This window comes from Megascapheus bottae, chromosome 6 (assembly GCF_031878675.1).
Source record: "Megascapheus bottae isolate mThoBot1 chromosome 6, mThoBot2.hap1, whole genome shotgun sequence".
NCBI lineage: Eukaryota > Metazoa > Chordata > Mammalia > Rodentia > Geomyidae > Megascapheus > Megascapheus bottae.
The window spans coordinates 47,554,542-47,698,720 of record NC_143514.1 but is presented as its reverse complement, the minus strand read 5'-3'; the positions used below and the strand labels follow the sequence as shown (position 1 = coordinate 47,698,720).

At 42.3% G+C, this 144,179-nt stretch overlaps 1 protein-coding gene and 1 long non-coding RNA gene across 2 annotated transcripts; one reads left to right on the top strand and one right to left on the bottom strand.

Annotated features, from left to right (window-relative positions):
- Positions 1-74,087: 74,087 nt before the first annotated feature.
- On the bottom strand, positions 74,088-143,664 carry Plpp3 (phospholipid phosphatase 3). Its single transcript, XM_090334751.1, has 6 exons — positions 142,910-143,664; positions 107,566-107,723; positions 93,517-93,797; positions 93,069-93,126; positions 84,950-85,126; positions 74,088-74,343 (listed from the first exon to the last, which is right to left on the bottom strand). Exons 1-6 carry the CDS (start codon positions 143,046-143,048, stop codon positions 74,218-74,220), a joined length of 939 nt encoding a protein of 312 aa, XP_090190877.1. The 5' UTR covers positions 143,049-143,664; the 3' UTR covers positions 74,088-74,217.
- Positions 111,415-128,863, top strand: LOC150061757 (uncharacterized). The gene is made up of 5 exons (XR_016535853.1): positions 111,415-111,493; positions 112,283-112,396; positions 125,623-125,735; positions 126,485-126,565; positions 128,666-128,863. It is a non-coding gene; the product is annotated as an uncharacterized LOC150061757 (long non-coding RNA).
- Positions 143,665-144,179: the final 515 nt, after the last annotated feature.

Sequence of the window (144,179 nt, the reverse complement as noted above, 5' to 3'; positions counted from 1 at the left end):
CCATGAAGCCAACCACGAACAAAAAGAGACTGAGACGAAGTGGAGGAAAACCTGGAAGCAGCCAGAAGGGGTTCCTCCGTGATGAATGGAGAAGCCATATCCATCCTACTTGCTGAAAAAAAAAAACACCACAAGTGTCCTTAATTAGACCCTGCACTCTGTTGTAGGAGCATATGAGACAGGAGACCTAAGTGAATACCAAGAAAGGCTCTTAGGAGCCCCAAGAGAGAAATAAATGCACATCAATCACAAGTTCAAGAACAACTCAAATTGAACACTCATTAAAGTTGCTTACCAGTTGTGTTCCTTGAGTTATGTGGCCTTTATCAGTTTCTCTCTTGCATTATTTCTTAAATTCCTGAATGTTTCTGGGATTTTACCTGTTCTACCAAAATTGTCAAAGAGCTCCTGGATCAGTTTCCTGTGGAAACCCACTACTTCAGTCCATCCCCACCAACTTTGTGGCCCATAGTACACAGACTGGCTGTTTATGTTTCTAGAGATCTATCTACTGAAGACAGGATAAAATCTTCATTTCTGCACCCCTACTACTGAACACTGTGTTCTGTACATAGTAGACATTCCAAATGGTGTAATCGCCATTACCCATTGACAAATTGATATCTTGGATAAAGTGCTCGAAACTGGGATCTGTTTGTGCTTATTTAACTTGTCAACTTTCAGTGAGAAAAACATTGAAGATACACCACTGTCTCTTAGACCCCAGGGGAACCTGGAACTTTCTGAAGTATCATGCAAGGCCTAAGAGAGCTTGCCAGGGGTATTTTTTCCCAGTCTACAGGGAAGAAGCCCCTCCTAAGCTGGCCTGCAACCTGCAGGGGAAGTCCTTGCAAACTTGTTTCCAAGTCTTCCTTTAATTTCAGAGGTCATAGTCTGGACTAAGTGTCTACCTCTGTCGTATAAGTACCTCGCTAGGGGCATATACTCATAAAATAAATGACTACATTGAAAATCAGCTTGGTTATGGAGAAGCACTAGGGATTAAATACCAAGAATGGAACTCTGTGATAGTAAGCTACTTCAGGTCTTTGACTGGGACGTACAGATGGGATTCTTCTTGCTGATGGAAGCATAGAATTCTCCCCTTATGACTGTCCCATACCAGAGACCTTCTCACCTTCCCCACCCCCTCAATGCAGACATCACTAGCTTGGGTGGACTTGCTGGCACCAGCTCTCCACATAGAGTGCTCACCACAACCTCCCAGGAAGTAAGTACACCTCAGCAGGTATGTCCTATGAAGTAAGGCCACTGTAACCAGAAATAGTGGGGGAGGAAAATTACCAGCACCCAAAGTCTTCTCCACCCCTTTGTTCCACTTCTTAGTTATACTCTGAGATCTACCTCTTCCCTTCTATCTGCTCCCTGGCCACCCTGATCTATCTAACAGAGAGAAGAAATGGAGCCTCTCACTTTGTTAACTAGCAGCAAATGTTTCGTATCTCAGTACAGAGAATTACTCCAACTGGATCAATAAAGAAGATGGATTTGCTGAGTGCATAGTTTATGTTTGACTATCCAATAGGTAAAAATCTTTTAAAATTCATTTCTCATTGAGGGCACAGGGAGTCAGGAATATTCAAATGCTACTGGAAACAATTAAAAATATTTCACGTTTCCTGAAGGAGGCAGTTTTTCAATCTACTCTATTGAAATGTTTTTAAAACCACTTCAATCATCAATCCCAAATTCTAGGAATTTACCCTAAGGAAGTAAGATATACACAAAGATTAAGAGATACGGAAGTTTACTGTAACATTGTATATGCGTGGAAAGCTACATATAAGCTAGATATGTAACAGAAAGGGATTGGTTAAATAGTAAATTCGTGTAATGAAATGTTAATGCAGGGTTATTTTTAGTGGTTTAGATATATTGCTAGACTCAAAAAGATGTTTGTGACATATGTTTAAAGCAGAAAAACTAGTTGAAATATTCATATAGAAAAAGTCCAGCCAGGCACCAGTGGCTCATGCCTGTAATCCTAGCTACTCAGGAGGTTGAGATCTGAGGATTGTAGTTGAAAGCCAGCCTGAGCACAAAAGTCTGTGAGATGCTTATTTTCAATTAACCACCAGATAAATGGGAAGTGGCACTGTGGCTTCAGGAGTAGGGTGATAGCCTTGAGCTAAAGAGCTCAGGGACAGCACCTGGGCCCAGAATTCAAGTCCCATGATTGACAAAAAAAAACTCTGAGAAGATATAAAGATGACCATAGTTGTTATATTGACTGATAGAACTTATGAGTAAATTATATATTTTATTATCAATATTTTATCATTTGGGAGAGTAAGTATGTATTACTTGTATAATACAAAAAGGTATTTTGCTTTTTCAATTAATGGAGATTTGTCATTTACACAGACGAGTTCAAATCCCAATTCCCTTTGACTAACAAAGGGAGGCCATTACTTACACACCCCAGCCTCAGTTTCCTCATATGCAGAGTGGAAAATACAGCTCTTTTCCATGAGGAGTAAATAAAATAAAGTGCCTGGTGCAGAACACATATCGAATAACATTTAAAAATTTTTTTCCCTGTATGTCACAATATCTCAAGATTAGCAATTTACAACAGTGACAAGATGGTCAAAATACATACCTATTCACAGAAAATGCAGATATAGAAAATTAGTAGAGACTCAGTCTAGCACTCTAGCCTTAATTTCTGTCTTAATCTCAAATAGCAGCTATGGACAGTGATGTCCATTATTGAACAATGTAGAATCAGGCATGGTGTGTTACTCAGCCCCAACAGCAGGTGGGGTTGATCTCCACCCTGAGTTCATACTTCCTGGCTTACCTGCTCACCAGGTACCAGGCGTCTCATGGAAGCCTTCAGTAAACTCAACACTTCCTTTCTCGTCCCTTCCTACGCCTATCTTAATCCAGTTCCTGTTTGCAGCACTCTGCTTCTGCTGGTCTTATTCTTGGCTATATGAAAATTGAACCTCCTTGTTCATAACTAGTAGGAATGCAACTGGCTCTCCCCTTGCCTTCTCCCAGTTTCTTGCTCATTCATCCACAGGACATTATGGCTGCCTAAGCTGACACTAAGCATTATGCTAAGATCAAAGATGAATCGTAAACCCTACTCTGAGAAGCCTCATAGAATGATGGGGAAACAAGGACAGTATCACATTTTGCTGTTACATTACAATAACTACAATCGCTGGAATACTGACATAGCACTTGTTAGTTGCCAAAAAAATGTTTTCTTTATGTTAATCCACAGTCAGTCCTCATAATTTACCTTTACAAAATAGATTTAAAATGACTTCTGTCTTATAAGAAAAGGTAGAAAAGCACAACTTGTCAGAGATCCCACATTTGGTTAACATTAGAACCAAAACTTGAAATGCTTGGTCTTTCACAATCTTAAAAACAACTACAGACTCTAGAGAGCTTTTGTTTATATGGATCACTTCTAGTGATATTAACCATATTAGAGATTAGTATTTAGAAATCTTATACACATTTATTAATTCATTTACATGTTCTTCAAAAATAACATTTTCAATGAAAATGCTATTTCTTCAATGCCTGACTAATTAGCAAGGAAAGTAAGTTCTCCTAGTGTTCAATCCACTGTAATACATTATTTAACTGAAGTATATGAAAAATTTTAGGGGGTTGAGGATTTAGTTTGGTGGAAGAGCACCTGCCTGGCAAGTGCAAGGCCCTGAATTTGGTCCTCAGAAAAAAAGAAATTGACCTCATACAGGAATGGAGGTGAAAAAAGAAAGAGTATTTGAATAGCCTATTCAGATCATTGGGATAGTTTTTGCTAATGCACCAAAACCTGACAAGTGATCATTCCTTAAAGGCTCACTATGAAATGGAATCAGAAAGCAGCTACCACACTTTGAAAGTGTGACTCCTCCCAAAACTGGAATTGAAACATAATGCACAGGGCAAGAGTATTAACAGGGGAAGCTTTTAGGGAGCAGATTAGTCATTTATGAAAGGGATTTAAAACAAAAGCCAGGCCCTTTTTTATCCTTTATGTGAGTCAGTTTCCCATCACCTATCTATTGTGAATACTTAAGACAAACAATGAATTGCAATAAAATTTATTTGGCTGAGAGATTTAGAGGTTTTAATCAATGCTCAGGGGGCATCTAACAAAGCAAGGGCATCTAACAAAGCAAGAACATCTCCCATATGGCCAGGAAGTGAGAGAAAGGAAAGAAGGAGTCAGAATCCCTAAATCACTTTCAAGGGAACATCTCCAATGACCTAGGTCCTACCTCTCTTTAAGGTTTCACCTCCACCTAACAGTGTCCAGGCTGAGGACCACATGTTTAGATGTTACATGGACCATTGTGGAATATTTGCGGTCATCCATAGCAGCGTCTTTTTGCCTTTCCCTGCAGGAGGACACAGCATTCCAGGTGAGGAAAGTGTCCTTTCTAACAAAGTTGTTTGCTTCTTTTCTATTACTCTGGAGGGAATTAGTTTTCTGAAGGGTCCTGTTTTGGCTAAATAGCTTGGCCCTTGTTAATTACATTCCAGTTACATACATCCTTTTCCCAAGCATAGTGTTAGAAGCTCCATGTGTTTTAGTTACATACTATTAATTAAGCTGCATCCTTTTGCAGATTGTGAACCTGAGCTCAGCCAATGTGAGCAGAGGGGCAGGGCCTGCTGGATTAGGGATTAAAAAATGGGGGCAGCTTGCCTGCTCTGTGAGCCAGATATTTTGACTGATGGCCTACCCTTCTACAGAAGTTAACTTTGCCCTGCCGAGTTCCTTTCTAATTAGTAACGTTTTTCCTACATGATGCTCCAACATCCTGGGCTGTTTCAAACACATCTTGAAATGCAGAGACCACCTCTCACCACCATGGAATTTGCTGATGATGTATTTTTGACTTCTTGACCTCTAAAACTGTGACAAATAAATTTCTATTATTTAAAATATTCCCAGTCTCTATAGTTTTATTATAGTAGCAATGATATACTGAAATATCAGCTTGTAATAAAGATAGATTTTTCAAAATTCTAAGTTTCTATTTGAATACTTATATTTTATCATTGGCAGGAAATACTGTCACTTATCCTTTACATGGCAGCTCCAATTGCATCTCTCTCTCCCCCCTCTCTCTTTGCTTACTACCAGAGCTAAGTTATCACAATGTATCTAAATAACTCTTTGCATTTTTTTTGTAAATTCAACTCCAAACTTGAACAATTGCCCTAACACTCGTCCTTAAGATTGTTGTGGTACTTGATAAGACACGAGAAATGGTTTAAACATACTTCCCATTTCTCACACAAACCACTGGAAAGATGTAATCCATTTTGATTATCTTTACTGCTTCATTAAAGGCCTTCTTAAGTAAGTTTGCCTTTGTGTTTATTGTGTACCTGTGGTGGTAAATGAGACAATGACCACCACAGTTTTGTACTGTTGATGCAAACTAAGGCACCAACAGCTTTAACCAGTGTTGCCTTGGCACACTCAATTCAGAAGTCAACCCCGAGAATTGGGAAAATAACGTTAGTACTATTACAAAAAATAAATCTGATCATATGGACCCTTGGAAGTCATTCACATTCCTCCAATATCCTCAGAACAGGTTCAGAAGCAATATTATCGAGGCTAAGTCCCCAACGATAAAAGTATCCTTACTGACCAAAGTTAAGATTAAAGTCCAGCTCTACATGAGATCATAGGGCAGCCTGTAAGAGTCCCTTGAGTAACTGGTTCTGGTTTAGATGGAAAATGACAACTCCATCCAACAAACCAGACTTAGTAAAGGATGGACCCAGACCTCACATCAACTCATCCCCTTAGGCACTGACTGGGGAAAGAAAAAAGGGAGTAGACTTTGCATCTAGAGTCCTACTACGTGCCAAGCACTTTCCAGTTCAGTTCTCTTGTTTTGCCAAAGGTGACAGAGAGGCAGGACATGAAATCTGATTGCTTGCACTGCCTCTAGTCTACTCCCACAGTCCTTTCCTGTCCTCAATCTGAATTTCCTCCCCTCTGTGTCCACTGGCTGGTAAAGTTCCAGCATACATCACAACCAAAATTTCCTGAAGTGAGAAAATTCCCAGCACTGGCAGTTTTAATCATCCCATGTCTGGATTGCTAATAGTCACAAATCACTCAGATGCTGGGAACTATGAGACACATCAGTCCCCAGAATAGATCATTGATAAAGTCTGAACGGGGTTTGCTTGCTTCTGCCATTGTCTGTAGTGCTGAAGAATAGGACCTACAGGCTATCCTGGGGGGGCGGGCTGGGGACTATTACCAGACACACCACATGTCCCTCGTCTTTTGCTATTCTACATGAAAGTTAATATCTTCCAGTCCCTGTGTCTTCCCTGGAAGAGTCAGAGCCATTCAGGCAAGTCACAAAATAACTACCCAGGATATGACCCCGATGAGAATCACATCCAAACTAAAATTAACCCAATGCTGAAGTAAATAAAACATTGGGAATATTTTGGGAGAACAACTTCTCAGGAAAAGAAAAAAAAAACACAAACAATAAAAAGGATACTCTATTGGTCACAGTCACTCTGTATTTCTGGCCCGTCTTGTTAAGTAGTAGCTTAGTATCTGACATATATGCAAGAGAAAATGACTCATGTTTATGAAAATTACTCTATTTCTTGTGAGGAAAGAGTGTCCTGTAAACATTGGTTTGAGATAGGGCAATGGGCTTGATGAAGACTCAAGATATTGTTGATTAAAGCCAGGCTAGAAAAAAAAAAAACAACGTGTGATTTCTACTTAGAATCTGGAACAGAGTTAAGGGAGAAAATTATTAAATGCATGAATAGGCCATGCTGGCTTGGCTTCATGGGGAAAGAGGTACCCGCACCTAGTCTTTATGATCTCATAGAACAAGAGAAGGAAGGAGACTTAACATAAAGAAGCTGGATATGTGGCACAATGGTAGATTGTATGTGGGTATTTCGCATGTGTAGAGCCCATGTATGTTTGCCCCAAAGTAAGCAGTTACAACAACAGCCAAAGTACAATGGCAGCATCAGCTAAGCTTTTCCCTGTCTTATGCAGCCTAGAAAATAAAACAGGTTCTATTATTTGGCCCAAAGTGATTTTGCTTCTGTCATTCATCTGCCCAATATTTAATAGCATAATATCCTCAGCTAAAAATTAGGAATTCCACAATGAAATAGAACTCAGACTGTACCCTTAGCAGTTCCCAGACCAATGCGGCAAGTGCATGTGCAAGAGAAGGTAATGAGTAGGAAGTGGAGGTTTCGATCAAATACTAGAGCACCATCCTTGAACAAAAGTGCTAAGTGAACTTGAAAGTTCTTGAATTCAAGCTCTACTGCTGGAACAAAACTAGAAAGAAGAAAGGAAGGAAGGAAGGAAGGAAGGAAGGGAGGGAGGGAGGGAGGGAGGGAGGGAGGGAGGGAGGGAGGGAGGGAGGGAGGGAGGGAAAGGGAGGGGAAGGAAGAGATTCAGGAGTACTAGGCATTCTGATGAGGAAGGAGATGCCTAAAGAGATTTCCTCATAACTGTGCTAAGTGACTTTATTAGAATCCCTTAGAGGGCAGTGGCTGAGGATTTTTTTGCTCATCTTTGGGACTTGAACTCAGGGACTGGGCACTGTCCCTGAGCTCTTCATCTCAAGGCTAGTGCTGTACCACTTTGAGTCACGGCTGTACTTCCAGTTTTCTGTTGGTTAATTGGAGATAAAAGTCTCCTGGGCTTTGGTGCCTGGGCTAGCTTTGAATCTTGATCCTAAGATCTCAGCCTCTTGAGTAGCTAGGATTACAGGTGTGAGCCACTGACACCAGCTGAGGATTTTTTTAAGGTTAACATTTTGTTTATTTCTTAAATAAGTTTATTGTTGCTATTAATGTGTTGTACAAAGGGGTTATCATTTCATAAGTCAGATAATGAGGGTGTTTCTTTTCTTGGACATATTCACCCCTTCTTTTACCTTCCTTCCCCGAATTTCTTCCTTCCCTCACTTTGCATCCCCCATTATCACCCCAAAAGAATAAAAATCCAAAGCAAACACAAATACCACCATCACCAATGACAACCATAACAACAACAGCAGAAAAAAATGTTTCCATTACTTGGAGTTTGTTCCAGTAAATAGTACTTTAAATAATCCAAAAAGTTACACCTTTATATTCCTTACCTAGGGAGTATCCACTTTTAATCTGTGTGTGAATGCCTAGAGTCCTGTATAGGTTATTATGTCCAGTTATATTTTAGATCTAGCTTCCAAAATGAGAGAAAAAAATGTGCCATTTGTCTCTCTGAGCTTGGCTTACCTCATTTATCATGATTTGTTCTATGTTCTTCTATTTCTCTGTAAATGACATAACCTTATTCTTCCTAACAAATAAGTCCAAGTCTGTTGTGTATATACACCACATTTGATTAATTTGCTCATCTGTGGTGGGCCATTTGGGCCTACAGCTTTGACTAATCACATCTCATACCTTTAATACTTTTATCAATACATATTAGTTGTCCACAGGGGTGACAATCATTGTGATTTGTTCATCTATATGTACAAAGTGCCATAATCAGAGTTTCCATTTTTATCTCAGTGAATTTTGATAGATGAAGTTGGATGTAATTAAAATCCAAAAGATGCCAACCCACAACTTCCTTTTCATTATTTCTGATTGTCAACCTCTTAAATTCTTCGGTACTCATAACATGAGTCAAATATCATTCTCAATGACTTGTTACATTTACTTCAGAAAGTACAAGATTCCATGGTGAAAAACTAGACATTACTGTTTTAGATTTGAAACTAGACAAAACCGACTTTTAATTCTGTTACTGACACTACGGGCTGTGGACAAGATGGGGTTGGTTTTGGTTTTGTTTTGTTTTGTTTTGTGGGTCATGGGGCTTGAACTCAGCCTGGGTGCTGTCCTTGAGTTCTTCACCTCAAGGCTACTACCTTACCCCTGGCCCTTGAGCTCATCAGCTCAAGGCTACAGTTCTACCCTAGAGTGAGCCAAGCCCCACCATTTTAACCATTTTCTAGAGGTTAACTGGAGATAAAAGTCTCAGGTCCATTTGTGCCCAGGCTGGCTTTGAATGGTGATCCTCAGATCTCAGCCTCCTGAGTAGCTAAGATTACAGGTGTGAGCCACCACGCCCAGCATGGACAAGATATTAAACCCCTGAAATCAATCCCAGCACTGGATTCAGCATATCCTCTTCTTCTCTGCACTCAAGTAGCACACCTCAAAATGCAATCTGTAATGCCTTTCCCCCGCATAGCTTCCCTTATCCTCAGAGAAATGTAAAACTTCGAAATGATTTATAGGGTCTTCACTCATCTCTAAGCTTGTTCTGCCCTCCTCTGCCCTATCACTCTGCTCCAAGTTTGTCTTTAGGAATGTCTAGGCACTTTCTTCTACCTGCAACACTACACCATGCAAGCTAGTATCTCTTCCTACTAATGCTTCCTGGTAGAAGCTCCAAGTTTCCAACCTTCTTCCAGGAAGCCTGTGATGTCCTCCCTTTCTCTCTAAGCAAGACTGGATTCAATAACTTCACATTTTCCCCCATCTAGCACACTGTACTATCATTTACTTCTCTGTATCCATTACTGGAGAGTCACTTCTTTCTTTTTCTTTTTTTTTTTGGTAGAAATTGTTCTTTTAATTTTTATTTCATGTCTGGACTGTTTTGAATGAATGAACCATCTATCAGCTCATGAGTGACAGAGGTTGAAACCCAAGTTTTAATCACCGATTAAATTCATGGATTCCTATCACTCCAGTAGAAACCTAACTGAAAAGTGAGTAAATACAAGCCCCACCCCACCCCCAGAGCAATCCCTTCCCCAGCCCACCAATGCTCTGGAATATTCCTCTGATACAGACTTGCTTTGAGCCAGAAAAAAATCCTATGTCCCTTGCATACTGAGTGCTATGTATATTCTACACAATCACAGCTCTCAGAGAAAACACTCAAGCCACTAATTTTGGTGAAATCATTTTGCAATGGCAATGATAAGCATGGGGTTCTCCTGGGCTCTGGACTTGGGGAAGGAGGGGAGAAAAAAAAAAAGCCCCACACTGCACTCAGTTCAGGAGAGCCTTCCTGGGAATTTGAACAAGTGAGTTTTTGTTTTTCTTCCTTCATCTCAGTGTATTAAGCTAACCTTTGTTCTTTTGTCAATATTTGTGGACTAGCAAGCATGATAAACTGTGCCCAAAGTAGAAACATTGACTGATGGGACCAAGGACAAAAATCCCTGGGGACAATAAAAAGAGAGAGAGAGAGAGAGACAGAGACAGAGACAGAGAGACAGAAAGGGGAATTTCATAACTGGCTGATAGGAATTTGGTCTTCATAGTTTCGTATGCTTCTCCCTGAAGAGGCTGAGTAGGTGTGAGGCGAGATGGGTGGCTGGGTGCTTGAATACTTGAGGTTGTAGGGGTGCTGTTCTGGCTCTCTGATACCCTAGAATATGAGTGGAAAAGTTCAGCTCATATATCTCTAGCAATCATCTTGTGACCTTCAGAGAAGCCAGAGGAAGGGAGGTGTCCAGCTCCCTCCATCCCAGGTGGAAGAAGGCACCAGCAGCATCATAGACACTCATGTCTAGCTACACCACATCTGAAGACTCTCTACCTTTCAACCTCATGATCACAGGGAGCCAATAAAGCCTCTTTACTGCACAAGCCAGCATGAGTTACTTTTGCTGTAACTTCCCACAGAAGATCCCCTGTCAGCACACTTGGACCTGCATCCAGACATCCTACCTTTGTATTGAAGACCACTAACCTCTCATATCAATACCGTGGCAGAGTCAGGGCTACGTTTTCACTGGCTAGGATACAGCCCGCCCCTGCTAGACATCAGTCTAGCATATTGCAAGCACTCTCATTTTTTTTTTTTTTGGTAACGAGTGAACCAGTCCCTCTCTTCCTCATGTTGTCTGCCTTCAAAAGTGAGGAGGAGGAGACCTGATGGATCCATTGCCTGTCCTACCAAGCCTCCTCTGTACCAGGCTGCACTTTGCTGAGCATCGATTTTGTGTGGCCTCTCGTCGTGAAGATCATTGTGGGGTTGGGGGTCTGCAAGTGTGAACATGAGGCTGTCTGCAGTCGACTATGTATCTGACCCGTAGGCTCTCATTATGGCAGAAACTACTGAGGACCAAAGGGAGTAGAGCTGGGCAAGCAAACCCAGGAAGGAAACCTTTGGAAGGAGCTGGAACTCTAACAAGTGGGTTGGACCTTAGAGTCATTGTGTTTTAGGCCACCATGAATGTGGCTCCAGTGGAGTGAACAGTAGGAAGGACAAAAGATCTAGGTGTGGGTCAAAAGTACTTTATTTTCTCTGGGCATTAGAGACTATTTAAATGAGACCTATGCACAGGCCTCCAGCCCTGTCATCTAAACCGGTCCTTCTTCCCATGATCACTTTTGGTCACAGCACTGTCCTCATCCTAATGCTGCATCCCCAAGCAAACTCTTCCAGACATCACCTAAGTAATTAATAAACTTTTGTGGATAGGGATGGACAGGAGCAAGAAGAAATGAATCTCTCAGGCTCTGAACCAGAGAACTAGAGAAGAAGGAATTGAACTTGACTTAGAGTAACCATGAGGTGAATAGGTCCACTGAAAACCAGAAAATTAAAGTTTCTGATGTAGCCTTCTCAATAGAGCAGTCATATGGAGTCTACCTTCTCATTCCTTCTCTAGTTCCTTTCCCTTTGAAAACTTACCTACATATATATATATATATATATGTATATATATATATATATATATATGTATTTTTTTTAAGGATCAACTCTCTTCCCCTACCCAACTCTATTCAAATTTTAACACAGTATGATGAGCAATTGGAGGCACTGGTTTATCTTCATAATGTTTCAATTATGTCACTTAACGAGAAGTTAGCAGCCAATACTAGCAGTACATTTTAAAGGATTCTTCGTGCCTTTGGGCTACATAGAGGTCATTGGTCTCTCTGTCTCTCTCCTTTCTCTCTCCTCTCTCTCACTCTTTCTTTCTCTCTCTCTCTCTCTCTTCCATATTAACCATGTTCCAGAAATGTAAGGATCTAGTTTATTTTGACTAGGAGATTGTTAAACTGCAGGGGGCAAGCCAGAGAAACTGCCAGGCTGTGATTTCCATTGCTCCACAGTCCAAGCCCAAACCGGCAAAGCTGAGAATAAATAGCCAAGGCCACTTCCTGCTGGGGAGGAAATGGCAGTTTCCTCAACTCCCGGAAACATGTCTTCCTCTCTGGTGCGGAGCTCTGTGTTCATCCATGAGGCAGCCTCTTCCCACCCAAATCCCCCAGAGAATGGGCTGGAGTGTGTGTGTAGAAGACATCCGTTTCCCCTGAGGAAGTGGCCCAGATTGAAGGAGTCACCAGGGTATTTGAGTGGGGAGTGAGCTGGTAGGGGGCAGGAAGGGACTGACGAGGAGTAATAATAATAATAATAATGTTATCCAGTAAGAGCGGAACCCCACCCACTCCCTTTGTCCTGGCCTTCAGGGGTCTAAGCAAATGACAAATTCTCACCAGTGCTTTTCCTCCAAAGTCAGCCTATGATCTCTCTTTTTTTTCTCTTTATTAGCACAAACTAACTATACATATTTATAGTGTACAGTCTGGTAATGTGATGCTTGTAGGCAATGTGGAATGTTGAAGTCAGCATCATTTATTCATTTATTGAACTCAGAGCCTGTGTACTGCCCTTGAACTTTTTTTTGCTCAACTCTAATGCTTAAGCCACAGCTTCACTTTTAGCTCTTTTTTTGTTTGTTTTGGGCAGTTAACTGGATATCAGAGTCTTACACGTTTTCTCTCCAGGATGGCTTCAAATTGTGATCCACAGATTTTTGACCTCCTATGTAGCTAGGATTACAGGTGTGAGTCATCAATACCTAGCTCAAGTCAGGGTTATTAGCCTTTCCTTCTTTGTATTTGGAACCTATAAATCCCTCTTTTAGTTCTTTATAAAATATATAAGCTGATGCAAATGATAATTAATCAAGCCTACTGTGCTATAGAACTTATTCCTCCCATTTAACTAGACTTTTCAATTTCTAAAAAAAAATTCTCTGTCTCAGCCTCCTCCATCTACCATCTACTCTTTTGCACTACATCGATCTAAACCAAGTATTCATTCCCTTGCTTGCTTCCTAGCCAAACAAAAATATAATGTCAGGCCGCCCATCTGAGGGACTTAAAAATGTTAATAGGCACTAAGGGGTCATAGGTGCAGTGTCATATTGTCTGGTAATGCCTCAAGGAGACCATTATTGCTGAACCCAGCTTCTTCATACCTCTCTCTACCCTATCAGCTGTATATTTTGTTGGGTGCATGGTTTAACTTCCTTTTACTCATGAAAAGAATAGAATCCACATGTTGGGGTTGTTGGGAGAGTCAAGGATGTTAAGCATTTAGGACAGAAGAAGAAAGCAAATTTTATTGAGTTTGGAGCTTAGTAACTGTTCGTTATTGTTTGACTCTGTTCCCTCCACCCTTTCAAAAGCAGAGATCTTTCCCTGTCTTGTGAAGAATAATGGTCCCCTTCTCAGAAACCTAGGCAACAACCAGCACCTTGGAATTCCAAGGACAGCCTTGGAGGAACCGCCTTCTGAGGATGTTTCTTGGAAAACTGTTCTAGTATAGGACTTACTTGAATCAGAAATATCTAATTATCATTATTATTTATTACCATTTCATACCAACTACACTCCAAGTGAGCTTTAGAGTATTATCTTACTTAAGAAATAAACTTTGTAGCTGGGTGCTCATAGCTTAGGCTTCTAAGCCTAACTACTCAGGATTCAAAACCAGCCTCAGCAACAAAGTCCATAGACTCTGATCTTCAATTAGCCAGCAAAAAGCCAAAAGTGGAGATATGGCTTAAATGATAGGATGCTAGCCTTGAGTGATAAAGGAGAATTCCTTGGTCCTAAATTCAAGTGACAGTACCAGAACAAAAAATAAAAATAGTCATAAACTTTGTACTTTAAAATACTTTTAGACTTACAGAAAAAAAAGCCCAAACCCTGCAAGGATAGTGAAGAGTTCTCAGATATTTCCTACCCCATTTTACCAAGTTTTAACAGTACATAGGAATATGGTAAATGTGTTACAGTTAATGAAGTTAATAACTAAAGTCAAAGCTTGCTTCAGATAGTCTTCACTTTACTAATGTCCTTGTTCTGTACCAAGATTACACTGGAATACCATACTCTACATTCAGTTGTCATGTCTCTCCAAATTCCTCCAGCCTGGGACAGTTTCTCAAAATGTGCTTGTTTTCAATACCCTTGACAGCTTTTCCAAACAGAGTCAGGTACTCTGGAGCACATCTCTACCCTAATTAGGCTTGATCTGAGGTACTCATAGATAGCTCAAAGTTTGGGTTTGAGAGGAGCCTACTGCCCAGATTATGTCATATCAGGTACATATCACATCGAGTTTCTAGGTATATCGACACACGGGAGCCCTGAAGGAGGTGGAGGTGACATACATACTACAAATATTAACATGATATGGCTCATGAACCAAGTGGTTCATGTTGACCTCAAGGCCTTAGCTGAGGAAGTGTTTCCTGGAGTAAACTGAGGTCATGTTTGCTAACTTTTCCCACTGTGGAGTTCCTCTTTTCTTCCTTTCTTTCCATGCTATATCCTCAGAAAGAAGGTCAGTGCACGGTCCACACTTGAGGAGTAGAAACCATGTTCCATCTTCCAGAGATCAGAAGAGCTACAGAAATTATTTAGAATTATTTAGAATTTAGTTACATGGAAATTTGGTATCTCCCATTATTTATTTATATCAGCATAAACTCACAGATTTTTTTTTTACATTTTGTACTATAATCCAATACTATTGCCAGACACTGAAGCTCACACCTATAATCCTAGCTACTCAAGAGACAGAGTTAGGGGAGGATCAGGGTTGAAGGCCAATCTGGGCAAAATGTTCATGAGACATCATCTCAGTTAATGAAACAGTTGGGCATAATGTCTTATAACACACTAGTATTTTACATTCCCACAAGAGAAAAAATGAAAGTTTCTATTGCTTGTCAGCATTTGATGTTATCTGTGGTTTGCATTTTGGCTGTTCTAAATGTTGTATGGGGATACCTTGTTGGTTTAGCTTGCAAATCCGTAAGGACAAATCTTCCCATGTGATTATTTGACTTTTGTCTATCTCATTTGTTGAGGCATCTGTCTAAATACCTTGCTTATTTTTAATTACAATTTTTTTCTTATTGTTAATGTTACATGCCCTCTTGGTATACTTTGGCTATAAGTTCTTTTTGCGATGTTTGTCTTGCCAGTATTTTCTCCCCATCTGTGACAGCTATTTCACTGAGCAGAGGGTTTGAATCTCACAAAGTCCAAATCACCAGTTGTTTTGTTTTCATCACAGTTGTTGCATCTTAATAACTCACTACCAAACCTAGATCCTCCAGCGTAATCACTGCACCACCAGGCTCAGCCGGTCAACTCTTTCTGCATTTTACAGGAGAAACAGTTAGCTGGCCATTTGCTCTGCAACACTTTTAAACAGGCAAAAGGCAAGGAAAGAAAGTGAATAGATTATCAGTAGGCTAGGACAAACCTTACGAGTTTTTGAAGTTCTCTGTTCAGCCTAAACATGGATGAGCATTTGGCAGCCCCTTTTACTAGTAAGCTATAGTTGCTCTATACAAGCATTGTGTTATTCTTGGCTTGATTGCACATAACACCACTACCACCACCACTGTTTTGATAGAACTGGCATTAGAAAATGCCATGTTTATTGGTGGGGTGAGTTTATAGCCCCTGACACAGTGAGGGACTTCTCCCAGGAAACTTTGTGGAAGATAAGCCCAGTTGACCACAGGGAAGGGAAAGGTTAAATACCTGGAGCAATGTCATACAAGTATCAAGTGGCAGACACATGATTTGACATCCAAATTGGAAAGTCCATGCATGCAGTGTGTGTGTGTGTGTGTGTGTGTGTGTGCACACGCGCGCGCGCATGCGCGCATGCTTGCACACGTGTGCACATGCGCCAAAGCCCTGGACAAACACAACCCTGCTGGAGGCTGATGTCACATCGTTGGCCTCCTTCACCAGCTTTCCTCTGACTTCTCTTCCTTCAGAACCCTACCATATAATTTGGGCTTCCTTCTCCCTCTGCAGCATAAGCTAGAAGAGGGGGAAAAGTAGCCTCAGGATGTGTCTGTCACTGAAGTGTGTGAATGTGGAAGGGAACTAGCCCCAGAGGGGGGAAAAAGAATCTGGAAAAAAGACAAAAAAAATCACCACTAAAAAAAAAATAAGATTTAGGGGCCAAGTGTTTGGCCTAGTGGTGGAGTGCTTGCCCAGCATACACAAAAACCCAGGTTCAATTCCTCAGTACCACATACATAGAAAAACACTGGAAGTGGTGCTATGGCTCAAGTGGTAGAGCTCTGGCCTTGAGAAAGTCCAAGGACAGTGTTCATGCCCTGAGCTCAAGCTCACGACTGGCAAAAACACAAAACAAAACAAAACACCAGAACAGAAACATGGTTTTAAAAAAAACTGTCAGCAAAAAAAAAAAATTGCTGAAACAATAATGTACTCAATTTTAAAAAAATGTACTGAGTTGAGGGAACTTACAATTTTGCTCATTTAAACTGTGTCAACATGTCTCCCTGGCTGTGAGAACTATTTATTGCTGGGTGCAGTCCAGTTCTATGGCTGGGGCCTGGATGGTCACAGCTTTGAAAGATGCAGCTTCCTGAGAGAAAGAGGCCTTTCTCTCCAAGCAGTGGTGTCTGCCCTCCAGAGCCAGGAGCTGACTGGCTCCTCTGGAGAGAGCAGGAGCTCTAAGCAGCTCTGTGAGAGTGGCTTTCTGAGCCCTGCCCAGCCCATCTGCACTTGACTCAGTGTTTGGCTTGGGTCTCCCCAACCAGCCTCCTGCTAAGGGTTAGTAGCCTTGGACATCTCTCTTCTCTGCCTCTCTGTCTCTGTCTCCCTATCTCTGTCTCTCTCTCTGTGTCTCTGTCTCTGTCTCTGTCTCTGTCTCTCTCTCAATTTCGCTCTCTCCACATGTTGTCCTAGAGTCAAGGACCTAAATGTATGTCTTTGCTGAACCAATGACTGATTGGGATCATGTTCCACTTCTCTGAATCACTTCCTATCCCAGAATAAAAGAGAAGTAAATCCAGATTCCAGTGGCACATGCCTGGATACTCAGGATGCCGAGAACTGAGGATTAAGGGTTGAAGCTAGCTTGGACAGGAAAGCATATGAAACTTCTATCTCCAATTAACTAGCAAAACACTGGAAGTGAAGGAGTTTCTCAAGTGGTAGAATGCCAATCTTGAGGGAAAAACCTCAGGGACAGCTACCAGGTGAATGTAAATGTACACACACACACACACACACACACACACACACACACACACACCCCCTAGATGGCAGAATGCTCTCTCCTGTGTCATTGCTATTCTAGCAAGGAAAATGACAAGGAGGTGACTGTCTCATTGGAGACTGGTCTTCATGGAGTTCTTCAAAGACTTTTAATCTGTGGGTAAAAGTTGCCTCTTAGATGTATGTAAAACCTTTGCACAGTGTGTTCACTCGATATCTGTGTCCTTTCCTTCCCCTTTTGTTCAAAGGCTTCAGAGTCCCACCTGCTTTTGCACGCTTCACTGCCTGGGACAGGCATCATTGCCCCATACCCCACCTAAACCCCAGTGAAGCTCAGTGCATCTGCAGCAAAACCTCCGTGACTGCTGCCATTCGCCATTCAAAAGCCCCCAAGTGGGGCACTGAGCTCCACTCACTCAGCTCAGTGTGGCTCAGCGATGGAGCCGGAACAACAGGCTGTTTGGAGGATTACCCAGATCTCCCACCAAGAGGCCAGGAAGTCCCTGTTACTAAATCCTCCTACTGGATTAAGCCTAAGCACCACAGATCACCCACACGCTTGAGCAGATGTGACATGATGGGGCAGCTTCTGGGCTTTTATCCAATGTAGGAACCAAAAGTAGATGATGTACCCTCACATGGCACCACTCGCCTCTCGTGTTATTTGTGGAAGCACTGGGCTCTCTTGAAAGAAACATGGGCTTGAATAGCTGAGTTTTCCCTAAGCTCTGCCAGCTATGTGACCTCGAGTAGGTCACTTCACTTCAGACAAATGGAGTCTGTTGCATGTGTTACAAAAGTTAGTCATAAAGATCCTGAGATAATACATTAAAATAAGTATTTCCTCAAAGCAACAGTGCATGACACATGAAGATAACGATCCCTGACTGGGTTAAAGATTGAGCTCACACGTCAAAGCAAATCCATGGCTCCTGCCTCTCCTGCACGCTCTGAGCTCCACGACGACTTGCACATGGTCCCCGGAACCTGGTGGTCACAGGGCTCCTCAGCTGTGGTTGATCAAAAATAGGGATGCTAGAATGTTCGTCTTTGCTCTTCAATACCTGGCCACACAAGGGTCTCTGAGAAATGTACATGAAACCAGGAGCACATTGTAACGAATGCCCCTTCGCTAGAGTATCCATCAATGTGTTCCCTCTTCCTTTCTCCACCTAGAGGGTAAGGACCAGGTCTGCTTCGTCCATGCATCTGCCATGGGACCAAGCTAGGTGTATGGTTGGGGAGTCTCTAGTGGGTGAATGTGGGAAGCAAGAAGAAAGATGAGAAGGGGAAGAGAATGAAGTAGATCACCCACCCCCACATTTATCCAGTCAGTGTTCATTATCAGACACTGTTCCAGGCAATAAGGCACTGCAGCAGATAACACCGACTCACTTCCAGTTGCCTTGTCATTCTTCTGGAACTTATATGGCTAGAAATGAGGTAATCTGGGATTGCCTGTGGCTGTGGGATGTGGGAGAAAACCGGGAGGATCAATGTACAGGAAGTTGAGAAGCCCAGATTCTTGCTTTTCCTGTCAGGACAATTCTTTCCATCAAGGCATGTAACTTCCCTCTGTCCCTGTCACACATGGCTTATGCCAGGATGGCCATATCTTCCCTGTCCTCTCCAAGATCAGTTTCTCACATGGGAAATAATTAGAGATCATGCAACCAAGGCGTGGGAAGTTGAAATGGATTGTCTCTGTGACCATAAGACATCCACCAGCTCTCCAAACCTCCATTCTTTCATCTATAAAATGGGAATAAAAGTACTTCCTTAGTCTCCCTTTCAGAATTGTGGAAGGTCTTGATTCAGAGCATGATAAGAGAAAAAGTGAAAGAACACTGACATTATAATTCTGCTGTAGGCCTCTGTTTAACCTCAGCTCATACCTCAGTTTCACCCCAACAATTCTAAGGAAGGCCTGGCTCCTTCTCAGACGATTCTTCTGACCCCACTGATCTTCAGTGCCCTCATCTGAGAAATGTGGATAGTCATTCTGTAAAGTGCACTGGAAATTTGAGGGATAACTCTTTTTATAGTCAAAGGAATTATGTTTTCTATGTTTTGCTGATTAACTAAAGAGGAGAACGTCATGAATTTGTCTTCCCAGGCTGGCTTTGAACTATGATCCTTACATCTCAGTCTCCTGAGTGGCTAATATTACAGGCACAAGGCACCTGTGCCCAGCATGTTGTACATTTTAAAGAGAAGAGAAAAAAGTAAGAAAGGAGGGAAGAAAAAGGAAGAACTTGAACTTGTATGAGTTTTCCTATTTCTTCCCCCTCCCCTCTGTCACACTGAACAAAACTAAGTTAATTGCCAAACCTTGTTGCTGAAAAGTCTCAGAAATATATTTTAAGGGGCATATTGGCTGCTCCCACTATTTATTTAAATTAGAAAATAGTAACAGAATAGATTTTGGCAGATAGCTAATCATCTGCTCCAATTCCAAGGCTAATCTTTAGAGAGCAGAGTCCTGACAGAGCTGGGCAACTGATAACTGTAAATTATTGTAGGATAGGGGAGAGCAGTTTGCTGTTGCTTATTTTGGTGTTGTTTGGCTGGCTCTCATGTGGCTAGTGTTAGGAGCTTGGCTCTGTCTCTTCACCTCTCAATATTCTCAAGACTAAGGTAGAGGATGATAGTCACACACCAACTATGGAGAAATGAATCCGAGGATAAGTTAAGTTTTTCATTGACTTAGAAATTTACTTAGGCTACAAGAATCTACCAATCTGTACTAGGCATCAAGGAGTCTGAATTACAAAACAAACAACAATAATGGAACACAGATACACTACACACACACACACAGTTGTTGGGTGAAATTTGGAGTCATTTCTAAAACACCTTGAAAAACATCCATTCAGAAAGATAGTGTAAAGTTCCCTACTTCTCAACAGAAGTAAAATGGCAGGTTGGAGGGCCTGACCCTCACAGGGATCCTTCACAGCATGGCCAGCATTCATGAGAAATCAACAGGAGTTGTGAGAATAGGAGACAGGCAAATACAGGAAGGAGATCTGCATAGGTAAAGGTAGGAGAGCATGAAAAGAAAATATCATGTTCCAGAAATCATGTTTTCCCACACCGTATTGACCCTCACATAGAGGCTCTGGTTTCTAAGCTTCATCCTGCTGACTAGTATTGTTCATTCTGTTCATTTGAGATCAAACAGAGCTGGAATTGGATTCTAGCTCTACCAGCTTCGTAATGTGAACTCAGGTAAGGGGCTTTATGTTGTTGAGCGTCAACATCCCTACCTATTAATGCATTTGTGCCCAGGGCTAAATGAGATTTCCTGGCATATATACCCATCATGGTCTTTAACAAGGTGTCAGAAGAAGAAATGGCCACTCAGAGCCACTCAGTAAGGACAGCATCAGAGGTTTCTATGTTGATGATGTTTTCAAATGCTAATTGGGAGGGTGCTAAAAATAAAAAGAGAAGTAATTCCTTCCAAGAAGTAAACTGCATTGTTCGTCTCTAGAAAAGTAGCTGGCAGATAACTTTGAAAGCTGGAGAAAGATCACCTCTCACAGAACAAATTACCATGTCACGGGTCTTTGTGACCAACATTTATAGTTCCCCTGTCTGCCCGTGCTGGCCTTCCCTTGTAGAAAATGGGAAGATTGTCTCGATGGAGGGTAGAACACAAGCTACCTGGGCAGGTCAGATGTGGGGATTATTATTATTATTATTATTATTATTATTATTATTATTATTGCCAGTCCTGGGCTTGAGCTCAGGGCCTGAGCGCTGTCCTTGGGTTTTCCCAAGGCTAGAGCTCTACCACTTGAGCCACAGCACCACTTCCAGCTTTTTCCTATGTATGTGGTACTGAGGAATTGAACCTGGGTTTTCGTGCATGCTAGGCAACACTCTACCACTAGGCCAAACTCCCAGCCCTTAAATGTGGTGATTTTCAAAGATCTGCTAGACTGGGCCACTGGCCCCTTGTGGCCAGTTCAGTACTGCTTTGGAGCTTTCCTTCTGGTTGCCCTTCTCCCTCAGGTCTCCTCTTTCCTTTCCATTCCCACATCTTCTGATCCTTGACTACTGTGTTTCTAAGAAGTCCCCTCCTGAGGATACCCCTAAGTCTCACTGTGAGATCATATCTGAGATCTTACCATGTGCTTGTCACCTTCCTCTTCTACTCCCCTTCCTGCTCTGTTGCTTTCTCACCTGCCTCAGAAAGAACCATCTGGCTTCCTACTTCCCCTGTGTCATCAGAGGACCTTCCCTAGGCCCCAACCCCACCTGTTCCAAATTTGGCCCCACTTCAAAGCTCCAGTCAAGGCCACCTGGACTGTGGACTCTGCCCTGGTTATTTCAGTTCCTCAAATAGGCCAAGTTCTTCCCCTCACCCATCTGCGTCCTTCACAACTCAGTTTAGAAATCAGCACCTTGACCCTCACCTCACTCAAGATAGGTTTCATGACCTCAAGTCCCTTTTGCACCCAGTGCTTCCCTCGCTTAGCTTTATCACAGCTAACGTCAACCAGTGCATACCTGCTATTCTCTCTGACAATAAATTCCATGACAGCCAAGACTTGTTTCCTCCACTCTTCAGAATTGCATCCTTACCCACGCAGCACAGTGTCTCCTCAGGGCTGGTGCATGAATCACCCATGGTGGATTGTCCTACTCTTCTTTGTTTCACCTGTCATCTCCTAACAGACAATAAATGTCATCATCAAGCCACTCTGTGCTCAGTACATGTCCAGTACCACTACAGTCAGAGACTAAGTTCTGTCCTCTCATGGAATGATACATAAGACTAAAATTCCCATTCTCAAAAAGATCCCAGGCTTAAGAGAATGTCAGTGTGGTGAGATGAAGTCATGAGGAGAGATGTAGCTCTATGGCTGTATCAGTTCACGGAAGGGAGTAAGAACTTTATCTGAGATTGTCAAGGAAGTTGATGGATGGGTCTTTTCAGAAGAGAACGGAAATTTCTAGGTTAAAGAGAGCAATGACAAAAACAGGCAAGTAGGATTGCACAAAAATAGGGAAGCAGGGGGGGAGGGGGGAGGGGGAGGGCCCCAAACCAGGAAAGAGAATGAGAAATTTGTTTGTCCTGAGGATAAAGAATCTAGGCGAGAAGTAGAGGCCTTGGGCTTGAAATGAAGAGATAAAGGGTTAGTCTGACAGGGCAGGAGTGGAGGTCATGGGCTTGAGATGAAGAGATAAAGGTAGAGCCTGACTAGAAAGACACTTGCATGTCAGAAGAGGCTTTTGAGCCTGAGTGAACAGACACTGGACAGACTTGGACACTTGGACAGACACTGGAAGATCTTGATCCTGTCTCCAAGTATGAGTTTATCAAAACAGCTTGGTACTGGCACAAGAACAGGCCTGAAGACCAATGGAATAGAACTGAAGACCCAGATATTAAACCACAGACCTATGGCCACCTAATCTTCAAGGGAGCCAAAAAAAATAGAATGGAAGAAAGATAGCCTCTTCAACAAGTGGTGCTGGCAGAACTGGTTAAGCACATGCAGAAAACTAACTTGGATCCTTCTTTGTCACCCTGTATTAGAAGTAACTCCAAATGGATCAAAGACCTGGAGATAAAAGCCGACACTCTGAAAACTTTACAAGAAGGAATAGGAGATACATTAGACCTCCTAGGCACAGGTCAAAACTTTCTTAATAAGGACCAAGAATCACAACAAATCAGAGAAAGGCTGGATAAGTGGGACTGCATTAAACTGCAGAGCTTTTGTATGGCAAAGGACATAGCTAGTAAACTAATTAGGAAGCCTACAGAATGGGAGAAGATCTTCACCAACCACACAACAGACAAAGGCCTCATATCTAAAATATATCAACAGCTCAAAATATTGAATTAATCCAAAACTAATCTCCAAAGAAACAACCATCCCATTAAAAGATGGGCCAAAGACTTTAAGAGAGTCTTCTCTGAAGAAGAAACAAAAATGGCCTATAGACACATGAAGAAATGCTCCACATCTCAGGTCATAGAAGAAATGCAAATCAAAACAACTCTAAGATTCCACCTCACTCCAGTTAGAATGGCCAGGATCAAGAAAACTAATAACAACAGATGCTAGAGGGGATGTGGCCAGGAGGGATCACTACTACACTGTTGGTGGGAGTGCAAACTCATTCATCCACTATGGAAAGCAGTATGGAAGTTCCTCAAAAGACTAAACATAGAGCTCCCCTATGAGCTAGCAATTCCACTACTTGGCATTTACCCAATCATCCAGAAACAAAGACATACTAAAGCCACCAGCACAACAATGTTCATTGCAGCACTATTCACCATAGCAAAGATATGGAACCAACCTAGATGTCCCTCAGTTGATGAGTGGATCAACAAGATGTGGTACTTGTACACAATGGAATTCTATGCTGCTGTCAGAAAGAATGACAACCCCATTTGTTAGGAAATGGAAAGACTTAGAAAAGATCATATTAAGTGAAGTAAGCCAGACTCAAAGGCACTTAAGCTCAATGGTTTCCTTCATTTGTCACAATCAGTAGAAACCTTGGGCTCTCCTAGCAGAGATTTGCAATAGAGCAAAACCTTGATACAAAAGGCCATATAGTAGGATGCTAAATGAAAGGATCTCTAGGATATAGAAACATAAGCCATGTAATGAGTGATTGTTGTTCTTAAGGTACTATGTTATCTCTCATCTCTTTTGCTGTCCCTTGGTTATCCCATATTATTACAGTATCTCACTTTGTTACCTGATATATTGGATATATTTGTATTTGGTTATTTGAAATTGGATAGGGAACGGGGGAAAACAAGATGAGGGGTGGGGGTGGGGGGGAGGGAAATGGGGACCAAGACATGTGAAAGGGTATCAATGTATGGGAATTAATGCACCATCTATCTGGCAAATATAATGTAACCCTTCTATTAATTACAATAAAAAATATAAAACATAGGGAAGGGGGGAAGGGGGGAAGGGGGAGGGGGGAGGGCCCCAAACCAGGAACAGAATGAGAAATTTGTTGTCCTGAAGATAAAGAATCTAGGAAAGAAGTGGAGGCCTTGGGCTTGAAATGAAGAGATAAAGGGTTAGTCTGACAGGGCAGGAGTGGAGGTCATGCGCTTGAGATGAAGAGATAAAGGTAGAGCCTGACTAGAAAGACACTTGCATGTCAGAAGAGGCTTTTGAGCCTGAGTGAAGGCCTTGGACAGACACTGGAAGATCTTGGTCCTGTCTTCAATATGAGCTTTAGAAAGAACCTTGAGCTTAGTCCAAACTCATTTCCTATCCTACCTTCTCACAAACTCCACGTACCCTTCCGTCCTTCCTCCTACACCAGAGGTTCCCAAAGTGTGGCTCTAATCCAGAAACATTATGTCAGCCGAAAATGTGTAAAGATGCTAATTCTCCAGCCACTCTCTTAACTCACCAGAATCAGAAACCTGGGAATTCAACCAACCCTTCCAGGTGATGCTAGCACAGGCTCAAGTTCATGAATCACTGGAGCAAACAATTCAGCCTCCCAAGAACAGAAAGAATGACTAGCAATTCTTCAACTCCAGAATTCTCCAGAGAAAGACACAGGCAGGATGGTGCTTCTCCGTCTGTGTGTGCGTGTGTGTGTGTGTGTGTGTGTGTGTGTGTGTATTTTTTACACTATTGGCACTACTGGGTTTTGAACTCAGAGCATTGTGTTTGCTAGGCAGATGTTCTACCACTTGAGCCACACTCCCATGCTTCGCTCTTAAACTTAACTGCATGATACATATGACACATGTCCTGTATATATTGCAAGCTTTCTTGCCAACATTTCTTAGTGTAAGAAAGGGAGTCTTAGGAAAGAGGATTTGGGTTGCTGCTTTATGAAGTCAGAAACAAAGGGAAGACTGCACTTGTTAGAAAAACAAAGTGTGTTAGAGATGTTTAACTTTCAGGCTCTGAAGATCCATGGATACCTGGGGAGTTTACACAGGCCCCAAGACAAGGATGGAGAATGCAGCCTGCCCCTTACTCCCTGACTTCCTTGCTCTGTGGCAGTGAAGGATTTACTGTTCCTCTGAGGTTCCCTATAAATGCTAACTCTGCCACACAGGGAATCCCCAGTGAAGATTCTATGAAATGGCATGTTTAACTGTGCTTTGTAAAACACACTACACCAAGGAGTACTTATCAATACATGTAGAAAACTCAGAGGGAGATAGTGTCCCAACAATACCTGCCAGCCTGATAGAAAGGGAAGAATGTGGCTTGAAATCCATGCAGGATTGAACAGTGATCCTCCCTTTCACCCTAACTGGCTAAACAGTCTCAGGCAAGTTACTCTGCTTTGCTAAGCATTTGCTTCCTCATCTATAAAGTAAAAGAACCCCTACCATAGAGGGCTGCCATAAGGATTAGCCTTGACACTTTCTGTAAATGTCCCTGGTTCCTAGATGGTACCCAATTCGAACAAGCAAAACAGACCTCAGTACCCTGAGTCGCCTATCTGCCTGAGTCTGGGGAACACCAATCGGCAATGTCTGTTTATCTCCTCACTTGAAGTGTAGAGGCTACCTCTTCCCCCGACACTGGAAAATCTGAAAAGCTATCCAGCTATTCTTCATGCTTACAATTCTGGCAGCCCCCTTGCTGCTTCGATTAAATTACAGAGTCATTTTTTTTTTTCCTCTGAAGTCTAGGAGATGACTCCCTCTTCTCAGGCCTTGTCAACTGAATCCCAAAGTTCAGCACTGGAGGTAATAAAGTCTCATCCCAGCCCTGGTGCTTTTCATGAAGGTATACAGAAAATGTCACAGATGGCCCCATTTCCATTCCCTTGTAGGTGTCTTCATCTATTCCCAGGCTACTGGAAACCAGTTCTCAGAATCCATTTCCTTTCAGCATTTTTTAATCCTCCTCATGCCCAGCAGGTATTGGTGAGAGAACTGTCCCCCTGTACAAGGGGTGTGAATTAATATTTGCAGACCCTCCCTCCGCTCCTGGCTCCTTGGGGCACGTCTTTCAGATCTCAACAAGAGCCCTGGTTTTCGTCCCATGATCTTTCCCCCAGCCCCCCTACAAGATTGAGCAAAGCCCTGTTACATGCAGTCTAAATTTCTTTCCTGTACATGTTTACATATTTATGTGTGTATATAAACATACATATACATAACACATACATATGTGTTACATAATTTTTTTTTCTTGCAGTTCTGAGGACCAAACCAAGAGCCAACTGCCTGTTAGACATGCACACTTCCACTGAGCTACAACCCAGCTTCTTCGTTCCTGGTAAGTTTCACATAAGGAGAGCAGGGGGAGAGTGGGCAATTAGACTTCATTAAGTCTCTGGTTTTGCAGTTCTTTTAGCACTTCAATCCAGTGCCTGACAGGGTAGATGCTTAATTGGTGATTATGGATTGAGAGAATCAGTCTTCCAATCAACCCATCTCATGGAAATGCTGTGGAGTAATTTTTTTTTCTTTCCAGATTTTTCCTGAGGAGACAATTCTTATGGGCTTGTCTTATGGGGGGAGATGGGGAGAGTGGTCTGAGGTAGCGCAGACAGCTAGTGCTTGTGCAAAGATTCAGACTAGGTTTCACTGGGCTTCTCTATAGCTGATTTATGTTCCAATCGGGCTGGAAATGCTAACAAAAGCATTTTTCCCCCAAAATAAAGCAAGTGTGTCTTTTGCCCATAATTCCCCAACACAGCCTAGCTTGTACTGAGCCAGAGGATTGTGAGAGCTCCAAGCATCCCACGCAAGGCGGAGGGAAGGAGACAGGGGCTGCCCTTGTCCCTCAGCTGCCGAAGACTGCATCCTCCACGAAGCCCCTCCCAGCCTGTCCCCACCAGGGAAAGACTTGGATAAAAAGGTCTCAGAACAAAGGCCACATTTTCCCCTGTGAAGCAGAGAAGCCATCGCTGGGGAACAATGGCCTTGCTAGGAATCAAAGAATCTGGGCCCAGACTAGAGACAAAAGCTGAGTCCTTGGGTGGATAGGAGTGACAACCAGCTTTCCCTCTCCTTTCACAAAGGTTCCCCAAGAGCCTGCAGGCCTTTTGAGGCCCATCCCACCTTCCCAGGCTCACCTCCCCACTGCTTCCCCTCCTCCACAAAGCAGAACTGGAAGCAGCCTAATTGCACTTCCCCAAATGAGCCCTAGCCCTTTCACCTTCTAGACTATGACTCCAGGCCTTTCCTTCCTTTCCCCTCACTGCACCTTCTCAGCCTCCAGCATTTCTACCACAGCAAGTTACTTCCCTTCAACCTTCTGGCACCAAAGCCTGGATCCATGGCCTCCTATTTGTGCAGAGAATTGAGCTCCGGCTCCAGACATGCAGAATTACCACTACCACTTCCAGGACTTGCCATCTTCACCAGGGGGAGGCCAAGACAATTTTGAACACTTGTTTGTTTATTTATTCATTTTTGTGCTGGTCTTGAGTTTTTAAATTCAAAGCTAGCTAGCATTCTACCACCTCTTCATTTTCAGCTGTTTGGTGATTAGTTGGAGATAAAGTCTGAAGAACTTTCCTGCCCTGTCGGGCTTTGCTCTGAGATCCTCTGACCTCACTGCTAAGTAGCTAGGATCAATGATGGGAGGCACCTGCTTGGAACAATTTCTTAACTATTTTGTCAATGCACTGCCTAGCACAAGAGAGAACTACTTGGTAAATGTTTGAGGAATGAATAAAACAATGAGAGCTAGCCTTCCTAGGGCCTGGAAATGTATGTGAACACTATATGTTTGGGGTAATTCAGAACTTCTTGGGCCTCCTCATTTCCTTCACTGATCAAGTGGCATTTTGAAAGTAATTACTATCTTCAAGGCACTGGTTGTTGCTGAGAATGGAATGAAGAGCACAACAAAATTCCTGTTTTCATGGAGTCACAGACTTGTGATCAGAGACAGGGGACTAAATGCTAGCCAACTAAACAATTTGTAAGTATGGTATAGGAACAATGTTCTACGAGAAATGTATTCACTACCTTATGTATGTAAGTGTAACCTTTCTGTACACCACCCTGACAATAAAATTTAATTTTAAAAAATTATGCCAGATGTGGAGGCTCTCACCTGTAATCCTCCAGCCCAGACTCTTATCTCCACTTAACTACTAGTAAACGGGAAATGGGACTGTGACTTAAGGGGTAAGATGGTGGCTTTCAGCTGATGCTCAGGGACAATGCCCAGGCCCAGGGGTAGGACAGTAGCTTCGAGCTGAAATACTCTGGGACAGTGCCCAGGCCCAGAATTTAAGCCCCACAACCTCTCCCCCCCACACAAAAATATATATACGGTATAATGTCATAAAAAAAACATAGGGAAGTGCAATAAGAAGTACATTAATTTACTCACCCATATTTGCAGAGAGTCCACATACCAGGCCATTTTTGAAGCTCTAGAGCATGCCTGGTCTGTAATAAGAGACACTGGTCTAAGCTAAGATGGCCTCTCAAAAGAAAGGATAACTAAAGCAAGATCTAAGAAAGAGTCATTATTGATGAAGCAACAGATAGAGAATAAAAAGAGCAAGAATTATATAGGAATTAGTGGGATGATTACATTTAATGGGTTGTAATTATCTGTAGGAAAACAGTAAGGCTGTCTTAAAATGCCCATAAAAATCTTGGTAGCAGAAATTAACAGAGTAAGCCTGTACCAGAGGCTCACCCCTATAATTCTAGCTAACCAGGAAGCTGAGATCCTAGGACCCAGTTTGAAGGCGGCACGTGCAACAAATCTGAGAGACTCTTATCTCCAATGAGCCTGCAAAATGTCAGAAGTGGCTTAAGTGGTAGGGCTCCAGCCTGAAGCACTGAAAGCCAAGTAAGAGGATAAGACCTTGAGTTCAACCCAGTCCCAGCAAAGAAGCTAACAGAGTTAATCAAGTCCAATTTAAAAGTCCCCAAAGACTGTAGTATTTATCTAGGGTCACCCCCATACTCTGGCAGTTGGACACAAACATAGCCCCAGCTCCAGGTTGCTGCCCTATAATGACCTCCATTATTAATGGATTGGAAAGACTCAACTCTTGCCCCAAATTAGGCCCCTGAGATTACAGAGCAAAGCATCCCCAGGAAATTCCCCTTTAGAAAATCAGAGCTGGCCTACAATTTCCTATTAAAGGATTCCTTTTAGCATAGCAAAAGCAGCATTTGATTCCTTAAGTTGTATACAATCAACAACCACCTTCAGTTTGCAATGCTCCTTACATAAATGGTCTAATTTCTTCTAAGAACAAAGGTCATTGTGACACATTTTAAAGCCACTGACAATTGAGTTCTCATAGAGTCCTCTTAGGAACTTTGACCTAGGGTGACCTGCTCTCCTCTTCTCTTTGTCACATGAGGCTAGCGTTTCCTACTAGTGGAGGCAATGGTTGGATGATGTGTTAGAATACTTACCATAGCCAAGGGTTACCAAATAGTGGCTTATACAGCAGATGGTTAGACAAGAGTCTCTACTGGATGAGCTCTCATAGCCCTGGATGCTGAGAGTCTGACATCAAGCTGTGGGCAGACCTGGTATTTTTTGAGGCCTCCATTTGGTTATAGATGATCATATTCTGTGTTTTCCCATGCTGTTACTTCCATGTACAATTCTCCTCTTCTTATAAGACACTGTCATGACACATGTCATGAAATACTGAAAATTAGAACTGCAATATATCAATTTAGGGGAACACCATTCAGCGCATCACAGAATTGAGTTTAGAAAAATGTATCTACATGTCTTCACAGAGTCTGGCACAGAACAATGTCAGATAGCTGGTGGGTATCACTGACACAGATAGCATGGGGGGAAATTTGGGAAAGGGTGACCACAAGTTCTTTCCTATGTGCTACCAGGACAACTAGGGGATGGTATAATAGCCTAGTCTCTAATCCTACCTTGCTGCCTGAATGACCTGGGCAAGATTTTACTGCCTTCTTCTCAGTCATATGGAGACCCTGACCCTTCTCCCCGCAATAAGGCCTGTATTCCTTTTCTTCTCATACCATTATAATGTAAGTTCCCCAGCATTTACCATGCTGCAAACAGCACAGAAGTCCTGCTATTTTCAGAGTCACTTGATCACAGGGAGCTTAGCTTTCCTATCACTGTTTCTGAGCATGTGACTGGAAGTGACTCTAAAAAAAGACTCCCTTGCCTCCCTTTTCCTCTACTGCCGACCCTAGAAAGTGGGAGCTAGAAGTTTTCCAAGAACCAATGACTTATGACACTAACCATCACAGAAAACTGCACTAAAGGAGCTATGCTGATAAGGCCCATTTGATCCGAGATCAGCCATTAGTATTTAAGGCCAACTTCATTCCTCTGTCCTGCCTTGGCATGTCTGAGACAGCTAATCCTCTAGCAACAGGTGATAAGGCCAAATTATTACCTTTGAGGTAACTTTCTTGTTGAGCTGCTTGCTCAGTGAGATGCTACAGAGGTGGTTGGTTTTATTCCTTTTTTTTTTCTAAAGGTTTTATCAGTACATCCTATTTGTGGGCTCAGATAGCTCCTAAAGACTAGCTGTATTTGTTTCCTATTTGAGCTCAGTCAGATCAAGATAGTGAGGCTTAAAGAGATGAGTGAGCAGAAGAGAGATGCTTAAATGGTACTTTGCCTCTGAAAAAAAAAGAACAAGAGAAAGAAACAATGCTAATCTTTAGGTCTATGAGGCCTTAATGGGAAGACTATCTTTTGTGCCTCTTTATGAATGCTTATTTTGCATGCATATTTTTAAAAGATCCAGATCCATTGGAGAAAATTTGGAAAATCTTCCAGCATCAGCCAGGACAATAAATCTGTGGAAAACAAAGCAGGCCTGTACTCTGCCACAACAGAGAGCAGAATTACGACATCTGCATGGATATTAAGGAAGATTTCCAATTAATATAAAAAGAAAAGGTGGCCTGGTGTAGTGGCTCATGCCTGTAATACTAGCTACTCAGGAGGCTGAGATCCAAGGATCAAGGTTCAAAGCCATCCCGGCACAAAAGGACTTGAGACTCTTATCTCCAATTAACCTCTAGAAAATGGGAAGTGAGGCTTGGTTCACTCAAGGGTAGGACTGTAGCTTTGAGCTGAAGAGCTCAGGGACAGCGCCCAGGCCGAGTTCAAGCCCCATGACCACCCCCCTCAAAAAAGAAAAGTGTGATGGGATAGGACAGACTAAGTTCAAGCTCCTGCTCCATGACCTACTGGTTATTTGACCTTGGCAAAGTCATAACAGGGTCAAACTATGTAAGAGCTATTGGAGGGGGAGAGGCGATATGCAAGTAGCATATGGGTTGACATAAGAGAGGTTGTATTTCGTAAGTTATATATTTTTTTATTATCTTTAAGTAGTTATATAAGGGAGTTGGCATTCAAGAAAAGAAGTTTATGAACACAATGCATCTTGATCTATGACATCCCTTTCAGTGTTCTCCCCCTGTCTCTCCAAAACCAGCTCCTTCCCTCAATTTTCTCAATTTTGTGGCTGCATTTCCCCACCCCCTTTCTCTTTCCATGAATCTAACCCCTATTCATTGACCACCCCCATCTCTCAGATACCAGTTTCTGGCATTTATTTTGTTTAACACTCAAGTAGGATGGATGGGCACTAGCTGCATTAGATATTCAGAAATATGGGATTCAGCTGTCTAGGACGTAGTGGAGGAAGGGGAAGCAGACAGAAGGCACACCTGATGATCTCTGAATCTCTTCCAGGAAAATCGCAAGGCAGAATTAAGAATCCTTCTCCATTTTTTTTTATCTCTGTTGTTGTTGTTGCTGTTGTTGTTGGACCATGGTGCTACTTGAACATCTATTTACTTTATGTACCATTCTCCCTAGGGCCCATTAAACACAGCTATCCGGCCTCCACTGCCTTGCATAGCTGTCATTGTAGTCTAAAATGTTAAGGAGACAGGCCAGCCAAGCTAGCCAGGGCCTGCAGGCAGGCTTAGAATACTATCTTTCATCTTCCTGGAATTTCTGTAGTATTTACAGAGCAGAACATACCTCATCTCCAGTGGATTCTTAAGACCCTTCCCTGGTATGGGATATTTGCCAGCTTCAGACAACTGACCCTCTGAGGCATTAGAAAGTAGTGGTGTGACAAATTTTCCATCAATATTTTTTTTTGCCAGTCCTGGGATTGAGCTCAGGGCCTGAGCACTGTCCTTGGACTTTCTCAAGGCTAGAGCTCTATCACTTGAGCCTCAGCACCACTTCCAGCTTTTTTCTATGTATGTGGTACCAAAGAATCAAACCCGGGTCTTCATGCATGCTAGGCAAGCACTTTAATCACTAGGCCAAACTCCCGGCCCTCCATCAATATTTTTTAGGAAAGTAAAATCCCAGAGAGGCAGCCTGTGCCTGTTGCTCTAACACTAGACATCCCTGTGTCTCTGGGGTTTTACTTCTTCCTTGATCACATCCACTGACTGCTGCACATCACTTGACTACATGGTACCTGAGGCAACACATTCCTGGTTAGTCCTCACTGGACAGACTCCATCAATCACTACAGAATAGACAGAAATGCATGGGGGGAGGAAGAGGACTGGCCTATAGCAGCTTCACCCCATAAATTCTGATTTAGCTGCTGTTTAGCCAATATTATCTTTCCTCTGTTGAACTTTAAACATTTTGGATTTGATCTCCTGATAGCAGAATTGAGTGACTGAAAGCATGAAAGACAGGTAAGCAAATTCAGGCATTTATTATATGACACATAGGCTAGGCCCTGAGCCCAAACTTAGGACTAGTCTCAGGACTCCATGAGCCCTTTCCAAAAAAAAAATGCGTGTCATTTCCTTACTATATGCAGACATATATTCAATAATCAGACATAACACAGATTGTTTTTATATTTACTAATAAAATGATTTGAAAGAGAGAGAGGGTGAGATGAGGAGGGAGAGAGAGAGAGAGAAAGAGAGAGAGAGAGAGAGAGAGAGAGAGAGAGAGAGAGAGAGAGAGAGAGAGAGAGAGAGAGAGAGAGAGAAAGAGGAGGGCAAAGGTCTGAGCAACAGTTACAGCAACACTTTGCATCCATGGAATTGCCTTTTGCCTTCTTCATGGTAATCCTTATAACAACTGTATAAAATGTCTGCTACTACACCCTCTGTGTCACCAACACAGCTGCTAAGGCTCAGAGAAGTGGGCAAACTTACAAGAACTTCCAGAACAGGTTAGCTGAGGGATTGGAAATATGAACCTTAGGGGGGTTCTTTGACTTTGAAACAATTCTTCCCTTCCTTTATACTGGAAGTTCTCCTGAAAGAACTGGCTCTACAAGTGTGACCTGGGTCAATGTGCCATGCATTCAAGTGACAGACATTGTGATCAATGAAGAGATAAAACAGCCAGCCCAGAGACACAGGATGGCTAGGTCTAGAGGGGAACCTTTCTTACCTGAATGTGAGGTTCATTTCTCTACCTCACCTCCTTTCCTGTGAAATGGAGCTATGTGGTGGCCAGAGATGACATTAGATATATCCATGCAGCTAGCCAGTGTGGGGCTCCTCAGGGATTCAGGCCCTGAGCTGAAGGCCACTATGCTGATGGGGACCAGAGGAGCGCCTGCCCTCCTCAAAGTGCAACCTGTCCCTGTGTCAGGGCAGAAGCACTGACTACGAACCTGTGCAAGCTAAGCATTGTTATTGCTTGTTCTGGAAGCATGAGGATGCATTTTCCTAGGACAGCCACTTCTGGCCATCCTCTCTCTGGCTCCCTCATTTCTCAGATGTCTCATCAGCCCAACAGAATTTATACATGCCAGTGCTTTCAGAGCTTGTGACATAACCGAGTTTTTGTTTTGGGTTTTTTTAGCTCTCTGGCCTGGAAAATCCCAAAGGTGACTCAGACATATTTCAGGGAAAGTGACCAAAGATGAGGCCATTAAATACCTGGATTCTACACTCGTTGTAGCCTTCCAGGTCCTTCCCAGAGAAGGAGTAAGGGCCAGGGCTGAGAGAAAGGGCGCCTGATGAAGGAGTGGACTAGGTACTTGAGTTCTACTTGTCTCTGGGTTCTTGGCTAGCTGTGGGTCTTTGGGTAAGTCCCTCCAAGTTTCCCTCTCCTCATCCATGAAAGTGGGTAGAATTTCAAGCCTTCCTCTGCCTTCACCTCCCCCCATTACTGCAACATGTGACAGAGTGGGGAAGTACTGTATTGTGCAATGATTACCTACATAACGATATCCATTCATGCTCTGTGTATTGAGCACAAAATTTATGTCAAAAATACACAAAATGACCTCTGCCATTCAGAAACCTGCAGGGTGAGGGTAGGGGGAAAAGGATCAGAAGTTGGGGCTGCTTCTGGCACAAGGATGCCATGGTGACAAGGCAGGAAGAAAGTGGGAGGTAAATACTCTTATCACTTCCTCCTCCTTTCCTCCTCTTGCTGGGCAGGCTCCACTGGCTGGATCCCACTGGAACAGTAACATAAATGGAGCCATGACACATCAGATATGGGTCAGGGTTTTGGGGACACAAAGCAGAGACAGCAGGGTGGATGGCGGACTGGTAGACTGGCAGGACTAGTGTGAGGACCTGTGTTCAGGGATGTATTTTTCTTTTTGCCAGTCCTGGAGCTTGAACTCAGTCTTGGGCACTGTCCTTGGGCTTTCTCAAGGCTAGCACTCTACCATTTAAGGCACAGCATCACTTTTAGCTTTTTTTCTGTGTATTTAGTACTGAGGAATAGAACCCAGGGCTTCGTGCATGCTAGGCAAGCACTCTACAACTAGGCCATACTCCCAGCCCCAAGGGGATATATTCTCTTTTTTGGGGGTGGTGTGACATCCACTGAAGACAGAGGGCTCTGATTGTGACTCAGTGACAGATGAAAGCAGGGGAGATTGAAGGTGGGTGACTAGCTAAAACAAGCATCCGGGTAGAAGGGGAGACAGGCCTGACCCATCCTGAGAAATTTGTCTCATTAAGGAAAGATCTTCCCAAACCTCAAGAAATTGCAGAGTCTGGAGTATATAGCTCAGTGACAGAACTCTTGCTTAGCATGTGTGATATTTTTAATACATAATGACAGAAAGAAAGGAAAAGAGAGAGAAGAAGGAAGGAAGGAAGGAAGGAAGGAAGGAAGGAAGGAAGGAAGGAAGGAAGGAAAAAAGGAAGAGGAAGGAAGGAAGGAAGGAAGAAAAAAAGAAACTTTTCTTCTTTTCCCTTCCTACCTCCTTTGAAACACATAGACAATGGACAAATGTATGCTACCCCCACCTTCACAAAAAGAAGTACAACAAAAACACACAACCTAGCATTTATCCCCGGGGCTGCCAAAGGCTGATTCAGATTCAAGCTCAGGAGTTCCGTATCCTCCAAGCACTGATATTCCCTGGGATCCTCACTGTGTGATATCCTTTGCACTCTCCAAACAACATTGCTCTCACAAACAGTATGAAGAGCAAATGGATTCAACCATTCACCCAGTGCTTCTATAGGAAATAAGCAACATAGCCTGGACATGCCTCCAGTTCTGTTGCTGAAACAGCATACCTGAGGCTGGGGATTAGAGGGTGGGGGGATAATTTGTTTAAAAAAAATAAGTTTATCTAGCTCCTCATTTTGGAAAGTAAAAGTCCAAGTAGTATGGCACGGTGCTAGCCAGAACTACCTAACTATGTCACATCATGGCGAATGTCTTTGTGATGGAAGCATGGACAGGAGAAAGAGATAAAGAGAGATCATGTCATGAAACCAGAATCCAAGGACAGGAAAAGGCTAGCACTTTTTTCGGTATCATTCTTGGGGCTTGTATTCAGGGCCTGGGACCTATCCCTGATCTTTTTATTCCTTGAAAGTTAGCACTCTCCCACTGGAGCTACAGATCCACTTGTGGCGTTTTGGTGGTTAAATAGAAATACGAAGCTCACAGATTTTCCTGCCAGAGCTGGCTTCCCAAACACGATCCACTCAGCCTCCTGAGTAATTACAATTTCAGGCATGAGCCACCAACACTTTGCTTAGCACACTCTTTTTACAACAGCCCATACAGCCCTTTCTTTATAACTTACCAAAATCCCACAAGATGGCATCCCTAAAAACTTAATATTAGACTCCATCTGCTCCCCACATATGTCTGTCTGTCTTTCCTCCTTCTCCTCCTCCTCCTTATCCTCCTCCTCCAACTTTTCTTCTTCTTCTTCTTCTTCTTCTTCTTCTTCTTCTTCTTCTTCTTCTTCTTCTCCTCCTCCTCCTCCTCCTCCTCCTCCTTCTTCTTCTTCTTCTTCTTCCTTTTTAAAGATGGAATCTGAAAGACATTTTTGCCCACGCTACCACACTCCTTTCAGATCCCAGCCTCTCGAGTAGCTAGGATCACAAGCATGAACCACTGGCTTAAGCTCTACTTCTCAAAAGTTTCACTATCCCCCCTCTTTCCCATACCGAGGACCAGCTTGAGACCTTCTCCAACCATAATCAAACTACAACAGCCAGGACTTCATGTCTGCCTGACCATGAGCTCATCCTACTCTGACTGCAAGAGTTGACTAGCTCCAGATTTCTGAGTCTTAGACTTTGATCCAAGTACTCTCAGCACAGAGCATCTCCTGTAGGGTTCCCAACAAGCAAATGTGGACATAAAACGTCTCCTCACAACACAGGAAACCTATTGAGTTGTTGAAGCCTTGCTGACCTGGCATCTCAATGGCAGATGGGTCTGCTAGTCCCCTCTTTAGTGAGCCTTCTGAATATCTGACACTGTCTAGTTACCTAAATGGCTTAGATGCGTCCCATGCACTTTAAGCCAAGCATTATTTTCCACTTATTATAGTAAATTACCACAAAATCCTGAGTTGTGAGAACTATGAACACCCCCATTTCACAGAGGAGGAAACTGGTTAACATACATCACTGAAGGGACAGAGCTGGATCAGAACTCATCAGAGTGGTCCGGCCCTCCACCCATGGTTTAACCTCCTCAAATGTCCTTTGTCTGAGCTGGAAAGTCCCAAAGTGCATGTATTCCTAGCCTCACTGTAAAAAGGAGGGTGATGGACAGATGGTCTAGGTCAGTGACAGCTGGACTGGATGCCTGAGCCTCAGTCTGGGCTTTGACCCTGTGCATATGCACTGTGCAAACTTTGTCCATCACTGGTTAGAGGAGGCTGGGTTTCTCATGAGCAGCTTCTTCATGCTGTGGTGATCACTCTCCATAAAGCCAATTGGCAAGGCCCAGAAGTCTCTTGCTAACAATTCATATTCTTCACATCCTGCAAGCAACATCTTGTAGGAGTCCTGAAGCTGTGGCTAGGGGAATAACCAAGGCTAGCAGCATTTCCAGAGACAGGAAAGTCCCAGGCTCCCTATGCCTCAGCTCCTCCTCAGCCCACCAGAACAAGCTGTAGAACCCACAGGAGCTTTTCTTTTCTTTTCCTGAGACTCTCAAGTTGACCCATAGGTAGTCTGAGGAAAAGGGGGCCAGGTATCATAATCCCCTAACCACCTCTACCCCCAATTTCTCTGTAGATGAAAACTTTGAGGATAAAAAAACAAGGGACCTTATCCAAAAAAAAATGGAGGAGAGAGAGAAAGAGAGAGACTGTAAGCCCCACTGGAGGGTCAAAGGCTGGCAAGATCCAAAACCTGTCCACTCAGTATTCCAGTTCTTTCTGTTATACCTTGTAGGAAACTCCCAACTCTTAGTTTGCCCTGAGTAGATATGTTTACTTTTTAAAAAATGTTTTGCTTTGCACTATTCTTAAAATTCTGAACAATCATAAATGTCCCTTCAGAAACATATTTTGCAGAATAAAGAAAATAATAGCTCAGTCCCTTAGTTAATCTATTTACCTCAGAACAACCAGGCCAACAACCAAACTTGTCCCCTCCATCTCTTTTGGGGACTTGAAGGAGGTATGTTTAGGAAATATGAAATCACTTCAGTGGGCCACATGCTTTAAGGTTATATTTTACAACAGTCTAGTGAGGTAAACTCAAGCGCCTGTTGTATAGCCTGGCTGTGTCACTACTGGACTAATGACATTCACATCATTTTTACAGTGAGTAAACCAGGGCTGGATTGAAGTCCCCCAACGCCCCCCTGCCACATACACACATACACACACAGACTATGTGAGCTCAAAGCTCTTTATCCCCTCCAAGTTTCTTTTCTCCCCACATATGAAGTGGTCATCATACTTACCTCGCACACTGAATAAGGAAGACTGAATAAAGTGCCCAGAACACAATAGTACTCAGAAAATGTTATCCTTGTTATTTTTTCACCTCTTCCTGCCAGGGATTACCTTATAGAAAAGGTACTTAACCCTTGAGGTTTGTTTTCCAAACACAGAATCTATAAGTGAGCATCAAAAGGATCCTAATAGATTCCAGATGAAAAATTCATAGTAGATTTGTCATGATTGGTGTGATACTGTGGGTAATATAATCAAAGGACTTGTGGGAGCTACTAGGGGGCCACAAACGTTTTTTTCCTCCTTGATGAACTTGGAGAATACAGCCTGTGGCTGGTAGCCAATATCTTGCTACTGTGTGGGAACTGAAAATGGAAACAAAGTGGAGGGGAAAGACCTGAGAGAGACAAAGTTCACATGACTCATTGAGACCTTCCCGTTCCACTCCAAGCACTAAAATTATATGAGTGAGTATATAAAGAATGGGAAGTGTGGTTTGGGGTTATGGATCTCTTTCTAGTTAAGGAATCTCAATTGCCACAGAGTAATTAAAAGAGCAGAAGAATCCAGGCACAATGGCCAAGGCCTGTAATTCTAGCTGTTAGGAGGCTGGGATCAGGAGGATCATGGCTCAAGGCTAATCCTAGACAGAAAAGTCCTTGAGACGCTATCTCAGTGGTAGAAGCTGGGATGAAGTTGCCATCCCAGCTATGAAGGGAAGCCTAAAATCATTAAATTAAAGTCCATCTATGGGCCGGGCACAGTGGCTCACGCCTGTAATCCTAGCCACTGAGGAGGCTGAGATCTGAGGATGGCGGTTCAAAGCAAACCCCGCATTAAAGACTGTGTGACTTTTATCTCCAATTGACCACTAGAAAATGGAAGTGGGGCTGTGATTCAAGGGGTAGGGCGGTAGCCTTGAGCTGAAGAGCTCAGGGACAGTGCCCAGTCCAAGAGTTCAAGCTGCATGACCAACACAATAAATAAATAAATAAATAAATAAATAAATAAATAAATAAATAAATAAATAAATAAATTCCATCTATGTACCTAAGCAGGAAATGAGACCCTGGTTATTTAAAAAAAAATGACCAGTGTAAAAAAATGATCAGTGTATAAAAGGGCTAAAAGTATAACTCAGTGGTAGAGTACCTTACTAAGCATGTGGCCCCAAATTCAAACCCATGTATTATCAGAGAGAGAGGGAGAAAGGAAGAGAGAGAGAGAGAGACAGAGACAGAGACAAAGACTGAGACAGAGACAGAGAGAAGATATACTAGCTTTTTGAGTGAAAAATGTTGAAAGTACACTGAAAATACATAGGGTATTTCAGCTGGCTATGGAAATGTGTCATTTCTTAAACTAGATAATGGCTATTTGGATGTTTCTGATGCTGTTCTTTTTATTATTTGTTTATTTTTGGTGCTGGTTCTTGAGTTTGTATTTCTCAAGGGTAGTTCTCTACAATTTAATCTACAAGATTTTTCAAATTTTATTTTATTTTACTTTATTAACAAGTTTTCGTTGGAGATAAGAGCCTTGTGGACTTTCCTGCCCAAGCTGGTTTCAAATAACAATCCTTAAATCTCAGATGTCTGAATAGCTAGGATTATAGACCATGAGCCACTGGTGCTTGCCTTGAATTCTTTTCTTTAGGCCTTGATATATTTCACAATACATTTTTAATTCTACCTAAGGAATGCAACATATATATATATATATATATATATATATCCTGAGGACAAATAATTGTCTAAAAGCAGATACATGTAAAAATGAACTTGCTTGGGAGAGTGAGTATTCTTTCACTGTCTCATATCATAGTGACTTAAGGTTATAGTCAACTAACTTTTAAAATAAGAAAAACAAAATTATTTTAGCTTTGAAGTACTATAGTGTGACGTTCAGAGGCACACTATATTTTATGCAAGGGTTGGAGTATACAAAGGTATAAAGTACAGCTATCACTTATGCATCAAGACTTCAGAGTGTGATAGGTACTGAATAAGAAGATTAAAAACAAATATGAGAACCTCTTTTTCTGATGTAAAGAAATCAGAGTGTCTCAATTCTGTTATATTAGAACTCAGAAGTTAGAATTGGAAGGTAAGAGTTTGAGGTCTGTCTGGGTAAAAAATAAAATAAAATTCAGGAGACCCTATCTTAGTAAATAAACCAGGGTTACTCTGGCACACCTATGATCATGATCCCAGCTCTGAATTAGGCATAGGTAGGAGAATCATGTTCTGAGACAGGTCTAGGAAAAGTCTAGAAGTCTTATCTGAAAAATAAAGCAAAGGGGCTAGAAGCATGGCTCAAATGGCAGAGTGCCCTTCTAGCTAGTGTGAGTCCTTGAATACAAATTCCAGGACTACCCTTCCCCCCACGGAGGGAGGGAGAGAGAGAGAGAAAGACAGAGATAGAGACAGAGAGAGAGAAGAAATTGAAGTGACCTAGCTATCTGATTCAGGAAGATTTCCTTTTATAATCATATAAACATTCTATCTCCTCCTGAGGAGTCATTCAATGTGAGTCTACATGGGCCAAACAATTTACTGGGAAATTTTAATGTCTTCTCATTTAATTCTTAAAAAAATAATAAACTCAGATATGATTCTTATATTTTATACACAAAGAAATCAAGATTAAGAAACACAGTCAAGCATTGGCAGCTCACGCCTGGAATCCTAGCTAGTAAGGAGGTTGAGAACTGAAGATCAGGGTTGGAAGCCAGGCCAGGCAGCAAAGGTTGTGAGATTCTTATCTCTGAGTAACCACCAAAAATCCAGAAGAGGAGCTGAGGCTCAAGTGATGAGCTAAAAAGCTTAGGGATAACACACAGACCTTGAGTTCAAACCTCAGGACTCGTACTCATGCAAGTGTGCGCGCACACGCGCGCGCGCACACACACACACACACACACACACGCACACCAAGTCACAGGACCAAATTCAGCTCAATGTTTGATCAGCCTGACTTCAAAGCCACAGTCTCTACTCTACCTTCGAGCTAGATCAGCCCCTATTTCTGCTCTGGAGGCCAGTGGGTAACAAATGACTAATAATTCTCACCTCAAGTTTCCAAGTCTCCAACCTCAGGATCCTTGGCGTCTCAGGCTTTCTAAAATTAAGTTGATCTCTTCCTTCCTCACCTTGAGCCAGTTTTAAATATAGGCTCTCTTGTCCATCTTCCGTGCTCGATGGTGTTTCCTCTACACTTCATGGACATCCAGCCCCAGCAGTAGTTTTCCTAATGCCCTCTTGACTTCCTTTTGGAGTCTAAGCTGTTACTCATTTTGGACCCTGTATCTTGTGAATTTGGACGTCATCCCCCTTCCCTGACGCAGAACAGGAAAAGCCTCCTAAGATTTTATTCAGCCCTTATAGACCAGGCTCTGAGATGTCACATGAACCCTATAACTTGGCCTGGAATGGATTTCCTCCTGGCAACGGGATAATGGAGAGAGGATAAACTTTGGGCCCAGTTAGACTTGGATTTCATCCTACCTGTGAAATATTTCTGGATCTGGGTTTCCTTGTTTCTATAATCCAGGCGATAATATATCTTTTCCAAGCCAAATATGAAAGTTAATTAAGTGGAACTGATATAAGTATTTGACTCCTTGGCACCCAGGAATTTTAAAGTAACTGTTATTATCTTCCCTCTCTGGGCTAATAAAATCTCATATCTTCCCCTTATCACTACAGAGTATTAACAGCAATTATAATTATGCATATAATCACATAGCCTAAGAAATATAATACAAACGTCTAGGACAGAAGTTTGAATCTCTGCTCTACTTAAACCTTTTTCAACTTGTTTCCTCGAGTCATGTGAGTTTTAAGATTTCACTGACCGTGACTGTATATAGAGATTCCCTTCTTGAATCCTTGCTTGTTAACCATGTCATTTGAAATATGAGGTAAAAATCAATGTTAATAAATTCTTTAACAAAACAAGATTTCACTGACCGTATGGGTTAACTCATTATAAGAATGCCTTGCACATTGCAAGCATGGAGTATCTGTGAGCCATCGTAATTATGCTACCTTCAACTGAGCTCTTTTAAATCCCAGGCTCTGTTAAACTCTTGCACACTCTTCCACGTTACGTTCACAGTGGTCTGGCTCATGCTATTCCTACTGTACCATTGAACTGGGGAAACTGAGCTTCGCAGTGGGAAGATTAGCTGACTCATAGCTAGGAGGTAACAAAGGCTGGGTCCATGTCAGGCAGCTGACACCACTACATCCTCTTCATCCACTGTTAAGTTATCTCTCCTGACTTCCAGTTCCTTCTCCAAGGGGCCCCATTGGCTCCTTCCTACCCTGATATCTCAGGGACATTTCCACATTAATCTTGGTTTCCTTTGCTATTTATGTCCTGCTACCTTTCCCATATGTTGTCACAAGAGTTCGTTAGTCAGAAATTATGTCTCCCTGGTTATAAGCCTAAGAGGAAACATTCAGAACATTCTGGAACCTCTATCCACCCATCCTTGACTTCACTCCTGAATGATAACCTGTTTATCAGAGCACAAAAGGAAACCTATTGTTAGCTTACAAATGAAAAATGGCCAGATTAGAAGGCCTGCTGGAAGACATGGGCCTCTCCGGCCTGCTGAGTAAGCTGGTGAAACGTACATGACCCTCGTGAACAGGAGGCACAGATCCACACTGCTGCCATGTCAGCCCTGCTTGCTGCTGGGAATTAGATCCTCGAGGAACAAGGGTGCATTGCCACAGAAGTACTGATGCATTCACTTAACAAGCAGAACAAATTCAAACCTCAGCAGCCACCATTCTCCTAGTGGTCAGGACGACGTGGCTCAAATAAGTGACTCCATGGTACCACACTGCTAACCATGCCAGCCTTGTGGTACTTAGTACCAAAAAATACCAGAGATGCTGCTGTGCCCCAAGTCAGCAATAATTGTACACACACACACACACACACACACACACACACACACACACTCACACATGGTTGAAAACAAAATAAACCAGAAGGAAGAAAAAAAGGAAAAAGAAGGAAGGAAGGGAGGAAGGAAGGAAGTAGGCAAGGAAGGAAGGAAGGAAGGAAGGAAGGAAGGAAGGAAGGAAGGAAGGAAGGACAAAATATCTAGGCATATCCCTAAACTCCTTTTTTCCTTAAGAACTGCAATTTTTTTATAAAGTCCCTTTCCCCTTAAGATCATAACCTTTCCAAAAGGGTGGCGTTGGAAGAGGATAGAATGATGATAAATCTACCAACCACAGCAGCCCCCGCCATTAATTCTGTAATGAGAAACACATGGAAGTGGAGGAGGAGGTAGAAATAGAGATGGTAAGGAATGGAGACAGAGTTCCTGACATTCACACCCCACCTCTGGTGTGGACAGGGATTTGTTGTGGAGCTGAAACAGCCCAGCATTCCCCACAGAAGATTGGTGAGAACAGAACTCCTGTCAGGCCCTCTGGGAAGTCTGAGGCAAAGGTAACAAAGAGGAGGAGTCACTGTTGCTCTGACTTCAACCCCAGCCGTCCATATTGCCTAACAGTCTGCTGTTTTGTCTCTGGGACTCTGTGCAAACTTTAAATGAAGGGATTTGATCTGGAGAGGTCAAGGTCCCCAGGATCAACTGCCCTCTCCTTGTGTGAAGTAGAAATCTTTGAAGCTTATCAAGCATCTTATGGTATGCTATCTCCAGACTGGTTTTAAAATGGAGGTATTCCCTTGTCTTTCTAAGATATCTTCCACTCTGTGGAATAACCTGTCATTCATCTAGGGGAAAAACTCAGTATTTTCATTTTGTCTTGGTGTCATCCCTGTGTACAAATAATGAGCAAAGGCAGCTGGCTATATTTAAAAGAAATGTCTTGCCAGGGGCAGGAGTATGGCCTAGTGGTAGAGTGCTTGCCTAGCATGCATGAAGCCCAAGGTTTGATTCCTCAGTACCACATACACCTCAATAAATAAATATTTAAAAAAAAAATGTCTGGCCAGTGTCACTTTCTCTCCATGCCTGGAGCACCTGTGCTAGCTGGGGCCCAAAAATTCTCTCCTATCTTCTCATTATAGCTGCTCACTCTTCTCCCTTCCCCGCTGCCAAGAAGGATCTTCCTGCCCAATTCATCTGATTAAGGCAGTCCACTGCTCTGACAGTTGGATGCCTTTTTCCCTTAGAACATGTTCTTTCCTTTCTCTCCCTCTCCCTCTCCCTCCCCCTCTCCCTCCCTGTCCCTCTCTCTCTCCCTTCCCCCCTCTCTCTTTCTCTCTCCAATTCCTGGGGCTTAAACTCTGTCCCTGAACACCTTCTATTCAAGGCTAACATTCTACCACATGAGTCACAGCGCCACTTCTGGCTTTTACTGTATATGTGGTACTTAGGAATCGAACCCAGGGCTTCATACATGCTAGATGAGCACTCTATCACTAAGTTACGTTCCTAGCCCCTGTCTTTATCAGGGGACACAAGCCCCTGTATAACCAAACCTATAGTCTCATCTCCATATATTTCTGCCTTCCCTTTTTCCCCTTTCTTTCTCTTCAGAAGTTTTCTTGATTTTCAGCTAAAACTATGTAATGCAATTACTGACCAAGCCTCTCTCATTCTCCTTCTCCTACTCTCTCTCTCTCTCTCTCTCTCTCTCTCTCTCTCTCTCTCTCTCTCTCTCTCTCTCTCTCTCTCTCTCTTTCTCTCTCTCTGCATCTGTCTGTCTGTCTGTCTGTCTGTCTCTATCATGCTACTCCTTGCTTCTGGAATGCCCTTTCCCTTACCATTGCCTCTGCCAACACCTTCTCATTGTTTGTGCTATTCCTCCTTCCCTGCCCCTTTGTCAGCTCCCTGCAGCCCTCTATAGCTGCACTGTGCACTCAGAGCAAGTTATCTATCTATGTGGCTTGCTTCTTATTCAACTATGAATTCCTTACAGGCCAGGACTCTGTTTCTTTCATCTCTATATCACTTGTTGCCAGGCAAAGCTCCAGAGGAAGAAGAAGAAGAGAATGAAGGGGAGGAGGAAAAAAGAGGAGGAGGAGGAAGATTGCTGAAGAGGGAGAGAGAGAGGCCTAGGGAAACTTAACGTTTGAGGATACATTGAGTGGCTGAGTATGTATGCTTATGGTAAGCATAGGAACTGCACAATGAGCACAGGTTCAGTAAACAGATGGCTGCCCCTGTCAGGTAGAGATGTCTATTAGGTACTGGGTTACTGAATCCATCTCTGGGATTCAAGAAGGCCTTCTGGCAAAGTATCATTTCATCATGGACCAAGGAAATTCCTCAGAAGGAGATCCAGTGAAGCTGGATCCCTACAATAAGAGAACAGATGAGGCCTTGCATATGACAAAGGAAAGTTTCCAGAGAGATGGGAGCTCTTTCACAGATTATAGTGTCACTAAACTTAGGCAAAGAGCACTTTGGGAAGAAGGAGTGATGTCAAAGGGAAGCAGTCCTCCCTTTCTAAACAACTGGTCAGGCCTTTTATCACCTAGCCCCTGCCTGTCCTCACAGAGGTGCCAGCCTGTTCCCAGGGTTTGGGTCCCTTGAACAGGCCACACCATTTCAGCCCTCCCACCCTTTTGCTCAGCTCCTCCCTCTACAGTAAGGTCCACACTCAAGCATCTAAAATTGTCACCATCCATCAAATGCTATCTTTAGCTTTTGTCCCTTCAGTCTTCCTAACCTGCTGCAACCCAGGGGTGAGGGTAAGGATGGACTAGCCCCTCCCCCCCTTAGGCTGCCACTAACTCTTACATGTCAACTGTAATGATATTTTGTTGCTGTTTTCCATGCCTATCATCTCCACAAATCTGAGTTGTCTAAAGGCATTATCTATCTCTGTGCTAGGGGTATTATCTCTCTCTGTGCTGTCAAGGCCAAACACAGGGTCAGGCATAAAATCTAAATTCTAAATATTTTTCTGAGTGAGAACAAATGAAGGACTTTGCTCATCAACATCTCTCAGAGAACATGCCAATACAAGGGCAAACCACCAAATCTAGGTTAATGGAAGGTTATTCTGTATTGGGTTTTGGTTAAGTGAGGTTCCCTTGAACATGCCTGAGTTAATATTACACAGGATGTTGCAGGTGACTCTTGCCCTGGCCTCTATGAGCTCCTGATTGTGGCTACAAATAAACTGATCTCACTGAGGGGAGGGAGCAGGTTTGGGGTTTATATAGAAACAATCCATTTGTATCAACACTGCCAAATTGCCTTGCCCTTACTCCCACTGCATGAGGGGCGTCTCATAAATGCTAAATAATCAGAATGACCATACTCTAGGGGGTGTCAGTAGCCATAAAAGCTGAGGTTTTTTTTTATGGATACTTCCCACATCTCCAGGTGGGTGGTTAGAAACTGAGCAGGCCTGATGGTCAGAGGTTTCCATACAGGCTGGATGGAGAGACCTATAAGCTTGGGTGGCAAGGAGCTCCAATCACAGGCAGGGACGCCCAACCATTGATTGATAGAGGAAGGCCACCCACACTCTGCCTTCTGGAATCCATTGGTGAGTCATGGGCCAAAGGATTATGTCTTCAATATGGGCCATTGGGCCTGATACTAAGGCATTTCCTGCTCACAGCTTTGAGGAGCTGTCCTGAATGAGGGTAATGACCCCTAAATCCAAGAAATAACAAGATGAGAGAAAAGTCCTAGTCTCCTTTACACCTCTAGGGACATGGCTTCCTTAGGCCTCTTGTGTTTGTGTCTTTATTCTCCAAGACTTTGGTTTATATCCATCCTGTCACTCATCATTTGTATTTGTCCATTCTGTGGCCATTAATTCAGCATCTTTAAAAAAAACCTCAGCATCTGTGTGAGATATTAGGCCTTACAGAAGTTTGTAAGGCATATTTCCTATTTTTATTGGGTCACAGATGGAGAAACAGGTAAGAAACTGTCCCCAGTAGTGTGTTTGTTAAATACAACCAAAGAAAATAGGCATAAAGGGGACAAAGACGGTATCAGAGTTTTGAAGAATCAATAGTCTCATGCCAGATAGGTACAAAAGAGAAAGCAGTGTGCCATGTATCTGGAAGATACAGGAGACATTCTATTCCATGAGACACAGAGTATGAGTGCCAAAGTCAGGGTCAAGAGCAGGGATCCAGCTGGCACAACTACAGGACCACGCACCTGGATGTCTATAAAGTATTAAGGTGCCCATTCTGGGGCACTATGCCCTCTCTGGCTCTAGGCTGGAATCCTGGATTCAAGTTTTGCTTCCACATTAACTAGCTGAAAGACTTTGGATTGTGGTTTTTGTGTTTGTGTTTGTGCATTTCTCAGTCTTTTCAAACGTAGGATAAAAGAAGTAAGCTATATGCTTTCCAAATCTCCTCTTCCTTCTAGAATTGTCCTTAAGTCTATGAGTCCAGGCTATGCTGAAATGACAGGTGGCCAGAGCTTGATATTTCAAGACTGAATTAGAGCTCATCCTTGTATATGAGGCCTTAATCTTTCTCCATCTCTTAATTTCTATGCAGTTTTTGTTTTTACCAAAATTGGTTAAATGTTAACGTTGAGAATATTACCATGAAAATGGGTGTTTAATCCAAGTAGTTCATATGACAGAAGTCAAGACCAAGGCATAGAAAGAGTAAATGATTTACCCAAAGACATCACAGCAAGTCAGTCCAGGACCAAGATTTGGATGCAAAGACAAAAGAGCCTTTTATTCCAGTCTTGACCATGACTCCATCAAGACATGGTAACCTCTCAGGCCCAAGCTTCATGTTTATATACTAAAAAGGAAGTTGGTGGCAAAACCAATATCCTCCTAAGAAATATGATGTTGCTAATGTACACTCCCTGCCTCTGGCCATCCTGTTTCTCCATGCTAGCTGGGTTCCAAAGAGCAGAACATGAAGTTGATCAAGCCTGCAGATCTGGAACCAGACCATGCTTCTACCTGATCATTCTTTGTGACATGAATCCCAAGTACGTGTCTTCATAAGAAGATTAAATTCATGAATATTTGCAAGTCACCTTCAGCATAGTCAAAATGCTCTAAGCACCATCTCTCTGTGCAGGTAGCAGATGCACAACACACATGTGACTCTGACTCCTTTGCTTCTTGGCTTCTCTCATTTTAGGCTTCTCCAGGCCTACTATAGAACCATATACTTTCTCACCTGGCCTCCTGCATTAGCTATCTGATAGTCTTCTTTCCTCTCATCCATCCTCCTTGCACTGTCACTTTGCTGACTTCAACTCTCCTCTGCTGAAAGGTAGCTCAGGACACCCTGTACCTACCAAATAAAACTCCTCAACATGTTTTACCATAATATTTATGGATTTCTTCTAACTCCCTTGTCTCTTCATTTAGCCGTCTCTCCTCTGCCTTATACTCCACAGGAACTTACTTGTTCATCATGATTCTATCCGTGTTTAGTATTCTCTCAAGTCTGTATGCCTTAACTGAGGTTGTTTTCTCTGCCAGGAATTCTTGCCCCATCCTCAAACCCCTCTGTCCTGTGCATCCCTTACATCCGTTCAGTTGAAAGGCAATAACAAATCACCCCAGTCTAGTTTGCTTAGAATTTAGAAATTGGATAGGGAAGGGAGGAAAACAAGATGAGGGGTGGGGGGGTGAGGGAAACGGGGACCAAGACATGAGAAAGGGTATCAATGTTTGTGAAGTAATGCACCTTCTGTCTGGTGAATATAATGGAACCCTTCTATTAATTACAATAAAAATATATGGGGAAAAAAGGAATTCATTTTGTCCAGTCCTAGAGGTTGGAAGTCCATGAGCATAGTGTCTCCAAATTCAGTTTATGATGAAAGCTTACCTCCTAAGCTTTCAGGGTACCAACTTCATTTTGTGTTCTTACATGGTCTGTGTCTCTGACCCTGTCTTTCTAGTGACATATTCTTTTCTTTCAAAGGATCCTAATCCTAGGGTCTATCCTCAAAATCTCATTTCACTTTAATAATCTTCCACTAATTCTCCCAATAGAATTAATCTGGGAGCAAAAACTTGTATGTATAAATGAGGGTGGTAGTGGTGAAGATAATTAGAACACACTACTAAGACACTTTGTTCTTATGTCTGTCACTTCCACAGGTTTCTGAAGGAACTTGGAATATACCAGACCTGAAGTTCAGTGAGGGTTAGTCTGAAACCTCAGACTGTAGGTTTACAAAATATGACAAGCCCCTCATTAAGAAAAGGACTGTGCCTGGTATCAATGGCTCGCCTGTCATCTTAGCTACCCTGGAGGCTGAGATCTGAGGATCACAGTTCAGAGCCAGCCAGGGCAGGAAAGTCTGTGAAACTCTTATCTCCAGTTAACCACCAGAAAACCAGAAGAGGCACCGTGGCTCAAAGTGGTAGAGCACTAGCCTTAAGCTGAAGAGCTTAGCCACAGCACCTAGGCCCAGAATTCAAATCCTATGACCAACAAAAAAAAGGAAGGAATAGCTCTCCATCTTCCATTTCCCACTTACCAACTTGCCGACATGAAAGTTCTTTCAGTATTTTTATTAGGCTTTTATTCATTTATTTTGAATTATCTTTAAGCAGTTGTTCAAGGGGATTTTAATTCAACACACCAATTTACAAGTCTTGGACAATGTCATCTTTTCCCTCATTCTCCTTCTCACATTATTGGCCTTAGAGAGAGGGGAATCCCACCCCTCACAGTTATAGACTCAATAAGGATATAACAATAAAATACCTCAATATCCATAGGCTGACTTTAGATCTACTTTCCCATCAGATTTCTTAATTACCTATATGTCAATATCCTTGCATATGTTTTTTTTTTAAAAAAAGGATAAAGGGGGGCTTATGGTACCTGCTGGGTAAAAGCTGTTTTAAAGACCAGGTGACTGGGAATGTATTAAATATGTGCTTGCTGGATTACTGTCTATGCTTACCACTACAAAGTCAGGCTCATAAACAAAGGGTATTACCTTATTTTCTGCTGACTCCCTGGTATCCCCAACAGCGCCTGGGCATGAATAGTACTTGGTAATTTGTGGATGAAAGAACACACTGGGCTACAGACTAGTAGCTTAGGAATGGCATCGGGTGTCCATAGATAGGTAAGTTCTTCCAAATTTAGCTTATGTTATATTACTAACTAAGCTTGATCAAATGTATAAAAAGAAAATACGAATTTCTGAACAACTGTTAGCTAGACTGAGGAGCAAACATTTCAAATAAATTTTACTGTCTTAAATATATTTTTTTTCTTTTTGCCAGTCCTAGGACTTGAATAACTCAGAGCCTGGGTACTGTCCTTCAGTTTTCTCAAGGCTAGAGTTCTACCACTTGAGCCACAGTACCATGTCCAGCTTTTTCTGTGTATGTGACACTGAGGAATCAAACCCAGGGCTTCATACATGCTAGGCAAGCACTCTACTACCAGGCCACACTTTTGGCTGCCTAAATGTTTCAAATATAGAATTCACTTATATTCAATTTATATAGGTGAAGACAGAACTAGGAAAATGGAAATGATAGTGGCTTTAGGCAGGATGGAGGAGAATGAAGGGATAACACTGTTCAAAATGCCTAGATTGATAGTACTCACAGACTAACAGTGAATAAAGCTCCCTCATACAACTACTTACTGATAAAAACAGATAATAATAATAACATGAGGAATATCTTTAGAAAACACACACACACATACTATACACACACACACACACACACACACACACACACACACACACGCACACGCACACATGCACGCACTGCACTGCACTGCACTAAAAACCTGCCTGGCAGCCAGTAGGGTAAAACATAGGAAAGCCCCAGAAATTTAAATTTGACACAGTTTCTTGGTGACTGGAGCAGCATTACTGCTTTCTTGCTCCATCAACTTTTCTTCTTGAGGGAGCATGGTAGGGTTCTAGCAAAGACCCTTGTATTTGCTATTTAAGAGTTGAACCTCAAATCATGTCCAGGCCCAGCTCTATCAGCTTAGAGCTGAGAAGTCAATCCTCTAACTTTGCTGTGAACTCTTCACCCCAATCAGTTAAGACACATCTCACCAAAAACTCCAAATAAGTTTGTGTGGTCTGACCTTGACAATTACAATTAAAGAGACGTGGTTCCTTCTGGAAGCATAGATCATTTTTTAAATGGTTCACACAATGGATGAGGAATTCCACAGTTGGCGGAATTCCATCCCTAAAGGTCCAAGAGAGGACTTCAGCATTCTGAGTCCATCCTTCATTACTGATGAGGAAACTGAGGCCCAAAGTCAACCAAGGACTTAGGGCCAGAGTGCATTATTATTGAGATTCAAGGAATCAGTTAGACTGTTCTAGCTTTTTACACAGTGCATTGCCTGTGCCAGTGACCGATTTGTGGTTGGAAACAAAGAGCAGAGCATGTTGGTCTCATGGAAATCTCTTTTGTATACACTGTGTACACTGTATGCACTGAAGTAGGCATAAGTTGCCACACTTTTCTGAGCCTTTAATTCCAGGATGAGATGATGACATTTTCTTCCCTGTGTGATACCAAGTAAGTTAAAGTGGACAGCACAGACTTAAAACTGGTGCTTTTATTGCTTAAGAACTGCAAGTTGCACATCTTGTTTTCCTCTTTCCTCCTTGCTGCCATTATTTTCCACCAGGTAGTGGGGTAAAGGCAGAGGAACTTTGTTCAAAGGCTATTAATCTTCAAGTGGGAAGATGAGAATAGAGAATTTCTCTATGGCCTCCTTCCTGACTCACCCTCTGCAGTAACAGATGCTCCTCCACATTCAGGAGAGAATGCTAAGCCCTTCCTCTTGACAGCTCCTGGGTGACACTGTCTGCTATACAAATGTACATATCCCATCCCCGGAGGCTCACAGCACTTTGTATATGAATGCAAGGAGAAAACAGCCATCATAAACATGGAAATAATATGTATAGTTCAGAAGTCACATAGACGAAGGATGAAGAGCAATGTCAGGGTCCAGAAATGAGGCAGTCAGAGGAGAAACCCAAGAAAAGCTGTAGTTGTCTAATTAAAGAATGAGGAGAACTACTAAATGGAAGTCGAAGTTCACTAGTCCAGGCAAACTATCTGGGAACTAAACATTTCTATAGAAAACACAGCATGTACCAGATAGTTCATTCGGTCTTCTAAGTTCTGTAATTATTATGCCTCGTGGGAAAAAAAATACGACATCACATGAAATCAGAAAGGAGAAGAGAAGATACAAAAAAAAAAAAAAGGAAGAGAAGAAATGGGGAGGGGAATGGAGAGGGAAGGGAGAGAAGAGAAAAGAGGGAAGATAATTATAAAAATGTGACTTGACTGGCTTTTGAACATTGGTGAGAGATTTCCACTGAACATTAAGTTCTTCCTGAAAATTTGCCTCCTGAGTCCTGCCTAGGCCATAAGATGAGGAGAGAATATTTTGTTAGACTTCTACTGGAGGGAAAAATGTTCAGGATTTGCCACAGCTGCCTGCTGAGCTTTTTCATTTATTGTTTCTTTATTCATTCCCATAGACTCATAAAATGAGCATGCCAGAATGCAAACTTAATGCTAAGAGAGGAATTAAGTTTCCAACACATGGAATGAAGGGACATGTTCAAGCCATAATGCCATCTCTCTTCAAAGCCCTTAATATATTACTCATTCTTCCTTCCAGTCACAGAGAAACACACTCAGGTGCCCGAATATAGGGAGCTTTTGCTCAAGCCTGTGGAATTTGTGTATGTCCTGACTTGAGGATGAAATGGGCTCCTTTGCCTTGGTTTTCTGCTGGATCCTTATGTCTCAGTCCTGGTATTCAGGATTGTAGCTCTCTCAACTACGAAATCACTGAGGCAAAAAAAAATTCTTAGGGTGTACATCTGCCTGTGCTCAGCTTGCAGGCTTGGATGTCCTGACACGGGGCTGCATTCCAAAGAAGGAATTTTGAAATGTCCATATAGGTTCCGAATGGCTAACTGTGGGCAGAGTAAGTAAGAGAGCTTTGTTCATAACCCGGAGTCATTTCATGTCTGTTCATAACCTCTGCACTTTTCTTGTGAGAAGCACTTCATCAGGCCCACAGAAGAAATGAATAACAGAATCAATTATGTATGAATTAATTAGTGTGTGAATGAATAAATGATGCCTAAGGTCTAAAGAGGGGACCTGACTTTCAGAGAGTCACACAGCTAGTGTCAGAAGTGACTGGAATCCCCCAAACTCCTGGAATCTATTCCAGAGCTTCTTTCTACAGTGAAGCTCTCCTTCAGAAAATTTCTTCTAAAACACCAAACCCTCAAGGGGACATCTTTTGTTCATGCTGAAGACAAGTCAGATGAACTTCATTAATTCTGAGCACTGTCATGCATCTTAACCGCCAGGTCACTGAGGGTTCCTGGCATAGAGAAATATTTAGGGAGACTCATTTTTCCACCTCCAATTCATAATTCTGTCTGCTCGTCACTCTTCACCCAGATTTAAGAGGTGCTAACTAAGCCCAAGCAGGCCCGTGCCTCTAATGCCGCTGTACTGACCTGGCCTTGCCCCTTCCACTCTTATCCTGAAAACCTCCAGTTGCTTTACCAAGTAGCTTCAGTTTAACATTCTGGTTTTTGGGAATAATGGGATCCAGACCCTCTGAAGACATGCTCTCCGGGAGAAAGTGAGCGAGAGGGTAGAAATTCTTCACATTCCCCAGGCAGCAAGCATGCCCTGGTGGTTCTGCTCCTTGCTCTGCCACTCCTACGGAAAGGCATATGGACAGGTCAATTGAAGACATGGGATAAGGCCAAGGTTAGAGCTATTTGCCTGTGGACCAACCCAATAGTCCCAAAGCATTGCTGTCCACAAAATATGTAAAACACTGTGCACAGCCAGATGTTGTAGGCCACACCTGCAAATCCCAGCATTGGAAAAGCTGACCCAGAAGGCCCTCCAGTTTGAGGCTAGCCTGGCTTATGTTGTGAGAGCCTATTTCAAACAAACAAACAAAAACAGAGCTGATGTACTGGCTCAGATAGTAGGGCACCTGCATCTTTCTAGGGCAAGATTTTATTTATCTACTAACTTGTTTGTACTGCTACAGGCACTTAAATTTGATCCCAGTACCACTAAAAATGGATAAATAAAATAAAGATTCCTAGAAAACCATTCTTTAAAAATATAAACAAGAAAAAAAGACTATCAAGAGCAAAGGTTTTCAACTTTTTCTTCTTTATCCATTTAAGGAGAGAGGCTGCACTAGGCAGAGAGAGCCTAGCCATGGCCTCTTATACCAGTCTTCCCTTCCCCCTTTCTCTTTCTCCTTCTTCTCTTTCCTCCCTTCCCTTATCCCCTCCCCTCTCCCCCTGACAATTCCATGTTCTCGTGCTACCAGCCAGCCAGAAAACCGGGACCAAAACCCGCAGCAAAACCAGTGCCGAGGGCACAGACCTTGCAAGCCATCTCCACTCCAGAAGTAACACTATATTCAAAGAAATCATTATCACTGGGCCACCATGAAAAATGATGCCAAGGCTATGAAAGAGGAGAATTAGAGGGAGAGTCAGAATGTCTGGTGGCAGGGTACATGTATATGTAGTGAAATTTACAGACAAAAATCATTGCTTTGCTGCAACAACAAATCAGGAATTCAAAAATGAACCCCCACTTTCCCACCCCTACTTCCTGTTCTACTTCTAATTATTCTCACCTTCACCGCTCACATCTTTGAGCCTGTGGTGATCTCTGTAAAATGCAACTTCTGTCCACCCTCAACCTGCAGCAGGAAAGCACACAGCCTTGCTAACATGCCCTAATGCATCTCTGACAAGTCTGAGTGGGTTCTTGGTGCCAAAAAAGTCAAGCTACCCTTTTCTGGAAGATTACTCCCTGCTATTGTAAACATGTATTATGCACATTTTCACTCTCTTTCTAGGCCCCCATCACTTCCTTCCCCTATTTTATTCTGACTCCTAATTTTGCTCCTGCTTTATTGAGGAAGTCCATGGAATGAGAACATTAAGTCCAGACATTATCCCTATCCACTCAGTCTGCAGCCTTCCCTGCCTCTAAAGGATCCAGTCCACCCTCAGCCTTGTGCATGGTGGATGAGTTTGCTGGCACCACACCATCCTGCCACAGGCGCTCAGTTCCTGCATGCCTCACATACTCGCATCCTTGTGGCCCATAGCACTGCCTGTTTGTCTCCGGAGATAGCACTTTCCCCTTCTCTGGATCATTCTCAGCATACCGACATTCTATCACGGCTACCATCTTTAAAGAGAAAACAAAAGCAAGCCCTAACTTAAGCAAAACCAAAAATCTCTTTTGGTTTCATATCCTCTTCCAGTTCACTGAAACCTATTTCTCAGTTCCCGAGTTCAGGCTAATTAACTCATTAAGGGTTGTCTTTGCCAGACAATGGTCTTTGCCAATGATCTTTACTTATAGAGGAAAAGAATTTGGAATAGGATAAACTCTGAGTCACATTTTCAAGTTATTTCTGAAATGGTCATGTCCCCAGGCCCCTGAATGGTACATGTGTTTGTGAGCATGACCTGGTTCTGCCACAAGGCCAGCTTATGTTTGTTCTGCATACTTGCAGAAATAGTGACAAAGAGTACAATTTATAGCTACTTGTAAACATCGACAGTTTTAAATAAAAGTGCTTAATCCATCTTTGAAGTGTGTCTAGTTAGATTCAAACATCTTTCAGAAACTGTTCACTTAAAAAATATAGAAATAAAGCCAGGCACGGTGGCTCATGCCTGTAATCATAGCTACTCAGGAGGCTGAGATCTGAGGTTCGAAGTTCAAAGCCAGCCCAAGCACAAAAGGACTTGAGACTCCTATCTCCAATTAACCTCCAGAAAATGTGAAGTGGGGCTTGGCTCAAGGGTAGGACAGTAGCCTCGAGCTGAAGAGCTCAGGGACAATACCCAGGCCCAGTGGTAGGGTAGTAGCCTTGAGCTGAAGAGCTCAGGGACAGTGCCCAGGCTGAGTTCAGGACCCATGACGCACAACAACAAGAAAAAGAAATATAGAAATAAAGCTCTTCTTCAGCAACTGGATTTTCACAGAGTCCTTTAATTCTTAGAACTTATATCACCTCTCCATCCACCCCCACCACCCAACTCAGAATCTTTGTCTAATAATATATATGAAATAATGATGTGAAATCTTTTATTGGTCATCCTATCATATAGAACCAGAAGATAGGATGCCTCTTTTTTGAAGAGGTCAAATTGGGAGTCTTTATTAGAAAGCCTGCAAATGTAGGCTGACTCTTGAAACAGACATTTTTGTATTCTTCAATGTCATAGGAGTACAAGCCAAAACAAGTCCTGGTACAATAGAATCACAGCCACATACACTGTCTGGTCTAGGGCTTGAACTCGGGGCCAAGGTGATATCCCATAGCTTTTTTTTCAGCTCAAGGCTAATGCTCTGCGCTTAGGCCACAGCTCCATGCATGGCTTCCTGGTAGTTATCTGGAAATAAGAGACTCCTGGCCTTTCCTATCTAGGATGGCTTTAAGTCTCTCAAATCTCAGCCTACTTTGTAGCTAGGAATACAGGTATGAACTACTAGCCCCTGACCACAAGCTGAATTTTTAACTTAATGATTGTTACAGTTTTTGTTGTCTTGTTATTTTTCAATGTAATAAAATACACGTAATGTACGGTTACCATCTTAACTATTTGTAAGTGTACAATTCAGCAGTATTGAATATTTACTTCTGTCTCACGAAGCTGAAACTCCAATTCTGTAAAATAAGTTTCCAGTCCCTTCTCTCTGATCCTCAACAACCACCATTCTACTTTCTGTTTTTGTCAGTTTCACATCTCCTTTCTTCATTCATATTAATAAATAAAATCATCACATATTTGTCTTTCACTAACTGATTCATTTTGTATCATATCCTCAAGGTTCCTACTAATTGTGGTATGCATTAGAATCATTTTCAAGACAGAATGAGATTCTACTGCACACACATGCACACTGTGAATTTTAGTTCGCACTGAGATGGGGCTTTGGTTCATTCAACAACATTCAGTCCCTGAATGTGCTTCTCTGAATGTCCAATGCAAACTAGAAAAAAAACACAGGTTAGTGTAGATTTCAAAGTGGACCCCTCTTCAATTCCATTTCTAATTCATCAGTCCTGAGCCAGAATATCAAGTTGTCCTTTCAACCGCCAAAGTCCATTTTGGATAGTAAGAATCCCTGGATCCACCTTCTGCAAGAATATCAAGTCCACAGCTTCTTCTTCCTACCAACTCCAGCTCCTGCTTCATACGTACTCACTCCTTGTACCCACAGTATATATTTAATATGAGATTGTAAACCAAACAACTAAAATATAGTTCATTTCTGTAATCCTTCTGCTTCAAGCATATAGCAATGCCAAATGCCCAATAAAATGGACCTGTTTTAGGGTTTATATGTTTGTTTGTTGATGGTAGTGGGGTTCAAACTCAGAGCCTTCCCACTTGCACACACTTTATCATGCCCATAACCTTTCCTTTTCTTCTTTTTTTCTTTATATTTAAGATAAGTCTTACACATTTTTTGGCCAGTCTTGAGGATTGAACTCAGGGCCTGGATGCTGTCCTTGAGCCTCTCTGTGCTCAAGGCTAGTGCTCTACCACTTGAACCAAAGCGCCACTTCTGACTTTTTCTGAGTAGTTTATTGGAGATAAGAGTCTCACAAACTTTCCTTCCTTGACTGGCTTTGGACCACAATCCTCTGATCACAGTCTTCTGAGTAGCTAGAATTTCAGATGTGACCCCCTGGCACTAGCAGGTATTTACACTTTTGCCTGAGGCTGGAACTGGACTCTGATCTGCCTACTATCACTTTCAGGATAGCTCAGATTTTAGGCAGGCACTGTCGTGTCAAGCTTTGAGCATTGTTTCTCAATGTTTATGTCTTCAGCTATTTAGCTTTGTTCAAAATTGCTCTGATGATTTAAAGGTAGTTCAAAAATGATTGCTTACTATGTGCCTGATTCTGTTCTTGGAGAAGGGGTTCTAACAAAGAATGAAACAAACTTGAGCCAGATCCTCATGGCACATCCTTACTGTGGTATGAGAGACAATACAAGGGAAATACCATGCTTTAATTAGAACAAGGACTATAGTCTTTAAAAGGCCTGGACTTATACTAGTGCTGGAGAAATCAATCTGTAACTTCCTCTCTCACACCACAATCAACGCAGCAGGCTTGGATGGCCTCAGAAGGTGCAGGGATCTCTCCTCACTTGCCAGGAAGCAAGCAATTCTACAGTGGACTGGATTTCCGCATGTCCTATGAGTACATTCGATTCTGGTATTATCTAACTGGACACAGCTGCAGATTGCATAGGTGTGAGAGCCCCCAAAAGCTGAGCTGTGAGACCCGAAAGGACTGGGAGCATGGAATGCCTCCTCTCAGAAATCTCAGAACATTGAGAGTTTCCCGAAATGGTCAGTCAGTCCTGGCTTGAAGGGAACTCAGATTTCTATCCTGGGTGTAGGCTATTTTCCACACCAAACTTTCTGGGAACTTGGCATTAAAAAAAAAAAATCTATGCTAACTGTAAATCATCTACTGCTTACACCTGCTTCTTCAGATAAAAAAACAGTTGTTTTTCACTTGAGTAAATGGTTGGTGCTTGTGACTTCAAGGAAATTGTGACTTCACTTTCTGTGTATGAACTTGTACCCTTCTCACCAAGTACCTCCTAAAATGGACCTAGGTCACCTGAAGCTGGAGGACAACTTCAGGCCTGCGGTGCTCTAAAGCTCAGTTCCACAGTTTGGTGTCTGTTATTTTCTTGTCCTAGGTCACTGATGGTTGCAGCACAGAGGTTAAGGGCTCACTCCAAGATGGCCTCCACTTTTACACTCAGTCTTCAGCTTGGGCCTCTGGGCCTTCTGCTGGACTATCTTTAAATTGAGGGTCCCACAACAGCCACCTCTGCATTTGCATTGATTACTTTTTTCCCCAGGGAAACATTTCCACCCTTCTAATGCTCTGCCCTCCAGGAACCTCCAGTATTTGGCTCTCTGTAAGCTCCAAATCCTGAGTTTTATGGTGCTTTCCTTGCCCAAGCAAGGAATACGTAGACAAAATAGGATTGGACAAAAAGGACACTGTCCAAATATGATTGGATGAAAAGGACATTGTTTAAACATGATTGGACAAAAAGGATCTGAGCTATTGTTATCAAGGCTTGCCTTCTTCTGCATTGTTCTGGGCCTCTGAAGCTTTCTTCCTAACAGAATATGGGGCAGAATCCCTTCAGAAAGAGGAGATTTTTATGACTTACTGAGGGAAAGGATTGGTCTGAGAATTTCTTTTTCTTTCCCTTTCTTTCTTTCTTTCTTTCTTTCTTTCTTTCTTTCTTTCTTTCTTTCTTCCTTCCTTCCTTCCTTCCTTCCTTCCTTTCTTTCTTCCTTCCTTCCTTCCTTCCTTCTTCCTTTATTTTCTCTTTCTTTCTTTCTTTCTTTCTTTTTTTTTGTCAGTCATGGGGCTTGAACTCTGAGTCTGGGTGCTGTCCCTGAGCTCTTCAGCTCAAGGCTACTGCCCTACCCCTGGGCCTGGGTGCTGTCTCTGAGCTCTTTAGCCCAAGGCTATTGCCCTACCCCTTGAACCACAGGGTACTTCCAGTTTTCTAGTGGTTAATTAGAGATAAAAGTCTTGAGGTCTTTAGTGCCTGGGCTGGTTTTGATGCTCAATCCTCAGATCTCAGCCTCTTGAGTAGCTAGGATTATAGGGGTGACCCACTGCACCCAGCTCAGAGAAATTTCTTTATGGGCAACTCCATAAAAAGCCAAGGATGATCAGAGCTTCTACAGCTTCTTTCTTAGGGAAAGAACGAGTCAAGAAGTGTGCCCATATCAAAACAGCTTTGAGATTCTACCTCACTCCAGCTAGAATTGCCATGACCAAGAAATCTAATAACAACAGATGCTGGCAGGGATGTGGCCAGGAGGGATCGCTACTACACTGTTGGTGGTTCATTCAACCACTTTGGAAAGCAGTATGGTGGTTCTTCAAAAGGCTAAACATAGAGCTTCCTTATGACTCAGAAATTCCACTCCTTGGCGTTTACCCAAATGTCCAGAAATAAGCACATATCAAAGCCACTAGCACAAGGATGTTCATTGCAGTATTATTTACCATAGTGAATATATGGAACCAACCCAGTAGATTATTGGATCAAGAAGACATGGTACTTATACACAATGGAATTCTGTGCTGCCATCAGAAAGAATGGCATTGCCCCATTCATAAGGAAATGTAAAGACTTGGAAAAAAAATCATACTAAATGAAGTAAGCCAGGAACATAGGGTCAATGGTTTCCCTCATTTGTAATAATTAGTACACATCCAGGACTCTTCTAGCAGAGGATTACAATAGCTCAAAACCTAGGTACATAGGATCGTCTGGGATGAGACTAAATGAAAAGGACTCTAGGATAAGGAAACAAGAGCTTTATCTCATATGATTGTTGTTCTTAATGTACAATGTTATTTCTCTTCTCTTTTTTGCCCTTATGATTTATCATTTATTGTTACTGTTCTGACTTTGTTACCTGGTAAAGGGGGACAAAAACATGAGAGGAATATCAATGTGTGAGAAGTAATGCCCTTACTACCTGATGAATGTATCTGTAACCCCTCTATACCTTATTCCAAAAAAAAACAACAGGAAAAAAATGGTCTCTCTCTCTCTCTCTCTCTCTCTCTCTCTCTCTCTCTCTCTCTCTCTCTCTCTCTCTCTCACACACACACACACACACACACACACACACACACACACACCTCAAAATATTCCAGGGTTGCTGTAGAGTATGAAGGAAGACCCCTTTACAGAGTTTTTCATTAATCAGAGAATGACAAGAAGCCAGGAAGAGAAGGCCACAGGGAATGCATTTCTGGCAGAAAGAACAAAGGTAAGTAGTCCCTGCAGTCAGAAAGGTAGATGGAAGCTAGAAGTAGATTAAAGCCCTATTATTGCTATTTAAGTCTAGGACCTATAACAGTGACCTGCACATCCTTCACTGAGGGAATACTGTGGCTTTGAGTTGAATATAGTTAGAAAGAAGGTGCTTACAAGAATTTGTCAATCCCAGTCCTAGAAAAGAAGTAGTTTGCTTGAACCCCACCCCCAAATGCCCACTTTCTCCATTCTGCATCTTTCTCCTCCTTTTAAGACATCCAGAGTCATTCACAGCTCCAGGCTTTCTCCACTTATATCTCCAGGTATACTGACTGGAAAATAAGTTTTTCTCCAGCCTGGATGTTTATTCTGGGTTAGAGCTTCCAACCCCCATTTTAGCTTCTAGAATGTAAGCTCCACTGTTTTGTACACTGCTTCATGGTGTAATGGGCATTATTTGGTACATAGTCGATGCTGAACAAATATTTGTTCAATGAAGAAACAGAATCTATTTGTCTGGCCTTTAGTTACTGGATTTGTCCACCTTAATGTTTTTTTCTAATTCAACATATTCACAGCTGGACTCATCTATAGTTCAACCCGCTTTATGCCCTCTCTCAGAGAGATCAGCCCAAGTCAGAGATGTAGGCTTCATGCTGATTTATTCTCCCTGTCTTTACCCCTATCCAACAGATGCAGACATTTCCTCAGTTCTAATTCTTTACTTTTCCTGAACCCCTACCTGCTTCACCATCCTGCTTCCCCAGAATGTAGCTACAATCTTCACCACTTCTCTCCAATACTCCAGTGCTCATCTGTCTCTTTGTGTACCATTTATCTTATGGAAGCCTCTTTTCAGACTCTTCTGCACAGTACCTACCAGAGTCAACATGTTAAAATTATTTCTAAATTGTAAATGTTATGTATGCATTTTCAAAATATAGATAATGTAGACAAACTTGAAAAGAGAATAGCAGTCACCATTATCCATTATGCAATATTAGCTATGGTTGGATATGGTCTTGCAGGGTGGAATAAAATTTCTCCTCATTAGTTTGGCTATATGCTCATACATATTTCCTTGGATGAATTCAAACTGATCAATCTATTTAAGCTTTATGGATGGTTGGTATTTCATGATTAACATATTTCTATGCGTTTAAATAGGGCTGGACACATTTGCTATGAACTATCTTGTCAATTGAATATATCAATATTTCATCATTCCCTCATTTTCTGATTACTTGATATTTCTTTAGTTTTATAAAACAGGTTTTAATATCCTTTTTGGGGAGTACTAGGGATTGAATTCAGGGTCTCACATTTGCTAAGCAGATCACTTAGTATCTTTAACCACACTTAAAATCTCTTTTTCCATTTGATGTTTTTAGGCTTTTATTTATTTTTTTTAATTGGCGGTTTTTATTTGCTGTCAGGCCCAGCCTGTGCTGTGATCCTCCTACTTGTGCTTCACTGTGCTCAGCCACTGGTTGAGATGGAATCTTACAAAGCTTTATGCCTGGGCTGGTTTCAACCATGATCCCCAATCTCTTCCTCATAAATAGTTAGGATGACTGGTTTGAGACAGTTACCCTAGCCACACCCTGTGTCAATGCACACTGTACATACTTTTTATCTTCATCTTTGATTATCCACTTATGATAACTTCCTAGAAATAAAATTACTAGCTTAAATTATAAAAGAAAACATCGAAGCTAATTGAAAGGACCTCTAGGATATTGAAACAAAAGCCATATAATGAATGATTGTTGTCCTTAAGGTACTATGTTATCTCTCTTTCTCTTTTGCTGTCCCTTGGTTATCTCATATTGTTACAGTATCTCACTTTGTTATCTGATATATTGGATATATTTGTATTTGGTTATTTGAAATTGGATAGGGAAGGGGGGAAAACAAGATGGGGGGGAGGATAAAAGGGGCCAAGACATGTGAAAGGGTATCAATGTATGTGAATTAATTCACCTTCTATCTAGCAAATAGCATGTAACCCTTTTATTAATTACAATAAAAATATCAAAAAAAGAAAACATCGATACTTCTTTGCAGGTGTCACAAAATGACTTCAAAAATCAAATCATGTTATTATTCTTTTTCTATCTCTAAAGATGAACTTGAAGAAATATTCCAGGCTCCATAGGAAGGCTACTATGTGACTGTGTGACATGGCTTCTGTGTACTTCTTTGACTTTTCCTTCTTCCCCTGCATTAGAGCCCTTTCCCTCAACCACACCACATGTGACACATTCAGTAAATGCATCAGAATCTGGATACTGCTTGTGTTCTGGAAACTAGGCTTCCTTTTCTTCATGGAGCCAACTCCTATTTGTTGCTTCAAAATTGAAAATTTGGCATCAATTACATAAAATGTATAAAAATAAGGTCTTCCAATTAAGTATTAGCCATGAGTCAGACTCCAGGCCAAAATTTCAAGTCATTTAATCACTTCAACATTTCTGGGTAGGTATGTCATACTCAATATCCAGCTTAAGAAATGAATGCTGCATTAGTGAGAGGCTGAGGTAGTGATTGGGGCAGAGTAGAGATTTAAGATCCTGTGTATCTAACTCTAAACTTGTACTCTTCCTCTGAGTGATCTGCTTCTTTCCTAACCTTTCTGTCCGTTTGGGTCCTCTTTTCTGGGTTGACTATAGCATTCTGGACTTGTCTTTGTCTATCTATTTGTCTACATGTCTATCTCTCTTCTATGACTTTAATGTCCTGGGGTATGGACTATGTCTAATTTATAGCATAGGATCATATGAAAGAATACTGAATATGATAATCTGACTTCAGTTTCTCCTCATTTCCTTTGCTGTCACTAGTGATGACATCATGAGCTTGTGTCATCACTCATTTCCCTTGATGATGGCTTGATTCATGCTGGGGGCTGTCTCCCTGTCTGTGCAGAGGTGATGATGTCAGGGTCACCAAAGCCCTCTGCTAAAGAGGCTGGACCCCATGAAATCATCAGAAAGAAAATTTTGGGTACATGAGAGTGCCAGCAGAGGGTGTCTGATTGCCCACTCAAGCCAGAGTATGAGAGGAAAAGGCACCAGACCCAGAAGGCAGAGGCTTAAGAGGCTAGAATGTGTGGCAATCTCTGGCCTCAAAAGATTAAAAAGAAAAAGAGTAAAAATGAAAATTTAGCATGCAAGCGTCACTCAGCTTTTAAAAGACGAAACCCACAGGAATCATTGATGTCCAATTCATGTCAAATGTCTTCCTACCTCTCCTCCCAGTACCTCCTACCCCAAAGCAGTGTGACATTCCCTCCATGGCAGCAGATTCTGCCCTCCGTAACAGATACCTCCCATAGTAAGAGCTTCTGGCTGGGAGCTGCTTGGACCACATATTCCACAGTTTGGTCACCAAACTGGCAATTATCCTTTAGTTCTCCTTCCACACTCACCGCAAACATTGCAGTGTCTCCACAAGTGACACCTAATGGTCGGTGTCACCCATGCAAGAGAAGCAGTGTGGATATGAACATACGTTTGTGGACTTGGACATGTTAGATGCATATACAATCATATATTTGGAAACTCATCGACAGATGTTCACATAGAATTGAACACACACAGGCTTTCCCAGAGCAAATAAAGAAAGAACTCTATGTATCTGTTTAATTGAACATTTATCAAAGGCCTATTGTATGCTCCATCCTAAGGGAAGGGGAGGGGAATAAAGGATAAGGACCGGACAGTGGTTCATACTTGTAATCCTAGTAAATCAGGAGGCTAAGATCTTAGGATCATGGTTCAGAGCCAGTTCAGGCAGAAAAGTGCATGAAGCTCTTATCTTCAATGAAATACTTGAAAGCTAGTAGTATAGCTGTAGCTCAAGTAGGTGTTAGCTTTAAACAACAATCAAAAAAGTTCAGATTGGCACTAAAAGAAGCAAAACTATGCATATATATGATACATATATGGGATATATATAATATCTATATAGTATAAATGATGTGTGAGTGTGTGTGAACAAATATATGGGATATATATAATATCTATATAGTATAAATTATATGTGTGAGTGTGTGTGTGAGCATATAAGATAAGATATTCGCCTGCCCTCACGAGTTCACAGCCAGTACATGAGATAGATAAGACATATAAGCAGTCAACTGTTGAACAAATAGGTAATGGAAGGCCAGTAAAACCATGCAACATAACCTAAAGGCTCAGCTTTCCCAGGAAGGCAGAGGCGGACCTGATCCATGAAGACTATGAGAACACAAGACATAACTGCTTGTGCAAAAGCAAAGCTGTAGGACCCTGAAGGTAGTTCAGCATGGCCCACCAAAGGAGTAAAGAGGGAAGGGAAGATACAGGGCAAATTAGAGAAGCAAGTGGAAGATCATCAAATCAGTCCCAAGCCAACAACTCCAAATCTAGATATATGGCAAAGTGAGATAATGAAAAATTATTTCCTCTAGAAAACAAAAACAAGCAAGAAAAGAAAAGAGATAAAAATCCCACATCGAAACACCAGTAGAGTATAATAGCTTTCTTCCACTGAATACAAAACTGCCCCTCCCATTAATATATAGGTCAGAGCAAAGAGTTCCATCCATCTGAAATGAAAGTAGGGTATTAAAAAAACAAGGCATTGTATTAAGGCTGAAGTTGGAGTTGAAGTAAATTCAGGGAAGATCATGCAGTCTTATACAACTACTTAAGAAGACTGAATCACTTTCTGAGGATTTTATTATTTATTTCTCTATCTGTCTGTCTGTCTGTCTAACTGTCTTTCTATCTTTCTATCTACCTACCTATCTATATGTCTATCTAACTACCTATCTATGCCAATAATGAACTGAGGACCTCAAAACTGACACTCTTGAACCTCACTTTACTTACAGCCTTTTTTTTTTTTCCCAGTTGTGGGACTTGAACTCTGGGCGGGGGCGCTCGCTGTCCTTGAGCTCTTCAGCTCATGGCTACTGCCCTACCCCTTGAGCCACAGTGCCACTTGGATTTTCTGGAGATTTATTGGAGATAAGAGTCTCACGGACTTTAGTGCCTGGGCTGGCATTGAACTTCGATCCTCAGATCTCAGCCTCCTGAGTAGCTAGGATTACAGGCCGGAGCCACCTCACCCACTGTACTTACATGTTTTTGCTAGTCAATTTGAGATGTGTCTCGTGGACTTTTCAGCCCAGGTTGGCTTCAATCTTTCATCTTAAGATCTCAGCCTCTCAAGTAGCTAGGATTAAAGGCATGGGACATCAGTACCTTGCCACTGAAAGTTATCTGTAGAAGGTTTTGAAAGAGAATGCCATAATTAGATTGGCCAGGCCAATGACACTCGTGGGACTTCACCCTGTTAGGTACAAACACAAAATTGCTTTCTAAATATTAAGGCACATGGACTCCCGCAGAAAACACCAGCACTGATGTAGATAAGATCACAAGAAAGCATTACAAACCACACACATTCAAGATATTTAGCATTAAAAGCCCAACTCAAAGCCCAAAGGGTTCTGCATATTCATAATGATCATATTGTTAAAATGTCAAAGTCTGGAAATACCAAAATTGATTATGGAAATCAACAGGCAATCTCATATACTGTACCAAAAGTATTAATTTGATATACATATTTCAGATATCTTACTACAAAAATCTGTGCACATGGGGCTGGGAGTTTGGCCTAGTGGTTAAAGTGATTGCCTAGCATGCATGAAGACCCGGGTTCGATTCCTCAGTACCACATACACAGAAAAAAAAAAACCGGAAGTGGTGCTGAGGCTCAAGTGGTAGAGCTCTAGCCTTGAGAAAGTCCAAGGACAGTGCTCAGGCCCTGAGCTCAAGCCTAGGACTGGCAAAAAAAAAAAAAAAAAAAAAAAAAAAAAAAATCTGTGCACACTCTACTGCCTACTGATTCCGTTTCTAAGTATAATGAGACTAAAATTCTTACTTGAACAAGAAGAAATACATAGCATTCACTAGTTCATTGCTTGTTACACAATATGAAAAAAAACAACAGCCTGGTGCTGGTGGCTTTCACCTGTAATCCTAGCTACTCAGGAGGCTGAGATCTGAGGATCATGGTTCAAAGCCAGCCTGGGCATGAAAGTCTGTGAGACTCATCTCCAATTAACCACCAGAAAACTGGAAGTGGCACTGTGGCTCAAGTGGTAGAGCTTGAAGGGCTTCAGCTTAAGCTGAAGAGCTCAGGAACAGCACCCCAGCCCAGAGTTCAAGCCCCACAAAAAAACAAACAAAAAAAAGAACAACAATTTACATTAATATTAAACTATGGTATGTTTATATACATTGATATACATTGATGCCACAGAATGCTTGCATTCTGTGAGCATTCTATATTTGTGTCACTGTGACTGCAAATGCAATCTTGAATGATTATTGCTAATTTAAAAATACTACTTGATAGTATGGACACGGGCATATTTAAAACTTATATAGCAGTTCCATCTTTTGTCCATAGATATATAAATGAGTCCAAGTACAAAAGCTGAAATATAAACACCAAAATGCAGAATAGCCTTTATCCGGGGACGGTACTATGTAGAACGGAATGATGGGGCTAAAATCATATCTTAACCATTACATTTCAAAATAATAACATCTCATCACAAAAAAACAGGGAAAAATATTTACCTGTTAAAAATGTGGTTGATATATGGTCCCCATGGTTTCTTTTTATATTATAGTATATTTTCAAAAGAAAGTGAAATTTAAAAGTAAGGATAAATTGCATATGGTGGCCCATGCCTGTAATCCTGTCACTTGGGAAGTAGAGGTAGGGGTTCAGGCTAGCCTGGACTTCACAACAGACTCTGTCTAAAAGCAAACAAACAAACACAGTAAGCAAAGCTAAGTAAATAAATTCCATGCTAAGGATTCTCTTCCCCGAGCAAGTGACTGGCATAATTATGTATAGGATTGTTCTTTGGAAACTTCCCTTGCTCTGCATGGAGTGAATCTTAGGAGGGGATAGAGGAATGCAAGAAGATAGGAAGGTATTAATGAGACTGACATAATTTGGAGGCCAGTGGGTAGAAGGAAATGTTAAATTTCAAAGCTGTTCAGGAAACAAAACTGTTGATATGTTGTTAGTCCTTTTTTCCCCTTTGGCATTATAAAAATATTTTTTAGATGGGTGTGGTGGCTCACTCCTGTAATTCTGCAACACAGAAGCCTGAAATAAGAAGAATACAAGTTTGAGACCAATCTGAATTATAAGACCTTGTCTCAAAAGATATTAAAAAACATGTTTTTTCTTTTTAAATAAGCTACTTTATTATTCTTCCTTCTGCAGTTTAAATATAGACCACAGTATATAGCTTAATAAATTTACATATGGCGATTTGCATTAAAGTGGTCTTCTCCTAGTAATGTATACCACGAAAGTAATCACAGATCTAAGTTCTAGCACCATATATTAACTTTGTTTGCTATAATTTTATGAACCCGAATACATACAAGACGTATTCTTTCTGTATCTGGGTTCATTCATTCCATAGACATTTTGTATTTCACTCATGGGGTTGTGAGTACGGGGATTTGCTTATTCTCATTGCTAAATAATGTTCCTTGTGTGAACAGCGGGTTCCACATGAATTGTCTGCTATGTTGAAGAAGTTTGGTTTGTTTCCAGTTTGGGATAGCACTGCTACATGTGTTCTTGTACATGCTTTTTACTGAGCACACATACATCCTTTTGAATGTTCATTTTTAAAGTAGAACTTTCAGAAGATCGGGTTATGCATAGTATCAGCTTTATTAGCTACTGGAAAAGGGTTCCAAAGTCCTAATTTATGACACCATCACTATTGTCTCTCATTTATAATATTAACTACATTATGATGCTTGACAACTAACAACTTGTGTATCTTTCCCCTCTAACTTGTATAAACTCTGCTGTAAAGTTTTTAAAAATAGATTTTTCTCCTCTTATTACTTTTACACTGTTTTGGACTTCAAACAACCAAAGCCTCCTCACTACTGCTATTCATCTGCTATTTGCCCTCTTTTTGAGGGACATACAAAGGTCCAAATGTGATGATGGTATATTTAAAGTATGTTGAGGGGCCAGGAGTTTGGCCTAGTGGTAGAGTGCTTGCCTCGCATGCACAAAGACCCAGGTTCTATTCCTCGGCACCACATACATAGAAAAAAAACAGCTAGAAATGGCTAGAGGCTCAAGTGGTAGAGCTCTTGCCTTGAGAAAGTCCAAGGACAGTGCTCAGGTCCTGAGCTCAAGCCCAGGACTGGCAAAAAAAAAAATGTGAGTAAAGTATGTTGAGTATCTGACATACTTGTCATTGCTGGAAGGGATTTGAAACCAGGTCCTTCCAGTACCAGATGTGCAAGCTCACACAAAGTTCTGTTTGGTTTTGTTGGGACAGTTTCACTCTGTAGTCAAGCCTAGACTCACATTTGCAATCCTCCTTTCTTTACTTCTCTGGTATTAGATTGCAGGTGTCTCAACATCTGGCCTAAGACAAGATTTTTAATTGAGTTTCATTTTTTTCTTTCACTATAATGGAAGCAATCAGTTGATTAGCTTTATTTGGGGGGGGGGAGGTTAAATGAAGCAAGTCGTGAAATTCCCATGTCAGTGCTTACGAATGAATAGTCCCTTGGAAATATTTTGGACTGAGTTAGTAAGTATATAATAAATTCATTCCAACTAGAAGAAGAAACCTTACCCAGACAGAGGGTTAATAAGCTTTTTATTTCCACATATATTTAAAGTATGAAAAATGTCCTAACTTGAAGAAAAAAAATGTTTCCCAGATCTTTATATCTCTGCAGCTGGGTCAACTGGGTAGTTATCAAGTCATGTGACACTTTCTGACCTAAATGCTGATTGGTTCAACACAGAGCCCAGGGACAAAGGAAGGAAGTCATACATTTGTTCCAGAGCATCTTATGGTCTTGACATGGATCCTTTTTTTTTTTTTTTGGTTGGTGATGGGGCTTGGATTCAGTTTATGTGGCTCTTTACTTACACATTTTTTTGCTCATAAAGCAGACTGATTATTGACATCTGTCAAGCAAGCCCTGATTATCACCTGTGGGGGTGGGGGTGGCTAGGTATATACACAACTGACCAGAATCTGCAGACTAATGAGGCAGAGAGCTGGAATCCTTCTCAGACTTTATTGTGCACATTAGAATGGGGATTCATATGTATATGTGACCTGGGGATCTAGGTCATAGAAAATTCAGATTCCAGAGGTCCAGTGTGTATACATGTACGTGGAGGGATGGTGGAGGTTCCTGCTTTTGTTGTCTAACCATACATAGTTGTGTATCCATGAATTTGAGAATCAAAGGTCAAAGCTGACAGAATGGTATGAGCAAAGAAATGTAGAGCCACAAACAATTCTGAGCTCAGAAACATCATCAAAAAATGTGTCCAAAGGCATACAATTCATAGCCAGTAAGTGACAGAGCAGAGAAGGTGACCTGGGTCCAAGTTCCAAAGCCCGTGCATCCTCCTGAGTCATGAGACTGCTTGCCACAGGCACATGGCTATTGACGTCAGAACCACCTTTCCCATGCTTCGTGAGACTAGTTCACGCATCAAACAATTTGGGGGAAGAAAAATGAAAAGATGGGGGTTAGGGGAAACGATAAGAAGCTGTGGGATCCATAATCACCAGTCCTTCCACTCCTTGTAATACCTCTCCTCCCCCAACCCCAAGAGCAAGAGTTATTCTGTCATTCTGGACCTTTATTTGTTCTGCGGATTTGATTGGTGGACTGAGGCCTTGAGAGTCTCTCTGGCAGCATCTGGAGAGCCCCAGGTACATGGCCACAGAAGGGTTGAAAAGTTGTTAGGCAAGGGTAGGGGATGTAGGAGGGAGGGCAGCTGCTTTGTCCAGCAGCAGCAAATAGCAGGCTGACTTTAGTGTCAAGAAAGCCACCTGTGAGCTATGAGTCACCCAGACCTTTGAATCAAATGGGAAGGAACTGGTCTGGGCTGGATTTGAAGCCTCTGTCTTTTTGAATGTCTGTGAATGTCATCCTATACCTGAAGCAGCACTTCATTTTTCTTTTGTCATACAGATTCACAGATGTTGCCCTAAAGATGGCCATGTGCAAATTCCTAGAATCTGGACACTGTTAGCATTGAAAGAATATCTTATATACAGCAAGGGCCCATGCAATCACCTATACCTTTAACTATAGGTAGGGAGGAAGAACCAAAGAGAAGGTAAAGAAGGACATGAACTGACACTGTTGCCTTTGAAGACGGAGGAGGAGGGCCACAACCTAGGCCAGGAGCCTTTGAGAGGCTGGTTTGTAATGTTTTCCTTCACCATGCATTGGTAATTTGTGATAGCAGCAACAGAAACTCGTGTTAGGCCTATCTAGCAAATTGCAGTATGAAAATTTTAGGAAAGTTACTTCATCTATTAATTCTGTAGCATTCCTGGTTTCTCAGTCTAAAGAACCGCTATGGGAGTAAACAGGTAAAGAGACAGGCAGAAGTGGATGGGCCATAGGTATGCCACTCATGTGACTTTCTTATATCCATTTTTCTTCTAGGCAAGGGGAAGTACAGGGAGGAAACACGGGAGCAAAATGAACTCTCTTCCTTTGATGTGAAAAACTCCACATAAGCTCCTCTATCTCACCTTGTCTAGAGCCAGACTCCTTATCTCCTTTTTTCCTTTCATGAGTGGGACTTTCAGTTCCCACCTCTCCCAGGAGAAAAGTCCCTTAGAATACAAAAGCTCTTTAGAAGAAGAGCCTGAGTTAAATGCATAGCCAGATTTCATTCTGTCATTCAGGGATGAGAGCCCAAATTAAACATCAGTATCTCCACCGCAGATACCAGGTTACCACTGAGACAATTAGTAGGTGCTGCTCAAGCACCCTGAGCCCAGGCAAGTCATTGGAAGAGGCTAAGACAGCTCCTCTCTCCCCTTTATCCCCCACAAACATCCCTCCAACACTCCAGGCTTCTGGTGCCTTAGTTAGCTGTGTTATGAGCTTTTATTTAAAAAAGCACATTTAATACAAGTATAGTTTCGCAGATACAAGTTTTCACTTTGTATGCTACAAAAGTCTTTTGAATATTATTCTCTTTACAAAACTGGAGCCTTACAAAAATACTGACAATTTAATGATTTTTTTATACACTTTTCTCTAGTTGCAGTTATTTCTCTCGTTTTAAAATGATAGCTACCACAGAGCTATGATATTTTTAGTTGAGATTTAAAAAAAAAATTAACTCGGTGCTTTTTGAAGCAGCTAAAGTAAATGACACAGGTCGAGACACAGTTTATAATCATAGTGGATACAGCTAAAACTTGTTTCAGAAATAATATTTTACATAGTTAACTTTTAGGGTTTTATACATTATTTATATAATATTTATATATAAAAATCATAGCTTGCTATATGTTGAAATGAAAGGACGGATTCTGTGGTGGGATGTGCACGTGGTCCATCTCAGGGTTCACGTAGCCCTTTGAGAGATTTGCATCCAAGACCAAGAGAGTTTCATTTCTTCTTTCCTCCTTTCCTTGGAAGTTCAGTAGAGAGGGTCCCTGATTATTGCCCACAGTGGGACCTTGCGTGGAAGGACACTTACGGATAGAGGATGAGGACAACTCTGTTCAGAGATTTAACCCATGTGTTCTGCCCAGCAGAACCCACCAAAAACTGCCCCAGGGGTCAACCCTGAGACAATAGTGCTTTACACAGCTTAGCAAGAGCAATTCCCAATAAGGCCTTCTCCACTCCAGTATCTTCAAGGGTAGCCTCTCTGGCAGGCCAGCCTCAGCCCAGCTGCTAACTCTGGTTCCTTCTGAGTAGGAGTAACCATAAAGGTGGTTCATTTTTCTTCCCACCCATTTCCCTGCCCTGTCTCTTGAACAGGTGGTGCTTTCCTTTAGACAGAAGCAGACCATGCCTTTGCTCATCCCTGGACCTCACAGGGAATCCTGGTAGGTACATAGCAAGGATTTCAAAGGAAAGAGCAGTAACTGAAGTCTAACCATGTCTAAGTGTGAAAGTGCCCTGTGATTGATGCATTCAGCATCCTGCAAATCAGCTTTCCCCGACTGCAGGATGATGTGTCAAAAGAAGCAAATGAGGACCTGTAGTCTCCATTTCTTCTGAAAGTGTGCTGTTTGTGAAGCTCACTCTTCTACGAAGAGTTTCCTAATCTCTAAAGTGTTGATTTGTGTGTGGGGTGAGTGGGGGGGGGAGGACTGGGGATCTGGATTCAGGATCTGATCACACGAGTGTGCAAAGCTGTTCATCTCTTATATTCTAAGACCAAAACCAAACTTCCTGAACCAAAGTCACAGTTGAGAATAGAATGAGATGGGCAGAGGGGTGTAAGAGGGGATGCCCACTATGGCTCTGGGTTGGATAGTGGGTGAAAGACCAGATGCCCTCTCTGGCTATTGATGCTCTGGGTTTAGTGCTGTTTCTGGCACCATGTGCTTACACTACAAATTTGAGCTTTTCTCCCAGGCCTGGGATTTCTCAGGTCCCACAAGGTGACTGACCAGCAGACTGCTCAATCAGGTTAGCATATGCTCCTGAAAAAGCCCATGTCTCCCTGAGAACATGAACTCTTAAACTAATTGCACATCCAGGACTCCGGGCACTTGGTGTTAGTTTGCTGGGTTTGTGTTTGTCTGCTTGTTTGTTTGTTTTTCCACATAGGTGAATACTACCTACTCTGGAAGGCCACAAGGTTAAGACTTTTTCTTTGTTTGTTTCATTAAAAATTAAAACAAAAAAAATCAATTGGGCACAGAGGTTTTCCCTACATTCTACTGTCTGATGAGATTGGCGAGCAGCAGGAACTTGCTGTCAGCAGTCATTTTACAAAGACAGCTCAGGAGGCGGCGGTGGCAGCAGAGGCGGCACCTACACCATGTTGTGGTGATTGTTCCTGTCGATGACATCCACGGGTGACAGGATGTCTTTCCTGATGGCAGCCTGAGGCAGCGACAGTGTTGTCTTGGTCTTGAAGAGGTCTGACACGAAGAACACCTAGGAGCACAAATTAGAGACCCCAATGAGTAACAGCCATCCGGAGCCTGGGGATGGGCGGAGGGAAGTGGAGACAGACCCAGATATGAGGGAGAGAGGGCCTCAAAGGATAGATTCGGAACTGGGAGGTACCACAGAGAGCACAGGTCTCACTCTTATTGTGCAAATAGGGAAACTGAAGTCTGGAGAAAGATTGTGCCATGGCCTATGTTATCAAGGAATAGAATCCAGCGCTGTGGATTCTGGGTTCCAAGCTCAACCTGCAGCCCACATTTCCATATTTCTCAAGATCACTGAGCAACTGGAATATAAGTTCCTAGCAGAGGAAGTCACAGTTCCAGTCACCATTAGTCAGCTATCAATCCACATTACTTTCTCTTATCCTCACAAAGGAATCCAGGGTGTAACAAAAAAAACCAGATCAGATCAGAATGTCTATCAGCAGGAGCTGAGGCAAGGAAGCAATGGGTAACCAGTTTTTCCTGGCAACCTCGTGATATCTATCCACCATGGAATGGGGGTCAACAAGTCAGAGTCTTGTTGCTGAGTAGTCAGCAACTAACTTGGAGCAAATGTCAAGGGAAAAGAAAAATTTCCCGTCCTCATTCCCAGTCTTCTTCTTCCTCACTGGCCTGTGACCTCACAAATCTTTCTCAGAATCACCCCACATTTACTGAACACACACCCATTTGCAAGTGTGGGGGATGGTTCAGATAGAGCTGCTGTCTCAAAGTCTATGCTGACAGGTTCAAGAACCTGAAGAGCTACTGGAGTCAGGAAAACACAAGCTTTGTATTAGACAGCAAGATAAATATGCGGAGACATCCCTTGCAGCCCTTTAGCAATGGGAAGTTTGTATTAAGTAATCATAAATGGCAGCTGCCAGTTATGTAACTTTAACAGGAAATACATGGCTGAGCTTTAACCGGGAAATAAAACACTTCCAAAGCTTCAGACTGGAGATGTGGCTCCTGATAGAGCACTTACCTAATGTACACAAGGTCCTGGCTTTGATGCCTAACACTGGAAGTGGGACTGCAGTCATCTTTCATCTTTCTGAACTGAAAAGTTGTTGTATTACCTACAATAATGATGGCAGTATGACTTCATCCCAGTCACCTTCTCAGGAAGAAAATGGAGTTTTTAATAAGACTTCAACTACAGTAAAGCCTTGAATTACTTGTTGAACTCATTTCTCTCTACCGGGTCCCTTCTGAAGAGACAGAGAGGTCAAGGAGATGTCATATAAGTCACAGTAAGAAGCTGGTGATCTTGCATACATCAGGAACAGAAGGTAGATGTGATAGAGGCCATCTGTTCTCTTTGAACCTTTCAATTTTGTGTATATATATATATATATATACCTACTCTAATGGGTTTTTTGGTTTTTTTTAAAGTAAATAAAAGAAAACTAAATTATTTTTATGTTATGTAAAGAAAATGAAATAGTAATCGGGAAAATATAACATCTTAATATATTTCAAACTCAAATGCCATTCAACAATTTGGCACAAGAAAAAAACACTAAGCATTTTCTCCCATCCTCTTAGAAGTAGGTTTGAGGGTTAGTGAGGGGCGCGAGGGTCGGGAGAAGGAGTCAGTGCTATAGAATGCCAGCTTTTCTAACCAGAGTCAAACCTGAGGACAAGGAAAGCCAGTACCTGTGCACCATTTGCGAGGCCCGGGTCTCCCATGCTAGGGAGTCCCTTACAAGCGGGAGGAAAGAGTCTCCAAGAGGAAATTATTATAAGGCAATAGTAACAGGACCAAAGTTCAATGTGCTCAATAATTAAAACTTTTCAACTCAACCTACCCTCTCTCCACAATTCACCTTATCTTCCCAGTGGCCTCTCTTCCTACTGTACTAAACCCGCTGTTATCGTCTGACAAGTGAAGGGATGGAAAGTGGCCTCTTCTCCATCTGGAAATCACCCTTCCTTTCATCTGCTTTGTTTCTCAGGAAGACAAATCCATGCCTCCATCACTGATCCTCATCTCCACATACTCCAGTTTAGCAGAGAGATTCACATCCAGACTCCCCAGAGAATATGCAAATACAGCAAGGTATCCTACAAATACTCCCACCTTCAAGATCCTGACCCATCTACCCCACAGTCTCTACTGCCTTATCTTCAATCTAGTTGTCTGGGGTTATATCCAGTCCAGATTTTAATTTCCTAACTGCAAGACAGGAATAAGAAGATCTAAGCCCTTGTCCTGTACATGTCAATAAGAGGCAAGTTTTCTTCTAATGCTCTGGTTGCAAGAGTAACTCTTGGGCTTAGGATAAGTCTTCCTCATGTATCCAAACCTTTGACTGGCTGCACTGCTTTACTGGGTGGGTTCTTGAGGATGGAGCTCTAGAACTTATAGTCTCATAGCACACATGACCATTGAATTACCCATTTTTCTCCCCCTTACTCAGGAACAAGAACTCTAGCCTTGGACCCTACAGGCATAAAAAGCACCTATGGATTTCAGAGGAACTACATATTCAAATATCACATGCACATAGCTAAGTGACAGAATGAACAGGCCCAGGAAAACCTCACTCCTAGCTGTTCTCTGAGTCCACCGTAGCTTGAGTTTATACCTTTACTTTGGGGGATCATGAAAAAAAAATTCTGTTCAAGATTCAGACAGGGCTTGGTCTTCCTGATGCCTGAATAGTAGACTGAACACACACACACACACACACACACACACACACACACACACACACACACACTGCACACACACGCACACAGTAGGAAAAGCAAAAATATTTTGGCTTGGAGCAGTTCCACTTTCTACAGAAGATGATCTCTATCCAGAAAGGGAATCCAGAGATCCAGAGGCCCAGGCCGGGAAGGTTCCACACAGATTCCCAACTATCTCAGATCCATGGAACCAACTTACTTCCAGCCCATGAACCTAATTCCAGTATTCTTCTCTACTCAGTGAAAGGACACACTAGACAATAAACACAAGAATCTCAACAAATAAGAAAACTCCACCCAAATACCAAGAGGAGTTCTAAATTAAAGTGCCAAGTTATAGTTGTTATTCATATCATTTCTCTAAGTCCTTAAGTTCCATAAAGGAGCCTCTTCTGTATAAAGAATAAATGCAATCAGCAAATTCTTACTGTATGTCAAGTCCCAAGAATATAAAAAGGAATATACATTCATAAGACAGTGTCCATTGCCCTCCAGAAGCTTCCAAACGAGTGAGGGAGAGAGCTGGGTAAAAGCCAATCACAGAGTCTGTTCTAAGGACCACACTAACAGGAAATCAGAGTGTTAAAAGAGGCACGAAGAAGGTGTCACCTACCACAGACAGAGGGAGTGGGAGCAGCAAGCCTTAGAAGGCTTTGCTTCAAAAGATAGATATGTGTACTGAGCTTTGAAGGCTAGGGAGTTAACTACGTGGTGAAGACCAAAGCTATGGTTACGGGTTGGGATTGCAGCTTGTGCACAGATTGAGGCAAGAGATGACAGAACGTTTGGGGATTGTGGGTGCCAAGTACGTTTAGGACAAAGTGAGCCACAGAGATGGACAGCAAAGGGTCTGATTAGTAACTCAGACATCATCCCTTTGGCCCTAGGAATCACTGTCGAGACTCAATAGGAAGCATCGTGTTGGAAAGACTTGTATTCAAGGTGGTATATGTAATTAAACTGGAGATGGAGTCAAAAAGCCTACCTGGGCTGGGAGCATTGTCCCGAACCACAAACCACATAATGAAGACAATGGAAGAGATGGAGTCTGAAATGCTCCAGATAGGACTGTAGTGGACAGAGGAGGCAGACAGGCATCTAAAGAAGGAGGAGGTAAGGGTGGTGGTTGAATTTAGGGGGAAGTAATGTTTTTCTTGCCAGTTCTGTTTTTCTAGTCTATAAATTTTTACATTGGTTTCCATAAGGAAAAAAAAAACCTCTCACCATTGGGATAATTAGATTAGGGGGAAAATGATAGTTCAGCTTTCTTCCACCTTTGAATATTTTGGATTCCTCTGATAGTGTCTTGGGGAAAGTAATTGTGACCTCAGCAGACTACCAGGCTCTTATGTGGTCAGATGCAAGATCTGATTTACCCAAACACCCTGGACATGGTTGTTCCATCTTTAAGAGTGAGACTACACATAAACAAAGCTGGAGGGACTCCACTCCCAGGTGAGGAGATGAAACATAGATTGAGAGTCAGCTTGTAAATGGCGGTTGACATTACTGTTCTAGCACCATTACTCCCCATCTCTACTCACCTCCCTGTCCTCCCCCCCCACAAAAAAACCCACACCGTACTAATGAATAGCCCATGTTCTTTAAAATTAAGACAGACTTATGGGAACTGATACCAGTGGTTCATGGGTTCAATGCCTATCTATAAAATAATGATTTTCTTCTAAAGCAGATAGAATCTGCTTTCACAGACCTGTAATTTTCTGGGCTCTTTTGGAGAGTGAGTCAGCAAACAAAAAAAATACAGGCTTCTGATGACTTATCTTCAATATTCACCTGCTAAGGAGATACCAGCCAACCTCCCTGGCTGCTGCCTGGCCACAATTTACCATGAGCACCTTGCGGCAAACCAGAAAGAAGCTGGCTGGAAGCCAGGTTTCCACTTCCACTGTGGTAAATGGCTAGCTAAGTCAGCAAATTTTGACTGTCATTTTGTGAAGGACAGATTATGGCAATCAAATTACCTTTGAATGTTCCTGTAGTGCTTGCAAGTATATGAGTGGACTCCTTGAAGATAGGTATCATGTACTCAATATGAGCTTTGCATCATCTCCCACTGAACTTAGATACTAGCACTATAAAAGCCAGAGAACGTTAGAATCTCAGAAGTAGAAGGAAACTGAGTTATTTCTTCTGGTATTTTCTCCAAGGACAGACCACAAACCACCTGTTTCAGAATCACCTGTATGGTTCTTGCAAAAGCACATTCCTGAACCCAGGGCAGAAGAACTGGGAGTGTACTTTGAGATCGACATTTTAACAAACATTCCAGGTTATAGGATATTCCAGGTTATCTTCTATGTAGACTAAAAAGTCTAGAGATGAACAAACTGGCTTAAGTCTCCTATCTGTCCTTGCATTGCTGTGTCTCACACATGGCGTAAACTTCTGTATCCTTGGCATAACTTCCTGGAACTGCCCTTACCTTGTCCTTCTGGTTCCCATACTGAAATCTGAATGACCTTCCATTTCAGGGTCAGGCCATAGGCTCTGATGCATGAGGCTTTAAATGCTATGTCATGTTTCCCTTCTAGACGATGACCAGTTACTCAAGGGCATGGTTTGTGTTGAGTCATCTTGGTACTCAAAGCCCAGAAATTACAACCTTGTGTAAATCTGGTCCAGCCCCTGTGTGACTGTACAGACCACAGCTGCTGTTCCCTTTGCCTTCACTCCAGTCCACTCTGCCCTTGGAATTCCTTTTTGGCTTCCTGGTATATCATACTGAACAATCTCACAGATTAAGGAAAGAAGAATTTGGGAGGGGAAGGGGAAGAGAAAGCTCTGGGAACGGAATCTCTCAGGTTCTGTAAATGCTGTCTAAGGAAAAACCATCTTTGGCAGGATGGACTAGTAGGGAGTTAGTTAGAATCATTCATTTTTTTTTTACCTCAGTAAAGGACTTTCAGTGGCTGTTGGCTCAGTGGGTTTGACAGAGTCCATGCTGTGTAATTCCAGGGCACATGTGAGAGACACAATAGAATAGTTTCATGTGGGTCATGCAGCAGGATCTAGTTCCCATATTGCTGTTACTCTGTGACCCAGGCTAAGTCACACTCTTGTGTGGGTCCTGAACTGACACAAAATGAAAAGGATTTAGGATTTCAAATGCGTGTGTTTGTGTGCAAATGTTACTAAAAGTAAACTAGTCTGTAGCTACCATAGAGTTCCAGTGATATGTGTGAAAGCAAATTGCAGACCTATGAGAGCCCATTGAAATCCTTCTCCATCCACCATCAATATGGAGGATCATCACTGTCACTGAGGAAGTAAAACAAGACACACAGAGAGAATTTGTGGAGCATGGGAGGAAATGTGAACCCTTCTGAAAAGAAGTAGAGATCTGTGCCCTGTGAGGTCCCTGCTAGGAAGATACAGTAGGTGAAACCAAGAATGGAAGGAGGCCCATAGTGGACTATATGCCTTCAGTCGTGTGTTAGGTCCAGCAGGAGCCCCAGCTCAGGAACTGAGCATGCATGGATGACAGGGAATGGACAAAGGCAAGGGTCTCCTTCCCACAATTTTCCCAAAAGGGATCCAATAACTTATCTACTTGATCTCACTTTTCCCCACTATCCACCAAATTTCACCTATTTGCCCCCTTGAGATCTACTGCATGTTCTTTCTCATCTATTTCCTTGTCTCTGTGCTCTCCTGTTTGCATGAATTCCCAGGGGTATCTCTTTTATCTTCCAGAAAATATCTATCAAGAGATACCTCTTCCAGTTTTTCTAGTCTTTGCCACATCTGCATTGCTGCCTACCTGACAGTGGTACCCAGGTGGCAAGGCTCTCCTCCTCATAGTCCACAATCAGGCTTTTGCAGGGTCATGTTAGGGAGATGCTTTATCTATTCCACTGCATCCAGCCATTCCAAGGGAACAGATGAGACCTAGTAGTTCTCCGCACTAATCCCATTTCCTCCTGCAAGGCTGGACATGGTTGAACTCTTCCTCACACTAGAATTCTTTGGTCTCTCTTCCCAAGGTCACCACCCTGGGGCAGAAACAAAGAATACCCTAGCCCTTCCCTGCATCCTGGAGGAAGATAGAAATGCACAAAGAGCAACAGCGAGAAGGGCCCCACCCCAGGGAAGAGGAAAACCAGGAAAGACTGCTGTGTGTTTATGAAATCCGTGAGCAGCTGCTTCCTCTTGGAAGCCCACAGCAATGGCAGCCTGGCCCTCCTTTGACCCCTCCCAGAACCTCCTTTTTTTTTTTGCCATCTGTTAGCAGACAAGCAAGGAGGTGACCAGATATGCAGGTTGTTACTAGACAGGAAGTGAACTGATATCCAGTGCCTGGGTGAATCCAGCTGTAGAGTTTGTATCTTTGATAGGGTGATTTCAGGGTTATCCAGGTGGAAAGAGAACTATGAGGACCAACAAAAATGCCTGTATTTGCATGTTTGTCTCTGTCAGCCTCTGTCCCTGAGGTTCTGAGTTCTGCAAATGAGAGAGGCTGGCTGTCTGGATATATCTGAGTCTGTCTGGGTTGTGGCTCATGGCCATGTCTGCAAACACACTTACTGGTGGGGCACAGGCCTATCCCACCTCAAGCACCCATGCCTTTGTGCTGGGGCCATGGGCATCTTGTAAAACTTTCTGTCTCATCACGTTCTTCTGTTTTCCCTTTCGGGAAGGGGTTCAATTAGTGAGCCAAGGGGGAGGAAACTGGACCCATGCCCCTTGAGCATGTGACTTTTGTCTAGACAAGTCTGCTTGCTATGACACCATAGACTTGGGTAAAAGCATTGAGCTGTCACAGACAGTTGCTCAAGGTTCTACTGGGACTGAAGCAACTCCAGAGCAGGCTTCCAGGGCAGTCCCTGATCCCCAAAGATGATAGCACACTATCACAGACTTTGCAGGAAAATGCTCCCACCTGAGAAAACAGGCCCAGCTCAACTACAGAATCTCTATACTGAAAGGTCATGGGAATGGAAGGTCTCTAAGAACAAGTAGATGAGGAAACTAGGCTCAGAGGGGAAGTATCATTCATGATTTTCCCAGCGCTTATCAAGCTCTTTTATGTGTGTTGGCGACCTTATGGGCACAAAGACCAACCAGAACATCAAGCTATAGATTTTGCTATCAGTGTATCCATAATCTATCAGGAGTAAGGGATATATGAGCAGGGAACTACCAGAACATGCCAAAAACCATGTCAGAAAGAAGTTCTAAAGTCCTTGGGAAGATTAGAAGAATGTTGGACAATTCTAGGTTTAGCGTCTAGGGAATGTGCAGTGAGCTGAGCAATGACTCTTCAGAGATAAGTACTTCTTACTCTCTAGAACTTTCAAGACTTGAATTGGTCAAAACAGACTTTGCAGATATTAAGGATCTTAAAACAGATAGATGGCCTTGGGCTGTCAATATAACCACAGAATCTTTTTTTTTTTTTTTTTTTTTTTGCCAGTCCTAGGCTTGAGCTCAGGGCCTGAGCACTGTCCTTGGACTTTCTCAAGGCTAGAGCTCTACCATTTGAGCCTTAGCACCACTTCTGGTGTATGTGGTACCCAGGAATCGAACCCAGGCCTTCGTGCATGCTAGGCAAGCACACTACCACTAGGCCAAACTCCCGGCCCCTAACCACAGAATCTTCAGGAGGAGGTAGAGGGATCAGAATCACAAGGGGTATGACAGTAGAAGTGGAGACCAGAGCCAGTAAGAAATATCTGAAGATTCTATGCTGCTGGATTTAAAGATGGTGAAGGGGCCACAAGCCCAGGAATGCCGATAACACCAGGAAGCAGCAAACAGCAGATGCAATGGAGTCACCCCACAGCCTCTACTTGAAACACAGCCCTGCCAACAACTGCAAGATCCGTTTCCAAGGTATTACTTAAGAATCATCAGAAAACAAATATGCTATGGTTTTAAACAACTGAATTCACGGTCATTCATGGCAACTGATACACAAGGTTTTATTAGAGATGAAGTGAAATTATACTGTACTCTAAGCCAATCTCTGCTCAGACAACAGGAGCGGCTCAAGAGGTTTACTGGTAGAGCAGGAACTGGGTGGGTGCTGGGTATGTTAGTACCCTGTGACTTTTGTAGCATTCCATATTTAGCCTTTCTCTGACTTTTTGACCTCAAAGGATGTTTCTTTGATTCAAGAACTACCATACACACAATCACATCTATGGAAGAAAGGAGTGATTGGCTTTTCCTGGGGAAAGCTATCCCTGAATCTCTGCCACACGACACTACCACAGCAGAGGACAGAGGCTGTGAAGGGAACACAAGATGAGCCAGAGGCTGATCAAGCTGAAAATCTGAGGCAGAGAACCTCCATGCTTCTTATAGCTCTCCTTTCAGGAGCATCCTCAAAAGGTAGTTTCTTGGTCCCCCATTTCCCTAGGAACCATCATCTCTGGCTCAACCCAGAGGTCTGAGCTTCGCTTTTATCTTCCTCACCATCAAAACCAGGCAATAGACTCTAGGCACGTCTCAGCAGAGACACCACAGCCTCCAGGTATTTGGTTGTCCCAGTCTCTCAGATAGCTTAAGGAAAATAGATCATTCTGTGCTATGATTCCAAACCAACTGGGACCATGAGGTGCGGCTGTGCACGAGGTTGAGTGTTAAGTATTCAGAGAAAAATGAGAAATAACTTCCAGTCTATACTGCTCTCAGCTTTATAGGGCAAATGAGAAGGAAAGAGTCATCACATTCTAAACTTGTTCAACCTTGTACATACAGGTTTTGAAACTCAAAACGAGTACTGGATCAGCCCAAAGGTTGGAAGGTCCCTGTGATAAACTCCAGTGATACTCTTGAAGCAGCTGTCTGTGCCGCTGATGCCTTCATTTAACTCTGGATGACCTGATTTAGTGACCTCCCTCTTCCTGCCAAGCACACAGGACATGGTGGAGCATTTCAATCCCGTGAGTAGCTGTCTACTTGCTCACTGGCCTTAGCTGACATTAGTCCTGTCCCTGAGTCTAAGTTGCCTTATCTATGAGATGGCATGATGAGGCTAAGAGAAGACCAAGGTGAAACACCTAGAAAGGGGCCAGCAACAGTAATGCTACACAAAGCAGAATCAAATTCCTGTGCCCATGCTGGCAAGAGCCACACAGGATAAAAGTCAGACCCTCTCATTTCCCCTCTTATAAATGAGCCTTGGTGCCTCTGGAATAGTCTGTCTAATTGTTCCTGGCCAGTGCTCTAGAATATAAAAGAGAGAAAGGCTAGGAATGATCCCCACACCTTTTAATTTTTTTAATTGGGAGTACAGGAGACCCCAATTAGGGCAGTGGCGCCATGGAGAAGGAAACTCAGGAGCAGGCCCCAAGGGCTGCCCTCCTGTGGAGCACAAAGCTCTGAAGGAAGGACTCGGCAGCAAAGGGTTTCCCTTCTGTACAACGGTCCACCCCTCCTGCCACTCCTGCCACTCCACATTAAAGAGCCAGGCACCAGAGGACAAGCTTGACACTGACAGCTGCTTTCGTTAATGGTTTGTTCCCCTATTTTTCTCCCTTCTGGTCTTCAAGAGAAATAGACAGACAGATACAAAGGAGGTGGGTAGGAAAGATACAAGGAAGGAAGGAAGGAAGGAAGGAAGGAAGGAAGGAAGGAAGGAAGGAAGGAAGCCTACAGTCTCTTTCAATCATCATATTCTATGTATCCAAACCTTCAGCATTTGCAAAGAGGATTTCAGAACCCATAGGATGAAAATGCCCAGGCTGGAAGGAAGGAGGAGTTGTTCTAGTTACTAAGTGGGGATGAGGTGAGGGTGGGTTTTAAGGGCTGGGTGGTTCTTTGGATACCCTGAAGACAGCAGGAAGGAGGATCTCTAGATTTGACGGTCACCCACTGGAAACTTTTAACAAGCAACAGCCTGGGCTCTGCTTTCCTGTGGAGGACAAGAGGCTACTTACTATGCAGCAGGCCACCAGGGCTCCTTGAACAAATCCTGCCAGGACGTCACCAGGATGGTGCTTGTGGTCAGATATGCGGGACAGTCCTGTGTAGAAGGCCATCATGAGCAAGGTGAACTGCAGGAGGGGCCGAAGCAGGCGGGCGCCTTTCCAGGTGAAGCGAGCCTGCAGGTATAGCTGGAGGGAGGAGACAAAATGGACAGACACTAAATAACTCCTCATTCACGAGCACCAGACTGACAATGTCCCACATTTTTTTTTTTTCTCAGTGGAACCATGCAGACCCTAAGCAGCATGGTGTGCATATAATGGCATCTATTTGGCATATGACCTCTCTCCGTTCAGTTAAATTCTGAGGTTTAGTTTTCATACCAACCCCTGCAAAAGAGTATTTAAGTTAGGATAAAAATGAGAGAGAGATGGGAAACACAATAATACATAAAAATAGTTTTCACACGCTTTGGCACACAGTACACACTTTATAACAAATTTTAACTGAATGGACTAGGTCTAGGCCAGAAGTAACCAGAGCAGCAAAAGCTTTGTTTTATAACTGATAACTCACTTGACATATTTGCAAGTCTCTGTGGGGCTTTGCGATACACCATCTCCACAGGACCTGCTGCTTGCCACTGTGAGGAACTAAGATAGACAACGGTGAGGGGGAGATACTGAGATATTCACCGTGGATGTTCTTGTTTCAAAAGAAAGCCAGATTGCAAGTGCTGGTGGCTCATGCCTGCAATCCTAACTACTCAGGAGACTCACATCCCAGCATCATGGTCCAAAGTCAGCCTGGGCAGGAAAGTCCATGAGACTCTTAACTCCAATTAACCACCAGAGAGACAGCCTGCAGTGGAACTATGGCTGAAGTGATATATGCCAGCCTTGAGCAAAAAAGCCATGTGAGAGCCCCGATACTGCCAAGAATATTCCAGAAAAAGCAACACCATGAAGGGCATGTTTCAAAATCACCCTCTCTGGCTTTTGAATTAGCATATAAGGAAACTCAGAAACACACACACCAACACACACACACACACACACACTCACACACTCGCACACCAGTCCGACAATGCCAGAGAACTCCCAAGGAGAGGCTGATAGATAATTGAATGGGGTGGAGCCAAAGAGTAACCTGAAGAAAAATGGAAGAAGAAAAAAGTCTAATCACCCCTGTCTGTAGGCAAGAAGCTGAAATGACGTCAACTGGGTATTGTCCCCTTAGAGTTATCTTGGGAGAGTTTCCTTTCTAACCTCTGGGCACAACCTACTTGGCAGGTTCCTGTGGGAACTTGGGAAATGAGAGGGAAGCAGCAAGGAGACAAGAGGAACTTCCGACTACAAATCAAAGTACTGGGAGAGGCTAGGAGAAAGGGAAAGAGCAGAAGGAGGGGCTCCTGCCTCCAAAACAGACATGTGCCAGGGCCCTGCCCTTCCTCAGACAAATGAATACCTTCCTTCCTTTCAGCCATTGGGAGAAGTATTCCAGGTCTGAGGGAACACAAGATTCCAGGACTCTTAACTCTATAGGAACAGGGTTCACAACGACTACTTGGGGGGAATAAGAAGACTTGTTTTCCGAGACTATTCTTAATTAGTTACTTAATTTATTCCGTAAAAATAATCATAATCTTTTATACATATCCACTATTTTTACAGAATACTTACCTAATGAATCACATTGGAAAATATTGCTGCAGGTAATGGTGAAAAAGTTGATGGTTTTGAAGCAGGCATGGGGTACCATAAAAACTAATTGGGATTTTTTTTTTAAAGAGCATAGCTGGGTCACTAAAAGCAACAGAGAATTTAGAGCTATAGATCTAAAGCTACATTCTTCTTCTTGGTGAAATATCTCCTAGAAAATTCTGTTGACATAGGGCCACAGATTCCTTCCTGTTAGTGAGAATGCTGGTCTAGCTTCAACTCAGTTCAAGTTCAGGAAAGAAGGACCCATCTGTGCCCGAAGTGTGTGCTATAGTTTGGCCTTCTTGTGGCTACTCCTGGCAGTTCGATGGGAGTGAGGTGAATAACAGAAACAGCACAGGTTTTAATGAGAAAACCCTCTTTGTGTCTCTGTTTCCTTGATTATTTTGTTCTATAAAACTTCTCTTAAAGCAATTGCAATGTTTTCCTATTTTTCTCATTACAAAAAAAAGCTCAGGTTCTCAGACAATACTTGTTCAAAACTCCCCTGCCCTTCCTCATACTCAATGCACGCAGACTTTCATGCTGCAGGTCTCAGAGACCACAGTCCAGGAGAGGAAGGGTGGGTCTCCTAACCGGACAAGGCCCACTTCTCCTAGCCACTGACTCAGATTCTTCAGGCTGGGAGCTCCAAGAAGGAAAATCCTCCCACAGGAACAGGAGGCATCAGAATAGCACCAGGAAGGGAGGGAAGGAGTACTTATGAATGAGAAAGGAGTAGAGGCCCTGGGAAAGAATTCCTTTGGGAAGTAATCACACTGGGAATGGTAACCAGCAGATGCAGTTGCTCCCATACCATCCATGGAGCAACGCCTTGCTTCAAGAGGGATGCTGGTACCCACAACTAAGATGACCCCTTTGTCTGGATCAATGAGAGTTACTCAGAACTATAGCAATTTCATCATGCCAACTATATTACTAAAGAAGGAGATTGTGCAATGGCCTTTGACCCTGTGGCCCTCTGACTTGAAAGTTTTCTGGTGTCAGCAGACTTCAAGGCAGAGGGGAGAATCTGATCATCCTTTCTATATGTGCTGGTTCACTCCTGACTGAGAGGATCAAGCTGGCTCAGCTATTGCTCCAGGATAGTGACAGGGGCCTCAAGAATAACCCAGCATACTCTGGAGGTCTAGAGACAGTAACATTGCAGGTTCCATTCCTTTCCAAGCCAAGGGGAAGACCAACCCACTCAAATACAATGATGGTATACGTGCTTGATCTCAGACCCAGACAGAGTCTCTCAGTATAAGAGAGAAGGCCCTTGGCATCCAAAAATGTAAGGAAGGGCAAGGATGATGACCAAACTAGACAAAAGTAGAAAACCTGTCACCCTTACCTTAATCACAGTCTGATCCTGATACCCTATCCTACCTGTGTCTGCTTTTCTCTGGGCCACTGTAGAGACGGTGAACTTTACTCAGTCTTAGAAACCAGATCAGAGCGCTTTTTGGCTGAAAACCAGCTCTGGATAAGTCACTCCACTTCTCTGGCTTTCTATTTTCTCACATATAATATAGATTGGTTTATTTTATTTTATTATTTTGTTTCTGTTTTGTTCATTGTGTTCATACTGGGACTTGAAGTTGGGTGCTGTCTCTGAGCTCCTTCAAGACTAGTGCACTACCACTTGAGCCACAGTTCCATTTCTAGCTTTTTGGTAATTAATTGGAAACAGGAGTTTCATACATTTTGCTGCCAAAGCTGGTTTTGAGTCTTGATTCTGGGATCTTAGCCTCTTGAGTAGCTAGGATCATAGGCATGAGCCACCAGTACCTGAAAATTTTATCTTTAAAAAATGTTGCAAGCATCTGTGATATTCAAAATTTCAAAGGACACATGAATAAAATAAGTTTTGCCACTAAAAAAAAAAACCTCTTACAGCCCTTTTCTAAGACTTTGTTTCTCAGCTGTTAAAACAGAACTATGTCGATAATAATGATTTCAATAAATGGTAGATGTCTTCTTTCCCACCCCTAAAAAGATGTTGATGTCTATGAGATTCCCTGGCACACAGACATGACTCCATCAGTGGTGCTCTCTTCTTTTACTGGGGTCTTGAAATACTGGAATTCCAACAAAATTTCCTTAGACTGAATTCCAGCCTGCTGCTGTTCTGAACTAGTGAAGTCAGTTGTGTGTGTGTGTGTGTGTGTGTGTGTGTGTGAGAGAGAGAGAGAGAGAGAGAGAGAGAGAGAGAGAGAGAGAGAGAGAGAGAGAGAGAGAGTCATTCTTGCTTAGTCATTTGTGTTTCATTACATGATTTGCATACTGGTGAAACAGGTCTGTACTGTCCTCTCACTTCATTTCCATTGCTCTTGGGACAGGTGGGCTGAGACTGAAAAGAAGGCTTTTGTCCACTTTCTATGTCCCTGCCTACCCTCCTCCTGCAAGCAGGTCCAGATCACCCACACCATTCCTGAAAGATTTTCTCCTTTCTTCAGTCTCCTTCATGGCTCCCTCCTGTCTGTGGTTTCCATCCATGCCTGGTGGCAGGCAACATGATGTCCAACTAGGATTTTTCTCTATAGAGTTATGGAACTGTTTGGAAAACAGAACCAGAATTCTTATTTGACTTTTTCCTTTGCAGAATACTGAGTCTTAGATTTGGTCACTGTAACTAATCCTTTTGCTGAGTACTGTTCCAGACACCGTGTAAGATGTTTTACTATACATTATTTGTAGCTGCCACAATAATCTTGTTAGGTAGAGATTAGCATGCTCGTTTTACAAAAGAAAAGATCAAAGCCAGAAGCAGCCATGGTAATACCTAGCCACAAATTATTTGGAATGTTTGCCTTTTTGAGTTTTTCACCTAATTTCAGAACTTCCTAGTCTCTGTAGGGAAAAACAAAACAAAACATAAAAACAAAAAACAAAACAAACCCTTTCTTTTATACCCACAGTAGTGGCCTCTTGTTCTGGCTTCTTCAGGTTTAAGGACATTGCAGCATCAGGGACCTCTGGTCACACATATTTATAAGCATTTATTCATTCATATATGAATTCATTCATTCATTCATTCAGTTTGGGGAACCACAAGATAAAAAGGAGTCTTTGCCTTGTGGAACTTACAGTGTAGATGGGGCAGACAAACAAGCAAATATATCAAATGGTTAGAAACTAGGGGAGGAGCAAGGCTACATCAGAGGTTGGATAGAAAGGATCAGTTGTTGAGGATGGAGCTGTCATTTTCATCAGGATGGCCACAGACTGAACCGAGGCAAAAAAAAAAAAAAAAAAAAATGGTGCAGACTTCTAAGGTGAAAACACACTGCTCTGGGCAAGGCCTTCACTCCAAGCTGCTGTGGACTAATCTGAGTTGCAAAATGATAAGGAAGACTGATGACCCTGAAGGTCAGTGAACAACTCTCAAGTGTGCCTTTTAATCTCTGCTTCCCTTTAGCCATCAAGCTGTGCAGAACGGAATGCCTTCTGTTCCTCAGGTCACTGTCTTCTTTTCACAGACACTGAGATAGTTCTTCCATTTCTTTTGTCTTCTCATGACTGATCCTGCTGGAATCCTTCCCTGGCTTCAACACCCCCTTCTGTAGGCTAGCCTGGGTGCTATTTTTCTAAGCACTCAGCACCAAGTATTCCTCCCCACCCTTTTGTTCATTGATTATTATCGTTGTCAACCTGCATCTATATCTAAATTCCCCAAAGGCAGTGATCCTGTCTTGTTGATCTTGACTTTTCCCCTGTTACTATCCTGCTTGGTATAGAATAGCCCTCATTAAATATTTTCTGAATGCTGAAAGTTCCTTGAAAACTCACTCCTCAGTGAGTTCCTTGAAGGCAGAGTCCATGTCTGATTCACCTTAGCAGCCTTGAAAGGAGTAAGAGAATCTGGCCCCAAAGAAGAGACATCAGTGCTGGGAGTTTGGCCTAGTGGTAGAGTGCTTGCCTAGCATGCACAAAGACCCAGGTGTGATTTCTCAGTACTACATACATAGAAAAAAAAGCCAGAAGTGATGCTATGGCTCAAGTGGTAAAGTGCTAGTCTTGAGAAAGCCCAAGGACAGTGCTCAGGCTCTGAGTTCAAGCCCAGGACTGGCAAAAAAAAAAAAAAAAGAAAGAAAGGAGAAGAGATACCAGGTGAGTTGATGCCTGCCTTGGTTTATCCAGACAGCCACATCACCCTCGATCTCAGACCACGTAGTTGCACAACCAATCCAGATGTGGCTGCCTGGCATTCAGGGGTCCTCTGGGAAGTAGACCGGGGTCAGAGGTACAAAATACAGTTTATATTTAACATAGGCTGCAAGATTTTTCTTATTAGAATTAGCATTAATCTCTAACAAGCATAACCTCATCTTTAAGCTTCTGTGCCCAGAGCTAATTTAGTGTTTGGGGTGGTTTTTCCAAGCCACCTATTTTGTAAATCCAAAGCTCAGTCTTTAGTGCCCTTGACAGCAGTGGAGGCTGCAGACGGCCACTGAGGCCAAAAGGCCTGTAGTGGAGATGGCTGGTATTTCTGGTGGGCCACTACCTTGGAACTCTGAAGGTAACATAGGCAAAAGTATATCCCCCGTGGCATTCCATAATTTTTAAACAGCACCACAGAGATTGGGAGATAAGGAGACACTATCAACTCTTGCTGTTTCATTCAAAAGATGGAGAAAGATGGATGTAGATAAAAACTACTCTGAAAAACAGACATGACCATCTTTACTTCATAGAAGTGCACCCTGAGACTCCTTAGCTAAGTGCCCCCCAAACCCCATAGCTAGTAATCCAGATTTCATTTCACATAGGTCTGATTCTGAAGGCAAAAGCTGTCAGTGCTACACCTAGCTAGATTAAATGGAATTCTTCCCCACACTCCAAGAAAGCAGTGTATCCCAGGTTGCCTTAGTAAAAGCAGGGGAGAAGATCACAATATATCACCCAACTTCACTCAGAACTTCCTGAAGCACAACATAAAAGCACTAGGTGGAGGGTCCAAGGGCTTCTCTAACTGACTGCAAGATTTCTCACCTTCTTGCAGGCAGCAAACTGTTTTCAGAATACTTTGCAAATCAGACCTTTAAGGGAAAGGAGACTTCTGGGTAATATCTCTCCCCCTCTACTTCCCCCCCCCCTCACACACACACAGAGTATTTATCTCTTGGAGTAAAATATAGTGTCATGGGGGGGAGGAAGAACACATACCCAACTTTTTAAAGTACTTTTATAAAACACTGAAATTACATTTGTAAAATTGCTTCCAGCTCTGGGTAAAATATACACATGGGGCAGGAATCTTTTTGAAATTATCATTCCTGAGAGCAAAACCAAAAAAAAAAAATCAAATAGGGGTACTATTGGTGAGTAAGTATACCATATGACCCAGGCAGAGTGCTCTTATAGGCTGAGGCCCAGCCTATATCTTTGTGCCCTAGGTAACCAACAGGAAGCCAGAGGCCTCCAAACTTGGAAAGGACTGGGGAAAAATCAAAACAAAACAACTTCTCTGTTGGTTTTTCCAATTCCTAATTATGTTTTTTAAATGAGTTGCTATGAAAACGTTCTTTTTCCAAACAGCTTATGCTCTTCTGAGCTATGTCTGACCTCTCCACACCTCCCAGCTCTGAACTGTGCAGAAGCAGCAAACACAGGAAGTGCTCTGGCACATGGACCTAATTCAAGGAGAGAGGAAAGGCAGGGACGACCAGGTTTAACTGACAAAGAAAAACACACTAGCCCACTGTCTGTCAGGCAGCTGGAGGGGAGGAGGGCTCTCCATTGCACTATCAAAGCAACCCCAGGAAATCAGAGTAGACACAGCCACAGAAAGTGCAACCTGTGAATTCAAATCATGTTCCTCTACTAGCTGAAGGAACTCAGATATGCTCCTTAATGTCTCTGGCCCTTGGTCTTTGGATCCAAGCAGGGACATGGCCATGTGTCCCCAGGGATGCATTCTGCAAGACTCAAAATCACTCTCAGTGTTCAGATAATGATGATCCTTAACATCCTCCGGAGGAACTGGATCAGCAGCTTTCCATCTGAGCAGCCGTTCTTGTGTTTATGCAGACTATTCAGTTCAGTTGTATTCTCTGAGCTGTAAGTAGTCATCTTTTCCCACAACACACAGGCTACTATTCATAACACAAGGCTATTCTAAAGATCACTGAGTACATCGATTTTTCAGAAAGCAATTCTAGTATCACAAAGACCAAAATGTCCTATCACTTTCTAATTTCGTAATCTTTATCAATCAGCATGCTAAATACTATTCTCATCCAAATGACAGAAAGACCAAAAAACAAAACTAAGGCCATACAAGCCAGTGTCAGAACTCAGAATGGAATGCGGCTTTCATCACTGACCACTTTTGCAAGGATTTCACAGTGAAATCTGTTCTTAACTATTCCAAGGGATGCAAGCTGAGACTAGACTATGCTGGCACCAGAAAGCAAGTACTTACCACCAGATACAGCATAGTGTACATGGAGAAGGAGGCGTGGCCAGAGAAGAAGGACTTCCTGCAAGAGCAAAAGCACACCATGAAAAGGCCATATTCACGTCTCTGATATTCACTCATCTGTCTGTCTTCCCTTTCAATACTGTGACCTTGATAGTAGCCACTGTATATTCCTCCTTTAAGCATCCTACCTGGTAATGTTTTAGAGGCATGCATAACATAAACAAAGAATGGATAGGTGGCTGGTTTTACCAATGCTATATCAAAAGGCTTTGTTTACACAGCTGTCTCAAGAATTCTTCAAAAAGAGGGCCTATACCTCATCAAAATAATATACCTCATCTAAATAATAATAATGAGCCTGGCACCTCATAGGTGCTCAGTGAGTACTCACTGAACTACACTGTATCAAAAGGGTGCCTATTGTGGCCTTGGGGAAAGGGCATCTCACCGAGCTTCCTGGACTTTGCTCTCTTCACCTCTGCACCTGTAGTTCTGAATGTAGCCCTCAGAGCAGTTGATCAGGCTGAAATCAGGGTTGCAGACACTCAGGAAGTGAGGACGCAGGCGCCCGATAGACACTTTGGCAATGTCTGTGAAGGACTGGCTGATGGCACAGCCGAAGAGGAAGCAGCCCACTTGCTTATACAGGGCAGCCACATAGGGATTCTGAATGGTCGACCTACACTTCTCCTTCAGGTAGTAGATCCGGTAGAATTCTCCTGTGATGATCTGAGAAGAAACCAATAGAGAAGTTAGGAGCCATCACTACCCATTGTCATAGCTAATGCTGCAAGGGTATTTATGTGACACAGGTGAATATTCACTATTTAATTTCATGCTATAATCTTACAAAATCCTGACTTTCTGTGCAAGAAGTATGAGGACACAAATATGCAAGGAAGGAATAAGCCAACAGCAGAGAGCCACAGTCATCATTTCCTTTAAGAAAGTCCAACGTAGTCCTGCAATACCCGTGGAACAAGAAAAATGTACATGGAGTCTCTATATATGAGACACTAATAAGCACTTAGCCATACCCACGTGCCAGTGGCTTATATCTATATTCTAAGCTACACAGGAGGCTGAAGCAGGAAGATAAGTTTGAACAGCCTGGGCTAAGGAATGAGATTTGTGTCAAAAACAAAAATAATGAGACTAGTCTAAAAATAGAGAAACGTTTAGTATGATGCCTGCAGTGTTTGTCATTTCCAAGTCAGTCTATGCTGTGTCCTCAAGTCCTAAAGGCCAGAGATGGAGGCTCAATTGTTAGATACTTCTGTCTCACCATGTGTACTAGTGGCCTAATGGTTATCCATTAAGCTCAGGGTCAGCTGCTGCTTGGAAGGTGAACATGGATGACATTTACACATCATCACCACAACTTGGCTGTGTTAATACAATGCCGTACTGTCTGTCTTCCTTGTCTTAACTCCATGCTGCAGCTGGGACCACTTCCTGGTTATAACCACAGCCCAGAGACAGTGATGGTCAGCTCGTCACTTACCACAAGGGTTGCTTTCACACTTCCTCTAAGGGAGGATGAGCCACTTTCAGAAAGTATACAATGTGCTGTGACCACAAGGGAAGCAATACATGGGCACATCTGGACATGTCATTTTGGAGGCTCTGTTATTACTTTATATGATAGGGGAAGACATCAAGGGAGGGCACCAATAAAGGTCTTCAAGGGCCCCAAAGCTAGAGAAGCATGTTGTATAGGATGGAATCACCAACTGGGTCCAGGGACAAAGCAGCTACAGGAGTGACAAAGGTTCCTATCACTATCAGTGCTGACACAGCTACCTGAGCTGATAAATGTGATGCCTTTCTCAGTAGCCCACTTTGTTTTCTGAGATCTCATCAAGTGTGATTTCATAGGAGAGGGATGTACTCAAAAAGCCAAAACATCCTGGCCCTATCATTCCTTGAAAGATCTAATGTCTAACTCTGCACAAGTACTCAGGGACTGTCGCTGAAAGAATAAACGATTGACAGGGAGCAGGAGAGTCCTCAGAGTTGCCTCATTTCAGAATTGAAAATATCCCCTAAACATTACCAAGGGCTCTTTGATAACACATTGCAGAGATGAAAACCTGGGAAAGCACAGCAAGTCAGAAATGAAAGAGGCTGTTATATACAGAAGAAACTGAGGTTCAAAATAACTCACAGCTAAAGATTAGACCCAGGTGTACTGCCTCCCCACCCAGCATTCTTTCCTGCCATTCACGTTCTAATTCCCCTTTTGAACCTGTTTATACTTTTACCCTATGTAACCTTACAGGCTAACAGGTTCCAGATGTTTACTACCACAATCAACACATGTTCTCTTGCTCCTTCTTAGTCTTCTTTATTTTTAAATCATATTCACATGTGTTTAGATGCAGGAGGAAGAACACTGAATTAGGAGTCAAGTGTCCACGGTTAGAGTCCTCAACTCATTGAAGGTATTTGGGATAAATCACGCTCTCCATTTGCAAAGTCATGGCCTCAGATGACATGATTTATTACTTTATAATTACAATGACATTTATTTTTAACTCTCTGTGCTACCTCTACCACTAGCTTCCTGACCAAGCAAAGGTAAGATGTAATGGCACAGGTAGTTGTGAATAATACCACAGGCAGAGCAGACCCAGGACCTGCCTCGAGATTGCTCCTAAACTCTCAAACCAGGACACTGCCTTCGACGAAGCTAATGCACTGGCTTTAGCATCAGTCCATCTATCTTATTTGATACTGACAAAGAACACAAGGGTTTCTATTGCAAATTAGCATCTTATAAGAACTTAATGAAAACTTGCTGGTGAGTTATCTCTCTTTCAGTCTATGAGAAAGGCTTTGATTATAATTCAATGACTCAAACTCAGTCTCTCTCCCTGTAAAATATCCATCATCAGCAATGTCATCTTTAAATAAAATACAGTGAATTGAAATCCTCCTTTCTCCTCATCTGAGAAGATAAAGAGCTAAAGAGAACTTTTTTGGGGGGGCAATATTGATCTAAGGATGTTCTGGTAGGAAAATCCATGAGACTCTTATCTCCAATTAACTACTAAAAAGCCCAAAGTGGAGATGTGTCTCAAATGGTGGAGGAACAGCCTTGAATGAAAAAGCTAAGAGGCAGTACCTAGGCCTTGAGTTCACACCCTAAGACTGGCACACATACACACACATACACACACACACACACACACACACACACACACACACACACACAGAATATCTCTTATAGTTCATATGTTCATTATTAGTCTCATGTAGAATTGATGAAGCAAGCAAATATACACATGGATTCCAAAGCTGGAGAGATCTGAAGGACAACAAACAAGAGAGGAGTGACAGAGTTACAAGTAAAGTTAGAGATATTCTGTTATTCAGATTCACATTGTTAGTAAAAGCATTTTTTTTTTAATGGTAGAATAGCAATTGTGTATTTTCCAGCCTGGGAGCCAGGCTAAAGCCATTTAGCAGACATATGACTCTAGGACCACATGACTCCTGGGGTAACCTTGACAGATTTTGGAGTTAATGAGCAGCAAATTATGTATTTTCCCCATCTCATTGTACAGAAGGGTCGAGGAGTTGACCACACAGCCATAAATCATCATTATGAACCAGCCGGACTTGGCTTCTTGTAATCCTAACCCTTATAAAGGCCATTTAATGGGATTCAGGCTATGAGAGACAGCCCACATGCAGCACCTCTAGAGGAGATGCAAGGACCTGAATTGTTCTCCCACAAGTCACACTCCTCAATCCGGAACCCCAGATTTACTACTTTCGGACTTTATTCGTTACTCACAATGTTTTCATTCCTGGGCAATAAAATGAGCTTTTCCCTCCCTAGCTCTTCTGAAGAAGCCCCTCCCCCAATTCTGCCTCAGTCAGCACGGGTCCTGATATGTAAATTTCACTACTAAGAAAAATGCCTTCCATGTTGATCCCTCTCTGAAACAGCTGGCGACAGATCTGGGGTCGATGGCAGGCTGCCAGGCAAGCAGAGAATTCTCCCCTACCTGCCTTCTGAAGCGCTTGGCACAGGGTCTGGAAACTCATAAAGAGGAAAGCATGGCAATTAAGCTACAAGGGGACAATCCAAGCCTCTGAGCCAGTGGGCAGCCGCAGGGCACTGGGGGTTGTCTCCTTGTGGAAAGACAGCTCAACTGTCTACCTATTTACACAGTTATTGCCCTGTTCTGGAGAAAAAATGTGGAGACACTTTAGGATCAACTTTTTTGTAAAGGACAGAAAATAAGATAGAAAAAGCATCAAGCTGAAGGCTACACACACACAAAAATATCCACTAGACCTCGTCTATTAATTTAAGCCAAGTAGTTTCATCTATCTAGGCTGAGGTGAGTTCCCCTCCCCATCAATAATAGCAGATTCATAATGTCAAAGTGGTGGGACTACCAAGAAAATCAATACATCAAAGGTCTAGAGCTTGAAAAAAGAGTTTGTGAATTAAAAAAACAAATCTTTCCATCGGAGAAAGGAAAAACGAAACATAGAGTTTGTAGAGAATGTTTCAGAACATTCTAAATTGAAGACTTGGGAAATAACCCTCTCTGTGTAAAAGCAGAAAACCTGTGAAGTGATTTCACTGAAGATGTCTTATATTAGGATGACAAAACAGAACTAAAGAAACCCAAAGCTGAAGGGGCCACACTCTGATTAATCTCATTTTTAACATCCCATTCTATAGCAGGAAAAATGGTCTTTGGGATCTAGTAGGGCAACAAACCCTCATTCAGAATCTGAGACGCATCTTTCCCTGGTGAGTCTGGAGGGATCCACTTCCCTAAATTCTGTTCTGCCTTAATAAAAATATTTGCACAGCACTGTGCAGTGAAGAAAGCACTTCTACAGTCCTGTGTTGCTTCCTTCTCATAATACCATATGAACTATTCAGTTGTTACCAACTCTTCACAACGAGTGGTGAAGGTCACATTGATGACCCTCCATCTTTTAAAAGTCATCATGACAGCTTGACAACACTGTCTCTGAAGCCCAGTCTCTATTCTAATTCTTTATTCTAAGACCAGCAGGTAGCAGTATCTGGGTCCTCAGATACAGACAGGCATAGCACGCGGGACAAGTCCTTGTCTGTAGACTACTAAGGCACTTGCACATCTAAGTCCTTGTTTGCCCGAATACCAAGTCCTTTCTCCTCTCTGTTATATAAGTGGAAACAAAATTCAACAAACATTTGATGACGGAGAACCACAAAGGGAGAATTTATCTTGTTTTTGTTTGTTTGTCAGGGGTCGCAGGACTTGAACTATGGGCCTGGGCGCTGTCCCTGAGCTCTTCAGCTCAAGGCTACCACTCTACCCCTTGAGCCACAGCACCACTTCTGTCTTCTGGTGGTTAATTGGAGATAAGAATCTCATGGAATTTCAAATAACCAAATACAAATAAATTCAATATATCAGATAACAAAGTGAGATACTGTAACAATATGAGATAACCAAGGGACAGCAAAGGAGATGAGCGATAACATAGTACATTAAGGACAACAATCATTCGTTATATGGCTTTTGTTTCAATATCCTGGAGGTCCTTTCAATTAGCTTCATACTATATGGCCTTATGTATCAAGATTTTGCTCTATTGCAGATCTCTGCTAGTAGAGCCCAAGGTTTCTACTGATTATGATGAATGATGGAAACCACTGAGCCTAAGTTCCTTTGAGTCTGGCTTACTTCACTTAATATGATTTTTTTCTAAGTCTTTCCATTTCCTAACAAATGGGGCGATGTCATTCTTTCTGACAACAGCATAGAACTCCATTGTGTACAAATACCACAAGTTGTTGATCCACTCATCAACTGAGGGACATCTAGGTTGGTTCCATATCTTTGCTATGGTGAATAGTGCTGCAATGAACATTGTTGTGCTAGTGGATTTGATAGGGAAGGGGGGAAAACCAAGACGGGTGGGGGGGGGTAGGGGGGAGGGTAATGGGTACCAAGACATGTGAAAGGGTATCAATGTATGTGAATTAATGCACCTTCTATCTGGCAAATATCATGTAACCCTTTTACTAATTATAATAAAAAATTTTAAAAAAATAAAATTAAATTAAATAGGAAAAAAAAAAGAATCTCATGGAGTTTCATGCCAGGGCTGGCTTTGAACTTGATCCTCAGATCTCAGTCTCCTGAGTAGCGAGAATTACAGATGAGAGCCATCAGTGTCCAGCTAGAATTAATCATTTTTTATTCTTAGTTCCAAGTGAAAAGATTATATATAGCTTCAACAGCTGCAAAGAAGTGAGATCTCTTTAGTAAGAAGGAAGAAGTAAGTAGGAATTTAATCTTTGGTTCTTCTCTCACTTGGCTAACTTCAGCATTTTGGCAGAAGATCAGCCATTCACTGCCTGGAAAAGGTAACAAGGACATAAATCTGTCCAAGGTCACCAGTAGAGGTTCTGGTCTCTATGGGTAGAAGGCTCTTACATCTTACATATGGCTGGCAAAGAGGTCGAAGCTATTTATGGTTGGAATCGCAGTGCCCACAGGCTTTATGAAGAAGACAATTTGAAGCCTGAAGCATCATTACTTTCCTCAAAGTGACAGACCCACAGTCATAGGCCCAGGAAACTAAATCAGTGCTATCAGTGTGAACAAGAGTCCCTTGGAAGTTCTTTTTGTAGTAATGTCTGTGGCCAACCTCTCGTTCCTGGTTGACATGGTATATGTACCAAATTTCCTTGAGACTGCCTGGCCATGCTCTTTTCCTATTTCTAAACATTTTTCTCTTTCTTACAATACTTCCATATCTGGCTTTTACTCAGAAAATATGGATCTTCTGTAGTGACTTTAGCTGCTTCAACAGCCTTAATTACCAATTCCATTAAGATGATCTCCACAAAGGACATCTCTCTCCTCCCAACTTCTGTTCTAGACTTTGGCTACATCTCCCAAAAAGATACAAAATTATGTCAATCTAACCAAACCCAAGGTTGTAGCTAGATTATTTCTACTCCCACTCCAACTCTGCTTCTCTTTCTTATCTCTATCTCTGTGGTTGGTGCTCTACCACTTGAAGCCACACTCCTAGTGCAGCATTTTGCTGGTTAATTGGAGGTGGAATCTTGAAGACTTGTAATTAGATCCCAGGCTTTGAGCTGCTGGTACCCAGCTTTCTCCTATTTCTGTACAAGGTATAACCAAAGACCTGAACTCTTAGACTCCTCCCTTATTCTACTGTCATCAAAATCTGTTTCTTCTACTATAGCACAGTCTCTTATATCCATTTTTCCCTCACTCCATTCCCCTTACATTGCCACCAGCATTGTTCAGGCTTCATCCATAACCTGTATTAAACCAAAGTCAAATGATGATCTATAATAACCACATTTGGGGAGAGGAAGGGAGAAGAACCACAAAAGACAGCCCGGACAACAAAATATAAGGGCTAGACATGACTCAAGTAGTAGAATTTTTGAACAGCATAAGCCGGGCCTGGGGCTCACTTTCTAGTAATGCAATCAACCAATCAATCAACCAACCAACAAATACTTCTGCCAAATACTTCTATCTAGCAACTAATTCATCAAAATTTCTCAGCACTCAAAGACTTCCACAATCTTGCCACGATTTCATTTTCATACCTGAACCTTGTCAGCTGTTTTAGACATCTCCAGCCAAACAGGTCTGTGGTGCATTTACACACACTGGAGTTGCAAAGTCTTCCTTTAGGTTGCAGCAATCTTCTAGGCCTGGAATGTCTAATCTCTGGGGAAAAACCCACCTCTCCTTCAAGGTAGAGTTCAAGTGGTAACCTAAGTGATTGCTGGGTCTTTAATTTCTGAGTCTCAAGACAACTGTGAGCTTTCTAAGCCTGCTTCCTTCTTTGTAAACAAGTGGGTGATTTCAGTAAAAGTGTTTAATGTTTGTTGTGACAACTGAAAGGGACAAAATCTCTCTCTATACAAAGACAAGGAAGGTGAGGATAATGAGGAAGCCACAACTATTACCACCTTTTCTTTTGAGATGAAAATAGCCCTAAGTTTATTTCCATGTCCCACCCTCTACAGCCCTAGAAGATGGAGAACCATTATTCTCTGGTTATTTCTAAATCCAAGGGAAAGGACATGATAACTTGTTTTATCTTTGAATCTCTCTCTTTCCTAAAATCTGTGGCTGTGCACTGCTCTGACATTTAACTTACTTTCTGGTTAATCTCTCCTCTAAGTGTAGTCAGTCATGTAATTGTATTATATTCCCCATCCACCACGAACTCCAAGGTTAAGACCTGTGTCATTCCCAGCAACATACAGGCCATGGCGCCTACCACCATATACTAGTGATATAAAGCAGAACTCACCAAGCACCTACATACAGCACCCAAAACACTTACCACCACTGCTGTTGCATCCTGGCCATCTTAGGAAGTCACTCACTTGTCTGATGGCCTAGACATTTTGTCTTCATACATGTAATTTGCCAAGCCCGGGAACTAAAAACTTTTATAGTTAGCTAAATAAAGATCACTCCACACAGCACTGAGCCCTTTAATACACATCCATAAAAACACCTGGATTTCTTAAACTGAGTTTCCATTCCTGCTTTCCACTGCATTCAACATAGTAACCTTGGACTAATCAGTTTGTATGAAAAGGAGTTAAGGCTAACAAAGCTTCTCCTTCATCAAACAGCTCCTAAAAGTTCTCTGATTCTCCACCCATCCCTGCCATACACTGTGAAGCACAGATGGATTCTTCAGCCATGGTGAAAATTATCTTTCAAGATGGAGACTACTGTTATCTTTGTGTTACATACATTTTACATGATCATGGACCCTATGGGCTGTAATTAGAGAACACCTGCTGTCAGTCTTGTCTTGCCTGGACTCAGAGTGGTGAGGACAGAGAATAAATGAAATTCTAGATAGCACACAGCAGTGCCTACATTTGTGCAATCACAAATAGATCCCACCCCCAACTCTATCCCCCAGAGAAAAGAAGGTCTCTGAAGAACTCTGCAGCCATTTGATCAGAGGACAACATAGCTGAAGGGTTAATGTGGCCCCTCTCTGTTGGTGGTCTTGGTAATTGCACAGATGGAGTGGATTGTAAACTTGGGGACTATGTCTCCCACTAACATTGCTAGGCCAGCATGGCTTCACTTTTTTTTTTGCAGAGTTGAAAACTCGACTAACCTTTAATGAGGAGCAATGCTGGGGAACCTTGTTTTCTTGGCAGAGCTCTTTTAGATAAAGAGAGATGGGAGTAGGGGTGGGTGGGGGAGAGCTAATGAAGTCCAGATGTGAACAAACTGAAGCCTGATCCTGAATAAACAAGTCCTGGAGGTATTGAGCTCTTCTTCTTGTCTCTCCAGCAAGAAATTTGCATGTGGTACAGAATGTGTTCCCATGTACACATGGAGAATATTTATGATTTTAGGGATGCAAATGCAATACTTTTTCTGGCTCTGTAGATTCTTCAACGTCTTCTGGCCTTTGTGTATTTCATTTCATGCCTATTACAACATAAGGCCTCTTCGGTGATTTTAATAAACATATATTGAACACCATGGTCAAAATATGTTTGATCTAGTAATAACAGATCCAAACAGATCATCAACATGGAAATTGCAAGGGGTGGGGGCAGAGTTCTTTGGGACTTTTGGAAGATTGGGGGAGGAAACATCCACGAAATACTTCCTGAAGATGTCTGCTTGGTGTGTGCTTAGGATCTACCATGTGTTGGGAGAAAAAGCTTGGCCTCTGTCTCCTAGGAGCCTGCATTTTATCTGGGGAGACAAAACCTGGATAGGAATCTCCTATTACAAATCAGTGTGGGTTAACAGTGCCAATTTGCCCACTTAACATGGGGCAGGTGCTGGTAGTTCAGTGCACCAGACAAGGTACAGCCCCTGGGGCTGGAATCTCTGTTGTATCCCCAGTACCTGGCATCCCAGAGCTGCCTGATAAATAACAGTGGAAAGAAGACAGACTTCAGAGTTATAGTATCATTACTTAAAAAAAAAACAACAACAACTTTGGCTTCAGGATGAAAGGACCCCTGATCTGGACTTGCCAGTTGTGGGAGAATCACACTGAATATCCTTGAACCCCAGAGGTCCCACCTCTGGCAGTCTACCTCCCAGGGTAACTCCCAGGGTCATGCAGGAGAAAGTGCCTATAGAGGTCACTTTATAAACTAACTATGCAACATCATTATACGGATGACTGGGGTAAATCTAAAGAATCACAGACATAATTAGCACTTCATCTGAAGACCAGCACAAGCCCATGGACACCATTTTAAATGAAGAAAATGTAGCTGTTAGGGGTCACAGGTTTGCAAGGATACAATGCAAACAAAAACAGAACAAGGGAGCACAGAAGCTGGGACATGAACTTAAGTCGGATGATGCCAAGGTCTAAGCTGTTTCTTTACTTCGGAATATTATTACAGAGGTAGATTCCAGTGGGGTCTTGGAAGGGAAGTAGCTCTTTTATGGCTAGAGGGGATTCGTTCACGTGTCAGTTTCTACATACTAAGAATCTTCATAAACTTCTTTTGAGTATTTTTTGCAATATTAAAATCTTTGCCCATAATACACTCTCTAAGGCAACTCAAGGCACAAGCAAAAAGTAGCCTACATAGAAGATGCTATTTTACTGTAAGCTGCTAATCTTACCGCTGTTAGAGTCATTAAGCCTTTGCAAAGGCAAGACTAGGAACCATTGCTTTGTGGATTTGGAAGGAATTCATATTATGCTATAATTCCAAAACCTGAGATACATCTGAAAAACTGGTCAAAATGACCAGTTTTTTCCATAAGTCCTGCCACAGAAAGGTGTCTGCTTTCTCTATAACTTTTGGCGATTTGTATCTCTAATCCACCACGTTCTCCTCCATCTTCACTCCATTTCTTTGTTATGGGGACTGTCCAAACTGGACCAAGGGCTTCTCTAGCCATTTCAAAGAAACCCGAATTCAGCAGAAGAAAGCTGGGGGCAGCCAGTAGCAAATGGATTAAATTTCCAGCTCTGCCCACCTGCTGATTCTGGGCAAACACAGCCAGGCCCTTAACGGTGGCTGGTCTGGATGGGAAAATGGAAGATATGGTGATGTTGTGATTGGCAAGGTGCATAGCATCTACACATTGAGCACAACCAAGTGAGTTATTCATTTGGCCTCTGAGGTCTCTGGTTTATGTTTCACCATGTACTCATGTACTTGTGGTCTGCTCAGGATCTCTGGCAGGTGAGCAGGCTAGTCAACCTCGGTAGCACATGCTTCCAGCTGTCATTACATTTCAGTAAAGTTCCACTGCAAAGGAAACCAAGAGGCTTTGGTTGTCAGGGGAGAGTAGCACCCATATAACCAGGGGCTGGGTTTCTTCCTGACTTTATTCTTGTCAGATACAGTCTTGGCTTAATGTTTATTTGACTCTTCTTGTTGATTTGTAATGAAGAGAGTCAACATATATTGAATAGACAGATTTAACAGATGAGAATACTGAGGCTCAACGAATGAGCCTCAATCAATAGCAGAGGAGCTCAAACCTGAGCTTACTGGAAACTAACCCTAAATGGCAGCAAAGTTGTGGTATTTTCGTGACTGGTTTCCCTGAATTAGTAAGGCTGCAACTAAACTATTTTGCTGACATTGTATTGGCAGAAAAAGCAACATGGTTCCTTTATCTAATAACCAAGGATATTGTTACCCTCTAACCAGCCCCAGGACAGTTTCAAGAAAACCTCAGCATTCGGGGAGCATTTTAATTAAAACATCAACATGACATGCCGAAAGAGGCGGGTACAGCTAAGCTTTCGAAAACAGATTTGCAGGCACCCTCTGTAGGGGGCATGCACTGGCCTGGGCAGGCAGCTGGACAGAGCTACTGAAGCCTCATGCACCTTAGGGAAGGAAGGATTAGGAGAGAAGCACAGCCCTCAAAGGAACCCCTCTAACATTTCCTTTGCTCATCCTGGGGCCAGGCACCCAGAACCCCTTCTGAGACCTGCCTGTTCTATGTAGCTCTCCAAGGTAGCCTGTGTTTCCAGGCCTCACAGACTATGATCCCTATAAACCATGGTCTTGTGGCTTGGTTAACATCATTCCCATTGCACACATGAAGAAACTGAGGGTTAAAGAAACCAACAAGTCAAAATCCACCAAGCGGTACCTGGAGCCCACTAGGCAAGCCAGGAATTATGCCATGTAGAGAGAGAGCCGAGGGTGGTCTGCTTGTCCTCATGCTGCACTTCCCTTACTGCACTTCTGGGTTAAATTGTGCTCCTCCATTCTTTAAACTAAGGGACCTTTGAGCTGTCAAAAACACCTGTCCAAACCTTAGCACAAAATACTGTGCAAGTATTTGCCTCCCACAACAAATGCCTTTGTCCGAGAAAGCCATTCTTCCTAGAGAACTGAATTCTACAATTGGCAATCTGGAGCAAAAAGCAAAATAGACTTCATTTTTCAGTTTTTTCCCCCCACAAAGCTCTTTAGTCCACCTTGAAGAAACAACGACAGTTGCCAAATGAACTGTTTTTCTTTTAAAGGTTGGAAAGAATTCTACTGCCTCTCCTTCTAGCTCTCCAAATTCAAGCTGTTGACTATGTGCCTGGTTTACGATGTTATTAAAAAACAAAGAGGGTCTCAAAGTTTACAACTAACCCCCAGAGCGAGCAAGTCAGAAAAGAAAAATAAAAAAATATATACATATATATAAAACTTCATGCAGTGTGGTTCACATAATTTCAGCAGCTAAGATGTGGCCCAGAGTAGAGAAGATAAGCTAACTGCCTATCCCCTGGAGCCATTCATCTGGATAGGCTAGTCATCCTGAAACATAAGTCTGCAAGATGAAAAGGGGGTTTTGAAATAAACCAGGCATAGGCTGGATCCCCAGTTTTTATGAGCTGTGCACTCGGAGCATGTCATTTACTCCCCGAGTTTCAGATTTTTCCATCTCTATAATGAGGATAGTAGTGCTCATTTCACATTCAGTATTTTTGTTTGATTGGTTTTTGTTAGAACTGGAGTTTGAACTTTGTACCTCCTGCAAGCAAGGAGTAAGAACTCTACCCCTTAGGCCTTAATCTCTAGCACTTTTGGTTTTAGTTATTTTCTTATAAAAAAGGTCCTGTGATGTTTGCCTTTGTGCTGGCCTCAGACCTCAGTCCTTCTACCTACACCCTCTATCTAATTGAGATTGTAGGCGTGCATCACTATCATAGTGGTTTCTTCTTTGAGATAGTGTTTACAAACTTTTTTTTCTTGGGCTAGTCTTCAACCATGATTTTCCTGCCTGTGCCTCTTAAATAGCTGGGATTCCAGACAGGAGATACTGTGCCTGACCATATCTAGTGTTCTTAATATTAACTACCTTTCTCCTAATTTAGGTTAAAGATAAATTTCCAGGTAATGCTCTACAGGAAGGCAATTCACGAATCTACAAAAGAGAATTTCCTAAGTGTGTTCTCTGCCCCTTCACTCACATGGTGGGGGTTCAAGGGCAGTGGACAAACTTAGAAAATACTATAGGGCTAGAATGGACAGTTGTAAAATTGAAGACTCAAAAGAGACAAGTTCGGCTTTTAACCACCCACCCCGCTTTTGCCCCGCTTTTGCCTCACTAACAGAGGGTGCTGACCTTCCAAAGAGACTTGGGTAGGTCCCATGCAAACTCCCAGTAGCCTACCATGGCTCAGAATAATTCTGAACATTCAAGTCCATAGAAAACTCTTATAATATCTTCAGTGAAGGCTGAATCCTGCTAAGGAAAGCCCTGGGCTGGTCAGTCTGGACTTTTATAACCTGCCCAGGAGTGGCTTGCCGAGAAATTAAGAATTCTGCATGTTTCAGTATTCACAAACTCTTTCCATTTTGTTACAACACTGTGAAGTAGGACAGTCATAAGTGATAGACCTGTGAAGGGCCAGGTTTAGAACCCATTGCTCTGCATGGCAAGTCTCATTTCCTTTGCCACCACAGCTACTGGGCACAGCACAATATGCCACAAGACATCAGTGGCATGGTTACTATCACTGAAGCTCAGTCAGGGAGTGGCAAAAACACATAAAATACCTGAGAGAACTAAGAACCTATTTTCCGTCTTGAGGGCTCAACTGTCCATAGTACAATGCCTTAGACTTCAGACCCTAGGTTCAAATCTCAACTCTATAACTTGTTAACTAAGTGATCTTGGATAAAAATAGTCTTGCCCTATGGGCCTTGTTTCTTAAATTATAAAAGAAAGGCAGGAACGATATGTGGACTTCAGTGGATTCTTGTGAGGATAATTTTTATAACATACTTTAGGAGGGTGCTTATTTGTATGTATCTCTCAGTACATGGTGAGTTTTAATCAATAGTATCTGACACATTTCTACGTGGTGGAAGTCTGTTGCTTTGTTAGTTTCTGCTTGGAGTAATTACTGATGACTTGGTTCCTCTCCCTCTTGGCTGAGATTTTAGGACACAGAAGGGAATCGGACAGGATCCGTCTAGCAGCTTTCAGACACTTACAGCAAGGATGGCGATGACGATGCCCACAGCACAGAGCACGGCGTCATTTATGGTCTCATTGGTTTTCAGAGGGTACTTGATGCTTTCGTCGTTGCAGTAAAACCCTCGGCGATAAGGATTGATGGTGCTGGTCTCAATGATGAGGAAGGGCAGGGCCGCTGGAAGCAGGGGAAAAGGAAACGGGGAGAACATCAATACCAGGAAGTTAGGGAGGAAAAGCCTACAGAAAAGACCACTCCAAATAGCACTGACAGTCAGAGGAATTCCTTCTATTTGCAGCCACTTATAGCCTTTCACTGTTGGCATCACCATTCCATCCTGCCATGGCCCAGGCGAGGAGAGAGGCATCATGCTTTGTTCTGGCCCAGGAAGTCAGAAGAAGTTGTGGAAGAACCAACTCGAGTGTTTACTACTGTTCTACAATGCCACACAAAAATGAAAAACATCCAAGTAACTGTAATAGTTTGGAATACTGACTCACTCATAGAGCCCCCAAGCTATTAATATTAGCCCCTTACAGCTTCAAAGACATTCATTTCTCTGGTCCTAAGCATGTCCCTGGGAGAAGCCCATCTTTGAGCCAGGCTGCATGGAGTAGAGTGTAGGGCAGGCCTTCAGTCAGATAACCGGGACTAGAATCCCAGATGTACCATTGCCTAGTGGCATGATCCCTTTGCAGTCCAGATCCCCCGTCCTGTTTCCCTACAGTAAAATGAGTTGTGGTGATTCATTCCTAGATGAAGTCTCATCAGATATCCAGCACTGTGTTGCTTTCAAGCCTTTGCTTTCTCCGCTCAGTCATGGACAAGACTGGCTTGCAGACCTGGAGGGGAGCCCAAGGGCAGAGGGAGCACCAGGCAGCCTGTGCAGCTGCAGCTGGTGATTAGTGGCCAGCCAGCTCGGACGCCATTCTCCCAAAAGGTCATGGCTTATCGATTTCATTACCTGTGCAGATGTCCCTCAGACATCTCAGACACAAAGCAAAATAGGCACATGCCCACAATGATTCCTAACCTGGACACTTTCATAAAAATCTCCTAAGAGGGTCCTTGGTCTTCAAGGCCTTCTGCATATATCCACCAGTTTACTTCCTGAAGGATGTGGATCATGAGCTTGCCACGGCCTTGCTAAGGGGTCTCCCACAGCTTCCCATCACCCAGGTAAGCAGGGGGTCTCGAAGGCTGACTACACAAGCTCCCTGGATCTGAACTGCTCCTCTACAGCTTGTTGCTCTCCCCCTGGTCCTGCCCTCAAGAAATCTGGTTCATGCTATTCCCTAACCTGAAATAATCCTTGATTCCCTCCTCCTCAAGTTCAACAACAGGCTCCAATGATACCACCTTACATTTTATTAAATCTCTGGGCTGGGGAACATTCAAAAGTTGATGAACCAAGGAATTGAACCTAAGGCCTCAGAATGCTAGGCATTCTCACCCACTTAGTAGCCACATTCCCAGCAAGTGTTAACATTTTTATCCAATTTTTTTTTCCTTTTGCATTGAGTCTTGAAATAATCCTAAGAAGTCATTTCAAAAGCCTCATTCAAGCCCTCTCCTATTTTTAAGAGAAAAAGAACAGAGACTCCAATTTTTTACTCATTTCAGGGTTTTTTTAGTTTTCCTCTCACGAAAGTATCTAAATCCCTAATTTAACTCTGAAAATTGGTTTCCAACAAATATGAAATTCATTAGCTGGGGTGGGGGAGGAAAACCAAGATCAGTGCTTGCTTAAACGATAAGATTCCATTTCCATGTTTTTCAAAAAGAATTAAATTCATATCACGTTGCCCAAAACCCCAGACTGCCTCTTAAAAAAAAAAAAAAGTACCATGAACTGCACAATTTTTCAATTACTTTGGTCCAGACCAGCAGCGATAAAAATGCTCACTTTCTAAAAAGTGTATTTATCTATCACTGTTCCTACGCACATGGATTTATTTGGTTTTATTCTTTGGATTTATTTGAAATCTACTGCTATTTATTTTGTGACCCCCTAACTGCTTCCTGCTAGAACAACAATTTACTTTATCAAATTCATACTGGTGCTTTGAAAAGAAAGAACAGCAACACACCACAGTATTGTGCCTGACCTTCTCAAAGTAAACACAGAAGGGCTCTAAAAGGCAATAACCATTAGCTTTTGAAACTCTGCCTCCATCATTGGAGTTAGAGGGGGGGAGGGAAACCTTGAATCAGTGTTCTGCCTTGGAAGAGATAGAAGTTGGCTGCTCTTTTTGGTTAAGGTTCTGGAAGAGATATCCTATGGGCCCAAACCATCTTCATTTCACAGCCTAAACATTTTGAAATGCGACCAAGTTGGCTATGAAAAGTCTCTGAGAAGCCAAACGCTATGATATGAATAGTCTGCTTTTAAAGTTCCATGCGTTGTGATAAAAATGTTCAGCTTTGAGGCAGAGCTGGGCTGCTGTCTCTGACATGCCGTGGGGGTGGGGGGAGGGAGGAGGGGGCAATGGCTGGCTAATAAACTCAGAAGAGGAACAGATTTGGGGTGCCTGACATTTGTGTAACACTCTCAGGCCTCAGGGTTCTATATTTAATAGTGTTCATATGATAGGCCTGTAAAACATATGTTTCTAAGGACAATAAAACGCATATAAAAGCGCTTTAGAGTTAGAAGTTGGCTAATGATCTCAGTTCTGTTCTGGCTACTACTTGAGTTAATTCATTTCACATCTCCCAAAATTCTTTTTCTTATCTGTTTGCAAGAAGAGGTCTAATTTCAGTATTGTTGGGATTATCTAAGATTTTGGTGTATTCACTTGTTTATTCAACAAACATTTTTGACTCTTTAATTCATTCTTTTAAGTATAAACAAAGATGACCCAAGCCCTGCCCTCAGGGAGCTTATAATCCAGACCAAGATGGCTCAAATCTCACATTAGCCTATGAAGCATTAATTGGAAGAAATTCAAAGTAGCATCACTGGGCAAAAAGAGGCTAACAAACACTGTAGGGGACAGGAGTTTGACCAGTGGTAGAGTACTTGCCTAGCATGCACGAAGACCCAAGTTCGATTCCTCGGTACCAAAGAAAAAAGCTGGAAGTGGTACTGTGGCTCAAGTGGTAGAGCTCTAGCTTTGAGAAAAGTTCAAAGACAGTGCTCAGGCCCTGAGTTCAAGCCCCATAACTGGCAAAAAAAAAAAAAAAAAAAGATACTGTGGACACTCAATAAATGTTCTGAGGGATGAGGAAAAAGTCCCATGGCAATGGCTTAGGAAAGAAAATCTGTCTGGCCAGCTCTTTGACCTCTTGAAACTGGGAATGAGCCAAATCCTTCAAATCCTTTTTCTTCTTTCTTTGCCTATGACTTGGGGAGCGGTTCCGGTTCTGATTATGTGGCTGATGACCACAAACAGACAAGAAATTGGATCTGAATACTTTGTTTATTTTCTTGAAAGGCATGGAGATAGCATTTAGAAAACCCAGTGGCTTTTTTTGTCTTCCCTACAAACTTGTATTATTAGGATGTATGTGGAGGGCTGAGTGTGTGTATACAGTGGGGAGGGGTGCCAGTCAAATTTTGACTGTGCTCCAGGGAGAATCTAACCTCAGATTCCCCTCCATTGATAAAACTTCACAAACATACTCCCAACTGGGCAGCTAGTGCTCAAAAGACAAAGGACCTTGCTTTGCTTCTGCAAGGCACTGAGGAGGATATCCAAGGCAGGGTACAGGGTATCCATGTCACAGTTCCAACCATAGCACCATCTTACAGACCTATTACATTCCCTCTTGAAAACTAGCAATACAAGGATGCTAGAGGTGATTACATCATAGCCCTGTCTCAACAAAGATCACAGAGCTGTACAGATGGCACAGAACAGATGCACTGGAATGCCACTATTATGATAAACAGACACTTGCACAGAGGGTAATGAAAACAGACAAGTCTTCCAGGGACACTAAAGGTACTCCATGGAAGAGAGTGTGGGAGGCCTGGGTTGAATTTTCCATGAGAAAGAAAGGATTCTGGGACCCACAGACTAGATATCCACAAGAAAAAATTATTCTGTTTAAAGGTTTCAGTATTAGTGGTCACAAAGTTGACATCTTTAATAGAAATTAATTTCAAACTACTACCATGCCAGAAGAGATACGAAAGCAATGAAGGGAAGAAAGGGCACAAGAGCCCAAAGACTAACAGCATTTACTGAAAGCTATTATGTGCCCAAACTGTGTCAAGGAACTCCTCATAGACTATTATGACCTAATAACCTGACTACCTACTAGGTTCTAGGTACTAACTGGAATACTAAAACAAAAAAGGCTAGTCCTACCTCTTAAGGCTCATAAAAGAGTCAAAAGCTAATGTTAGCTAGGCACTGATGGCTCACACCTATAATCCTAGCTACTCAGGAAGCTAACATTTGAGGATTGCTGTTCACTGCTAGCCCAAGCATTAAAGTCCAGGAAACTCTTATCTCCAATTAACTACCAGAAAACCCAAAATGGTACTATGGCTCAAAGTGGTAGAGTGCTACCCTTGAATGAAAAAATTCAGGCACAACACGCAGTCCCCAAGTTCAAGCCTCACAACCATCACCACCACCACTAACAACAACAAAAAAACTAAGGTATTAAGCCACACTTTGGTTTAAAGATATTAAAGTAACTTCCGAGAGTCACTATGCAAGTAAGTGATGAGTTTGGATGAGATTCAAACAACCTAACATTAAATCTTGGGTTCTTTCTAAAAGGAATCACTTGACAGAGAGAATGAAGCACCTATGAGAATGACGGAATTAATCTGAAGCACAGTAATTCCCTGGCCTCCTAGGAACAGAGGAAAAAAAACCTTTCGAACAGTCAAGGTTAGTAATGTTCACCAAACATTCACCATATACCACACACGTGCTAATTAGATACACACATATCTAATTTAATCCAAACTCTGAAACCAATATCCTGGAATTGAGATTTATTGATAATAAAATATGCATTACGAGCTTTTTGCAACACAGGCCAAGAAGAATAAACTAGTGATTTTTAGTACAGACTTAAGCATTTCTCCTCTTTTTAATCAAGGATCAATTAACTACCTATACCTCTAGGGACCTCTTGGGATGTATAAATGGCTGCAGAGGAGGCGAAACACGAACTTACTGACAAACACTTAATGGGCAAAAAATGAAAGCAAGAAGAAAGGCCCCTGTGTTGGGTTCAGGCCTTTGAAACTTCACTGGCTTTGAAAAACTAACAGTTGGGCAGGTTGGGTGGTTTGGGGGTGGGGTGTAAAAAAAACATAGGATAAGTTTTTGTGGCCCACCCATTGATCAAATCATGTGGGAAGTGTTAGCAGAGTGACCTAGCCTCAAAGCCTGCTCCCTGCAGCCATGGCTCAGATTTGTACAAAATTAAACACAGGCTCTTCTTCTCAAAGTGCTTTTTAGAAAACCCTTCGTGAAGTGAGGAGAGTGGCAGTAGGAAGATGAAGGAGAAATGACAGCACTCTTCGCATGACCAAAAATCAGACCATGTTGTGGTCGGGGTCGGGGTAGCCTGGTAGGTAATCCACGTTTCCTGTGTACCAAGTTCGTCTGGTGCCTTTGTCCAAAGCTGTTCAGTTTTCAACTTGAACTAATCTGTAGTTATCTTAAAATAAGCAAAGTTGAGGATCTTCGAGAGTAATATTGAAAGCAGTATCTACAGAAAGCTTATCTAGCCAAGCACGATTGCTCAGGCCTGTAATCCTAGCTACTCAGGAGGCTGAGATATGAGGATCAAGGTTCAAAGCCAGCCCAGGCACAAAAGGACCTGAGACTCTTATCTCCAATCAACGCCTAGAAAACGGGAAGTGGGGCTTGGCTCAAGGGTAGAGCAGTATCCTTGAGCTGAAGAGCTCAAGGACAGTGCCCAGGCCAAGTTCAAGCCCCATGACCCACAAAAAAAGAAAGCCTATCTATCTACCCATAAAATAATAAGGGATATAGAATACACATCTACTATAGATGGGATAGCATAACTGCTCATGTCAAGAAGCTAGATGGACTCTGGGTCAAGAACTTCATGCATCTGACTGCCATATGGCATCACCAGTGGGGGCTGTCTATCCCTTTCTATGAATGATGATAACTGAGAGTTGGAAATGTCAAATAGCATGTTTGGAACATACTGAGTTAGCAAATGTCACCATCAGAAATACAGACCGAAGACATTTCAGTTCTATTTTCAAGAGGATTTAGAGCCTATTTAGGAACTAGTTTATCTTATCTCCACAATAACTATGGCAAGTTGTTAATATTTTTATTTATACTCAATGGAAAATAGAGGTGAGAAGATCTGTCAATCAACAAGGTTCTGTCTCTACTGAGTAAATGGGTCATTGGGATTTGAACCCAGGTCTGTTTCTTCCTCCCTGACCTGACCCTTCCTTTTATAAATGGATTCCTTGTTAAAAATATGATCAACTCAGGTTTTTTTTTTTTTAATCACTTAAGGTCAGAATGGTCAACTTAACGGTTACTTAGAGGTTCAACATACAAATATTTATGTTGCTTGTAAGTGACTGCATTTCTATTTAAAGTAATTAATTGCTACTGGTTTTCAAAGTGTGCAAACTCTCCTTGGTTTATGATATTTATTCAGATTTTTCAACTGGAAACAATCCAGATGGGACAAACTAAGTTTACTATGAAGGCATTTCTTCACCTTTCAAATAGGCTGCCATGAAAAACACTTGCTGTTGGCTGGTGTGAAGCTGGAATATTCTAGGTCTAAAGGTTTTCCCTGACAAATGCTCATTCTTCAGTGCTAGAAAGAAAGTTCAAGCCCTTTCTTCATAAAAAAAAAGACTGTTAGAACTAAAAGCAACTATACAGTAGAAATGAAGAAACTGACAGTAGATCTAGTTTTGATGACTGTGTTTCCTGACCTCAAGTCCATGGTCTTTAGCTGAAGACAATAAACCTATGTTGACAGCTCCAGATTATTGGGCACACAAAGATAAACGAGAGGCTGTCCTGCATTTGACTTCTCATACTTGGGAACTCTCAGGTTCTCCCTCCCAACACAATTCCCCCTCTTTTTCCTTTCCTTCCAGTACCAGGATGGAACCCAGGGCCTTGCAAATGCTCTATAGATCCTGAGCTATATTCCAAGTCTGTTTTTCTAAAAAAATAACAGCAGCCTTCTTAAAACCTCCAAAGCTGTGTGTTTTGACCTTTCCAGTTGGATTTTTTTTCTAGCCCTTGAGGCTGAAGTTGGGGCCTGGACATGTTCTCTGCGTTTTTTTTTTTTTTTCTTTCTTCCTTTCTCTCTCTCAAGGCTAGCACTTGACCATCTGAGCCACAGCACCACTTCTAGCTTTTTCTATGTATGTTACCCAAGGCTTCATGCATGCCAGGCAAGCATTCTACCACTAGGCCACAGTCCTGGTTCCTCCAGTTAGATTTTGAAAGTGCTGTCACTTTTACCTGCTAAGAAAGCAAACTGACCAGCATCAATGCTTCATTCCTTCCATGGAATGAGTTCCATACATACCTCTTCTTTCACCCTCATATATGTCATAAATGAAGTATTTTATTTCTAGTAAAATGCAACCCAATCCTCAAAGGATAGAAACTGGAATCCTCTCCCTTAGTGATGTGGGAATACTTCCCAGTACCTCTGTCCTCCCCACAGTTTCATAAAAGAAGGATGGGAATACATTCATATTCATGTAATGTAAATGAAAGCTGAGAGCTTTGATTATATTAGCTGATTCAATGCTCAAAACAAACCTTTAAGTTTACTGCTAGCATGTAGCTAAGAACCAAGGGCTCCAGAACCTATCATGTTTGTGTGTCTACTTTGCTGATAAGAGGAGTAAACAGAACATCCAGTGGAACCATCTAATCCTAAAGTCCATTTGGAGATGGAGCCAATTAGTCGATCTTCCTTAGTATACCTGGGTAGTGTCTAGCCACAGATATTAGCAACTCGAGAAGGCAACCAACAAGTTACTGGGACTGCATTTACCTCATACAGAAACCAAGGTTCCTCCTTGGATGTTAAGGTAGAGTAATAGGCTAAAGATTGCATCAAGTCAGCAGTGCAGGGTAGTACAGATCAAGTAGAGGCTTGGAAGCTACATGAATTTCTCAGGATCACCCAGTTAGTGGCAGGAACCAGGAGCTAAAGACAAGCACTGTAGCGCTACAACAGCTTCAGCACAGACAGACACTCTATGAGTCGAGTAGGCTAGAGGAACTCCTGCCTTCCTGGCTAGATAAACAATATGCATCTTAACAAATTACAGGGTTATCCTTTGGAGGACATAGGCAACATAACTTAAGACCTGTTTTGGTGTCACAAAGTATTATTATCTGAGTTCTATTTTTAAAAGTAGTCCTTGCCTAAAAGAAAAACAAACAAAAAATGGCCTCCTGCTAGAAGGTCATTAAATCTTAAAGAGTTAAAACCAGATAAACAAGGACATAAGAATTAAAGCCCATCAGATATTTGCTGGCATCACAAATCTTACTTATAATGGTGTTAGGCTCATACAATAATAAGATGATCATGTTTGAAACCTTGTGACATGTTAGATATTATCACTTCACACAGTTATTCCTTTCTTGTATACCTCCTGCACTTACTAGCTGAGTCACTTCAGGGAAAGATTCATGTTATTAATCTCTGAATCTCTAACACAAAGAAAAATTCCTAGGGTTTAGTGGATGCTCAACAAAAGTGCATTGAGCAAATGTTTAGGAGACAACCCAGAATTCACAAGATCTATCTCCTCACCCAGTATTGACTGCATCTCTTTATTTTTCCTAGCCAGGGTTAGGGTTATCCTAATACATCCCCTTCCAACCCCCAACAACATATTCCCACATAGATGAAGAATGCACAATTTCACCAGCTTCAGTTTTCAGATGGATGGTTAGGTTTAGATGGCCTTCAAAATCCTTAATCCTGACAGCTCCTCAGCCTTTTGCCTATATGGAAACTTTTAGAAAAGTACTTTATAGGGTTCTTGGAAGGTAGAGGAAGTTGTCCCAGTGATTCAACTGCTCTCTTTCATCAGTCCCAGTTGCTCTGAGGGGCAAGGGATCCATTTCAGCATCCCTAATCCATCTGCTAAGATCCTCAGGGAATCACTGTCCAAAAGAAAAGTGCCAGGTAAGAGAAAGATTAGAGATCTTAAGAAATAACTCAGACCTGAATTGGAAAAACCAGTTTTGCCACTTATAATCTATATGATCTGCAGCAAGTTGCTTAACTTCTCTGAACCTCAACTATTAAAAGAAGACACTGACATCTACTCACAAGAGGTATGAGGTATGAAATTTCATAGGTTAGACATTTCACAAAGCTTAGATCTTCTCCCTTCCAAAGCTGAAGAAACACATTTTTTACCATCCTCCATTTACACGATGCCAGGACAAGTGGTTTAACTGGCTTCCTATACAAGGTCACTGGACTAAGTAAGCTAGACAGGGCTGTGTCAGCTCAGGCAAAGATTGTCGCTTGCACTCGGCCAGACTGGAGCCCTGGAGAAGACAACCCTCACCCCTTCAGAAGCACAGTACCCATTCCCAGCCCTGTCAATGTTCCTTTTGTAAAATACAGAAACCTTCTTCAAATCTGACAGCTGCCACCTGCACAAATAATTCAGGGATGTAATTTTGTAACTGAATATAGCCCTGAAAGCTGAAAAGTTTGAAGTCCAAAATAATCCCTTTGACCTCCTGCCTAAAAGCTCACTAATCACTTTTTAATTTGCTGTTGATTTCCTCTCTGTGTGCTGTACTTACAGGTTATATTGTCATTTTAGAAGTATCCAGGGAGTGAATGGGCACTGCAGAAAACACCTGATTAAAGTGTAGATTCGAAGTTCTTTTCCACATTCCTAAGGCTTGGTTCTTTGCCTCACTGAGTTTTGAGTTTTCAAAGTATCTCTGGGTGGGCAGGAAAGAAGGGGAGGATTTTTGAATAAGTAAATTCAGAAATAATTATGATATGGTCTCTGCCCTCTAACAATGCCACATAAGGAGGTGACAGGAACTTCTCAAGGTAGTAGTATAAAACTGGAATCGTGAATACATTTATCGGCACATGACTTGGCAGTAACAGCCATGCAAAACTTGTTTACTGACTAGTCTAGTGAATCTACCTCCAAGATTCTTTGCTGTTATCTGAATGCCAAAGATGTATTCAGGCAGAGAGGGGGGGATGGGAGAGGAAGGAGTGAGAGAGAGGGAGGAAGAGATGCACAACTGAAACGTATTCTTCCCAAGAAGTTATCAAAACCTCCATTCTACTATCAAGCCTTTATCAATGAACGGAAAAAGAAAGAAAAAAAAAGAGAGATGTATGTGAAGTTGCTTATGTAGTTCCTAAAATATAGATGATAAAGTTATTTGCTAATAAGGAAATCAACTGGGAGTTTAAATAAAATTTCCTAAAATCCAGAATAATTTTCTTATTTGGAATAAGACTTTCTACTTACACCTTGCTAAGATGACTATACATTGAAAAAAAAAATAAATGAAGCCAAATAACTCTAGTGGAGTTATTTAGCTTTGCATGTAGTCTAAGACAATTAGCCAACCTAGCTCCTCCAGAGTGTGACAGTCTCCAGAGCTCTGGGACAGTCCTTGCTGACAATATTCCAAAGGGTGATATAACTCCTTGCTAGGTTTTGGTTCAAGTAGAAGAAATACATGACAAGATAGCCATATGATCACAAAAGTGAAACTGGGGACTACAAGGAGAACACAATGTTAAAAAAAATCAAATTACCTCCTGACACTGGTGACTCACACTTGTAGTCCTAGCTGCTCAGGAGGGTGAGAGCTGGGGATCAGCCCATGCAGAAAGTCTATGATTCTTATCTTCAATGAACCACCAGAAAACCAGAAGTGGCTCTGTGGCTCCAAGTGGTAGGTAGCCTTAGGTAGAAAAGCTCAGGGACAGTGTCCAGGCCCTGAGTTCAAGCCTAATGACAGACAAAAAAATTTTAAACACACACACACACACACACACACACACACACACACACACTCAACAACCACTGCTCACAGTATATTGTGTATCTTAGTTTCAATTCTGCTAAGCAGCGTACTTCCAATCCCACTCTCCCTGGCTCCATTTCTTCATGCACAACACAAGTAGGGTGATTTGATAACCTGTCTCATGGACCTTTCTAATATTAGGGGTATGGAAACAAAAGCTTTTGTTTCTAGGGATGCTGCATAAAATAGATGTGTCTCACAACCTACCCCAGTCCCAGTCAAGTGGGGTGCATATCACTGTGCAGTTTGCAAAGAGAGATGCAGAATTCAAGGATGCTCATTTATAAAGAACAGCTCCAGAAACATGTCCAACTTTGTATTCAACTTTTTGAAGTTCTGGGTTCTGTCAAAGTAGCAGGCACGAGCACAAATGGAGGGAAGAGACCACAGGGTGGGAAGGTTCAACACTAACAACTAACACTAACAACTCCAAGTGCTTTATAGGGGGTACCCCTGTATGTCTCCCAATATCCCTTCTCAGGAAAGCAGTGGGAGCTCAGTTTTACGAAAGCGAGAACTAAGGCTCAGGTGCGGTCAGGCAAAAGTATGTGGTCCGGCTGACTTTGCAGACATATACGACCAACGTGGTTTATACCTTTGGGTGCTTTTGGTTGGAACCAGGAGAGACTTCTTATCTATGACACATAGCAATTCAGGTGCCCAGCCATCACTTTCAGTTGCTTCACTTGCTTTGATAGGGCCTCCCTCCCCCAATTAGGAAGGGAATCAACAAAATGCAGGCATTCAGATTCAGATACTGGCTACAGACAGTATCTTCTAGATGGCTTGCTTTAGGAATCCTATTGTTCCAGGGGAACCAAACTCTTGCCAAACTCTTTAGGAAGCCACAGCTCCAGGATGCATTTTTCAGCTGTTGAGAGTTCCTGGGATGTTTCTCCAATGGTTCTAAAAGCCAGGTTCTTAATCCTTGCAAAGCAGCAAGGAGCCAGCTTCCCTAGGAGAGACAGAATGTCTACAGTCTTTCTTCCAAATCAAAACATAAAAACTCCCTAACTTTCCTTTCACAACTTCTCAAAATGTGTGAATCAGGCAAAGTGGGCAAAGCGGGTAACGAGGCCCAGTGGTGTCCAGCCTTTCTCTACCCCATTCCTCCCTTCACAACCCTGCCCATGTGACCCCTCTATTGCAGTACATTACAAAGTCCTCCCTGTTATTTTTGCCCATCTTGCTCCTCCCACCAACACCACACCCTCCCCCCTACTTTTTAAAAAGGGCACAATGCCAAATAACATTATTCTCCTTCACCATGGTTATTGCCATGAGAGTTGCCTGGTATGTTTTCATGGAAATCTCAGCCTCTACTATTGCTCCCTCTTGGTGCAAATGAATAACACTTGAAAAGCAATGGAGGAATCCCCAAGTGGAACCTAATTGATAGGACAAGAGGGATGAGCCAGGCTTCCAGAACTGCTCAAAGATGGTGGAATACGTGGCTGAGGCTGGTGGGGCTGGGGTGTGCAATTTTATGCAAAGGCACATGTTCCATTGGTCCCTCTGCGAGGAACTGTACTCTATCTTGGCTTGCCTACCTCAGAACCAAGAGACATAGAATGTGAGAAGGGGAGGAGAGAACTTACTTCACCTTATTCAAAGGTGAAAACAAGTGTAAATCAAAAAGAACCATGCCACAACTCTTTTGAGAAAAAAAAAAAAAACAATTTTAAAAAAGGTCTTCCAGGTTTTGTTTTTGCTTTGGTTTTGTGACCCTGTGAAATCAGCAGACCAAAATATAAGTCTCTCCCACTCCTGCCAAGTCCTGACAGTGTGACACCTGGCTAGTGAACTCTCAGGACCTGAGCTGCTTCATGGCAGAACAGGTCCTGCAGTCTTAAAGGCAGCCCCAGGGATTTCCTGATAGCAGGTGCACACCAATGCTGCCTCCTTCCCTTCCCCCACAAACCACAAAGGGGTAAGGGGTGATTTATAGGACTAGGACAGTATCTGCAAGAAAAAAATCTCTCTATCAAACTCTAAGTACTGCTGAGAACAGGATGGATATGTGGACAGCTGCTAGTCTATCAAGATGACAGAATGGGTCTTGGGGAATTAATTATTCAACAAACTTGCCCTTCCTTCACAAATCCTATCTAAAGAAATGGTGTGATGCCTTTCAGTACACTGACTATACAAAATACTGAAAGACCAGCGCACTTCAAAAGCCTTACAAAAACCCAGGAGCTTGGCAGGAGTTCCTCAGCCACTGGGTCTTTCTGTGTGTGGTTTATAATAACATGCAAACCCCATGCCAAATTCTAATCTATTAAGGGACTGCCAATTAGCAGGGGGCTTAGAGCTTCAGGTTTGAGAACTGGGGTGCAGGTCTAATTAGGCCTGCAAATCATTTCTTTCCATTGCCTCTCACAATCCAACACAAGTTAAGCCAGCCAATACTTCTGGAAAGACCCTTTCAATTCCTATGCATACTGAGTTTTTGTTGTTGTTGTTTGTTTGTGTTGATATTCCAGACTGGAGGTAGTTGTTTATTTTATGTCTGCCTTAAAAATTAAAATTGGCATTGAGCGAGGTTATGATTTAGATGATGACTCTCAGGTTCAAATAAAATAAACAAGGAAGTAAATAAATAAATAAATAAATTTCTCGACCCTGCCCAGATCTACCCAAATATTCTATCAGAATTTACAGGGGGGTGCTGCAATTTTTTTTTCTTTTTTCTAGTTCTGGAGATCAAACCTAGGACTTTGCTTATACTAGGCAGGACCTCTACCATGCTGCATGCAAGAATTATTATTTTTAATGACACTCAGGTTGTGCTGTTTCTAGTTTGACCTGAGAATAACTGCTCTAGATAGTAAATTTCACTTTGAAATTTAAGAAAAGCAAGTTTGACAATTGATATATAACATACAATGTACATATGCATAGTCAAATAAATACACTGAAGCCACGCATGGTAGTACATGCCAGTAACCCCAGCTATTTTGGAGATGGAGGCAGGAAGATCATCATCCAGACCAGCCCAAGTAAATTGCAGTAAGACTTCAAAAACAAACAAAAACCAACAAAATGGAGGCACAGCTCAAATGGTGTGTGCTAATCCCAAATACCTTCCCCCCCAAAAAAAAACCCCTCAAAACAAAAAACAATCCACATTGAATCACAGTTAGTTATTTAGTGTGCACTTATCATGTGCCTAGTTATAAACTAAGCTTGATAACAGCTTTGCCAGAACAGTTTCAAGAAAGAAATGGGATGATTCCAGATGCCAGACATCAGAGAGGCCTATCTCAGAACACAGAAAAGCCTGAGAAACACATGGCTTCCAGATACAGGAGAAAAATGTGCCTGGTTTGCAGACAGGATGAGGAGTGAAGATTGGGGGGGGGGGGGAACAGGCGCTGAGCAGGTAGAAGAATCTTGGCTGGAGAGTTCCATATCAGATCCTTTAATAACTTAACAAAATTACCCTTTTTCTCTGAACCTTCTTCTCTAGTAAAGGGAGGAGGGGGACTTACTGGTTCTCATAGCCAGTTCAGCAGTAACTCCCCCCACCCTACCGCAGGTTCTTCATCAAGGTTCACTATTTACTTTCACTTGAAAGATGAACAATCCAGCGGACCTTGGGTTATCTAGACAATTGTTGAAGAAATGCTAGCCTCAATCATCTCTAATCAGTTCTAAACAATCTGTTTTGTGAGTACAGTTTGCAACTTCAGACAAGACTGAGTTCCTAGCCAACATGGGCAATAGTTAATAGTTACCTTCTCGGCAATACAGGACAATTTGTGGTGACTCAATTATGAAAATATCTGCGGAAGGGGGCAGCCCATCTGGCCATGTTTAGGAGGGTCACTGCGGTGGCTGTATGTTAAGAAGAGCAGTGGTAGAGAAGCTCAGTCTACTGGCTCCTGCCCCCTGAGGTGTGACCCACCACCTAGGTTTGACCACAAGGAACCGCCTTCTGCAATCTCAGACCCATCTTCCTGGGATGAGGGGGATGAAGGCTCTTCTGGGCACCAAGCCACATCAGATTCTAAAGAGCAAGTTCAAATAAAGTTGCCTGCTCTACGGGAGCATCTAGGACTGGCTCTATCTTGACTTCACTCACTTCTCTGACCTTACTGCTGAAGTGGCTCTAAGCAGACTCTCACAGCCCATTTGAACACCTAGCTTGATTCCAGTGTCTACCTGGGTCCACATTAGAATTAAATGGCTACAGGAGAATACTCTCTCTGCAGGCAAATGGTGGCCTGGGGTGTCTCCCAGTATGTGGTCCTCACCCTCAACATGTCACCTTATAAACATGCTCAGTGAGTACAATGTGTGGCACACAGAAAAGGCTCATTCTTCCTTGTTACTTTCATGAGTATGGGATAGTGTTGTGTCCCTTCGGGGAGGACAGGGACCTGTGTTATCTTACTTAGCCCATGCCAAGATTCATTATTTACTTCATATATACATGCTAAACGTCAGTATTGATACTGGCAGGTGTAACTGAACACAACACAGGCTTTGATTCGCTTCTCCTTTGAATCCTTTTGTCAGTGAGCAAGTAGCACACTTCTCAAGTGCCCCTCCCACTCCTCCAAGACAAACCAACACCATCAATGCCTCTGCTCAGTGGCTCTGGCAGAATCTTCTTCCATCTACTTCATGAACATACACCTCCCTGCCCCCTAAGGACCAGGGATGGCTGGCTACCTTCATTATTTATTGCTATCTTAGTTCTAGCCTCCCTTAAGGCAACTGGTTTGTGTTTGTGCACACACTATATATGTAGTTGGCTGTCTCTTATGCAAGAGAAAGAAAAAAAAACTAAAATAAATCTATTTTTATAAAGATATAAAAACAAGAGAGAAATCAGTAAACAATATCTAACATTGATTAGGTTTGCTATGGAATGTTGATCCAATTACCAGGAACTTCCTGGGCCACCCAACAGCCTCTATAGGTCACTCCATTTCCTAAGACCTTAAAAGTAAGAATGGAACAGTGTGGGCCAAAAGCCTTTAAGCTTTATAGAAATTTAAAAAAAAATTTCCAGATAAGTACTTACCTTGGTTTTTAAATACCACCATGATGCAAGTTTCAACTGGTCCAACTAAATGTAACCACTAATAAACATCAAACACTCTCAGATGAATCAAATTTGAACCACATGAGACATTATTTTTTTCCTTCGCTCATAGTCTTTGTGATTTGAGTAGGAAACAAGGATGTGAAATAAAATGGCAAAGCCAGACAGGTCTAAATTCAAATCTGAAGCTATCAGACTTGAACTCCAGTTTCTTTACATATAAGTAAAAAGCAGTTATGGATCAAATTGACTCCCTTGACCCAACTTATATGTAGACGTCTCAACTGTTGGGACCTTAGCAAATAGACTTATTAGTAGAGTCTTTGCAGAGCAACAGAGTGAAATTGATAATGTTAAGGAAGACCCTAAGTCAGTATGACTGGATATGTCCTGGTAAATGGAAAATGTAGACGCAGACATGCACACAGGAGGAATACAGCAGGAACATGTGTGCATGAAGTCAGTCACATACACTGCATGGCAATAAGCCTCAAACAGTCCCTTCCCTGTTCAACTTTCGGTACTGCAGAACTATGAGGACACAGCTTAAACAGCCTAGCTTGTATTTCATTTCCACTTGTTGGTTAGCAATATATACTTGGGGGCACTGAACCCCATCTGTTCAAAGGAATTAACTTTCAAATGTGTGACCTCCGCCTCTGCTCTTCTTCTTTAGTGTTCCATTAGTCCAGGCTAAGCCCTGTTGTCCATGATTCTGCCAAACCCACCCCTTTTTCTTCCTTATTCTTGCTGTTCCCCTGCCTCCAAACTTCAAAGCACTGAACAAGCGCTTCTGTTTTTGTTTTCTCTTTGGTCATGGAAGTATATTTACATATCTATATACATATATAATGATAACAATAATAATAAAGAACAGTAAAAATGACTACAATCTACCAGCGTTTACATTATTTTCCTTCACTGAATAACATAATCAAAGTTTCTCCCATATTGGTAGCTCTTACCTCAGTGAACTTCCCCTACTGGACACCTTGGTCAGTAACTTTGATATCCTTTAGCACATCTGTGGAGATAATACCAACCTGGGAGATTCGAATGTGAGTACTCGACGGGAAGTACTCATTCAGTAATCAGCCTTTTTCATTTGTCGTTTTCACGGTCTAGTCACCTAGATTTTAAACTCTTAAATAGGAACCTCATTTTAACTTCAGCACTACATCAAGCTAGCCACTAGCAAATGCTGAATCAATCCATGCACAGTGAAGTGGGTAGCTGGATATCCTAATTACTGCAAGTACATTTGGAGCTTGTTTTAAAATGCAAAGCAAACAAACAAAACACCTAACGCTGGCCTTCAGGTCAGATCAGACATCCTTACTAGAAAAGTGACGTCTCCACATCCTTCAGGGATCATTCCCCTTTTCTATTCAAAGACATACAATGTTGTCAAGCTCATATATTTTATGCTTGTTGGTCAGGCTGACAGAGGGAAGATAATAGCCCCCGAAAACCACTTTTGAGGGGTTTGAAATATAACCCCTTGCTATATGGAGAAACTTTATACTTTCTCTATGGATCCCACAATCCCTCTTCTCCCAGGCAAGTCCTGGGGCACTTTTCCAGTCCCACACTGCTCTGTGCTGAAGCCAAAGCCCTGTTTCCTGCCTCAAAAGGCCCTTTGTTTGGACTCTCTTTCCCAATCAATTGTATCCTGAACTTGAACCCTTAGCTTTTGAGAACTATGTAGCCTTGGCCGCAGAAGACTTGCCAGCAGGTTTGTGGTCCTTAACAGCTTTCACAAACCTCAATGTGAGGGCATGTCTCTAGCTAAGAAACTCTGTTCATGCGAGGGAGGGGTGGCAGTATTATTTTAAGAGTTGCAAAAACAACTTCAAATTGACTCTTTGGTCTTTAATTGCTACCAGAAGACTAAGAACTTCTTGTTCTCTTGTATTTAATTAAGATGATAGTTTTAATCAATTCTAAATGATATTGGTTAATGCTCTGTTCAATCTCTCAGACAGGTTTTGCATCAGAACCCTGGAATGCCAAGACCAGTTTCCAACAAGCTGCTCCCCACTCCACCCCACCCACCAGTAGGAAAACAGCTTCAACAAGCACAGATGAAGAAAGGTAACTACACTGGCCCAGTGCCACGTGATTCTCTGGGAGGACTCCACGGTTGCTTTTCAAACATCAGATAAACCAAGTCTGAACTCAGAATTATCTAAAACACACCCTTCCATTGTGGCATACTGCCTATATTTCTTTGCTCTATCTATCTATCTATCTATCTATCTATCTATCTATCTATCTATCTATCTATCTATCTTTCTATCTATCTTTCTATCTATCTATCTATCTGTCTGTCTGTCTGTCTTATCTATGAAGATAGAGTCTCTCTATGGAGGCCAAGCTGACCTTGTGCTCATAATCCTCTGCCTCCCTAAGCTGAGATTACACTTGTCCCACGACATCCAGCTGGCATACTGCCTTTTAAGCCTATGTTCGTATTGTTGTAGAAATTTATGATATGGGAATCTCATTATCTGTTCTGGGCAGCGCTTTGTGATAGCATTCAGCAACTCAACCAGTAAGACCTCCAGCACCAAGCACTATCCCTGAAGTGCAGCCTTCTTTTACCCTTGAGGAACTACTACTGTACTGTATACTTTCAAGACCATCTAAAGCAAGTTCCCCTGGCTCACGTGAGGAAATTTAAACCTGTTAGAATGTGAGTGATGGATGTAAGGTCACAAACATTAGAGTTTGAATGGCATGAGTTTAGGAGGTAAGACAGTATCTCAAATTGAAGAGGTGAGGGAGTGGGATAAGCAGGAGCCACCTTTATGAATGGATTTATTTTCTTCCCATTGACAAAGAAGGAGGAAGAGTAGAAGTGAAGACCAGCATGCAGACATCTGTACGCTGTTTCCTGAAAGCAGTAAGACCAATATATGAAGGTAAAATATGGACACTGAGTCTAACTGACACATGTTGGAATCTTGGTGAATGATAGGGTCTTTCCAGAAACTGAGAAGTGAAGTCCCTCCCCCATCCCCAGGTAATAGGCCTGCCTGAATTCCTAGAAGCAGGGGAAGGTACTTGGGCAACAGGTTCCTGGACCTGCCAAACCTATACCATGAACTCCAGACCCTATCAACTCCCAAGCTCCTTGTGACCCTGCCCCCTGACCACCACCCTGTCTAGGCCCCCTGGACCTCTGCCACCACTGTGCCATGCCTCCTGCCACCTGACTCTTCTCAGGTCACTGTGGCAGCCCTCTTCAACTCTCCATTACAATTGATCTTGTTTGTTGAGGTTGTTTTCTGTCTTTTCTTTACAACCCTTGTGACTCAGGTTCTGATCAGCATTAAGTGCATTGAAGGCTGCAAGATTTCTAGGGACATGTGTCCACTTGCAGTCATCAGCTTTCTAATAAAGACTCCCAATTAACCTCCCAAAATGTACTGCTCTTCATCTTCTCATCATCAAATTCTCATGTAACAAAGGTAGATGTCAAAAAGAACACCTGTATGCTCAAAACAAGATTGGCAGGAACCACAAACTTAAAAAAAACAAAAACAAAAACAGATGTGTCTGGGAAGTAGACTACGAAGGGATGACTGAGAGCTAGTCCCTTCGAAAATAATAGTTTTTGAATCTTTTAAAAAGAATAAACTGTAACTGGATGCTGGTAGCTCAAGCCTGTAATCCTAGCTACTTAGGAGGCTGAGCTCTGAGGATCATGGGTTGAAGATGCAGGGAAGATCTGTGAAACTCTTATCTCTAATAAACTACACATCTTCTTTCCTCCCTTCTCCCTCCAAAAAAGAAAAAAAGCAGTTCATAGAGCTGTGGCTCAAGTATTTAAAGATAGCCTTGAGCAAAAGAAGCTCAGAGACATCATCCAGGTCTTAAGTTTAAGTCCCCCTACATACACACCACACACACACACACACACACACACACACACACACACACACACACAAATATATAACTGAGCTTTAGGACATTATATTAAGGGGTGAAAGGTTTTGTAGACTACTGACACATGGGGCCCATACCAATATCTGATACACAGATATTTGAAACACAAAGGATGTTTCAAAGCATGTTAGTTTTGGGGCTTTCTTTTGCTTTCTGGATTTGAACTCCAACCTCTTTAAGAGTTCAAAGATAGTTAACTTCTCTTCAAATTAAAGGTGGAGAAGGGAGAATTCCTCATGATTGGTCCTCTACCTCCTGTACCTGAGACTATGTAAAGGATGACCGTTGACCTGGAGATGAGCAGAAGCCCAAATGGCCCTTAGCTTAAATTAAATTAGTGCAGCCTCATTCTTGGCAATGCCATCTAACAGCAATCTCCTTATGTGCTTATTGAAACAACTGCGATGATACCCACTTCAGAAGCCTTCACTCTAACACACCCCAATGTAGGGTTAATAAACCCATCGACCTGGATACTTCTGTACAGATAGGATATATTTCTAGAACTGTGTCTGTGCACAATCTTCTCTGAGACACACAGGCCAGGGATCACATTCCAGTCATCATTAGATCCCCAAACTTAGCACTAGATACAGGCTGGCACATGTCAGGCATGTGGTGACTGTTCTTTGAAATGACTCATTGCCATAACTTATTCAGGTAATTTTAATGGTAAATTGATTGATTATATTTATTATCATTAATGCTAGTAATTGCTTACACTATACCAAATACCTGATGCTGATTTTATGTCAATATGATCTTTTGAACAATTAGAAGTCCTTTCAAAGAATTAAATCCATTCTCACTGGAAATATTAAGCAGCGGTTTGAGGTTATCCCCAAACAAATTATTTAGAGGGGGATTGAGCCCTTTATTGGATATTCATGACATGTGAGCTTTGAAACAGGAAACGAAGGACTAAGGTTAATTTTTAATAGTTAACACCTTATGCTGCCTCAATCACATGACCAATTCCACTAGGGAATCATATCAAGTTTGATTAAAATATACAAGATATTGCGATCAGAATGGATATTCTATGAAATTTGTTTTTTTGTCTTCCGAACCAGATATTTTGGTATTTTACCTTTGGCCCATTCACGATAGTCAGAAGCAAGACCAAGCAAATAAACCAAGATACATACTACAGGTCATTTCAAAAGAGATTTCCAACAGGTGAGAAGAGACACCGTAGTCAACACAAAATTCAATGTGTTGATCAAGAGAAAAAAATCATGTGAGTAACACAAAATTAAATTTTAAATGCCTAGGTGCTCTTTAGTGAGTTATGTACTTCCAAATCTCCTTAATACTTTATTATGGGCTGTGCAAACTCTAGCAAGTTTTTTTTTTTTCTTTTTCCATTTCATCACACTGACTTACAGGGAGTAGGTGTTAAGCACCCAGTACTAAGCTTTATAATTATAGTTAACAATAATTCAGCTATTTATAGAAAGAAGAATTGCTGTGCCAACGGCTACCTCAAGGTAATGAGATTACAGACAACAAAAATCCTGTTTTTCTTTCTGCTTTATGTATGTACTTTCTAAAAAAAATTTTTTTTTTTTGGTATGAAGAGATGGAGGTCAGGGGACAGGCAGCAAAGAAATGAAAGAAACAATAGGGTATAAAAGTGTTGGTTGGAGCTAGATTCTGAAGGGGCTTAAATATCCACAGAAAGCTAAAGGGACAGAGAAGTCTTGCTCTGAAGAGAAGGAAGTCAGTTTTGAGAAATGACTCTTATACATTCATTACACAAAGGCTATGTGGGGGAGGAAAAACTATCAGCCAACAAATAAAATCTGAAAAAAATAGTTTTGTTTTTCCAGACCTTCCTGATAGCATGAACTCAACATGGAGTAAAAACAAGGCAGAATAGATTGAAGAGAGCATATGTCAAATATTCATTTTACCAACCCAGCAGTTTACAGTTCCAAAGTGTCTTCCCTTTCATATGGGACACCATGACATTGGATGTCAATAGCTGGAGGAGGAACGCAGGAAATGAATCACCCCCATTTTACCACTTGAAAGAGGCATCAATTTGGCCAAGGTCATCCAAGTAATATAGCAAATCTGGGACCTGAGCCCAGGACAACAACAAACTGCCTCTTGAACTCTGATTTTTGTTTGTTTGATCATTCTATTTAATTATCAGCTAAAGACACCTGGCTGTGAGTCCTCCGCGCTTCACCCCGAAAGTTTGTGTATCAGCCTTCTTTTCTTCTTCTCTCCTTGAGGGCAGGCACTTTGGATTTATATCAGTCAATGCTGAGGGAGTGAGAAGATGCACAAACCGACTTTCAGGAATGTTCTCTGTGACTTTCTAACAATGGAGAAAGGCCCACAGCTAGGGATTCATTTTCCCATTGGCCTTTTTGGGGTATGTGCCCTATTCATCCATGGCCCTAGTGCAGGAAGAGGTTTGTTATTAGGATTCCTATGGTCCAAGGAGCCTCTTGACAGCAGCTTCACTGATCTGCATTCTAAGTGCAAAGGATGTGTACAAAATGGATCTGCTCTGAGTCCTATTTAACTTTTCCATGGGTCTGTGTTTGTCAGAGCTTCATGCCAATTCTGTCAGAAAGAGAAATGCCACAGAGGTTCTTTTAGGAACCACGGAGAAAAAGAGCTACTTTATACACTTGGTTTCATGCTAATCACGTCACTATTGAAATCCAGGCTGAATAGAAACCCTACAATAGCCTGGGAAACACATGGGGCCCTCTTCAGGGGCCCTCTTCCGAAGTGCAGACTGCTTCACTCAAAAGTTTCATTCCCTGGCTTTTTAACTCCTTTGGAGAAGACTGATAAGAAGGGGGATTAACAACACAGTAGGAAAGTCATCCAATTTCTGCATAAAACTGGCCTTGCTCTCTTACCACTGTTTCTTCCCTTCCCTTCTAAGGCCTCATTGATTTCAAGTTGAGATTCTCTTTGGCATATTTGTAATAAAAGTGGATACAGGATCCAGGAACCAGCTCCATACAGAGTAAACGAGCTCTGCTAGAAACGAGCTGAATTATTGATGCAATGTGTCACTACCCACCAATAGCAGTGGAGACTTGCATTGCTGAGCAGCTTTTTTTGAGAAAACTGAAATGAACTCTAACCTCTCCCTTCACAGAGTTGTTGTGAAATTCAAGTAAGTTAATAATGCATGAAACGCCTTAGCTCACTGTCAGCCATATAAGAAGAATTCAGAAAAGTTCATGCCCTTCTCCCAGCCTAAGGGTTTGGAGTCTAACCTCTAAAACGCTGCAGAATTTACAAAGACACAGGAAATACTAAAATGGGCAGCAGACTTTAAATCTCAGCTCAAACTTGAATGTTTTTTTACAAGGCCTGTTCATTTCATTGGAAACCATTCTGGCTGGCTTACTTTCTTCGTATGTTTGTTACTGAAAATAGAGCCCATGGAAAATCAGACACCAGTTGTCATTCTTGAAGAAAAAAAATGTAGGTGCTGGTCTGACTATGTCCATGAGCAATACCCTTCTCTGTCCCAAAGCCAGTCAATTCTTTCTGACAGGTGACTGCTTCATCCACAATATCAGTCAGAGGGACATCACCCCTTCGGCTTGTAAGATTTGCTGAGATTTGTGTGTCTAATTATATAGCAGTGTCCTCTTCCCAATCTTTCTCTAGCTGACAAGGAGACTGCTATGGTGGGAATGGTGATTTGGGTATTTAGCTTGTCTGAGGGGTAGGGCTAGGGGTAATGAAGATCTAAAATAGAACAACTCAGGAAAGCCAGAACATTAAAAATTCAAACTTCTGGAGACCTATATTATCGTCTGGTGGAATTATTCAATTTAAAGGATTATCAGTGGGCAATAAATCCTTGCAAGCTACTAGTTTAAGGCAAAATTCATAATTAAAGTTTTCTCCACTCTACCAATGGACTTGGGAAAATTAAACCTAAAATCAAAGACAGCTTATTTTCCCCTGGGATTAAACACCCAGCCTAGATTTTGATCCAACATGTTTATTTCAGCCTCCTAGCAGTCTGTAGAAATTCTATAGTCACCAATGCCTTCAGTACAGACTTTTCAAAGCTATCCTGCACAAAGGTGTATCACTGGCCTATACTTTCTAAGCAGTGAAGCTCACTAACTAAAAGATTTGTCATAATTTAGTAAAATCTTGGGAAGAGCGAAAGAGAGCAAGAGCGAGAGCGAGAGAGAGCGAGAGAGAGCGAGAGAGAGCGAGAGCACGCACATGCATGTACACGCCAATTCTGGGGCTTGAACTCAGTTTGTACACTGTCCCTTAACTTTTTTGCTCAAGTTTGGCATTGTACCACTTGAACCACACACCTCTACTTCTGGCCTATTGATGGTTAACTGGAGATAAGAATCTCACAGATATTCCTGCCTAGGGCAGCTTCAAGCCATAATCCTCAGATCTGAGCCTCCTGAGTAGATAGGAAATACAGGTGTGTGCCATCAGTGCCCAGGTATCAGATAGTTTTTAAATCTCAAGGTTTTAGATATCCCTCCTCCAGCATAGTATGTGCTACGACTGCAAAAGAAATGCACTATGCATTTAATCAACATAGGCATGAAAGGGCAAGATGACACCAATGCAATGTGAGACGTATATAGTAGGCCACTCCTCTCTGGAAACCTACAGAGGCCAAATTGACCAAAAGTGCTCCTTTGGGCAAGTGTCTAATGAAATCTGCTGTGTGGCTGAGAAGCATTTCTGCCACTTCCTGTTGGTGGTTGCTAACTTTACAACAATGTGGGTCATTTGTGGGGAAGAGGCTACTAGGAGACGTTCTAGCTACTACACTTAATGAGCAAGCTGCTCCCACAATCACATTTCTCAATGTGACTCAAAGGTCACAGCAAACCACATGGCATCAGACTGAGCCCAGAAGTGACCCATTACTGCTTGTATGATGTGAGTGACTAAAGGCTCTTCTTCTTTAGGAAGCCTTCTCATAGGGTGCCAGAGCTAGTGTTCTTCCTCCCTTATAAATCCAGAGATATTGCTCTATTAGAGGAGGTCTTAACCTTTTCACCCATGAATCTCTCTCCAATTTCCTCCATGCCCCACTGCGTCCATTGAAAGACATCTTTACTTGCAAACTATATTTTAGATCATTTCTCCAGTTTTGGAAACAAAGCAGAGAATGCCAATTGTATCTTCTGATTGATACACATGAAAAATAAGTCTTCAGTGAACTGAAAGATGTCATTCTTTCTAGAATGCCAATGTTTTGGTCTAGCTGGCATGGATCTTCTGACTTGGTCTCGGAAAGCTATTACTCAAACTTTACTATACATGAGATGTTTTTGTTGTACTCAAAATAGTTATATAGGATACACCAATAGATCCTTGCCAGTTCAGAGAATTCAAGAGTAGGATAAAAAGTCTAGCTCAGTCTAGACAAGTGTCTTTTCCCATACTGCCAGGGCTTCACAAATAGTGAGGAAACATAAGCAGGACAGACTAGAGATGAAGACTGGCCTCGCGAGCCAGGTTTCTGTGGCTCACATCTATAATTTTATCAGATCATGAGGCTGAGGTCTGAGGAATATAGCAGGAAAGTCTGTAGACTCTTACCTTCCATTCAACATCAGAAGAGCTGACTAGACGTGTCGGGAAGTAAAGAGATGTGTCCTTAAAATTGTATAAAGCAATACACATTTGAAGTATTTGCGATACTTTCTGTTGGTATTGGGGTTTGAAGACAAGGCTTCACGCCTGCCATGCGGGGTCTCTACTGATAAGACAATTCTCCAGGCTTTTTTTTGTCATTGTTGTTGTTGGTTGTGTGACTGAACTGTGGGCCTAGGCATTGTCCCTGAGCTCTTCAGCTCAAGACTATGGCCTTACCCCATGAGGAACAGCGCCACCTCTGGTCTCCTGGTGGTTAATTTTCTGGTGGTTAACTTTGTGCTCAGGCAGTCTTTGAACCAGGATCCTCAGATCTCAGCCTCCTAAGTAGCTAGAATTACAGACGTGAGCCACCACACCTGGTGTTCCAGGCCTTTTTTGGACTGGTTATTTTCATAGATAGGATCTCCCTTCCTGTCTAGGCACAGGCCTGGACCTCAGTCTACCTATTTACAATTCCTATGATGCTAGGATGTCCAGAACATGCAACCAGTGCCTAGAGTCTTATAAACTTTTCTGCTCAGGCAGGCCTTGAACTTCAATCCTCCTTATTTTAGCCTCCCAAGTAGTATGTATTAGTGTGAGCCACTGACATGACCTTTACATTTACACTTGGAACAATTTTAAGGCCCATTGAAGACCTGTTTTTCATTTTGCTGAAGTGAGAGTCTTTGTCTGTAAGTCACACATGGCTTTGTGGTTCTGTGGGAAAGTAATTCTGTCAGTGAGCAGGTGTAGTTGACCACCAGATTCTATGTCTTACTCAGCTTATTGTCTCCGCAAACTTATGTTTAACTTAACTGATTCAAAAGTTGGTTGTTTTTCTAGAAAATATCCCAATAAACCAAGGGACACTCCTGTGGTTTCATGAATATGTTAATTCTTAAGATTTTTGGTGACACTTCTGTGATTTTGGTTCTTACGTATTTTAATTATTTCTAAAATAGCACAATGCTTGTAGAAAATAGCTTTGTAATTTCTGAAAATTATAACAGAGTCATCAGATGACCTAGTAATTCTACTCTAAAATATATACTCTCAAGGAAATTAAAATCATACATACATGAATGTTTACAACAGGGCTATTCCTATTTATAATAGCAACAAAGGTAATGGCCTGAAGGTTTATTACATGAAAAATGTATAAACTGAATGTGGTATACCCATACAACGGAATATTATTTTACAATAAAAATAAATAAAATACGAACATATTCTATAAACTTCATAAGCATTAAGTACAAGAATCTGATCACAGATGACAGATTATGCCTTATATCCTTATATGTTAACATTTTCCTAAAATGTCTAGAACAAGTAAATCTATAAAGAAAAAAAGTCAGTGATTGCCATGAGATAGGTGTGGTGGATATAGTAATGAAGAGTGATCATTAAATTTTACATTTCCTTTTGTAGTGCTAGAAATATTGTGAAACTGGTTGGGTGAATGGCTGCCCAATTTTGTAAAGAAACTGACACAGCAATAAATATTATACCTTAAACTGATAGACTCTGTGTGTGTGTGTGTGTGTGTGTGTGTGTGTGAATTATATATCTATGTCATTATTTTTTAAATTTCATTAAAACCCAAGACAGCCTTTCTGTAAACCTAGAGGGCGTCTATTTCAGAAATGTTTAAATTCCAGAGCAAAAAGAAAGACTGCCTAATGAGGCATCATACAGCTATACACACACATGAATATACAGAATGTATATACATGTATCATTTGACCATACACATAAGGAAACATTTGCTCTTGTATCACATGAGCTTCATAAGTCTACAAATGGCAAATCCCACATTTATGATGTTTGAGAAGGGACAGTCCCACCATTCTTTCCAGGCTCCCACCTAGGTGATCAGCAGGTAGCCACATATCTTTCCCATGGTCCTTCTCCTCTACACCTATCTTCAGCCTACAATATTCAGTTCTCACCCTGCTCCCAATTTCCCTGCCTTCAAACCCAGTGATCACCCCCACTACACTGCCAAAGCCACTCTAGGAGGCTCAGATATCAAATGTGTTTCTGTTCTACCAGCCTAGCCATTCCTCACAAGCAACCCTGGCGACAAGGGCCTGACACATTAGTGGGTATACCCAAACATCTGCAGAAGACAAGACTTCTACTTGAAAGATAGGTACAAACCCAGACTTCATTTAAACAGACTCTCCAGAAATTGCACTGATTGATACCACAAACTAATTTGGGGGTCTAGTCATAGAGCATAAAGAGAAGATCAATGAGAATGGCTTCCTTCGTGTCAATGTAATCATATGTATTATGCCTTTTAGGAATACATAAACAGGAACCCAGGGCATACTACTTATTATGACAAGGTGCTTATGCTGATCTGTATTTCTCTGCAAAACTCTCTAGGTATATAATTTGGTTAATTTGTGACAAACCTCCAGAACATACCACCAGTACCCTGACTGCAATATATACTTTTAGAGCTCATAGGAATCAAGGAATTTTTTTTCAAAGGTTTCCAATCTGAGTTCTACTTTTATGTGTGTTGTGGATTTTCATGTAGATCATGATTTACCAGTTTGCTTGGCACTAAGGAAAAAATAGTGTCACAAGACGTTCTAGAACCTTCCTTCCCCTAGCAGTGACATTTAGTACATAATCTTAATTAAAAAAAATTATCTTGGACGCAGTTTTGTCCTTGGCTGAAGAGAATAATTTCTACCTGGGGTTGTTGAGAAACTTTTAAAATGCAAAATCAGGTTCTTTTATTCTCTTCTGTTGAATCATCAGCGATTTTAGGCCATAAACTCTTTCTAGAACAAGGGTCAGTTTGGAGAAAAGGAGTATTTCAAAAACTGCCTGGTCCTTCAGATTTGCCCCATGCATCACTGGCCTCCCTTAGCATTCTGTGATGTGGATTTAAAATGAAAACTTGTTTGTCTTGTTCCTCTTTGCCCTGACAAGGAAAAGAGAAGATGGTTCTCCAGCTCTCCTCGTCAATGATACAAAACGTTTAACCCACAAGCAGAAAATCAAATGGTATAAAAGCAACACCTTGGTTCCTGATCCTGCTCTGTCACTATCAAGGGACAACTGGACACTGGGTCTCCAACTGTGAACAAGGGTATTCATTAGTCAGGAGATCATGATGATGATGATGATGATGATGATGATGATGATGATGATAATGATGATGTTACAATGTTACCATGCATCTATTATCCCATGTCACAAATGGTAATGGTAAGTATGCTCTGTCCTCTCATGACAAAGCCTGTTCTTTTCCTTGCAGACTTTCCCCTTTCCTTTGCTCACTCACAAAAAGCTTATTTTCCTAACTCAAATTGAAACAAACAACAACAACAACAAAAAAAAAATCCTTGATATAACTGTTTATCTGTGTGTGAGATGAAGTTTGAACTCAGGCCCTTATCCTTTCAGCCTTTTCACACACAGTTGGTGTTCTACCACTCAAGTCACATCTCCTGTCCTTGTTTCTCCAGCTAACAGAAAACATTTGCGTTCATTCTGCTTGCTTTTCTTCTTAGGATTCTCCTAAGACTTTTGCCCTTTAACATATTTCAGGGAATTCCCTGGCTAAAAAGGGAAAAGATTTCATAGAGGCTTGGGGTCAAGGAAATTATCAAGGCATGGAAAAGATTATCATTATGAATAATAAGGTCAGCATAATACCTGGTGATGATAGAGTTCTTTGTAACTTTTCAAAGTACTGTGGAGTCATTCTCTCATGTCACCTTTGCAGCACAGGACTACCCTTGGTGTGTTTACTTTACAGCTGTGGAGACTGAACCTTGTGAGGGTGAAATGATTTTTGTCTAAGTTGTTCCTGTGGATTGTTTGCTTTACATCAACAGGCAAACCCAGATATAGGTAAATCCAAAGCCCAGCATGTCCCTACCATGCTTTGCCAAGAGAACTGAGAACTAAAGATTCTACTTAGGAATCTACTCTACTGATTTCATCTTTCTCTTATGCACACATTTCAATTTAATTCAAAAAAGACAAATACATTGGTCACAAACAACAATAAAGAAAGTGCTAGAACATTCAGTGCAGGGACAAAAGCCCACAACATAATTCAAAGGCCCTTAAGATATCAGTTATTAAAACAATACAGTGATTGTAAAATTGGACTGATAAGAATCAGCCAAGATTCTATAAAATACAGAATCCTAGGTCCTGGCTCAAAGCCTATGAAACCTGAATTTCCGGGGCAGGACTCTGAAAAATCCGCATTTCATACCAGATGGTTTTCTTATCAAGTAAGTTTATGAAATATTGACATAACAGACATGCTTCCCTCTCCAAATTACACTCCTTCAAATAATGTGTGCTGAGGTGACCCACAAGATGGGGTTCTCCCATAAACATATAGGACTACCTGGGGTTGAATCCTTCATTAGGATTCTTTAGCACCATGCTATCACCAGTTGGAATAGCCAGCCCAAACAACTGCACAGGAAGGGGTAAAGAAAGAATCTGACATTGGCAGGCAATCAAAAGGGCAACAAGTTGAAAGGCCTGTCATCTCTGGCCTTAACAGTCTCCCACAAAAGTAACCAGCTACCTGTGATTTATATATCTGAAGATAAGAAAATGTTAAAGAAGGAGGGATAATAGTAATAATAACAACAACAACAAACAATCTAGTAATTCATATAATGTGGAAAAAGGTTATTCACAACCCTAGAAAAGCCTGCAGAGTTTATCTACTAAATTCAAATTGCCTTCATGTTTATCTAATCCATGTAAGACATATGAATAATAACAACAACCATAAAAAACTAGTAACCTGTACAATGAAGAAATAAAGGTTCCCACCGCCAGAAAAGCCAGTAGAGCTCATCTATTAAATGCAAGTTACCTTCATGTTTATTAGCTGATTAATGAAAATCTGTTTCTATATTCTGTGGTTTAATGCTACATTACTTTATCAAAATCAAAACTACTTTATTGAGTTATTTAAAACACACACTTAATGAGTATAGTAACTGAACAACAACAACAAAAAAAAGACCAGGATTGGGGAAAACCACCTGTTTTACTTGCTTGCTTACATGTTTGGTTTTGAGATTACTACCAATTTCAGGAGTGAGTGAAAAAAAACATCTGGCCAGGGAAATCTAGCCAGTTCCTAAGTATATTGGATTAACTCTTATAAAAACAATGCTTACCTTCCCACCAGAATTAACACCAACTTAGGCTAATTATCAACATTAATTCTTTGGTCAAACATATAACAATTTGATTAATGACAAATGGTCTCAAAGAAGCAATGGCTAAAACCTATCAGCATAGACTCACAAAGTTGTCACAGCTGGTTGAGTCTCTCCCTACTGCAATGAAAAAAAAAAATAAAGCTTAAAGTCAAGTGAATTTTTTTTAAAATTGCGTATCAAGAATATGGCAACACAAGACTAGAACTCATACCTCTGGGCTCCTCCTTTTATGAGATGGTCCCCACAATTAATGTACAGTGAATTCAGCAAGCTACATGCTTAAGAGACACCTGTGCATTTCTTCTGTGGCCTTGTATTTCATGTGGTCTTGGCTGCAGCATGCTTTTCGGTTGCCTGAGATTTTGCATATAATTCCACTCAACTAGTTATTTTGCTGGTGGAGAAAGAGAAACCCATAGAACACTAACTTGTTTACAACCCTGAAACTAGTTTATGACATTGTTTAACCTGGAATCTGAAGCTTCTGACTTCCTAGTATCCCATTCTCTTCTCCTATCATCATACTACTTTGCGCTCATTATTAAATGGTTGACATTAGTACACAGTGACTTCCATATATGGGACCAGTTCTAAAGCACCATCTCATCTATTTGATTGCAAATAAAAAAAAAATGTCCACAAGTGTTCTAGAACAACTTGTTAACTAACCACTCTAATTCCATTATCTCGGGTCAGAAGCGCTTGATTTGCTTATCTACCTGCTTGGGTATGACTGGATCACTGAGAAATATGGAGTGGCCAAACTTTCCTCCGCACTGAGCTTATGGAGACGGAAATGTTCTGCTAACTGGGCTTCAGAATTATCTGTGGAAGATCTGAGATTCAAAATTCTTCAGATGAGAAAAAGGACTCTACTGTGCAAGACAGAATTTAGGAATAAACTGCAAATTGATTTAATGTGATCTACTCTTCCCTTCTTTGAGACTTGATTTTCTGGTCTATCAAATGAATAGTATCTTCATATAGTTAAAATAAAGAACATATAGATTGGGCTGGAAGTTTGGCCTAGTGGTAGAGTGCTTGCCTAGCATGCACAAAGATCAGTGTTCTATTCCTTAGGACTACATACATAGAAAAAGCTGAAATGGTGCTGTGGCTCAAGTGGCAAAGCTCCAGCCTTGAGAAAGTGTAAGGACAGCACTCAAGCCCTGAGTTCAAGCAGCAAGACTGGCAAAAAAAAATTAGATAGATAGTTAGATGGATAGATAGATAGACAGACAGACAGACAGACAGACAGATAGATTTTTTTGTTGAAAATGCTAAGAGCAATAGTTCTCCACTTTGGCCTTGGGATCATCTCTGTCTCTCTCACAGAGCCACATACACCCCACTAGAACTAACACAGGAAAAAAAAAAAAACCAAGAGAAAATATGAGTAAATGGACATTTGATTTAAACAACGAAACAACTGAAAAAAAATTACCATGCAAAGATTCATCGTTTTATTGAAAAGCAATCAGCTGACAAAGATAGCTATTTAACTGGAGGTTAAGAAACCAATGGTTCATTAGGCCTTCAAATAAGGGTGGGCTTTTTTATTTTGCCCAGAAATTAACATTCCAGAAATGTATGTGAAACAATGTACACGCCTCCCTATTTCCACCTACATAACAATTAGATAGCATACCAGCTTTTTTTTTTTCCAGATACTAGGAGATGAAGCTTGCTATATATTCTTGTGCGGACATAAACAGAAAACTGTCTTTCTTCTTAATATACTAGTCATCTGCAATCCAGACCATACGATCAATAAATCAGATAAAAATTAAATCATACTAACAGTCTTGGGCAAAAAGTGAACCAAACAGAAACATTTGGGGTGAGACTGTAGGGTACAGAGTATTAAAACCATGTTATATTAATAATTCTTCATTTGGAAAGCAAAGGGAATTCTATTGCATAATTATTCTAAGGTACCTGTTTATCTTACAGATAGTTTTCTCTATTAAAGTTAGTAGGAGGCACATTATTAGTGATACCATAATGTGGTTTTGTGCTTAGGGGAGACACCAGTCTATATGTGACTTTGAAAATTACCTTGATGATGCAATACTAATGGCAAAACAGATACTCCTTATGAAAGGTAGCTATGGTCCTCTTATGGTCTTGCTATCTGATTTTTGAGGAAAACGAGATCATGGGTTTAAATGTAAGACAAACAACAAGCACAATCAACAGGTTTAGGATTTGGAAGGACAAGATGAGAGCTAGAGCAAAGAAAAGCCTAGGCACATGTGCGCGCTCACACACTCACACACACACACACACACACACACACACACACACACACACAGACCTTGAATGCAAAATATTATACTCTGAGGTTGCTATGCCCCTGACTTGACAGTAGCCGATGGGTATGTCCCTTCAAAAATTCTTTCACATTTAAAAAAAAAAAAAAAGAATACACCATCTCTGAAATCAGAAGAGTAAGTAAAAGAGAGAAAAAGGAACTGGTACCAAAGCTGTCAGGCATGCCCTAACTGCTTCATGAATCAAGTAGGAGGCAGGAGGTAGCCTATACTAGCAGCCTAGAAAGAGCTCCCTCACCCTCCCTCCAGCAATGCACCTAAGTAAGCATTGGAGAGCCCAGGCAAGTTCATAGCAAATCGTTTCCTCCTGTTTATACTTTTCCTGTACTGTCTTACCCGCCCCCCAACCCCCACTTGGGGAGGAGGGGGGTCTTTAAAAAATTCAACAGCTTGATTATAGGATCCCAAGCACAAGACTCTATCCCACTGTGCTAAATAAATACTAAGTAAGCCACCACCAGAACAATTCCTTTACATAGCATCCTGAAGTTGGACTGATACTAAGACAGCAGGGAGTAAAATCTATTCTTTCTTCCCTTGCACCTACAGTGGTCTCTCCTTATGTGAACGGTGCCAATCTTTGACTCTTAAGAATTCTGGGCAGCCAGGCCAAGGACAAGAGCACCCCTGTTCACCCTGGACACTGCCTAAGAAGAAATCTTCCAGCCAGGCCACGGTGACTCCAGCCTAAGTCTCAGGTCTGCACAATCCCCATGGACAAATCCATTTCAAAGGGGACTTAAGTCTTTTTCACGCAGGAGTTCTATTTTAAGGCCACTGAAGTCGGAACACAGATGTTTCTTCAGTTAGCAGAGTTGGCAGAACAGCCCCTGGACCAAATCCGAGTTCTTAAGGCAGGAAGGGGGCCTTGGAGAGCATCTACTTGAACCCACTCGCTCAACTGAGGGGGATGCTGAGGCCACAGAGGCAGGCAGTCCCGTGGCACACCCACCAAGTGGCAGACAAGTAACCAAGTGGTGACAAGTTTGTGCGCTCTTCATTACACCGTGATCCACTTAAAGAAAAAATAATACAGCACTCTGAAGTCCTGAGGACTGGCGTCGGTAGCTCCCCCCTTCTCCTCACCCTTCTCCTCACCCTCCTACTCCAATTCCTTCAACTCCTACTGTCTTTCTAAGCTCCTCACTAATTTGCAAAACACAAGTGGGCTCTCGCCTGAACTCTTTCTGGGGGAGTGCAATTACATGGTGGTGAGCTGACACAATCGCAGCTTTTCTTTAGTGTCCTCGGGTTACACAACAACAACAACAACAACTACAACAAAAAACAACAAAAAAACGGGACTCTTCATCTCCATCCCCATCCTGCACACGCTTGGCAAGAGGGGCAGAGTGCCCGGTGAAGCCACCTCCCACCTTAGCACACAGTAGGCGCCTAAGAAAGCTATGGTTGACTCGGTGGTACCCAGTACTCCAACCGGAAGAACTCTGTCCCCAAGTTCGGGGTGTGTGTGTGGAGGGGAGAATGAAGGATCCGAGAGCAGCAAGTATAAAAGCCAGCTTGCGAGCCCGGCCTGGCCCTGGCGAGGCAGCGGTGGCGGAAGGGCAGGCTGTTTACACGCAGCCGGAGCCAGGCGGGCAGCTGGGCTTCCCCCGGAGTCCAGCTCTCCTCCAGCGGTCCCCACCATCACCCATGGACGCGCAAGCCCAGCAGGGCGACCAGGTTACACAATGCTTCCAGATCTAGGGATGGAGGGGGGGGTGGGGAGTAAGTCCTCAAAGATGGAACCCACCCCTCTCTACCCGTGGAGCAGTGCCCGGGATCTTGGAGAGGAAGCCTCCTTCCAGCTGCCCCGCGAACGCGCCAGCGCGTCCCAGCACTCGCTCACGTATGGGCAGAGAAGTTTTCAGGGGAGTCGAGGGAGGAGCGAGGAAGTGATGGGGGTCCGAGGAGAGGGGGGCGGGGACCCCGTACCCAAAGCTGCGGGGAAGGCAGACTGCGGGTGTGTGTGTGGGGAGGGGGGAAGGGGACGGAGAGGGGAAGGTTGGGGGGGAGGGAACCCCGAGTTGACAGCGTAGCGCAGCCCCACGCCAGGAACCCGGGCCGGGACTGGGCTGGGGCGCGCGATCGGAGGCCAAAAGGGGTCGGGGGAGCACGGGGGGGAGGGTCCGAGGCTCACCCATGAAGAGGCAGAAGAGGTCGAGGCAGACGAGCAGCACCCGCTTGCTGCCGCTCTTCCTGGGGTTGTTGTTGAGCGCGGGGCTGCCGCCGTTCTTGCTCTCCGGGACGATCGCCTTGTCGTACTTGTAGTTTTGCATGGCGCTGGCTTGCGGCTGGAGCCTCCGGGCCCCGACGAAGACGCCCGGAGACGGCAATCACCACTCACACGCACACACACACACACACCACGCACACACACGCGCGCTCACACGCACGCGCCCGGGTCCGCTCCTGGCCGCCCGAGGCTGGCTCGGGGGGTGGGGGGGACGCCGAGGCGAGCGGGGAGGCTGGCAGCCGCGGACGCTGGGATTCTCCGCGTTCCCCGTCGGGCCCCCGGAGGCTTTTCCTCTCCTCTCCTCCTCTCGTTGGAAAAGTCCAGGCAGGGGGTTGGAAGCCCAAAGCCAACGAGCAGGAACTTTTTTATTTATTATTTTTTTTTTTGCAGAGTTGCGCCGCCCGGGACGCGCGGGGGGCCCGGCGTGTGTCCGCGTGCGCGCCGGAGCCCGTGGGCCAGGCAGCGCAGGCGCCGGGACACCGTCTCCCCCGCGCTCGGCTGCTTAATGAATGGAGCGGCGGCGCACAGCCCGGCCGGAGTCTGCAGCGCCCAGCAACGTCTTCGCTGCGCCGGCCCTACGAGTCCTTCTCCTCCTCTTCCTCCTTCCCCACCTCCTCCCTACGCTGCGGCCGCTGCTGGCTGCTGCTGCTGCCGCGCCTGCAAACGCCGGGTTTGTTTTCTGCACTTTTATTTCCCGAGCTCCTTTAAAAAGGGGCGGGGTGGGACTGGGGGTTGGTGGGGGGGGAGGAGGAGGGAGGGGAGAAGGGGAGGGGGGCGGGACCTTCTTACTTGGCTCTGCAGCGTTTCCAAAAAGCACAGCCCTTTCCTTAAGCTGCCTAAAACGTAGGATAATTAAGGCCATATTTTCCCCACCCCCTTACTAGGGGGAAAAGAGAGAGAGAGAGAGAGAGAGAGAGAGAGAGAGAGAGAGAGAGAGAGAGAGAGAGAGAGAGAGAGAGAGAGAGAGAGAGAGAGAGAGAAACTAAAATGAAAACTTACTCTCAAACTGGAGAATCCGAGAGCCCCTAGCGTTCAGAAACAAAAAAAAAAAAAAATGAAGAAGAAAAAAGGGGGAGAAAAAACATTGTAAATAAAAAGAAACATTTTTTCCATTGGCCTTCAGTCAAAACCCCCCCAAAAAAGAAAAATAAACTAGCAACCGCTAAACACTCCT

Bases quoted from the DNA above. Each gene is read 5' to 3' on its own strand.
- Plpp3 (XM_090334751.1), bottom strand. From the start codon at position 143,048: ATGCAAAACTACAAGTACGACAAGGCGATCGTCCCGGAGAGCAAGAAC. The intron at 107,724-142,909 runs GTGAGCCTCGGA...CCCTGCTTCCAG, and splicing joins CCTCTTCTGCCTCTTCATGG to CGGCCCTGCCCTTCCTCATC. The intron at 93,798-107,565 runs GTAAGTGTCTGA...GTTTCTTCTCAG, and splicing joins TCGTCATCGCCATCCTTGCT to ATCATCACAGGAGAATTCTA.